The sequence below is a fragment of the Anopheles coluzzii genome, chromosome 2 (assembly GCF_943734685.1).
Source record: "Anopheles coluzzii chromosome 2, AcolN3, whole genome shotgun sequence".
Taxonomy (NCBI): Eukaryota; Metazoa; Arthropoda; class Insecta; order Diptera; family Culicidae; genus Anopheles; species Anopheles coluzzii.
The window spans coordinates 71,471,968-71,599,435 of record NC_064670.1 but is presented as its reverse complement, the minus strand read 5'-3'; the positions used below and the strand labels follow the sequence as shown (position 1 = coordinate 71,599,435).

General features: G+C 42.0%; 16 protein-coding genes and 1 long non-coding RNA gene across 30 annotated transcripts; 9 read left to right on the top strand and 8 right to left on the bottom strand.

Moving 5' to 3' along the window:
- Nucleotides 1-20,168: 20,168 nt before the first annotated feature.
- On the bottom strand, nucleotides 20,169-20,881 carry LOC120949828 (uncharacterized). The gene is made up of 2 exons (XM_040367362.2): nucleotides 20,728-20,881; nucleotides 20,169-20,658 (listed from the first exon to the last, which is right to left on the bottom strand). Exons 1-2 carry the CDS (start codon nucleotides 20,743-20,745, stop codon nucleotides 20,485-20,487), a joined length of 192 nt encoding a protein of 63 aa, XP_040223296.2. The 5' UTR covers nucleotides 20,746-20,881; the 3' UTR covers nucleotides 20,169-20,484.
- Nucleotides 20,882-30,077: 9,196 nt separating this feature from the next.
- Nucleotides 30,078-37,316, top strand: LOC120948318 (85/88 kDa calcium-independent phospholipase A2). Of its 7 annotated transcripts, none has more exons than XM_049607953.1 (12): nucleotides 30,078-30,385; nucleotides 30,967-31,011; nucleotides 31,950-32,151; nucleotides 32,223-32,313; nucleotides 32,384-32,554; nucleotides 32,643-32,777; nucleotides 32,844-33,024; nucleotides 33,374-33,564; nucleotides 33,709-35,133; nucleotides 35,220-35,343; nucleotides 35,441-35,705; nucleotides 35,906-37,316. In XM_049607953.1, the coding sequence occupies exons 1-11, from the start codon at nucleotides 30,376-30,378 to the stop codon at nucleotides 35,671-35,673; spliced, it is 2,808 nt and encodes a 935-aa protein (XP_049463910.1). In that variant the 5' UTR covers nucleotides 30,078-30,375; the 3' UTR covers nucleotides 35,674-35,705; nucleotides 35,906-37,316. The 7 variants fall into 7 exon arrangements, with proteins under 7 accessions (XP_049463910.1, XP_040220458.2, XP_040220457.2 ...); XM_040364524.2 differs by adding an exon at nucleotides 33,133-33,144 and having other exon boundaries at nucleotides 33,389-33,564; nucleotides 35,441-37,316; XM_040364523.2 differs by having other exon boundaries at nucleotides 35,441-37,316.
- On the bottom strand, nucleotides 35,964-39,507 carry LOC120948320 (protein A16-like). Its single transcript, XM_040364527.2, has 3 exons — nucleotides 38,438-39,507; nucleotides 38,188-38,364; nucleotides 35,964-38,098 (listed from the first exon to the last, which is right to left on the bottom strand). The coding sequence occupies exons 1-3, from the start codon at nucleotides 38,577-38,579 to the stop codon at nucleotides 37,836-37,838; spliced, it is 582 nt and encodes a 193-aa protein (XP_040220461.1). The 5' UTR covers nucleotides 38,580-39,507; the 3' UTR covers nucleotides 35,964-37,835.
- Nucleotides 39,508-39,603: 96 nt separating this feature from the next.
- On the top strand, nucleotides 39,604-40,510 carry LOC120948321 (protein A16). Its single transcript, XM_040364528.2, has 3 exons — nucleotides 39,604-39,816; nucleotides 39,900-40,097; nucleotides 40,208-40,510. Exons 1-3 carry the CDS (start codon nucleotides 39,669-39,671, stop codon nucleotides 40,438-40,440), a joined length of 579 nt encoding a protein of 192 aa, XP_040220462.2. The 5' UTR covers nucleotides 39,604-39,668; the 3' UTR covers nucleotides 40,441-40,510.
- Nucleotides 40,511-41,708: 1,198 nt separating this feature from the next.
- On the top strand, nucleotides 41,709-45,520 carry LOC120948698 (aminopeptidase N-like). Its single transcript, XM_040365323.2, has 5 exons — nucleotides 41,709-42,343; nucleotides 42,452-42,901; nucleotides 43,172-43,512; nucleotides 43,595-44,922; nucleotides 44,986-45,520. The coding sequence occupies exons 1-5, from the start codon at nucleotides 41,772-41,774 to the stop codon at nucleotides 45,355-45,357; spliced, it is 3,063 nt and encodes a 1,020-aa protein (XP_040221257.2). The 5' UTR covers nucleotides 41,709-41,771; the 3' UTR covers nucleotides 45,358-45,520.
- LOC120948700 (uncharacterized) lies at nucleotides 45,367-45,898 on the bottom strand. Its single transcript, XR_005750969.2, has 2 exons — nucleotides 45,817-45,898; nucleotides 45,367-45,737 (listed from the first exon to the last, which is right to left on the bottom strand). It is a non-coding gene; the product is annotated as an uncharacterized LOC120948700 (long non-coding RNA).
- On the top strand, nucleotides 45,744-49,795 carry LOC120948699 (thyrotropin-releasing hormone-degrading ectoenzyme-like). Its single transcript, XM_040365324.2, has 7 exons — nucleotides 45,744-46,609; nucleotides 46,719-47,220; nucleotides 47,284-47,522; nucleotides 47,599-48,253; nucleotides 48,326-48,816; nucleotides 48,894-48,972; nucleotides 49,094-49,795. Exons 1-7 carry the CDS (start codon nucleotides 45,897-45,899, stop codon nucleotides 49,133-49,135), a joined length of 2,721 nt encoding a protein of 906 aa, XP_040221258.2. The 5' UTR covers nucleotides 45,744-45,896; the 3' UTR covers nucleotides 49,136-49,795.
- Nucleotides 49,796-53,710: 3,915 nt separating this feature from the next.
- On the top strand, nucleotides 53,711-54,447 carry LOC120951163 (galectin-7-like). Its single transcript, XM_040369711.2, has 3 exons — nucleotides 53,711-53,830; nucleotides 53,903-53,985; nucleotides 54,056-54,447. The coding sequence occupies exons 1-3, from the start codon at nucleotides 53,804-53,806 to the stop codon at nucleotides 54,375-54,377; spliced, it is 432 nt and encodes a 143-aa protein (XP_040225645.1). The 5' UTR covers nucleotides 53,711-53,803; the 3' UTR covers nucleotides 54,378-54,447.
- Nucleotides 54,448-54,925: 478 nt separating this feature from the next.
- On the bottom strand, nucleotides 54,926-55,739 carry LOC120951164 (galectin-4-like). Its single transcript, XM_040369712.2, has 3 exons — nucleotides 55,609-55,739; nucleotides 55,443-55,525; nucleotides 54,926-55,342 (listed from the first exon to the last, which is right to left on the bottom strand). Exons 1-3 carry the CDS (start codon nucleotides 55,633-55,635, stop codon nucleotides 55,021-55,023), a joined length of 432 nt encoding a protein of 143 aa, XP_040225646.1. The 5' UTR covers nucleotides 55,636-55,739; the 3' UTR covers nucleotides 54,926-55,020.
- Nucleotides 55,740-55,895: 156 nt separating this feature from the next.
- On the top strand, nucleotides 55,896-56,912 carry LOC120951162 (32 kDa beta-galactoside-binding lectin lec-3-like). The gene is made up of 3 exons (XM_040369710.2): nucleotides 55,896-56,179; nucleotides 56,251-56,333; nucleotides 56,407-56,912. The coding sequence occupies exons 1-3, from the start codon at nucleotides 56,150-56,152 to the stop codon at nucleotides 56,729-56,731; spliced, it is 438 nt and encodes a 145-aa protein (XP_040225644.1). The 5' UTR covers nucleotides 55,896-56,149; the 3' UTR covers nucleotides 56,732-56,912.
- A 712-nt stretch (nucleotides 56,913-57,624) lies between these two features.
- Nucleotides 57,625-85,804, bottom strand: LOC120948498 (formin-like protein). 3 transcript variants are annotated; one of them, XM_040364892.2, is made up of 10 exons: nucleotides 85,653-85,804; nucleotides 78,748-79,644; nucleotides 69,288-69,371; nucleotides 64,733-64,819; nucleotides 62,078-63,875; nucleotides 61,694-61,986; nucleotides 61,155-61,607; nucleotides 60,972-61,073; nucleotides 60,715-60,843; nucleotides 57,625-58,880 (listed from the first exon to the last, which is right to left on the bottom strand). In XM_040364892.2, exons 2-10 carry the CDS (start codon nucleotides 79,048-79,050, stop codon nucleotides 58,668-58,670), a joined length of 3,462 nt encoding a protein of 1,153 aa, XP_040220826.2. In that variant the 5' UTR covers nucleotides 79,051-79,644; nucleotides 85,653-85,804; the 3' UTR covers nucleotides 57,625-58,667. The 3 variants fall into 3 exon arrangements, with proteins under 3 accessions (XP_040220826.2, XP_040220827.2, XP_040220824.2); XM_040364893.2 differs by having other exon boundaries at nucleotides 62,078-63,857; nucleotides 85,653-85,803; XM_040364890.2 differs by lacking the exon at nucleotides 85,653-85,804 and adding an exon at nucleotides 80,199-80,479.
- A 379-nt stretch (nucleotides 85,805-86,183) lies between these two features.
- On the bottom strand, nucleotides 86,184-87,236 carry LOC120952547 (uncharacterized). The gene is made up of 2 exons (XM_040371937.2): nucleotides 86,709-87,236; nucleotides 86,184-86,640 (listed from the first exon to the last, which is right to left on the bottom strand). The coding sequence occupies exons 1-2, from the start codon at nucleotides 87,120-87,122 to the stop codon at nucleotides 86,464-86,466; spliced, it is 591 nt and encodes a 196-aa protein (XP_040227871.2). The 5' UTR covers nucleotides 87,123-87,236; the 3' UTR covers nucleotides 86,184-86,463.
- A 212-nt stretch (nucleotides 87,237-87,448) lies between these two features.
- LOC120947350 (uncharacterized) lies at nucleotides 87,449-89,468 on the top strand. The gene is made up of 3 exons (XM_040362596.2): nucleotides 87,449-87,717; nucleotides 87,798-89,073; nucleotides 89,147-89,468. Exons 1-3 carry the CDS (start codon nucleotides 87,618-87,620, stop codon nucleotides 89,391-89,393), a joined length of 1,623 nt encoding a protein of 540 aa, XP_040218530.2. The 5' UTR covers nucleotides 87,449-87,617; the 3' UTR covers nucleotides 89,394-89,468.
- A 100-nt stretch (nucleotides 89,469-89,568) lies between these two features.
- Nucleotides 89,569-91,228, bottom strand: LOC120947351 (4-hydroxyphenylpyruvate dioxygenase). The gene is made up of 3 exons (XM_040362597.2): nucleotides 91,006-91,228; nucleotides 89,841-90,908; nucleotides 89,569-89,772 (listed from the first exon to the last, which is right to left on the bottom strand). Exons 1-3 carry the CDS (start codon nucleotides 91,006-91,008, stop codon nucleotides 89,698-89,700), a joined length of 1,146 nt encoding a protein of 381 aa, XP_040218531.2. The 5' UTR covers nucleotides 91,009-91,228; the 3' UTR covers nucleotides 89,569-89,697.
- Nucleotides 91,229-92,428: 1,200 nt separating this feature from the next.
- LOC120947349 (huntingtin-interacting protein 1) lies at nucleotides 92,429-103,250 on the bottom strand. 6 transcript variants are annotated; one of them, XM_049607951.1, is made up of 13 exons: nucleotides 100,672-102,039; nucleotides 100,004-100,568; nucleotides 98,847-98,945; nucleotides 98,284-98,705; nucleotides 98,138-98,199; nucleotides 97,327-98,064; nucleotides 97,150-97,259; nucleotides 96,186-96,699; nucleotides 95,515-95,885; nucleotides 94,548-95,019; nucleotides 93,850-94,097; nucleotides 93,504-93,757; nucleotides 92,429-93,426 (listed from the first exon to the last, which is right to left on the bottom strand). In XM_049607951.1, the coding sequence occupies exons 3-13, from the start codon at nucleotides 98,877-98,879 to the stop codon at nucleotides 93,036-93,038; spliced, it is 3,615 nt and encodes a 1,204-aa protein (XP_049463908.1). In that variant the 5' UTR covers nucleotides 98,880-98,945; nucleotides 100,004-100,568; nucleotides 100,672-102,039; the 3' UTR covers nucleotides 92,429-93,035. The 6 variants fall into 6 exon arrangements, with proteins under 6 accessions (XP_049463908.1, XP_040218525.2, XP_040218528.2 ...); XM_040362591.2 differs by lacking the exons at nucleotides 100,004-100,568; nucleotides 100,672-102,039 and adding an exon at nucleotides 103,067-103,250; XM_040362594.2 differs by lacking the exons at nucleotides 100,004-100,568; nucleotides 100,672-102,039 and adding an exon at nucleotides 103,092-103,250.
- A 304-nt stretch (nucleotides 103,251-103,554) lies between these two features.
- LOC120950089 (hyaluronan mediated motility receptor-like) lies at nucleotides 103,555-108,445 on the top strand. The gene is made up of 2 exons (XM_040367842.2): nucleotides 103,555-106,495; nucleotides 106,794-108,445. The coding sequence occupies exons 1-2, from the start codon at nucleotides 103,784-103,786 to the stop codon at nucleotides 107,142-107,144; spliced, it is 3,063 nt and encodes a 1,020-aa protein (XP_040223776.2). The 5' UTR covers nucleotides 103,555-103,783; the 3' UTR covers nucleotides 107,145-108,445.
- A 6,780-nt stretch (nucleotides 108,446-115,225) lies between these two features.
- On the top strand, nucleotides 115,226-116,627 carry LOC120952069 (uncharacterized). The gene is made up of 2 exons (XM_040371183.2): nucleotides 115,226-116,044; nucleotides 116,158-116,627. Exons 1-2 carry the CDS (start codon nucleotides 115,888-115,890, stop codon nucleotides 116,514-116,516), a joined length of 516 nt encoding a protein of 171 aa, XP_040227117.2. The 5' UTR covers nucleotides 115,226-115,887; the 3' UTR covers nucleotides 116,517-116,627.
- Nucleotides 116,628-127,468: the final 10,841 nt, after the last annotated feature.

Here is a 127,468-nt window from a genome sequence, read left to right as displayed (position 1 = left end):
GCTCTTACAGTTCGTCGTTGTATCTACTCCTTCAGTATCCTTCCACACACATGAGGTCTAAGATGCTTCTGAGCATCTTCCTCTCAATCGCGGCTAGGAAGATTTCACCAGATATGGACAGACTCATCTCTCAGAAGCGTAAGTGGTACTATAAAGTTGCAGTTTAGTCCCAGCTTCGCCTCGGTTCTTTGAGGTGAATATAAAATATCCTTCCGAGCCACTTAGCAGCTGTTGTCGGTCCTGACCTTTGACTTGAAATAGGATGAAATCGTGTACGGGTAGATGAACACACTTTTGAAGTTGTCCATCACTCGGCCAAGTCATTCAGGATTTGTTAGTAGGGTCACTGTTTGTGCCCCCATCAGTTTGGACTTTCCCTCCTTTATCTGCAATCCGAGGTGCTCTGCCACCTGTTCTATCCTGTGGTAGGCTTTAGCTACATAGGAGAGCCACAGAAGACAGACAAGCCCAACCAACACACTGCCGCAGATCCTCGGTGGTAGCAAAAGGCCCTGAGAGTTTTCCATCCAGCTTCCCCTGGCAAGTGAAGTTGGTCATAGTTATTCTAACGCTCCTCCTTCAAAAACATTGCCTTTTCCAAGGTGAAAACGAAGTAATGCAAAATTAAAAGAAAAAATATAAAAAATAACTAATAAAGATAGGTTTTGTTGGAAAAATGATGTTTGATCGATGCTGGACGTTGGGAGCAATTCGTTAGATGATTCACAAAGTTTTTTATGTAATCGATCGAATGATTTGAATTTCGAGATTAAACACTAATGTGCAACCATGAAGAAGAAGAAACAGAGAATGAATAAGAGAAAGACTGAGAAGAGGAATACAAAGTAAAAGAAAAGTAAGAAAAAACTGCACAAAAGTAGAACGAATTTTTGGAGCAGAAATATTAAGTATAATCAGAAGAAGGGAGTACAACAAGCAAACAAATTGATAGACATTGATGGATCAACGATCGAGCATATCAATCCTATAACAAATTTTCCAAAAAGATTCTCATTTTCAATCTCTCACTATAGAGCGTTACTTTTTCACTCTATAGTGAGACGTTGTTGGTTAGTGAGTTGATGTTAGGTGCGGATAACTTGGATGGTTTTTGTACCGTGTTGGTTTTCTTGCACACTTTGCACCGACATAGCGATTCATCGATGTAGGCGTTGGACGAAAGACGACAAGGATGTTTTCGTCAAACGAACAGACAGAATATCGCCCTCACGTATGTGAAATTGTGTAATATTTATGAAGTGATCTAAACAGCATAAAGATTCAAAAAGTACAGTTAAGCTTAAAATTAATTGCAGCAGCTTCCGTGGTATGTTGGTACGGATAACCAGTGGATCGCGGGCCACCGCCAGACTGATTGGCTGATCGTTATTGGCCGCATAGTGAGCTGTTGATGTCTGGATTGCTGCAGGACGACACCAAAATATCCAGGACTCTACAGGCAGCAATCTCATTTCAAATGTTCAATCATCTGCGTCACCTGTTTGCCCTCATATTGGTGATGAAAATGTCGCATTATCCTCTCTTATTGTGATCGTGAAACGTGAACCACTTTTGTGAAGATTAACACTCGCAAAATCAAGATCAGTACACCGTCGAAGACTCCGAACAGAATCAGATACTGCGAGCTTTCGAGAACCTCAAAGCGCTGGGAATCATTGATTAGTATCTGTGAGAAATGACGCCGCGGAAGGCGCTAACGATATTTCCGACCAAGCTGCATTTAGACGACTTTGTGCGGATACTGCCAGACTTTCTACAATGCGCCTTATCCGCAGCCGAAATATTTTCCCTGGTGGATGCGGAATACTCTTATGCTATCGATGAGTTGTACAACATATTAGTAAACGTGAACCAATTAAACAACGAACAATGAACGGGGTGCGATGAAATTACCGCAGCAGTGGACAGCTACGATTTGACAGTACAATCCAGAGGAGACACACAATGGACAGGTTTTTTCCTTGATTGACCTGGTGGCATCGGAAATCCGTTTATGCTCGAAACTATTCTTGCATTTAATCGAAAATTACAATCGCAGTGGCTTCGAGTGGAATTGCTACTCTGCTGCTGACCATGGAAAGCACGCTACACTCTACATTCAAGCTATCGCTCATCCGGGACACTCACAGTTCCTATAATATCCGTGTACAGTAAAGGTCTGCAGCAGTGTATTCGGCGGAGCATGATTTGGGGCAAATTTAAGGTATTGCATTTGCGGGAAAACATGCGTGTGCAGACAGCCCAGGCCTTGGTGAAGAACGGAAAGAGTTCGTAGAATTTCTGCTCTGCATCGGCGAGAGTCATACGACATACGGCATGAGACATTCCCGGGGTTCGGTAAGGCATATGCCAAGATACCACGGGACTTTATATTACCTGGAACATCTGATCCGAAAGGTTACGTAAATTCATCGCAAACAATGTGAATTTTGATACATAAATTATGTATTTCAAGGGGTACACGATCTACAATTTAGTTGATAAAATATTAAGTAAAAGAAAATTAAGAAATCATAAATCAATATACTACAATATATGTTATAAATAATATCTTCTTCTTCTTCTTTGGCTCAACAACCGATGTCGGTCAAGGCCTGCCTGTACCCACTCGCGGGCTTTGGCTTTAAGTGAGTAATTGATTCCCCCCCATAGCAGGATAGTCAGTCCTACGTATGGCGGCGCGGTCTATTTGGGGATTGAACCCATGACGGGCATGTTGTTAAGTCGTACGAGTGGACGACTGTACTACGAGACCGGCTATATAAATAATATAAGCACACAGAAAAAAATCTTTCACAAAGGATCCAAAAACAAAATGGTTAATTGAAGTGTAATTCTTATATGCCCTCCGATGAACGTTGCGTAGCCCTGTAACCGGGCCATTTTAACTAGTCCTATAACAAATTTTACAAAAAGGTTCTCATTTTCAATCTCTCACTATAGAGCGTTACTTTTTCACTCTATAGTGAGACGTTGTTGGTTAGTGAGTTGATGTTAGGTGCAGATAGCTTGGATGATTTTTATACCGTATTGGTTTTATTGCACACTTTGCACCAACATAGCGATTCATCGATGTAGGCGTTGGACGAAAGACGACAAGGATGTTTTCGTCAAACGAACAGACAGAATATCGCCCTCACGTATGTGAAATTGTGTAATATTTATGAAGTGATCTAAACAGCATAAAGATTCAAAAAGTACAGTTAAGCTTAAAATTAATTGCAGCAGCTTCCGTGGTATGTTGGTACGGATAACCAGTGGATCGCGGGCCACCGCCAGACTGATTGGCTGATCGTTATTGGCCGCATGGTGTACTGTTGATGTCTGGATTGCTGCAGGACGACACCAAAATATCCAAGACTCTACAGGCAGCAATCTCATTTCAAATGTTCAATCATCTGCGTCACCTATTTGCCCTTATATTGGTGGAGGAAATGTCGCATTATCCTCTCTTATTGTAGAACGCAAACGTGAACCACTTTTGTGAAGATTTACGCTCGCAAAATCAAGATCAGTACACCATCGAAGACTCCGAACAGAATCAGATACTGCGTGCTTTCGAGAACCTCAAAGCGCTGCGAATCATTGATTAGTATCTGTGCGAAATCACGCCGCGGAAGGCGCTAACGATATTTCCGACCATGCTGCATTTAGACGACTTTGTGCAGATACTGCCAGACTTTCTACAATGCGTCTTATCCGCAGCCGAAATATTTTAATTTAGGGTATTGCAAATTTAGGGTATTGCATTTGCGGGAAAACATGCGTGTGCAGACAGCCCAGGCCTTGGTGAAGAACGGAAAGAGTTCGTAGAATTTCTGCTCTGCATCGGCGAGAGTCATACGACATACGGCATGAGACATTCCCGGGGTTCGGTAAGGCATATGCCAAGATACCACGGGACTTTATATTACCTGGAACATCTGATCCGAAAGGTTACGTAAATTTATCGCAAACATTGTGAATTTTGATACATAAATTATCTATTTCAAGGGGTACAAGATCCACAATTTATTAGTTAATAAAATATTAAGTAAAAGAAAATTAAGAAATCATAAATCAATATACTGCAATAAATGTTATAAATAATATCTTCTTCTTCTTCTTTGGCTCAACAACCGATAGCAGGATAGTCAGTCCTACGTATGGCGGCGCGGTCTATTTGGCGATTGAACCCATGACGGGCATGTTGTTAAGTCGTACGAGTTGACGACTGTACTACGAGACCGGCTATATAAATAATATAAGCACACAGAAAAAAATCTTGCACAAAGGATCCAAAAACAAAATGGGTAATTGAAGTGTAATTCTTATATGCCCTCCGATGAACGTTGTGTAGCCCTGTAACCGGGCCATTTTAACTAGTTGTATTCAAAATTTCATCTTTTTTTGTCTGCCCTTAGCAGCAGGCCATGGAGAACACTGTACAGCAAATTGGCAAACCCAGTACGAGGCTTTGGGTACGCATATAATCCATACTACGGGGTGTCACCCCGCCTGTAATAACACCGCGAAATGACAGTTTAAGATTACGGTTAAAACACTCCTCCGAGGGTTGAAAATGGTCTTAAAACATACTGTTTGCATTAAGTAACACTTACGCGTGCTTGCCTGTGTGTGTGTGTGTGTTGCTCATCTCTTTCAGTTACACTCCCAAGTGCATTGTGTTTTCTTTTGCCCGAGGTCAGGTCTCCTCCACCCCGGGTCGGTTTCATTCATCGCCGGATGAACTTTCGGACGGTGCTGTTTATTGATTTTTGTGACGATGAGTCGCGGTATTGGAATTTCCTGACCGGCCTGTGCTGGGAACAGGTACAGCGCACGTTGCTGACCATGAACAGGCCGGCCTGCCCTTTGTTTGCCGGCGATGCAGAGATGCAAAGATTGCACGAAGCACGGGCGGGGCCGGTTTTTTGTCTTTTTCATAAATCGACATTTGCACGCATGCTATGATCGCCTTCCCCCAAAACCATCCCACGCCATCTTGCGCGGTTTGCTACGACGAGTCCAAGCGTCCAGCCCAAGTGTCCAACACAAATGGTATGAACTCATTCATGATCGGTGTGACACTTACATTCCCCTCCCACTGGACTCCCACTGTCTTCCCTAGCACCTCTCGCCCGCAGGCTTTCTCTCCCCCGAGCGCGCTTGTCGCGTAAATCTTTATCTTTATTTTCCTTTTCTGTCGCGGGTCAGGTGCTTACATAAGTGCATCTCCCCCTGGGTTTTGCCCGACCCACTGTTGGGCTGCCCGCCCGGTGGTACTGGTGGCTACTTTTCGTCTGCCGCCGCAGATTGTCTTCGCCAGTACGATCGCACTCGAAGGGCCCCAAAGGCGCGGGCCTGTGTGTGAGGTCGAAACGTTGCTAATCAACATTGTTCGCACAAACGGTAACACGCTGGATCGGCACATCGGTCTGGCCCGTGCCCGTGCTCGTGATTGTGCCGCGACCACACGCTGCATCAGATAAGGGTCAATTCTTTCTTCGATGCGATTGCGTTACGGTTACCTCATCGGCGAAGGAAAATGCGTGCCCTGGTGCAATTATGTTATGTCCACACGGTGCACGGGCAACTGCAGGGGTGTAAAAGCATCCTCATCCCAATGCATACGAAAGTGTGTAATGGGAACAACACGTTTGCAGGATGCACGTTTCCCTCCGCGTGGATACGAGTTGAATGGGCGGGGGGAGGAGAGGGGGGGGGGGCATTGTATCCTCCACGACTAAACGGATGCGGCGCACAGCATTTCTCCAGAGCGAGGCAGGGGAGAGCAGAGAGGTAGTCGATCGTACAGCCGAAATGGGTTTGTCATGCGAAGTATGTATGATAGTGTCACAAAGTTGCGCACGCCATGTGAGAAATGTCAGGACGGAACGTGCTGATCCCATCGAATTCATTGGGATGTCGACGGAATACCACGCGTAAATAACCCCTGACGTTGCAGAGATTAATTGGATAAGTAGGTGATGCAAATAAGATCGTGAAGCAGCAGCAATTTCGCTGAAAATCGCTGAATAAATGGCTTAAATTTAGGTCTTAAAAGGGACCAATAAACATTGCTGGAGAAGCTATGAAGCATTGAAATGGAGAAGCTAATGAAGCTAATAGACTGAAAGTTTCAATAAGCAATAATTCAATAGTAATAACAACTGTAATATTTCCCCGCCAGTATACCTGAACCCAAACAGGGAAACGGACTGAAGCCTGCACAAAACGCGCCCTTTCCTTCGATCGTATGACCCAAGGGTTGGAACGTAACGACGTCGCTCAACCGGCAAGCGCAAACGGGTGATTGGCCTGTGCGTTGCGGATGAAATTTCTAGCATCTCCCATTACGGGATCGATGCCTACTGGGGTATGTACCCCCGATCGCCCAGGTGCTAACCATATCGAGATGTAGGGCATCAGCCTACCCATTAGACGATCCTGGTCGATCACCGACGGTGACAATTTGTTGTTGTTGTTGGTTTTCTATGGTGACCGGTTTGCGGTAGACCGATTACGTGCCATCATCAATTCCACTTTCGTTCTCGATCGACGACAATCTTTTGGGATGTCTGGGGGGAGTGTGCATCTGATTCACACGATGTTGTGTGTTTTATGGGGGTGATGCGATAATTTCCACCTATAATGCAATTCATATCACGCGTGGCGTATGTGGTGGGCCTCTTATTAGGGTGATTGTAGAATCCAACATAGTGTACGTTGTCTTGAAGTGAATGGTAATATAATGATATTGTAATTGTAATTCAAACTGCCTGCATTTCAAAAACTAAGCAAAAAATAAGTATGCGCCTTAAAAACACGAAAATGTACGAATAATTAACTGTAAAATAGTATTTTGTATGGAAGGAAAATAGGGATTTAAAGAAAAATCACATAAAAATGCAATATGCAATCTATGGAAGGAAAATAGCGTTTTTTAAAAAATGCACATAAAAATGCAAATATGCATCGTATGTAAATAATTTTAAATTAAGATGTTTTATATATTTTATATTTTTATATTAAAACAAAAACAATTGATCGTATTGTCCATCCAAACATCCAAATTTCAAGATTGTTCTAGAAGATCTTTGAATCACAATACCCTAACAATTCAGTGCAAATGTTCGAATTCAACATTGGAGTGACTCTAACATCTCACCGCAATCGAAATCGAAACAGCTCCCATACGTTCGATCACATGTAAAATTCTATCGTCCATCACAGCACCATCCATCAGCGGATCCCTTCTCCTGACCCGGGGGTTTCCTTTAATACGCTGACAAGTACGTACATGCTAAGTAGCTGTTTTATCCCTTCTACAAATGCTTTCTTTTTACGACTCGCCGTGGGGGTTCACGGTTGCGTTGGTTGCGTAGCCGATGCCGATTACGTTGCCGTCTTTTCTTCTTGCCTGCCCTCTTTGCCTCGGCATGTGGCTTCTCCGACCCAGGTTGTATAAAAAGTGTCAGGACTCGTACGGAGGGAATCAGTTGAGCACCAGCAAAGTCAGCTGCCAGTAACCACTGCACTGCACCCAAACACCGTGCGCCACGATCACGATCAACAGATCAATTCAAACAACAACAGTCTAACTGCCTTATCACGATGAACGCTCGCTTTACGGTAGGTGTTAAATAAGGGGGAGAGGATGGGCTTGATCATTTTCACCCTTTGTAATGTGTGATCTTCCTTCTACAGATGATTGTGTTGGCCGTTTTGCTGTGCGTGGCCACCGTGCTAAGCTTACCGGCGTCACAGAATGAAGCTTTGGTTGGACCAGCGCTAGAGGTACAAGAGGTGGACGCATTTAACCCGCAGGACCCGCAAGCATTCCTCAAATGGCGACAAATCAAGAAGCTGCTTTTCCTGGGATGAACAGATGTCGGCGAGAGGCTTTTAAGAAGGCGTAAAGCGAAAATAACGTTTCAAAACAAACAAAAACACTGAGCCAAATCTATGAATGATAAGACACGTTTTTTAGACAAAGCCCCGGCAGTGTGTCAACGTTTTGTGAACGATTTTAAAATATTTTTTTACTGACACAATAACAAATAAATGTAATCCTATAGAGTTATCTTTTCTATACATTATGTAGTGTGTTTTTTTGTCAAGGCTTTGGACCTTATGCCTGTCACATTCCACTTTGCGTTTTAATCTAACAGGGTTTTCCGATTGAATTTCTAACGTTTGCCATTGATCTCAACATCTTTGATTACGATGCCAATCTTTGCTACGGCTTACTACATACTTTCCATACTTTCCATACTTTCCATACACTTTTCATTGGATGTCAATATTGGCTGCTTCGATGTGATACAAGTTACATGTAGATTGCTTTGCAATGGCCTACAAGCAGTGAGTGTCGTGTCGCAAATACAGTCTGAACTCACTGGTTGAACTTCGATTCCCTGCCAACTATTATATATATATGCTTTTTAGTGGGCACGTTTTTCCATACATAAAAACTGCAATTTTTCTCAACAGGCCATGAGATTTTTTTCGGTCAACAACAATTCTCCAGGATGCTCGGTCCCTGGCTGCAGCCTCCCATCCATGTAGAGACCCTATCTCCGACAGGTCTCGCTTCACCTGATCCAGCCATCGAGCTTGCTGTACTCCCTTGCGCTTAGTGCCAAACTAGGGGTCACTGTCGAATTCTTAGGGGGGGCTTGAGTCTGGCATCCTCATACCCTAGCCATCTGATCCTGCCAGCATTCGCCACCGTCAGGATGCTCAGTTCACCGTACAGCTCAGCAAACTCGTGGTTAATCCTTCTCCTCTAAACTTCATTCTTGAACACACTGCCCAAGACAGTCAGGAGGATGCCTCTCTGACCCCATCTTGAAATAAGGATAAAAATGTGGAAATTAATAATAATTTTCTCCTTCTTCTTCTTCGTCTTCTTCTTAACATAAAAATGAACGGCTTTTTTGTATCGTATTTGTTTGTATGTACAGTTTTGCATCATCAATTTACAATAATTGTCGTTGATTTAAGCCAAATTTGCCACAAAGGCAGTTTATAGCTCAGGGTATGATTTTTTGTACTCCTTTTACCCCATACACCCTCTTCTTCTTCTTTAATTTTCCTCTTCTTGACGGTTTCATCAAGATAAAATGATGTTAATATTTTGTTAAAAATGAATCACTCTACCGATTTTGCTCAAATTTGGAGAAAAGTTGCCTTATGGTGCTACAGTACTAGTGATGGGCGTTTCGGAGCGCACCAACGGCTCCGGAGCCTCCAGACTAATGGCTCCGGAGTCGGCTCCGACTTTTTCTCGGATCTGACTCCGCTCCGACGACTCCGGAGCTGGCTCCGCTCCGACGGCTCCGGAGCCGGCTCCGCTCCGACGGCTCCGGAGCCGCCTCCGCACCAACAGCTCCGTAGCCGGCCGAAATTGCCGTTTTGCCCATCACTATACAGTACACTGTGAAAAATTTAATCCCTCCAAAATAAGGGGAAGTGAAAATATTGTAGGAACATTTGGTACCATGTACCTGCCAAATTAAAGGTACTGTCGTACTGCCAATGTTTGTACACCAGGAATTGCGTGGGAATCGCGAGGAATGACCTGTTCCGTGGTAATGTCGACAACACGCAAGACATAACTAACATACATGCCCGACCTGGGTTTAAGCCCGATATGGACCGAGCCCTCAATACGTTGCAATGAATATCTTGCTATGAGTGTTCAATAAGTCACTGATGGCTCAGTACCGGCTGATGTGCCAAAGCAGAAGAAGAAAAATAAGGAATCATTTACTATAAAATTTGTTATAAACAATAACTTCAGTGCGTTTACTGTCACTTGAACAAAACAAGACGAAACTCAAAAAAATGATTAAGTAAAATAATCATAATTCATTTTGCCTTAGGCTTTCATTATTCAACAAAACATTGTTGAATTTAATGTATTGCATAATTTCTTGAATTATTTTATCAAAAGAATGCCTGTCATGTGCTCAACTCTTGCATGCATAGAGTTCCTGATACTCAAGACAGTTGATCCTGGTTTAACTCATATGTTAATCAATCAACTCACTGGTATCCAAACGAATGATTGCAATGGCAGATCTTAACCTCCTACATTCATTATGCCAGATAAGAAGAATCAGAGCTTTGGTATAAGCTCATTGGAATAGTTTTTGTACTCCTCGGATTGCATATTCTTATATTTTCTGATTAAAACGAGACATTAATGTGAGAAACCAGGTAAATCAGCTATTAAATAACAAACATTAATCATTTAAAAGTAAGATTTGTTGAAAACGAAACATTTCAAGGATCTGGTTGGTCTGGTGCATTTTTAGAATATTCTCGATCTAGCACTGTCAAGATAGTACTTTTTTTGCTGCTATATATACGCTTCTTCTGAAAAGCTGCTGGTGTTAACCGTGAATTTTCCTTCATAGATATGGTCCTGTACGATTCTCTGCGAGAGCTACTTCACTCGTGATGTATTAATTCTCCATTGATTTAAATCAGACAGTTGCTGAATTTATACACAAATGAACTAAAAAATCTGATCGCATATGATGATTTACTCACTTATTCTGGCTGAAAATATACATCACTAATTCAGTGGTTGGCAAACTTGCTTGGAAAAGGGACCAAAATTATTTGTGTGTTAGATTCATTCAAAAAATTCAACACACAATAACTGAAAATTGATCGGGTACTTAAAAACAAATATAATTATTAGTTGTAGTGGTTAATTTTTCGGCGTTTGTGTTATTTTATCTGCGTACAGTGTTCATTATTGCTGAGTGTACTGCATGGAACAAACTGTAATGTAATTGCACAAACCAGCGATCGGCAAAGCGCGGCTCGCGGAGCCGCATGCGGCTCTTTGATATCGAGATGACGGCTCTTAACAGTTCATATATTTCAGAGAAATTTCACACATTTTTGCTCTTGCTTTAACAATTTGGCTCTTCACGTGAAACTCTACGAACATTATTGTAGAATTTGGCTCTTAAAGGGTCGTAAAGTTTGCGGACCGCTGGCATAAAGCAACACAACATGTATGTTAGCTAAGCGCCTGATTGTATGCAATACTTATTTGTTGATACTACGCTCATACTACGCTGATTTAATAGCTCATAGTTTCTTTCGTCAAGCGTACATAACAAAAAATGCAGAAAGGATCGCTTTTGCTGTACTGCCGGAGTGCCAAATATATATTTTTAAATAATTTTTAGCTCCTAGTCTACTTGTCACAGTGGAGTTTGAAATATTTCTTTCTTATCTTTCTTATCTTTTATGTAACACTCTTCTCATTGTCACAAATAACCGAAGTAAAAAGAAGCTAGGGTAGGATTAGACCGACTATGGACTACGGCAAAAGACCAAACACTCTCATAAAATCGGACATTATATGACATTGTATGCCTAAGTATTGGAGAAATACTGTTCCATGCAGTACACTCAGCAATAATGAACACTGTACGCAGATAAAATAACAAATGATGTGAAATGTGATGTGGGTGAAGCAAATTTCATGAGCGAAGAATTATTTTAACTTAACGTGTTTCGAACTCCTATACACCGGTATCTATACAGCAGTAGCGTAAAACCACTCTCAGACAAGCGCAATTGCAGTTAAATTGCATTAGAAGAGCCGGTGGTGTTGCTTTTGTATCACTTTGTCCGATCATTGCCTTCTATTGCCACGGCTGAAAGTAGATCATCATGGCTACTTTGATGAATAACAAACACCGCGGCCCAATTAACTACAAACGGTTGCTGATGTAATGGTGTGGGCGGTGATTATACAATTTGATAATGTACTCATTTTGATGTTTGCGTTGATGAGGGACTTTAAAGTAACACAATTTTCGACAAAAAAAAAGTTAGTGTGACTTCTTTTCTCCATCCATTGTTATCATAATCAATTTGATGTGAGTTTCTCAAGCTTGTGGAGATAAAAGAGGAACATGAAAATTATAAAAGAGGTTATTATGTTGGTGAACTGGTAGAGCAAGGTGGCAAGCGAAGAATAAGTTTACAATAATTGCATTTGATCTAATTTTGACTTGATCAAGATGCTTTAGTTGCTCAGCAACAGAATCATCGTCGATTTACTTCAGCAATGCCTCTTTCTAAATACTCTCCACCTCTCTCCTGGGTTACTAAAGCATCGTTTGCATAGCAACAAAAATCGTGATCGATAAATTACCGATCGCATCAAAGTTTGCGTCAAAGAGTTTCGCGAAGTATTTCGGATGTTTGTAATATTTATTTCGCAGGGTGTGTTGCTTGTATGTTGTTTTTTTATTTGGAGTAGATTTTCAGAACTTTTGTACATCTTTCTTATGTCTTTTGAGCAAGTGACGAAGCGGGGCAAGAGTACGTGTTTGCCACTTTTGGAATCACTGTCTAGTAAAAAAAAGCTATCATTTATGTATAAAAATATCTCTCTCGCGAATACTCATAGTAGCGTAGATTGTACTACGTATTGCACCTTAAAAATAGAAGCTCTCTCCTTCTCGCTGCCTATGTTCCTTTCTCTTCCGAGCCGTGGCATCTAGCGTGACCGATTTGGCAAGTGCTAAACAAGACTAGCAGCAAAACTAAGCAAATAAGCTTCCGTTACCGTAATTCCGATACGCACTGTGCCAGTGATCGTGATCGTCCTTGTGCACACGCTTTCATCAGTCGAGTGTTGCATCCGACCGTGAAATTAGACCGAGCCATAGTCGGCGGGATGAGCGAAGGGTGGGTATTGGATTGTTTTTTGGATAAGGAGGGGGAATAGCCATGGAGTGGGCATTGTGAATTAGGAGCATTGTAGTTCAGATTGCTTATTATTAGGGAGTAAGGGTGTGGTTGTTTCATTGGGTGTTCTTAACCGAGCAGCAGCAATTTCTTCTTGAGCAGTAGTTTCTTCAGCAGGAAGGCCTGCGGATCCTGAACGTTGAGGGTTTCATCCGCAGCTCCGTCAGCGCCGAAGATGCCTTCGTCGTGCACCGCAGGGATAGCCGACACCAGGGCGAAGGCCAGCACGAACAGGCAGATGGTCTGTGGGGTACATTAGAACAACAGGAAATGCAAATGTTAGATTATACTTATTGAAATCTTTTTTGTGATGAATTTTTATAATATTGCAATTGCTCATTTATTGCATCTTTTCGCAAATTGTATACTTAAGCCGTTTCTTAAATGAGCTACAAGCGTGGAGATTACGGAGATTATTATGGATATTAATACAAAATTATTCTCAAAGGTTTTTGATATCTCATGATCAACTAGGAGAATTTTCAATTATTGTCTGCCGCAGACATCCAACAATATTACTCTATTTGACACTGTATACGGTCACACCACCATCTATTGGCAATTTCCACAAATTCCTTTGCAAGACCGTTAAACCACAAAAGATCAGTATTAGAGGTCACGATCACAAACGCACGCTTGCTACGGACAGAAAAGTAACCAAAGAATGACATTCACGGCACATTCACTAAAAGGTTCGATATTCTAAGCAAGCTAACACCTTTCCACGTAAAACAATAATCACAACTTAAACTATATCACACACTGTATAGCAAACGTACCATGATCAAGAATTTCATTTTGAAGTTTGGTTTGTTGGTTGGTTGGACACTTTCAAAAAGGGACGAATCCGCGTCAAAAGAACTGTCTACTGTTCGGTGAGCTGAACACAACTTGATGCTGTCCGTCCGTCTGCCGGCCACTTTTATATGATTCCCAAACCTGCGAAGCCGTCGTACGATCGTGGTGAATCTTTCTGTTTGCTTTTGTTGTGCTACGCGATCGTCACCCTCCTCCCTCCCTCCCTCCCCCACCGCCAAAACCTGTCAACAGAGGGACGAATCATTCGCGCCGTACCGGCAAGATATCGCATCGTCCATAGTAGCGGGGCATAGTACCGTGGTTCCGCGTACGGAAACGATCGTCCTCTCACTTGCTCGCCCTGCCTCTGCTGTGTATGTGAGGCTCCCTTTTTGTTACACGCACACTATTGTTGCTATGCTTAACCCATCTAGTGGCTCCAGAGCCTACGCGGACTGATACGGTACCACCATCGTAGTTGGCGGGGGTTGTACGACGGCTGCCACGGCTACTATCTGCTACGCATTCGAAGAGGGAGGGAGGAATGCTTGCTTCGGGTGTGGTGTACCATGTTGATGCTGCAATACTGGGTGGCAAACCCAATGCCAAGGGTTTCTCCGTATCCGTTCACTGATAAGCTGGATGTCGTTGTCTTCTTCTAGCTGTAAGGAACCATAGAAAGAGAGAGTAAAGAAATTCTCTTTCTTTCGCCTCTTGTTACGCATCATTTGTTGCGTTCAGGTCGTTCTCCGTTCAGGATATGGTTATACTCCTGCAGACATACCATCCCAGCTTCGTCGTCGATTCGAGATGTTGAAATGTGACCATCCGCAATGACCTTACCCTACCAGTGGGGGAGTGTGGGGGGGGGGGGGGGGGAGCTGCTATGAAGGGCCTTCAACAGCAAGCAGCCAGTGTGACCCGTGACGCGAACGCAAAACAGGTGCGCGGGACGTCAAAGATGCTCTCATCTGAGAGCCATCATCATCAGCTAGCAGCACGATCGTACAACAGCACAAAAGTGCCACATTTATCATTCTTGTACGTTTTCAGCTGATCGATGATATTGGGCTAGCTGGGTTGCGCCACTATTTTATGCAAAAGTCGTCAGTGGCTTGACACAAGCCTGTAATTTTATGTCACCTGTTGCCTGTTGCTATCGCCCAACTGTCTGACGGCAGTATAAAGAAGAGTCCTTTTTGCATACTAAAACGTTGTTTGTCAAGCTCCTGATTCCGTGGTTGGGTTTTTATTGCAGCATGATTCTAGACTTTCAAACCCAGGAAGATGTGTCTTTCACAAGCAAAACAATCCGACCTCAGCACACACACGCACATCACGAAGCTTGTTCGTGCAAAATGTGCTGCTGAAAACCTTCCGGGATGGGATCGGGATTTTTAAAACTCATTTGAATGTGAGTAGACGCCGCGTGTGAATGATGAGTCTGCGTCGCGTAAACAACTCGGTAAAATGCAAATCCCCTTTTGCCTGTGACGTCGGCTTCCAGTCGGCTGTCTTGGGGGGGATTTATGTTATCCCATTTTTAGTACCGCACCCCGCTGGCAGACGTTTTTGGCCAGTTTTAGTTCAACAGCAAACGAGATTCTCTTGCTAATATTTGTTAACAAACATTAGTAATGGAAAAGAATATAGAGAAAGAGAGACAAAAATAAACTGCGAGATCGATTCGATATCGAAGAAAATCGGCACGAGCTTCGTGTAAATAATGCCACCTCTTAAAAGATTTTATTCTAAGGCCGAGGCCAGCTTGAACGTCTATGGAATTTCACAATTCACTCTCTGTTTGTATTTACTTCGCGAAAACAATTTACAAACGGTATTTAATCGCGTATTTTTTCCTCCTTTTTATTTATTTTTTTACTGCAATAAAACGATAAAATCACGATAAATTGTGAGTTTGAGCTTGTAAAAATGAAAAGTATATAAATATAACATAAAATTTGAATCAATTCTCCCCAACCTACCGACCAAAGATGTATGAAAAAGTAGTCAAATCTAAATATTTTGAAGTCATTTATTGTGCTTATTGATATCTTTTATTTCCAAAATGTATTTTCCCGTCAACTCGTATCGAAACAATCGATCTGATAATTGAATTTTTATATATTTGTTCGGCAAGGTTTTTTTTTATTGCTTGACATATGAATAAGTTCGTTTCGTCGCTAGCATTTCCCGTTTGTTGGTACCGCGTCAGTAAACAAACGACTTCAATGCCGGAAAGAAGCAACGAACCTCGACTCGGAAGTAAACGGTGGTACTTTGCCACTTTTGAGAGATACGAGGGTACCTGATCAGCGTGTTGAGGGTCATTAGAAAAACTTACCTCAGAAGTGTGAACAAAACTTGTGCGAGAGGGAAGGGATGGGCAAAAAAAAAGAACGAAAAAAACTTCCGTCAAAAGTAATTCACATGTTCACTAAAAGATTCAACCGCTGTGTGCGCTTGGTTGGTATGGTTGGTTTTCGGGTTTGGTCACGTCTCGGTACCATCTTCGAACAACGAACATCTCCCCATTGCTATTGATGTTTGAATGATCAATGACTAAATGAGCAGAGCTTTTTCAGACATGTTCAACGCAGGGGGTGTTGTTGCTGCATCACGCGGGGCAAGGCACTGGGCAGCTTCTTAGAATTAGCCCGTCATCGATCTGTAATTGTTTCATCCAGGGTGACCGGAAGGGCAGACACGTTTGTCTTTAATGTTTGCGTTATTACTCTTGCGATGCTGCTTAGCTATTGGACCGGTAGAAAAGCAAAGGCTTCCGACGTCACCTTTGAACTGGTCCATCTCTTATTTAAGCTGCACAGCGCGGCAGATTCGTCTGTGCCACTAACGACGCCTCATCCTCGACGGAACAGTAAAAGGATTGGAATGGATGATAAGTTTGCTAATTTTTAACCCATGCCCAAGGTTACGCGTGTGATGGTGACACAATGAAGAAGGTGGACCAGGTGGACACATTATTTCAAGCGTCTTTACAGAAAGACATCCTGATACCTTCACAGCAGGTGTTGGTTAGTATGAAATCAGCGACATTCGGGCAAAACAAACACTTTCGATTGTTAGCCTGTTGACACAGCATGGTTGCTGTAAAGAAATTCAACATAGATTAGTATCGCCAGTGGTGTTTTGATTGATTATGCGGATTGTGCTTAGATGTGCGTGTGACAGGTTTATGTACGTGCGCACACGCGTAAACGTAACAGCAATAAAATGAAACGGTTTTAACTGTTTGACACATCGTCCGTGACTGCATTGCTGACATAGATTATAAACGATCACTGGTTTTTATTACAACCGATGGACAGTGTGAGATATCGATGTGGTACAGCTTTAATGAGCCTTTTTGACAGCTTTTTTTACTTTACTTAATTCATTTTAAACCCAATCCAAAGAAAGATATATTTTTATTCAGGATGGACGGTCCAAAAAGGCCGTATTTCTAAAGAAAGTTTTACAAAAACCAATGAAATATCATATAAAGTTTAGCATCGTGTGTTCAACCGAATCGGACAGGAACCATTTAAATGTAAAAAAACTGGGCTTGTATATTTGAACGTTGAGCAATTTCATATACACTGATGTAGCCCTAAAATGATTAGCATATATTCAAACATCACCTTCGGCCGTTTTTCTTGACCAACACCGACAACAGGCCACCGTACGGTTTCGAGGGCATCCCATTGCGACATCGGTGACAATGACCTTCGTCAAACAGCCAAAGCTGCGCCAAACGCATTTCGGCTTCCCATTTTGAGGGGGGCCGGGGAGTGGTCCACAGCAAGCCTCAACACTAACCGGTCACTTTGTAAATTTACACGCGACTATGAAGTATGCAAATTTCCTATGTAAATGAAATCGAAAGTGCAGCTTTATAGATGATCATCTTTTTTGGCTGACCGCGTCATCGCGTTAAACTAGCGTTATCAACCTACGCCTGTCACAGGGCGGAGGCTGCGAAAGGGTCGCACATGGGAATTTGGCATTGACCACGATGAATGGAAAGTGGACCAGAGTAGATAGTGGTTTAGATAGAGCAACTGGTAAGCGGAATGGTAAAATATGTGATCGTGTGCATCGTGACGGTACTGCAGCTGACTGCGGTGGGAAGAAGAAGCTGAATAGATAGGCTCATCCATTTTACATGAGTTACATCAAGAAGGTTTGGTGGCATAAAATGAAGGTAAAACATACTTACCGTTACTCGTTAGTCAGCTGGGTGATTCTATGAAAACACAGATGATTGAACAATACGAGCACTACTTAAAGAATAGTTTTGTCTGTCTCATTTTACTAATTTATTGAAGTGATTTATGGAGATTGATACATACATCGATTGTAATATTTGGAAGTAGGACTAGGAAATAATTTTAATTGTTGTACAGGTATTCCCCGATATACGCCAAACAAAATATACGCGATATAGCTATACGCGATTTTGTAAATTTGACAAATCTTCGAGCAAATTTTACTTATTTGACGCACAAAATGTCAAATGCAAAATAAGTTCCCTTTTTTCCAATTTTAAAAACCCTTTTTATTTCTTTTTAAATAATAAAAAATATTAAACAGTTAGTTGACATCGGCTCAAATGACTATTTTAGTGGCTAAACCACCCATTGTGAGCAAAATTGTACGATAATTTGACTGGAAACCTCTATATTTGATTTACGCTAATATTAGAGATACGCTATTACAACCGGTTCGCATTAATAGCATATATCGGGGAATACCTGTTCACAGTTCATTGTCTGATCCTGAAAGATCACTGTTGCCAGCGAGGCTATCCGTATGTGACGTCATCAGTGAGGATTGCAGCACTAAGGCAACTCGGACAGTAATCTTATAATCAAATATTAAAGCGTAAAATACCCATTCTAATAAAAGTCGACTCCGGACTTTTATCTACTTTAACCATCATTATTATCTTGTGCTCAATGATTAGTGGATCAGTCTAGTCCGCGTTGCTCGGGGTGCTGACTATGTTCTCAAAATTTCTTCTTCTTCTTGTTTGGCACACAACCGTTGCCGATAAAGACTTGCCTGTACCACTATTGGATTTGGCTTTCAGTGACTTATTGATTTACCCATAGCAGGATAGTCAGTCCTACGTATGGGGATATGGTCCATTTGGGACTTGAACCTTTCACGGGCATACTGTTAAGTCGTACTCAAAATTTGCATTGCAGTATTTATATCTCGCTGTACAGAATCATGAATTCATGAATAGGAAATGAAGCAAAAAATTTAATCTTGTTTTTCAATTGAATTAACCAACATTTACCAACCCCAAAAACTGTGAAACAAAGAGAGTTTTTCAAACATATGTTATACGCTTAAACCGCGTTACAGCGAATTTATGGTTGATTGAATCCGCCCAAGCTAATGTCTGAAGAAAGTGAGGATGGATGTGTGTGACCTGGTATATGGACAAACATCGAGGAAGTTGTCAGCTCGTCAACGATAAAGCAGTTGAGGTTGGACTTCTTCTTCTTCTTCTTTGGCACAACAACCTCTGTCGGTCAAGGCCTGCTTGTACTCACTAGTGAAGTGAGCTTGGCTTTCAGTGACTTATTGTTACCATAGCAGGATAGTCAGTCCTACGTATGGGGACACGGTCTATTCGGGATTTGAACCCATGACGGGCATGTCGTTAAGTCGTACGAGTTGACGACTGTACCACCAGACCGGCCCAACTACAGACCAGGAGATTGGACTACAGACAGAAATAGTCTCACAGTTAAATCAGTGGTTTTAGACATCGATCTGAGCTAGTGATGTGCGTTCTGGAACGAACCTAGCAGGTGGTTTCATGCTTTTCTTCATGTAGGATGGTTTCCTAATGCCGGTTCCCATATAACTAATTTTCTAATCCTAACTTGGGGCGGTCGCGTGGTACAGTCGTCAACTCGAACGACTCAATATCATGCCCGTCATGGGTTCAAGCCTAGAATGGACCGTCCCCCCGTAGCAAGGATTGACTATCCGGCTGTGTGGTAATGAATAAAGTCTCGAAAGCCTGTACAAGCCGGCATGTCCGCGTAGGACGTTACGCCAAATAGAAGAAGAAGCGCTCGCATGTACGCTCTGACTAAACATTTTATGTGGGCTACGGAAGCCAGATGCAATTATTGAAGTAAATTAATGAGTTAACCTTAAATGTTTCGAATCAGATCCTCTCCTTTGTTTTGACTGAACGCAAAACCAACAAGGATCAAGTCGTGTACAAGTTACAGGGTAATGCTCGCGCAGCTGAAGTTCAATTTTTTTGCCGCTCAGCTTGGTAATTTGATGACATTTGTTGATCAAGAGGCAAAATCAAAATTGATAACTAACCATAGCTATATACTGTAACATGTGGTTTGTTGCATTACCCACCAGAAGACATTAAATTTTCTCTACCAGTCATTTCATTAGCGGTGTGCACTAGTTATGAGCAATGGGGCATCATCTTCTCCAAAGCGGTTGTCTTTATGTACTTTCCCCTACAATCTTCATTACAAAATCGAGTAAATAAAATTATAACCCAGAGGGCAAAGAAGAAGAATACGAAGCAGTCGCTATCAACAAAAAAGTACAATTATATTTAAAAAATAATTCGTTTCTCGTACAGGTGGGTGCAATTGTATACAAAATAGTAAAACTGACTCTAGATCTGACCCTTCATGATGATCTTGCAATGAAATGGATAGTATGCCACAATGCATGCACACCAGCATACAAGCGTAGAATGGACGTAGAATGGAATGTTTTGCGGTGCAATTCTGCTGGCGGGATTTGAATGTATGGCTTTGTGAAGAAGGCACTGGCGATAGACCGATCTTTCCATCTCCAGCTCATTCCGCGCACAACGGCGGTGCCGCGGTACGTGATCTAACCCAGGAAGAGCAGTTTCTTCAACTTCTTCAGCTTCAGGAAGGCTTGTGGGTCTTGTGGGTTGAAGCTGTCTACTTCCGCCTCGTACACGTCGCCACCGAGAATTGACTCATCGTTGACGGCGGGCAGAGCGGACACGAGTGCTACAGCCAAAACGAACAGGGTAAAAGACTGCAACGAGAGGCAAAAGTGAAAATATAGCGCTTGGGGATCACTAAAGCACCTTCTCTACAAGCTTACCACAATTAGGAGCTTCATCTTTGAGGATGTTGAATTTCCGAATTTTATAATTTTGTTTTGGCCGTCGGCAGTACCGGGTTGGGCTCTGTCCTGAGCTGCTGCGCAGATGATCGCACGTTGCACTAAGTACTGTGAATGATGCAGTACGGTCAATTGTCGCCGGCTTTATATACACCATACAGTGAAATTGTTTGATCACAGCTTTGTCACGGTGTGTCGTTTGCACGCAGCCGTTATGCTGTAAACGTAAACAAAGCTTACGAAAATTGTGGTCTCTGCCCCGGTCACCTAAGGCAGACCTAGGGAAGCACTTGAGGGAGGAATCTATCTATCGCTTAGCCGGCCGGTTTTGGTTTTGGGTGGCACCTTACCGGCATCCCCATAGTGCACGGAAAAGGAAGCGCAAAGTACAGTCCGTCTCCATTTTCAGCTACAGTAACGTGCCACGAGGCATGATGATTAAGAGCGGATTAAGGTTTTTTGTAATTGATGCCAGGGAAAAAATGTTTAGTTTTATGTTAGCTTTGTATAGTCAAGCTATGTACGTAAATAGAAAAGTTTTTTTCACTCAAATGAGTACAAACTACCTGTACTGTACGATCGTTTAAGGCAGAAGCCATACTACACATTCTACAACTCACTTCAAACGCATCGTGTGAAACGATCGATCATGCATCGCACATATACATATCTGCGTTTGCAAAGCTACCGTATTTTCTCTTTCAATAGTGTTTTTAGCAATTCCTACCTACCTCACCACGGTGATAATTTCTCAAACGAATCCTCCAGTCGCGATCATGCTCATAACTGTACGGTTTTTCCCCCCTGTGATGTTTGATCACCAACCATTGCAGCCAGTTTTCGTCAATTGTGATGATGATTGCGTTATGGTAGACCAACATAACCATTTGTAATAAATATAGCCGCCGATCCTCCCAAAACCTCCTACCCTCTTGCGTACGTGCGTATCAGGTTGCAATGGTTGCGAGCTGGCGTGCTGGCGTGCTGGCGTGCTGGCGGACACGGAGAAAGATGGGTGGCTGCACAAGCTGCAGTGAATGAATGGGTGGCGATGTTTGCCTTTAGCATTTACGTTTACAAACATGTATCGTGCACGAGCTCGTTGACGATCCTTTGCTGCAAAAGTGGCAAAAGTGTCACCGAACGTGATGCATGATCACATCGCATCGATCGTTGATCTTTGGATACCAATGGCCACAACACAACGAAGAGCAATAAGAAAGAAAAAAATACTTAAAAAGAAGAACAATATCCATCGCAAAGGGGTTGCGGTTTGAAAATGGTTTTAATTATTGCAACCGTAGCCGCTCACTCCATTGCCCGTACAGTTTAACCTCAACTAATAGAGCAGTCAATGTGCAAGGTCTCTTGGTAAAATAAAGGCAAGCAATAAAGGCACGCAGCAGTGTCGCGCGTGTTTGATAGGCTGATTTTATTAGCACACCCGCAGGTGCAATTAAATGTGCCGAAAATTGATTTTGTTTACGTTTCCACTACATTAACAGCACTACCTGTTGTGTCGAACTCATTATAATATTTTAATTTAATGGTACGAGTCATTCGGGCTAATCCATTCCGTTGGGCAATCTCGAACTTGGAGGCTTCCTGTTATGACGGTATCAACATTGTGCCGACAACCTTCACAAGTCGCAAAATTGTTGTTTTAACAATGGCTCGCAGCTAGGGGGGAAAGAAAGAAATAAAACAAAAAAAAAATGAAATTCTGCTACGATTGATTGATTGATGGATCTGCATTGGCCAAGGTAGTTTTGGGTTTATTTTGCGTATTAAGTGTGTGATGTGATAAATGTCAAAACTCCTAGCTGCCTGGAGTTCTCATGATCAAGAAAAGCTTGAGTTTGTGCCACATGAGCGAAATGTAAATTACCAAAATAATATTAAAAATATTTAAAACCTGTTTAAGAACAACAAATGTAAAAGTATTTTTCAAGGTTTAACATGTGAATGGCACTTCAAATTGGATTTTCTCTCCAAATTTCGTAAAAAAAGCTCAAGGATAATGTGTTGTGTATTAAATGCTTATTAATCATATTTATTCTGCTGATGCGGCCAACCAGGCCGTCCTTAAGAGAAAAAAAATATTCTGCTAGGGTGAATGTACCAATAGTGGTGCAATTTGATGTGGTACAGATTTCTGAATATTTTAACACTATCATGAAACACATCAAATTTACGAAAAAACATATTTTTGTGACTGCTCCGTTGTACCCATAATAGTGGTATGGTTCCTATAGTCGTCGTATTGTGTTCCTATAGTGGTGGTTAACAAAGATGCATCAAAAACAGTGTATAATGTCAATAGAACTTAGTTTTGAAGCTGTTTTCATATGAATATCAAGGACTGCTGCCATGATTTTGATTTTTTACATAATTTGATCGTAAAAAATGTATGAATTAGGTTGATGAACATGTTGCCTAAAGTACAGCATCACACCTAGTCGTCAACCCACACCCGGAAGAGTGTGCTTGATTTGAAGTCAATTTTTCACTCAGCCAGATAAGCAAATTTTGGCCTTTTTTTGGTAAATTACCTACAGAAAACTTATTTCTTTTGCTTATTTTAGTGAAAACAATACGAGAAAATATCATCAAACAAATCTAAAATGACCTGTTTTTATTGATTTTATAACTACAACCACAATAGGAACATGCCTGTTTTGTGTACCTATAATGGCACTATGGTAAAAAAACACTTAAAAATGCTTAAATATGGTCAAAAGGCAAATAATGTTAGTAAAACAATAACATGTCATAACAGTTATGTTGAAAAACTAGTAATTGCATGGTTATGTGGTCATTTAGAACGTTAACAGAAATATGAGTTTCGTCATGAAATCCTAAGGATTCTGGAAAAATGTTGACACAATTCACAAAATAATGGATTTTTCGGTCATTAAGTAACGGAATGTAGTGGGCCGGTCTGGTGGTACAGTCGTCAACTCGTACGACTTATCAACATTCCCGTCATGGGTTCAAGTCCCGAATAGACCGAGCCTCCATACGTAGGACTGACTATCCTGCTATGGTAACAATAAGTCTGTCACACTGGAAGGTAACCTCCGAGTGACTGTTGTGATCGAAAGGGTGTAGGGTTAACACTGACTCTTTATTACCATAAAATTTACCTATTTATACCTAAGTGGTTACATGCTAATTGTTCTTACTTGCTAAAATGCTGCTACTTGCTAAAGCTCGACCTCGTGCGCGTGCTCGCAGCATTGTCTATTATTATTTTATTTATTTTATTTCGAGCTAGCATAGCCAAACCGTCTTCGATCATTTGATCGAGCGGATGGCTGTCGCGACCTAATAAGCTAATTATTTTAACCGCCAGCGACAAAGTCAATGTAAGCCAAGCTCATTTCACTAAGTGGGTAAAGGCAGGCCTTGACCAACAGCGGTTGTTGAGCCAAAGAAGAAGAAGAAGAAGAAGAAGTAACGGAATGGACCCATTTATCATTTAAACCCTTTTGTAAAAGGGTAAAGAACATTTCACACTAACATAAATAACTTAATTACTCTTAATTTGACGTATGGACCGCATTTTAGTGCAATACCACCACTATTGGTACTACCACCACTATAGGTACGTTTACCCTATACGGAGAGCAAATTACTTCAGACTTGTGAGTACAGGTAAAACGTTATTGTGCCGAACAAGAGGAAACGAATTTGCTATTAAATTTCTAAAATAATAAATCCATAATTGTTGGTTATTAAACGTTGAATTCAAATCAAATTATATGAAATTATATTAAATTAAATATTAAATATCAATTCGTCTAAGCTCAAGTTCACTTCATACTTAAAACTTCTGAAGCGTGAAACACACTTCAATATCATGTCATGTAAATAAAGACTTTTTTAAATTATAATTCTATTATTTTTTTCAATGGTAATGTTTTATTCATTATCTCACGAAAGTATGTTCATGAAAGTTCATAAAAGTTACTCCACACAATCGAGAATTTCACTGACTTCATTACAGTTGCTGAGGCTGATTATTTCGTAATTATGTTTCCAATCATTATGATATTGATGAGCCACTTGGCATTGTGGTGTCAATTGCTGTAAAACGTGTAGAGTCTGCAAAAAAGGCCACGCCTTGAAGGTAACCTGGTAACCGGCCACATCCGCCATGGTGTCCTCAGCAAAACAAGTTTTTCGATTATGTTTCTCTCATCTTTCACCTTTGACGGTTGAATTTCGTTCTAGCCGCATCGATAAAGCTTTCCATTGCCTAGAAAACCCTTCCTTCAGGTGTTAGCTTCCGGGATCAACGACTTCTCAGCCGCGTTTCTCGAATGGGTAAGTTTCTTTAAACTTTACCACCGCCCCTAGTATTGTGGTCATTTGTACTGTAGCGCTTTTTACTAGATGCATCGTACACGACCTATGCACGGAGTGTGTTATTATCCTCATCTTACACTCTAAACGATGCCGGTGCAGGTTCACATCCTTTAGCTAGTCCGCTGAGCTGGACTGGTTTCGAGTAGCTGCTGTAGCGGGTTGGGTTTGACCGGCACCGATCGGTCAGAAGGTGCAACAGTTCAAGGTTTTGAAATTTCTCCTTCCAGTGCAATTAAACAATAGTTCGCCTTAAAAAGCTGTGTTTCTTGCGCTGCTTTGCTTCTCAGGGTAGTTGAGCGATCATGCACACGTTTTAAGGATATGCATAGTAAGTGCATACTTCTAGGCGTCTAGGCAATGGTTCGATTATTGTCTTGAAAAGCTGTTGCTGTTGTAGAGGAAGCCAGAAAGCCGCCCGTGCAGATAAAAATGTAACAAATATTAACAATTTATCAAATACATTCTTCATTAGCGACAAAAAACTTTGTGCGTACAAATGGAGTAAAAAAATTTACAGGTGGCATCATCTGGAGCGCGTCTTACATATCAATGAGATACACTACTGTTAACCCTTACCCCAACATGACCTACATCGGCCGCCCAGTGACGATCGTGGTCGGCAGTGTGATCGTAGCCCGGATCGTGCAGCCAAAATTGAGAACGAACGAACAAAGCAAAATGACCACCACATGCAGGATAATTGTCGGATATATATATTTCGGTTTTCTCCATCCCGTACACCACAAAACTGGTCAGTGGCGGTCAGTCGACCTTGCGGCGGATAGCCGGATAGGTTGACGATATCGAAGCACTTGTGGGTATTTTTTCTTTTATGTTTTCGGACAACCGGATAACCTCTTATGCAACTGCACTTTTATAGGGCTGATTCATTGTTAAATAATATCAACGCCAGCCAACGCCAACGAAAATGCGAAACGGCCATACCGAAATTTGGGCCACTGTACTATTTCATCTCAGGTGAATCCCTGGTAAAAATGCCAATGATGCAGCAATTAATTAGTGATTTAAATTTACATATGTGCTGGCAGATTGAAAGAACAGTTGGAATTATAATCGTGGATAGAGCTTGCTATAAGGTCATAAGGTAATGTAAACTGGACGATAGATTCCAAACAGTCACACTTTCGAAGCACACAGCTATAGTTAAGTTTACTGCACAGCTATGCTATAACTGTTCACTGTCTGTGGTCCGCTAAATGAGTGGGAAGAACAATGTGCCAGAAATTTTACCACATAATCCAACAACAATGAGCAGCGTAAGTTCGTGTTCCACAACTTGAATAAAGTATGACTAAACGCGTAGCATAAAACATGTTTTTTCCACAAATGGCTTTCAACCTTCATGATGCAACAATGTTGTTCAAAGCGTTGCAACTGTTTCCCACCATAATTAGAAATTTTGGTGCCTAATCAAATGTGTGATGACATTGGGTCACCAAATCCGGGAACATCACAACACTCCTGAAGAGGAGATGCATTCCACATTTGAGACGAACAGATGATGGCAAAACATCAGCACCTGTTCAAGGTTACAGTGAGGTTGTCTATACTGTGAGAGTTATGCTTATTTAACATAAAACGTAGAAAATTCCCTACCATTGCATTAGTGTTTATAAATATTTTAAACGTTAAGTAAATTACCGTTAAGCAATACGTTGTGGAATAGTATTTTTGAAACCATGGAGCCACACCGCTTGCTTGATTAATCATTTAAACTGAGCTCTTGATGTTCCTCGAAATCGATATCACACACAGCAAGCTATGCCAAGCATTCCTGTCCAGCGTGTACCAGCCCTAAACCTTACAGCCGCGATCGTCACAACATCCCTTTGTGAATCTTCCACCTGCATGACGAAATCGTTCGCTAACATACACTCTCATATTCCAGCATCCCACATCCCATCCTCTCACGTCCGTCGTGGCAATCTTCGTTCAACAGATCGTTACGCTCTCTCTCTCTCTATCTTTCTGGGTGAACGGGCGATAGACGAACCGCACCAAAATCGCGCATCATTCTCAAATATTGACTTTTCACCAAATTCATTGAAGCCCGCCCGCGTTTGTCAAATAATGATTTATTACACAAAAGCTTATTAGTATGCGCCATCGTCCCGATCGTGAACAGACACACCCGGACGACGCATACTACTTCCTTATCGACAACCGTCCGGTGCGGTTACCTCCTCGCAATAGTGTTGTCGTAGTGTGAGGCACTGCGATGGGCAGTGCCTCCCTTCGATCGCCCTGTGCTATATGGGAACGGCTTTCTAAGTGCTTGGGAGAAAATAGCGTCGAGCGAATGTACAGGAAAGAGAAGAAAAACCGGCGGATCGTTTGATATTTATTTTAGCTATTATATGCGATTATCTAACCGGTTCGGCAAGTTGGCCGGTCGGCTTGGTCAAGTGTGCGTATTCATCTGAGCATAGCGACATTCAATGAAGATCATCATTGAATGGTGAGCTAAAATACGAAAATCATAATGCTTTATTTCAATTTGCGTTGATGCGTTAACCAATGCATTTATTCGCATTCATTGCATTGAGCTGTTATACATCTTTGTTCGCAATAGAGGAAAAATTTGCGATAAGAATTTTCAATCTCCTATCACAGAGTGTGCGTCTTTCCCAATTTGGCGTCAGTATGCTAAAACCACCAGAAACTGACGAACTTTTATTGCTTTTATTGCCAATCTTTTTCCAGTTTTTTGATTTGCTTAAAAATCACGACATCTCATTTCTGTTAGAAAGACTACCAAAAATATAAACAATGCAATTTGTAAAGCTTATGATCCGTACTAGTCAAATAAGATCCACAAGAGTGCGCACGATTAAAAATTTGTTTTGTTCATGAATTTTACCAATTTTTCCAGATATCATAGCAAAATATATCATGTTTTCACATGTGTTGTCAAACCTTCTTTTTGGATGATCCATTGTTAAGCTATTCAATAATCACTTTTATTGTATATTTATGAGAAAGTGTTCGTTTGTTTCCGCAGTGTCCATCTTTACCTACTTTTCCCTATATCAAACCAAATGAACATTGCCTAAAAAGGGTCTCGCCTCGGTAAGAAAAGACACAGCGTAAGATTCCTGTTGGATGAGCAGTTGTGTGAATTAGTGATGTGCTCTCTGGAGCGTACCCACGACTCCGATCCGACTCCAACTATTGGTAGTCCGATTCCGACTCCGGCAAAATGGAACCACTAGATCCGCCCGGAGTCGGAGTCGCCCGGAGTCGTCCGGAGCCTTCCAGAATCGTTCGGAGTCGTTCGGAGTCGTTCAGAGTTGTCCGGAGTCGTTCGGAGTCGTCTGGAGTCGATCGGAGTCATTCGGAGTCGTCCAGAGTCATTCGGAGTCGTTCGGAGTCGTTCGGAGTCGTCTGGAGTCGTTTGGAGTCGTCTGGAGTCGTTCGCACTCGTTCGAAGTCGTTTGGAGTCGGAATCGTCCGGAGTCGTCTGGAGTCGTTCGGAGTCGACCGGAATCGGAGTTGGTTGGAGTCAACAGGAGCCTTTGTGCTTGTGATCAGACATTTCCTTTCGTTGTGTTTTTGTCTTTCACTTTGCGCGTGCGACTCCAGACGACTCCAACTCCGAACGACTCCGAACGACTCCGATTCCAAACGACTCCGAATGACTATGGAACGACTCCGAACGACTCCGAATGACTCCGGACGGCTCCGGACGATTCCGGGCGATTCTGAGCGATTCCGAACGACTCCAGATGATGCAGGGCGGACCTACCTTCCGGAGTCGATTCCGAATTTATGCCAACTTTACCCATCACTAGTGCGAATACCTTGAATACTTTTTCTCACAGAAATTGTTCTTTTCCAATATGCTCAATGATGACCTCTGAATGATTATGAATGATTTAGCTCAAAGGGAACCGTGGCGAACCGAACGACCTCAAGGGACGCATCGCTGGCTGTAAGTTTGACATCTCTGGTTTAGATCGTTCCGACTGTTTCAAGCGAGCCTAGTTCCGACCGAACCTACTAGGTTTAAAATTTTGAACCTAGTTCTGGTAGTTGGAGGATTGAAGGAACGGATGAGGAGAGGATTGAACTAGATACATTCCGGAGCACGCTCTTGAAGGAAACCACAAGGCCTTCTAAAAGGATGTGTATTCAGCCCTTTCATTACAATATACATTATTGGTTACAAATATACAAATTTGTTTTATAGAAGCTTTGTACCTTCTGGCTGACATTCGCCTTTTAAATGCTATAAATAATGCTATGGCCATTTGAAAGGGAAACACAATTTTGTTTGTTGTTGTTACATACAAATATTAAAGGATGGGGGTAGGTGAAGAAATTCTAATGGATTGAAGTTTTCATTCATTTTACTTAGTCAGGTGCACTGCTGGCAGATCAAGTGCAGCTACCATCACAAATAGATAACGATAAAATTACAAAAAAAGTAATAAGGAAATTTCCATTGGTTAGTAATGTTTAACTCACACCATTGCAATTGTATTATATAAAACAGTGCCTTTCGTATTAAAAATGATTAATGATGTTATCATAAGTGCGCTAACTGGACATAAAAGAAAACACCAGCATAGAGCATAATTGCGCGAAAAGCATATTTAATGTGTCATTTCAAAATGTAAACAAATCAGCAGTACAAGTTCCTGCCAAATGCTTCGTGCGTCGCCATATTGATTTATACGTTTGACGTTTGTTCGCCTTTCCTTCTCGAATGTGATCTAAATTCGTTTTACGGAAAATTATAATCAATTTTTATAGATAAATTGGTTGAATAGAATTGATCAAAACATAACATCAAACATGTAACAGTAATGATTCAAAGTGAATGTTAACGATGTTCAAACCAAAGGCAAGTTTTAGATCATTTTCCCTTTCATCACCACGGCTCGTATGATGGAAGTACCCGGTTTGTTGTTTATATTTTTTCTAACGTCGTAGCTGTCAAACGACGACAAAACGCAAACGTACGTGAAAATTCTAATCTATTAGTCATAGCGGGCACGATCAGAAAGAAAAACATCTGTAGAACGGATGATACAGTTCCGAAGGTCAACCTTTTTTTGATTCCCGGTAGTTTGCTGCAAACCAAACCAGCGCTACGTAATCGAAGCAACAGCGTCGCAGTATTATCATTTTGTGAAAACGGGAAAGTTGATGCAATCTAGAGTGGCGTGTTTGCTCCACAGAACGACATCGTAAACCGCTATCGCATCCGAACGATATCTGTGTGCAGAAGATATGCTGAATGGTGAGTGGTGTAGTGACAAACGTTTTAAATCCTTTTAGTTCGAATGCCTGCGATAAACACACCGAATATGCATGAATGCCGGAATACCAACGCTATACGCTTAGCAACAACCAGATCCGGTGCATGCCGCACCTGCAGTAGCTTTTTCGGCTATCTAAAAATTCGCAATGATACTATTAAGGAGGTGGTGAGAACGTGACAGAATTGTTTAATCGTCTGTAAGCGTAACTAACTCGAGTCGTTTCGGCACATTTGCTGTAAGTGCAGTAAGTGAAATAGATTCGGGTAAAAACAAAGCGGAAACTCTCGAGAATCACGCTGGAACAGGACAAAGAAAGCATATTGGGTACGAAGAGCACCCAAAAGGTCAACAACACCAGAAAGCGCTTTCGCACACGTTCACACACAATGGTGGTCCCTTCTTTACTTTGCCGTATATCGATTGGTGGACAGTAGTTGGTTTGCTTATTAGAAAAAGAGCGTCTTTTCGCTGACGGGTGCAAGTGTACTTTGGCTACTACAACTTGAGAATTCGTAAAAATATGCATTTTAATGAAGTTACACACTCCTTGGTTCTTTAGGGCTGTGGAAAAATCCGCCAATTGTGGAAAGGGATTTCATTCAAGGTATTTGTTTGATTTTCTACCAGGAATAATAGAACTATACGCTAATAGTCCCCCACGCTCCATCAGACAGTTCTGTTCATTAGGCTGTAACGAATCAACCGATTCATATGCTATGTACAATCATTAATTCTTTGTAATCGACACTTTCATATTTTCCGTGGCACGTAAATTGTATTACTCATCCCTGACTGCTGGTGCTACAGTTTACAGCTACGGCTATGTTTTTGTGTTTATTTTGCTCGAGCGTTCTGCCCCAACGCGCGTCATTGCTTCACGGTTGACATCGTGCATATGGTTGGAAGATACGAGAGGTTTCATCTACGAATCGCAGTTGGCATTTCGCTTACGGTTGCTTGGTGAAATAATTTCTAGCACTGGCTGGTTTGGTTGGTTATGAATGTGTATAGCAGTTTGAGCAATTGTTGTAGTCGCTGTCCTGCATAAACAGAGTACTGTCATATTTTCATCATCATCGTTTGTATTCGTTTCAGTTCCTACAAGAGCTCTACGTTCAGTTTGATTAATCCTTTCACTTCCACTTGTTTCCACAATTCCCACGAACCAATCTTCCATTCGGTTTAGTTGTATACCCACCCAGCTACCTCAAAATGTCCCGTACCAAAGTGTCTTCCTAATCCTTGTACATACGTTCAGTATTAAACTATTGCTGCAACTCGTTGGAACAAACAACCACCAAACCGAAGTAGTGAAAACTGCTCTGTGTTCTAATGCAAATGGCTTGGCTCGGGATCGGTGCATTGGCATCCGGTTTAGGTACAGAAGCTGTAGACGAACTGGCCAGGAAGTGTTGCTGTAGTAGCCCGACAAAGATTTGGTTTTTAAATATTACTCCTTTCTTTCCATATTGCATATCCTTCATTGTGAACGACTGGACGTGTTAATTTTCATCTGACCGGCGTATTCTGTTGAATGAACAGCAATCCAGCGATTGTTAGGCGGGGACGTTCCTCCTAACAAGGTACAGGAAGTGAAAAATGAGTCCTACATCAACCTGCCAGTACTTCAGCGGAATGAATCGATGCGACTGTTTGCTCCGAATCCCAACTCCCCGGACAAAAAGCTGGTGTACGAAATCATACTGGAAAGGCCCCATTCGGAAACGATCAACACGTCCTACAGGTAGCGTTAATCTAGGGATGAAATTTCTTTCGTAACAGTATGGTGTAATTTGTTGTCGTTTTGTTTTACAGCTTGTATCGAGCAACAACACAATCGGCAGCCGAGGAAAAATTTGAGGCCTTCCATCAACGTTTGCCAGAATTGGTAAAAATCGTTCGCGAGGTAATATACAATGTGTGACGTGTTGTTTTACACAAATTACCTAACCTCTAATGCGATATCTTGATTGCAGATGTACAATATCAATGGTTTGCAAAAGCTTTGCGACGTACTGATTGATAACCCTTCCTGGTCCTTGGCACACGTTGTTGCTTTTTATAATCTTACTGATTATATTTCGAATCCTAGTATTATTGATTTTCTCGACTATGCTGAATATTCTGAGATGATGACTCCATTGCAGGTAAATTTGATTACAATAGTACTGCAACACTCATCAGTCATGAAATAGTACCCTAATCTGTTATATGTCCTCCTCTCCTGTCCAAAAGGTTGCTGTTAAGGCGAACAACATTGAGTTTGTGAAAGCCTTGATACAGTCTAATCAATGCAACTTGGAGCATCTGGATAAGAACAGCAATTCGGTGTTTCACTACGCGGCTAGCACGACAAAGGAAATGATAAATGTATGATAAGTAAAAGTCCGGATACTTTAGAAGCACGATGTAAAACCATGTCCCATATATTTGCAGATGTTAACAGCAAAAAGTACCTCCAACCTTAATCATTGCAACACCGACGGCTATACGCCGCTTCATTTGGCGTGTTTGGCAGACAAACCGGACTGCGTGAAGGCACTGCTGCTTGCCGGAGCCGATACGAATAAGATGGCCCGAGGAGCTGGAACCTCTTATAGCAAATCCATTCCATCGAGTAAGTTTGGACCGCCAACCCGGGGGTTAGATTGTACGCGACTAACAATAATTTATTTTACCAATGATTTTTGTTTCGATCTATGTTTCTATTTCTTTTTTACAAAAGCCTGCACTGATGGCAAGTGGCTGTTTAATAACTTTTCCATTTTCTGTCCATGATGCAGAGCAGCATTCTTGATTTAGTATTGTTTATATATATATATATGATTTCTTTCCTTTCCTTTATTTCATCGCCCTTTTATACACCTGCTTATGAATTACGCTTCAAACGTATCCCGCTTCAACGTTTACCGCACATTTTGAACAATTCCTGCACACATGCTCCCCAATTGGTATAATCGACGTAGAACCTTCTTCTACAGGTAATGTAGCCGATTTTCTTGTCAGCAATCCAAACAAACTGTTCACACAAGACATGAAACACGGCGGCACCCCGCTGCACTGGAGCTCCAGCCGTGAGGTATTGAACTCTTTAATAGAGCGTGGTTGCGATGTAAATTTAGTAAATTTCAACGGCCAAACTCCATTGCATGTGATGGTAAGTCTTGAAAACACCAGCATCTCCCTGTGCTAGTTTTTTTTGTTTTGTTTGCAAAAAAAAAACGACCGGTCGTATCGGTGTGCATTAAGAATGTATTAGAGAGTGTTAATGATTGTACGTTCTATTTTTGCTTTCTTTCAGGTGGCACGCGACCGGTTGGAATGTGTCGTTGCGTTGTTGGCTCACGATGCTGAGATTGATGTGGTTGATAACTCTGGCAACACTCCACTGCATATTGCGGTAGAAAAGAAGCTTATTCCGATCGTGCAGTGTTTGGTAGTGTTCGGTGCAGACTTTAACAAACCGAACAAGGATGGTAAAACGCCCCGTCACTTGGTCGGAAAGGATGACAGTGGCTCAAAGGATTCGATGATTCTGTACATTTTGCACTCGGTGGGTGCAAAACGGTGCCCCGAAAAGGGTTGTAAATGTCCTCCAGGGTGTGCTGCGGGCGGTACCTATAATGGCATCCCACCGGCCCAACCGGAAACGACGGAGCAGCGTGAACACATCCAGCAGGTGCTGGCCCGAACAACTACCAAGTCACATCGCAACAGTGTGCCAAGTCTGATATCGAACACGATTCGTGCGACCATCCCCGAGGAGCGCGAACGGCCGGAAGTGAAAACAGTCGACGTCAGTCAAGAGCGTAAAGGCGCGAGCATGATGGATGCGTTGCTTTCGATGTTTATGAGCAAGGTAGAGGCTGCCTCTAAACCCACTTCCCCTACGTCCACGTCTTCTTCGCTGAAGGGTGGAGTGAACCTGCTGGGCGATTTCGATGTCGGCGACGAACCGATGCTAACAGATGAACCGGCCGGTCCGGAGTCTCCCAAGACACCGACGGCAGAATGTGCTGGTGGCAGTGGTCAGCGAACGGATTCGCGGCCCCGTTCGTCCTGTGAAGCGGGAGCTAGTGGCGAATCGTACAATGGGCGCGGCCGACTGCTCTGTCTGGATGGTGGTGGTATCAGGGGACTTGTTTTGGCACAAATGCTTTTGGAAATAGAAAATCTCGCCCAAACACCCATCGTGCATCTGTTCGACTGGATCGCCGGTACCAGTACGGGGGGAATTTTGGCGCTTGCATTAGGATGCGGTAAAACCATGAAACAATGCATGTGTCTGTATCTGCGTATGAAGGACCAAGCGTTCGTCGGATCCCGGCCCTACCCAAGTGATCAGCTGGAAACGGTGTTGAAAGAGCAGCTGGGAGAGTTTACCGTCATGTCGGATATCAAACATCCTCGATTGATGGTAACGGGAGTGATGGCTGATAGGAAGCCGGTAAATTTGCATCTATTCCGCAACTACGAGGCCGCCAGCGATATTTTAAGCATCGTGACGCCATCAAATAATCGTGGACAGCCGCCACCGCCGCCTAGCGAACAGCTGGTGTGGCGTGCAGCCCGAGCCACCGGGGCCGCACCGTCGTACTTTCGTGCGTTCGGCCGTTTTCTCGATGGTGGATTGATTGCGAATAATCCGACGCTGGACGCCATGACCGAAATTCACGAACTGAATGCCGCACTGCATTACATTGGTCGGGCATCCGAGGCAGTACCGGTAAGTAGTACTAGTATTGATATAGCAAAAAAGGCAAGTCACAAAGCAAATGTTCATGTCTATTGTTTTGTCTCCACTCTATACAGGTGTCGGTGGTAGTGTCCCTGGGCACAGGATTAACACCGGTAGTGGATTTGAAAGAAATCGATGTGTTTCGTCCGGATAGCATATGGGCTACGGCCAAAGTGGCCTACGGTATATCTACCATCAGTAAGTTTCTTCTATTACTTTCGCTTTGTACGGCGAAACCCCTATTTTTCGGTATTGATTAATGAGTGTTTTTTTCTGTTGCTTCTTTTCTCATCAGGCACACTGCTGGTAGATCAGGCTACAGCATCCGATGGACGGGTAGTAGATCGTGCCAGAGCGTGGTGTAGTATGATAGGAGTACCGTACTTCCGGTTCAATCCGCAGATGTCTGTTGACATTGGAATGGACGAAAAGATGGACGAACCACTAATCAATATGCTGTGGGAGGCAAAGGCATACATGCACAGCAACCGAAAGCAGGTCATCGAGCTGATCAATCTGCTCAAATAGCAGTAAGCTTCAAGCGCAGGTTGTCAAAGAAAGTAAACAAATGTTATATCTATTTACCGTAATTCCCACACCACCTTTCACCACCATTCAAATGGTTGCCCACCAGTAAGAACAAAATAGTATAAATGACAACACAACACAACAGGATATTTTTGTTTATGTTTTATTATACTGACTCTTTCTCTCGCTCTCTCTCTCTCTCTCTCTCTCTCTCTTGCTCTCTCTGTGGAAGAGCACGAACATTCCTAAAAGTGACTTTGTTGCCGGATGAATTTGCTTTTTTTGAAGAGGATAACTTACCGAAAGTAGCAGCTAGCAGAACGTTCGTTCGATCGATCGGGCTGAATATATTGAATGGCGCCATTGCTTTTGATTGTTCCAAAAATCGTACTGAATTGTTGACAATATCTTTAGAAAAACGAACACTGTGTGCTAACTAATAATCAGCGATCAGGGAAAGCTCCTTCAGTAGCACCGAAACGCATCGAATAGAACACTAAAGTACGGGAAAATTGGAGACATTATTTGGAAGATGTTTGCAGTCGACGAAGATGTTGTCGTACGGGCGAAGTTAAAATAACAATAAGCTAAACCATAAATACCTTTCACACTGGCACACAAGTGTAGTGGAATACAAATTGTCCTTAATTGTTAATATCGCGCTTGACACGTTGCCAGATGTACGCAAATATGTTTAACTTTATATGATCATGCTTGAGACAACAGCCGAGTTGAACGTCCTGGGGGAAAGAAATCGTTTTCATTGTGATGTCGTGTAATTATATGTGTAATTTTTTACGGAGCAAAATACGATACAAAAGATAAAAGATGTTCTCTAGATGTGGTGTGGTGTGCAGAGTAGAGGCAAATTACCTGTTTTGTGCATGCAACACTTTGCTTTCCTTTATTATGCGCTGCTATGGGTATTCCTGATGGCAATCTACTTATTGTTTAGAAAACTTACATACACACACATGCATACATACACAAACATCTCCCTATATAAACAAAAACACACACACACACAAATACGCAAACAATGTTATGTTGTACTGAAATGCAAGATACAATAACGTTTATATCATAAAAAAAACCCACCAAACATGCGTCTGTGCTGTAAAGGCGAACAGTGAACAGGGATTGGGAGTTAGTTTGACCGATTTTATTAAACAAAAGAAGAGAAAAGAAAAAACGGAAGTAAAACTTCGCTCACCATGCGCACCAAATAATATAGTGTTACTATTTATTTTGTTTATTGTTTATTTGTGGTCCAAGTGGTCCAATACCTGCAACAATGGTTAAATATGTTTCTTCCAATAAATCTTTCCAACGATGATACTACCCGCAAAGTGCGTACTGAACTGATCGAGCGATCGTTATCGTATTTCTTTCCTTTTTCGCTCTGCAAGTGCTCGGAAGATTGTGTTGTAACGTAAAAACAAGAGATATTCTCATGTCATTTAAATCGTAATGAAAAGCTGCATAATTGGATTAGTAATCAAAACCCCAACAAGAGAAGAAAAAGACGAATTGGCTGTCACAAAATTGTACTACCATTTTGATGTTAACACAATTGTAAGCAAAGAGAAAACGAAAGGGCAAAAACATCATGACTAAATTGGCGCTTCGTTCACGAAACACTAAACACTATAGAACCAAAAAAAGCATGAAACACATTGTTCTGTGTGTATGAACTGTCGAGGGATTGATTTTTGTGCTGTGCTGAATGAGGCAACATTCTCAAAAAGACCAATCCCAAGCGCATTTTATAATAAACTTTTCAATTAGTGGCGATCTGTGTCCGTTTTAAAATGAAAATTGGAAATTGCAGTAAAAAGTGTCAATATATTGGTCATGCTATATTATAACATCAAATTGCATATTTTATTATTAAAAATTGTTGAACAACACGAAATATCAAATAAAGATCGTAAAAGCGAATGTTTTGTTTTTATTCGAGTGTCTGTAAGTAAGGCAACACTTCCCAAGTCAGTCAAGTTTGCGAGATACATACGGGCTGCTTGCATAGGGATTTTAACAGTTTTATTGAGCTCAAACTTCTTATATTAAATGTTCGTCTTCCCACTTAAGATAAGACTGTTCCATTGTGCCGTGAGCAGCAGTTGCATCAGCGGTTCATTTTCTGCCAGAAGCTCGTATGATCAGACATCCTGTGGTTCCTCGCATGCGTAGGATGACAGGGTGGTAAAGCAGGGCACAGTGAACCAAAGCGTACTACTCTGATAAGTTAGCATACATGCGTTGGCATCGTTTGGTGGGGAACCTAGGAACCAATTTTGGAAACCGCTCACATAGCTGACCGGTCGATCGTTTGTAATCCAGTAGAATTTGCGGTGATCGTTCGACCTGGCACCAACGTTAGTTCCCGCTAACCAGAAGGTATAGTTGACGTTGGCATACGGTTCTGGTATGAAATAGATTGTTTGACAATGCGCGTTATCGTGCGTATGTGTGTATTCCAGTTGGTTGCAAAGAAAAGGTACGAATACTTACGGACAGCATCTCGGTATGCTGCAAAGTCCTGAGAGTTTTCAATAGAAGCAAATTGTTTGCCCATATCCCGGCAGCGATTCCAAGCCTCGAAGAAGTTCACAACCTCGGTGTGCAAGGTGTATTTCTTCGAGCTGTACGTTAATGGCGGCAGCCCATTAACCGGAAAGTTGTTCACGTCTGGCAAAAGATGGTCAATGTATAGAACAGAGCCTTGTGTGTGCTTTTTGTGAACTTCTAGAGAAGCCCTTACCCTTGACGTCTTCCGGTGAATAGCTCTTCACTTCGGTCTTTGTTCCGGCGGGTTCAGGATTCGTAGTAGCTGCTACAATGGATAGCACTAAAACCACCGCCACCACGAACGACAAGAGAGTATTCTTGTACAGCACCTCCATCCTGCCACTACTAGGGGGCAAATCGATCACAATCCGAGCACTTCGGCAAATCACAATACGTGATCTCCTGTTCTACGCAACTGACGTGACGATCGCTCGCTCCAACGGACGGAGCAGAAATGAAAGCATTACTTTCTTGGGCACATTTTTTTATAGTGTCCTTTCCGGCTTCCACCACGGTTCTTGCGCCTCCACCATCATTCACCCGATCCGTGCTCGGTACATTGACCTCCTTCTTGTACAGGCTGCAGGAGAGCTCGTTTCGGAGAGCTAATGCTCGTTTCATTTGTTTTGTTTTTTGTTTTTTTTTTGGAAAAGAACAGTTATTTACACCCAAAATCATGGCACCACGAGAAACGAGTTTCCGTTTTGATGCACCGTTTGCGGAAATGCAGTACAAGATTCGATACTCTGGACACGAAAGGAGCGAGACAAACGTACATAAATCGCGAGATCGCGAGATGTAACAGGAAGGAAAAGGAGAGTATGCATCTTCCAGAACTGCATCAGATTTGCATCACAGGACCGTTGACCTCATCAGGATGAGTTTTGGAGCACGGATTTTTCGGGTTTGCCGAACCAATAAAGCAAAAATACCGTATAACGAAATGTATATATGGTGGATAGATTTATGTATCTCATGAACTTCCAGTTTGTTTGCTTTGCCATGTTATGTTATTTACAATTGTTTTCTGAAAAAAATTGAAAATAATGAAAAAAAGTTAATAAAACATCCGTTTCATCAAAAAACACGCAACTAAAGCATTGCATTGATTTCAGTATACAAAGCTCTAAACAGTTCACAGTTCCTCAATCCAGTATGAATGTTTCTTTTTATGTTTAAAAAAACTTTCTCGCTTAACGTTTTTTCTCGTTTTGTTTTGTTTATTCTGTTCTTCTGTATCTGTTCCGTTCAAACCGATTGACCGAATTCAAGAACCACGAAAAGAAGGAACCAGTTCTGGCTTTCTTTGAAACCATCTTTCTACTGTTATTATTTTCTGCCACTTATATAAGAAGGTGGCTCGCAGCGAAGGGTTTTCAGTGCCAACGTGATAGCGTACTGGGACATTCAGCAAGAGTTTCAAGATGCTCCTTGCAAACACTGCCGCGGCTGTGCTGCTGTTGATTGTTTGCATTGGCGCCTCAGTAGGCTTACCGACGGTCGATGAGGAAAACGTGGTACAAGCGGAGCAACTCCCCATCCTACCCACGGCGGACAGCAGCAAACCAACAGGTAGGTAAATAACCCGCACACGGGGACACAGTCAACTAGGGGACCATACTACCATGGGTTAACTATAATCTGCCCATCCGCAGATGATACAGTGAAAGCAATTGCACCACAGCCGCGCTACTTGCTGCCGGCGGACTTTGCCGTGAAGAACAAAAAGTTTACCATCGGCACACTAGGCGTAGGATCGTTCTTCCGCGCGTGGCGTAACTGCATCGACGAGGGTAAAGGGTTGGCCACCATCGAGAGCGAAAAGGAGCAAAAGTATTTGGAATCATTGTTGAGTAAGTAGACGTAACGTGTTGTGGGAAGCATGCCGTATACTAACTTTGGAAAATATGTTTGTTTTTTTTTTTTTTTTTCTCTCTCTCCTATTTCTATCCCAAACCGGTAGAAGCCTCATCGACTGGTTCAAACTACTGGATTGGAGCTACCAATATCGGTGCTTCGAACACGAATAAACTAACGTGGATAACGACGGATTTGCCGGTACAAACGAAACCGCCCTTCCTCAATGTGGTTGCCAAATCCACCTGCATCGCGCTGACTCCTACTGGTAGTTGGACACTAAGAAATTGCTTAAATCCGTTAAATATTTTCCCATACATTTGTGAAGAATATTTTTGAGATGCCTCTGATTGCGGAACACGACCCATATACTCAAGCAAATAAGCGCAATAAAACGTTATAAACAGTAGTTGGTTCCAGGACCAGTGGCGGATGTTAAGTGTCGGGGCGTCATCATAGGTGGTAAGAAGGTATTTACCCGGTCATTCCCGGTACTGCATGGTTCTAGGGTTCGTAATGACGTTCAATTAACGATGACATGGAGCCTTTTCAGTGTGGTCAGATGGTGACATTTTTCTGCAATGCAAACCCGCACATATCCGGCACGCTTAAACTGTATTGTTTGATCCTCCTTATCCACCACGCCAGCAGTATTGAGCTAAATAGTCGATTAGCAGTCGCAGAAGTCATTCAATTCCTATCACCTTGTTGTATACAACTGATAAGATTACCAATCTAATCTAATCCATTGTATGTGTATGCCACTGTTCAGGTAGGGAATGATTTGTGAACTTGTTGATGTAACGCAATCCCTTTCTTTACAATGGGATAATGAACTGGGACAGCAAAACTGTGGGACATGGATGGTTTGAGGGTCTTTTTTTCCTGCGAATTTATGCGCAGTAAAAAAAGGGACCGGTTGCAGAAAAATAAAGCCTGGGTGGGTGGTGTTTCTTACAACACTAATGAGTGACGATCACTAAGTAAGTTCAACAATGCTAGATCCAATATGTTCCTCATTATGGCAGTCCCGTGGTATAGTCGTCAACTCGCACGACCTAATAACAATGCCCGTCGTGAGTTCAAGCCTCATATGGACAGCCCCCCCAGCAGCAAGAAGGACTGACTGTATCCGGCTGCATGATGATACTCAATAAGTCTGGAAAGCATAATGCATAGCGGCATGATCGCGCGTTGATGATCGTTATGCTAACAAGAAGAAGAAGAAGAAGATGTATCTCTTGTGATGTTCACTTGTGGTAAGAGTGTATATTGGCCAAATATTATACACAGGTTTATGGAAACTGCAGGTTATGTGGGGTATATCAACATGGACATCTTTTATATGCTGAGAAACAGATAAAATACATTGATTGGGCTGTAGCAATGTACCAATAAAGTATTACGACCGCAAGCGATTATCTTATCGTTAGTCGCTGATATACACTACACCTGCACCGGCCCGTTGCGTTGTCAATGGATGTAGCCAGCAATTGCCCGGGAAAGCGGTAAGCCGTAGAGCAAGATATGGAGATATGGTGTGAGAGCGATTGAGATCGTCGTAGATCGCTCGTAGAACGGGAGGTATTAAAGCATTTGGCTTGGAGTATTGGCTGATTAGTGCACCGCTAAGCCTGCCGGTCGATAGGTAGAGTGGTACCCCCGCAATAATGGTGCGTTCGTTGTTACTAGTTTCGTTAGGTCTGTGCTGCCTGTTGGCATCGGCCGACCGACCGCCGTACAAGAGTAGTGGAATTTATGAGGAAGAACCACAGCTCCCTGGTGCCAGTGATCTCAGTGGTGGTGTTGCGAGTGATGAGATCGGCGTAGCTCCGGCGCAGGCCGTTGATGAACGCTACCGTCTGCCAACAACGTCCATCCCGATTCACTACGATCTCCATCTGCGTACCGAAATCCATCGCAATGAGCGTACGTTCACTGGTACCGTCGGCATTCAGCTGCAGGTAGTGCAGGCGACGGATAAGCTAGTGATGCATAACCGCGGTTTAGTGATGTCGTCGGCCAAGGTGTCCTCCCTGCCGAATGGTGTGACCGGTGCACCGACACTGATCGGCGATGTACAGTACAGCACGGATACGACCTTCGAGCATATCACGTTCACGAGCCCAACGATCCTGCAGCCTGGCACTTACCTGCTGGAGGTTGCGTTCCAGGGTCGACTTGCTACCAACGATGACGGTTTCTATGTCTCCTCCTACGTGGCAGACAATGGCGAGCGAAGGTTAGTACAGCGGCTCTGGTTTTTTGCTGTAACGAGATGCGTCGTTGTGGAGTAGTTACACCGGGAATAGTGTAATGTAACCATTCGTCTCGTCTTCATCATCAACAGATATCTGGCAACGACACAGTTCGAATCAACCAGCGCCCGCATGGCATTCCCCTGTTACGACGAACCGGGTCTGAAGGCAACGTTCACCGTTTCCATCACGCATAGCCGCAGCTACAAGGCCATCTCGAACATGCCTCAAAAGACTTTTACGGACATTGAGACCGATATGCGCACCACATTCTTCGAAAAGACCCCAGCCATGTCTACCTATCTGCTGGCATTTGTGGTTTCCGACTTCCTGTTTCGCGTATCGGGCACGCAGCGTGTGTACGTTCGCCCGAATGCGTTCAATGAGGCGACCTTTGCTCTGGAGGCTGGAGTGAAGATTCTGAAGGTGCTGGACGACCATCTTGGCATCCCGTACGATACGTACATGCCGAAGCTGGATCAAATTGCTATCCCTGACTTTGCTGCGGGTGCAATGGAAAACTGGGGCCTGGTGACATACAGGTAAGTCGCGATAAAGTCACGCAAGTCACCTTTGCGATTGTTATTTGCGCTTTCGCATTGCCGTCCTTCAATTGATCCTACCGCATCAATGTGATACACCGCTGACGCAACGCTAAACCGCGTCCATAAACCGTTTGATGCAATCTTCGATAGCGCGATTAGGAGCGGTAGGGGTGGCCCCAAGCAAGACCATATATTATGGCTGCGCACACACAGTGCCATTTATCCTTCGATCGGTTATCATTCGAATTGGTTTTCGATTTATTGCAGGGAGCAAGCGCTATTGTTTAACCCGGCAGTGAGTACTTATCGCGGGAAGACGAATGTCGCGACCACGATTGCGCATGAGTACGCTCATCAGTGGTTCGGTAATCTGGTGTCGCCCGAATGGTGGGAATACATCTGGCTGAACGAGGGTTTCGCGACGCTCTACGAGTTCTACGCCCTCGATATGGCCTACCCGGGTCAAGAGTACTGGGAGCTGTTCAACCAGCAGGTCATCCAGTACGCGATGGGCCAGGACGGGCAGGCTTCCACCCGGCCGATGAACTGGAATGCAGCTACACCGGGGGAAATATCGGCTCTGTTCGATCGTGTCGCGTATGACAAATGTAAGCATATCGATCTCTCCTGTCCCATTCTCAAGAAAAATGCTCAAAAAGAGGGTTTTTGTTGTCATTTTCGACGCAATAGCTGGCAGTGTGTTGAACATGATGCGACACGTGCTTGGAGATGATAACTGGAAGGCCGGCTTGAAGGCGTATCTTACCGATCGTGCCCTGCAGGGTGCGGTGGACGAGCAGCTGTACGCAGGGCTGCAGAGCGCCATCGAGGGCAAAGGAGTGCTGCCGAATGGAGTGACCGTCGCCCAGATCATGCGCACCTGGACCAACGAGGCAGGCTACCCCGTGCTGAATGTACGCCGCTCGTACGACACCGGAGATGTGATTATCTCGCAGGAGCGATTCTACAACGATCGCAAAGTGCCAAACACCAACATCTGGATGATCCCATACAACTACGTCCACCAGGCGAAGGCCGATTTCAACGAGTTCGATGACTTCCAGTGGCTCGCTACCAAGGCGGCCCGCATCGAGACGACCGTGCCCGCAAATGAGTGGATCGTGTTCAACAAGCAGCAGGTCGGATACTATCGCGTCAACTACGACGAACGCAACTGGGAGCTCATTACCAACGCGCTACACGAGAACTGGGCCAGCATACATCGGCTTAACCGTGCGCAGCTCATCGATGACGCCTACTGGTTGGCTCGATCCGGCCGGCTCGATCTGCGCGTAGCCCTGCGTTTCATGACGTACCTGCGCAACGAGCGGGAGTACGCACCGTGGACGGCGGCAAACGTTGCCCTAACTTACTTCAACAACCGTCTCCGCGGAACGGCCGAGTACCACAACTTTTTGATATTCGTGGATGCGCTGATCGAAGACATCTACAGTTTGCTAACGATCGACGCAGTTTCGCCCGACGACACGCTGTTGCACAAGTATCTCGTGCAGACTATTTCCACCTGGGCTTGCTCGATGGGTTACACTGACTGTCTGATGAAGACGGCCGCTCTGCTGAAGGCTGAAGCTAGTGGGACGGGTCCAGCCGTCCATCCGGACATTGCCAGCGTGACGTACTGTTACGGTATGCGCTCAGCCTTAGAGTCTGAATTCCAGTATCTGTACCGGAAGATGATGAACTCGAAAAATCTCGCCGAACGAACGATGCTGATCGATTCGCTTGGCTGCTCGAACAATAAGGAGTTCCTGAAGGCATTCCTGACGACCGCCCTGGGCAGTGGTACGGGCGTGGAGATCAACTACCGTGCGGACGAACGGCGCCGTGTCGTGCAGGCGATCTATTCTGGCGGCCGTACCGGTGTGGACGCGCTGATCGAGTTCCTGATGGATCCCGCGCTGGTGAATGAGTTTGTCAGCACGCTTTCCACGTCCACGCTCAATTCGGCACTGTCGGCTATTGCCTCGCGTACCAACAACGTGGAGGAAATGAATAAGGTAAGGTAACAATTCGTTTCGTTAATGGCAAGTGCTTCATGAACGCTTTCATTCACCACACAGCTCAACGCTCTGATCACTGCACTGGGCAGCAGGGTCAACAGTCAGACGGCGGCCAACCTACGCACCACGGCTCAAGCCAATCTGGACTGGGTGGATGGATTCGAGGGCTTGATGCTGTCCAACTTCCTGGCCGAGTTTGTGGCAGAGACCCTATCGACGACCACAGCAGCGCCGGGAACGACTACGGTGACTGCAGGACCAACCACCACTACCACCACCCCATCGTCCGCCGTAACTACGACCACTAGACCCACCTCCGTAACGACTACAGTGGTGCAAACGACGACGGAAGAGGACGATGGAGCGGCAACGATTGGCCTCTCGATAGCGGCACTGTTGGTCTCGATCACGGTTCACCTGCTCATGGGATAATCATTCCGATGATTCATCGTGTTTGCGATATCACGCGGGGTTATTGTTTTCCCGTATCCTGGATTCCGTAGCCCCATTGCGCAAGTACCCGGGATCAAGATCATTAGAGTACGATTATTGATACTATATCAGGAGTAGAATAAACACAAAACCCCTACATCAATCGATTGCGTTTGTTTTTTGGCGGTCAAAGATTGCGTTGCTACGTTTGTTTGACGGTCGTAATCAACACGGACAGATTGGTGGTATAGTATCGATTGAATCAAACCTTAATCGGTTTGCATTGTTTTCTGCGGTGCGTACTGATAAAAGGTTACGATTTTGCTACCCGTCACTCGTGCGAATGTTGCGTCTCATTGCACTCATTGCGTGATTAGATCCTGGAAGAAGAAGGTTCGATAGAATTAGTTTTAGTCATAGTCTCCCACATAAAACACCGGTGCATTGCTGGTCACTTACTCAGTGTACGCGGATTACCGCAGTTGTAACACGTGCCGCTTAGTTCAGTGAGTACGTACGCCAACGGCCAGAGGGAAAATATGGCGTTCATCAGGATTGGATTATCCGTGCTGTTGATGTGTGCTCTTGCTCCCGGTGCTTTACGGGCACAACAACCCACCGTAACGGTATCGGTTGAACGTCACCAGCAGCCGGGACACTTGGATCGTAGCAAGCTACACTTGCTCAAGCACCAAAAGTTTAGTGAGCGAAGTTCGAGAGTAGCGACGCAATACCGACTGCCGAACGATACTATCCCGGAAAGTTACGTGCTCGAGCTTAGCTCAAACGTTCACGCGGAGGACTTTAGCTACGATGGTTCCGTTGCCATACGAGTTCGGGTGCTGCAGACTACTAGATCGATTGTGCTTCACTCGTTGTACAGTAAACTGGTGAAGGTGGAGGTTCGTAATGCCAACCAACTGAATATACCTATCAGTACCGTTGAGGAGGACCCAGCACTTGAAACACTTACCATTAGGACGGACCATGAGCTGCAGCGCGGAATCTATCAATTGACGATACTGTTTGAAAACACGCTTCGAGATGATTTCGGTGGTTTTTACCGGACATCGTACAACAGTGGAAATGAGGTTCGCTACAGTGCCGTCACGCAGTTTCAGCCGGTGGATGCCCGTACGGCATTTCCGTGCTACGATGAACCTGGTATAAGGGCTACCTTTACCATTAGCATCACAAGTGGTGTTGGCACGAAGGTTTACTCAAACATGCCGATCAAATCGACCACTATTACGTGAGTATGCGAACTATGAATGACTCATAATCTCAATTGAAATGTATTTTGCATTACCAAAATGAACCCATGTTTGTGACTTATCTTAACCGGGGTATCCTTTTTCTAGCGGTAATGGACTGAAACAAACGCGCTTCCATACGACTCCGAGCATGCCAACCTACCTGGTGGCGTTTGCCATTACGAACAACTTTGCCAGTACACGTTTGTCTTTGCGCGGACCACCATCGAGCATCAACATGGAACTGATTGCTCCGCCGACTGTTACCGATACTGCCCAAACGTACGGTCTTGATCTGGGCGGCCAAATCATCCGTACCGTGGAGCAGTACTTTAATCAATCGTACGATCTGCCCAAGCTCGATCAGTTGGCAGTACCGGACTTTTACTTTGCCGCGATGGAAAACTGGGGATTAGTCATCTACGAGGAGCGATATCTGCTGTACGATGAATTGACAAGCACGAACCGTGATAAGGAAAACGTCATCGCTACCGTCGTGCATGAGTTTGTGCATCAGTTCCTGGGCAATCTGTTAACTCCCCACTGGTGGTCGGATTTGTCACTCAGCGAAGGGTTCGCTACCTTCTACGAGTACTATCTTAGCAGCATGGTAATGTATATCCCATTCATTGATGCATACGATTGTGGATTATATGGAATTTCGTTCTCGTAGGTGGAACCAAGCATTCGATTCAAGGAGAAATTTACCGTCGAAGCACTGCAACCTGCGCTGCTGTTCGACTGTGATATCAACGTACGCCCCATTTCGTACAATGTAGAAACACGGACCGATATAGAGCGCATGTTTGATATCATTTCCTACCAGAAAGGTGGTAGCATTTTCCGCATGTTCCACTATGCGCTCGGTGAGCTGACGTTTGTGAAAGGAATTCGGCGATACATTAGTGTTAAGTATGTTTGTGTTGAGTCAATGATAGGGCGTGATCATTTCCATCACCTTCATTAACGAAAACGATTCATTTTATAGCAAAGGTCGTTCGGTCACACCGGATATTCTATTCGAGAGTCTTCAGGTAGCGGCTAGCGAAGATGCTGTGCTTCCACTTAGTCTCGATGTCGGTACAATCATGAGACCTTGGATCTTCCAATCAGGTTATCCCGTAGTTACGGTAACACTGAGCAACGGTGAACTGACGTTCATGCAAGAACATTTCCTGTATCGTGGATCGGTGGTCACGAGCGATCGAACATGGTGGATCCCGATCACATACCACGTCCACCAATCCTTTGGGACAGTACAATCGCAACAGTTCTGGATGCCACAGGGTACCTCGCAGGTGTCTTTGGAACAAGGCGATTTATTGGATGGTTTTATTCTAGTGAACCCACAGCAAACTGGCTATTATCGTGTTAACTATGACGAGAATCTTTGGATCCGTTTAATTACTAAGCTGAGCAGTGATCCATCGATCATTTCTCCGATTTCACGAGGACAATTGCTAGATGACTGTTTCAAACTGTACTACAGTGGACGGGTAGGAGCGAACATTATTTACAACCTGCTAACGTATGCCGAGAACGAGATTGATGCCATACCATGGAGTGTTGCCTTTGCCAACGATAATTTAGGAGTGCTGCAAGGCGCATTAGTGGTAGAACGCATGGCATTTGAGGCGTTTTCTGTAAGTATAAGTTCTGTAAGCATATTGCTTACAGATGATGTTTTATGAATGTCCTTGCTTCTTTTCATGCAGCGTTTTGTTACCGGACTGACAGCGAACGTGTTCAATGCCGTAGGCTTTGATGCATTGCCTTCTGATGAGCATGAAACACAGCAGCTACGCAGTGCCGTTATAGAATGGAGTTGCCGGTCGGGATCGAGCGAATGTCGCACCGAGGCGTTGGCGCGGATGCTGAACGATTTGAACGGATTAGCACCACTGCCCATGTACTTAAAATACAGTGTTTACTGTGGAGGTGCAACCATAGCCTCGCCAGATGTACTAGAGACACTGTGGGCCAGTTTGCAATCAGTGAACGATTACGGCCAACGGCTTAATGTCATAGAAGCATTGGCTTGCTCGGAGAGTGAACAATTTCTGGACGATTTCCTAGATTCAGTCTTTACCAATCCGATTGCTGGCGAATGGGCAAACATACTCAGGGCTGTTTATCAGAAATCAGCCGCTGGATACGAAGCCTACAATCGATGGATAGCTCGCAATGCTTTACAAATTGTGCAAAGGTAAAGAAAGAAAGCTGTGGGGTGATTATTGGTCAACATTCAACACTGATTTTAATATTTTTTTTAACATTTTTTAGCATCGGTCTGGACCCCGCATTCACTCAAATTGTGAATGATGTAAATCAACGACAGTCTGATATTCGGAAATATGACGAGGTTAGTATAACAGACTACTTGGCATTTTGTTTAGGTCTATCAAATATTAACAACTACAAACAAATGTTTACAAAACTACATTGTTGGCTGGTTATATTGTTTGTTTTTTTTTCTATTCTAGTTGGTGGAACTCTTCAAGAACTCATCACCCGGCCAAAGATAATAAAAACTAAAATAAAATATTTACATAAATTTATAAAAAATCAAACTAAAAATAATTATTATTTTATTATTAATTTTAAAATTTTCTATTGCATTTAAGAAAGTAAATACGATAGAAAATGTATATTTCATTTTGATCATGTTTTATCTGTTGTATGTATACTACTTAGCGGCGGATCTAACGGCAGGCGGTAGCATGGGGTTCCGCCGATTTGGGACCCCGTAGATCGCTACTCTGTAGTATGCAGTACGTATAAAAATGGGCAGAGTACTAGCTATCGAACTAGCGTCCACCGTTTGTTCTAATAATCCCTCCACTTTTCCATTTCCCTAATCAACATAAATTCGTAGTAATAGATACAGGAGCACTACGAGTATCAGTAATTACAAAAGTCTCTATAAAAAAAAGATGTAACCAGCGCAGTTTGTATTAGAATACTCCAAGGTTGTAAACAGGCTTGAAGAAGAAATATACCAGTATGCTCAAAGTCCTTATAAAAAAAGAAGATTTAAACAGTCGTTACACGAGATTTTGCTGCTGCATCTTAGTAGACTGTTTTCGCTATAGCAGACGGCGGCCGTATGACCTTCACGAGTTATACTTGATTTAATATGTTAGTACAGCCTAATTTGAAATAAATTTTTGAATTATTTGATGCTCCGTACCAGTTTTGGCCACTTTCTGCGTGTGGCATTATTCAAACAAAACATGTGTGTAACAACTCACCCATTTAAACCATAACATGACCAGCTGCAATGAAACGCAGTATGACCCATCAACCAAATGTGACCCATATCAGGCCATCATAAAATGCACTGATTTGTCACACAATTAGTGTCAGAAAAATGGCCAAACTCTGATCAAATGAAGGAACGAGGCCTCCCACACATTTTGTAACCTTCAAAAATGGGTAGGATAGTTTATGCATAGGATTAAGATTCGATTTTCGTTATCATGCTCCATTCATGTAACTTTAGTGCTTCTCTGACCGCTTGAAATGCAATTGAAACAACAGAAATGCATTAGTTTAGATAGAAGTAACTAGCTGTATGAGAATAATAAATTTAGTCACGTCTAACATAGTGCTTGGCCAATGTAAATGATTAAAAAGTCTGATAGACGAATACTTTTTGCGCGCCAATCAAAGGACTTTTTTAGTTTTTTAAATAATTTAGTTGTTATTGCACTATTTTAATGCTTATTTTTTAGCAGTGCGTGTGTATTGATAGTCCCTTTATCAAACCCCATGATTAATTTTACCGCCCCATGCCTATTGTGGCCATAATTCACCTTTTTCTGTAAAATATTCAGCTAGATGAATACTTTTTGGACTGACTGTACCTCTTTTCCAATGTAAATTGGGAAGTCTATGCCGTGGTAGCGCCGCTACTGATTTTGAATGATGTCGTAGAGAAGGCAATCGCATTCGCCATCACCCGGGTAATCTTAGCACCAAAAAAAGAAACTCACTGCTCATTTATTACAACAATTCTCTTCCTTCCTCCCCTTTTTATAATTTATACCCTATCCTAGCCAACCAAGAGCCGGATGTCTTTACAGAAAGGTGACAGAGCGCGGCCTTAGTTGTATTTAAGTTAGGTCGTAGCGCCATCTGTTGGCTGGTACTAGTACTGTTTTACACATTGGGTTACGTTTATATGATACATTGGACATTTTATACATGATGAGGACTATATTGTTTAGTGGAGATTTGTTTACTAGTCACTTCTTCTTCTTCTTCTTCTTTGGCTCAACAACCGTTGTCGGTCAAGGCCTGCCTTTACCTCTTGTGGGTTTGGCTTTCAGTGACTAATTGATTTCCCCCCATAGCAGGATAGTCAATCCTACGTATGGCGGCACGGTCTATTTGGGGCTTGAACCCATGACGGGCATGTTGTTAAGTCGTACGAGTTGACGACTGTACTACGAGACCGGCCTAATCTAGTCACTAGATTATTTTTTCAAGCAAATTGGTTCATTATTATCCTCAAAATTAATTATACATTATAATAACAAATTACAATAATAAATGTAGACACAAAACTAAACGTGTAACGCAAGTTACATTTGCGAGTCATCACCGTCATAGAGTGAACTTTTATGAACAATAATCTTCAAGGACATTTTTCGATGTTTTATCTCCAAACAAATTGAGTTAACTTCCAAAGTTAATTCCAACGCTCAATTTGTAAGCTTAACATTTAGGTTAATTCCTACACACCACACATACACTGTCGGGAATGATTACATCCGGCCTGCGGAATTAGTTACTTCATCAGAAGAGGCACTGTTAGGGGTAAAGGAACTGAACAGGCTTACAATTCGTTGCGGAAATGGAAAAGATTCGGTAAAAGTATCGTTTAAGCTTGGATCTAGTATCACTTTCAGAACCAATACGGCTGCATGAGCGGTTACAGAACAGGTTAATTTTAAATTACTTTTAAATTATTCTTTTAAAGACAAAAAGCAAACTTCAATCGGTATGTGTCTTTTTTTATGGTATTTTTTATTTCATGGTAGCTCAAAAGCGACGAAAGATTTGGCAGAGACATTTTTTTCATTCTTATCTTTTTTTACACCACATCATAATCAGTCTTGACTCGTTAAAGCTTAGCTTAACAGGTTAAGCAATCAGTTATATGATCGGTTGACTATCATAGCGTCGACAGTCCGCAATGAGCTGTTTCAGAAAAATGTCGGGATGATTTTTTCAGAAATTATTTGTTTTTCGTAATTTGTAGTGAAGTAGGATCATAGAACAACCCATTTTATATGTTCTTCGCAACCATATAACCACGTTGCGCTACATAAAATAAACGTTTTACCGTATCCATTATTCGATTTTTGAATGTTATATGTTTTGATTAAACAGCAGAGAATTACGCATTTTCTTAGGCATTGATATATCACATGAACTACAGCCTAAACTTCTTCAAGTCCTTGAGGATTTTGGATCGATCTCGTGGTACAGTCGTCAACTCGTACGACTTAATAACATTCGCGTCATGGGTTCAAACCCCGAATAGACCGTACTCCCCATACGTAGGACCGACTATCCTGCTATGATAATCAATAAGTAACTGAAAGCCAAGCTCACTTCACTATTGGGTACAGGCAGGCCTGTATCAAAAACGATTGTTGGGCCCCAAGAAGAAAAGAAAATTGATGAATTGATGAAAAGAATTTTGGTTTGGCAACTGTCCGAGCAAATAAGAACTAACAGCACTTGTTTTCTTGTTTTCTACAAACAATGTTTTTACATGATTTGTAATAACTCTTTCTTAGTTTATTACCTTTGGTCACTGATATTGAACTTAAGATAAAGCAGAGTAATTTACAAAATGTTTTTCAGCTTAAAAGGTCTTGAACGATTTCTAGGATGCTCCCGTTCGTTCCTTCTGTAAAATTTTGTGCTAGCTTTTGGCAGCTTCTTTTCCCAAGACACAAATGGATGTTGGTACATTCATAATGATTACCTGTTATAGTAGTACCTGCCTAAAAAAGTCTATAAAACTACCTTTTATGTGACAAAAGGGTACAAATTTGTACTAAAAATTATTAGAATTAAACAACTACCTTTTTGCACCTATCACGAGGCTGGCGATCAAATAATTTTGTAGCCATATTAGAAATCACATGCAATTGGGAACACAAATCAGTGGTAATAAACAGTAAATTAAAAGCAACACATCCTTCAGAAGGGAAATTAAATTAATGTTATATAAAGCACGTACAACATAGATTTTTGTAGGAAAGATGAAATCCGCTACACCATTCAAAATAACCTATGAAGTCGCCTAGTACGACGTATTAGAGTTGAGCTTCATGAACCAGAATTATACGATTCATTCGATTCATCCTAAAGAACGAACGACCTACGTTGATCTTTTTGTTTGTTTGTTTTTTTTTATGTTCATCCCACCACATGCCCATAGTGCAGTAAAGTCAGTTCTGCTGTACGGAGGTGTCGGTCCATTCGAGGTTTGAATCCACGACGGGCATGTTGTTAAGTCGTATATTTTGGCGATTGTACCTCGATTGTACGATTGATGAAAAATAGATAAGATTCGTTAAGGTGAGTATCGAATTGTCATGTATAGTCATTTACAAAACTATGTAAAGCTGTTCTGTGTTAAACTTCTTCTTCTTTTGACTCAACAACCGTTGCCGGTCAAGGCCTGCCTGTACACACTAGTGAAGTGAGCTTGGCTTTCAGTGACTTAATAGATTCCCTCATAGCAGGATAGTCAGTCCTACGTATAGCGGCACGGTCCATTCGGGGCTTGAACCCATGACGGGTATGTTGTTAAGAGTTAAACTAGCAACAAGTATAAAATCACATACTAGCAACAAATGAATGTTACATTTTTTTAATCTTTGTGCCAAATAACCCCAAACCGTTTCGCAAGGTCAGCGTCGTTGAGTGTGTGTGTGTGTGAGAGAGAGAGGTTGCCGATCAAACAACCGACGCGCTGATTCACGCAAAAGGGTCCGATAAAACAATCTTATCATGAACCATTTTTTCTTCTTCTTCTTATCAACATTACTTTTTTCCTATACTATCATTCATCGATGCATCGGAAGAGTTGTACCAGTTTCCTCGAAACTACGCCCTGGTGCACAAGTGGATAGCTCAGTAAACGTTACAGTCCAGTGTTTTCTATCAATATGTCGGCCCTTCCTGCATACAGTCCGGTTAGTAGACTTTGTACCTGTAGAATTAACCTGCTGTAATAACGTAATCATACTTCCGGTTATACACTTTAGCCAACTCCCTTCCTGGCGCATATGCCAGCCGGTCTAGGCATTTACCGCAAGATTACGATTCGCGGACGGATGACTCATGACCAGTAAGTAACAGTGGTAGTGCAGCACGGCGTTCCATTCCATTTGCCCATGGTCCAATGTAAATGATTTTAGGTTCAACATAAATCTGCAGACCGGACCAAACACTAACCCACGCGATGATACGGCGCTGCATATAAGCATTCGACCCCGGGACGGTGTCATCATTCGTAACTCCATCCAGTTCCGTAACTGGGGGATCGAGGAACGGTTTGGCGGTTGTCCTGTCCAGAAGAAGTCCTACTTCGATGTGACCATCACGGTGAAACCGGATAGCTACGGCATTGCAGTGAACGGTGCACACTACTGTGACTTTAACCATCGTATGCCGTACGCATCGGTGCGCTTCGTTCACATCGGCGAGGGGGCCAATGTTGATGCCATCACCACAGAATAAGGACGGCTCCCCTGCAAACATATGTAGCGTTTAAGGTCGTTCAGCGAATAAACCATGTCATTCACATCTACTGCTAGCTTTGCAATTATTTTTACAGTTTAATACCAACTTTTACCAAACCTTAGCCGTTGAACTTGCACTGTTAAGCCTTGTCTTATCGATACCGGATGACTTTTATTTTCTTGGGCGTGAACGTTCATACGATACCTTGTTGTGATAAGAGGTTTAATACGGGTAGGCTCGAACCTCCGGAAGGGATTTTTTTTTTCGATTCAACTTCAGTTTGATAATAAATGATTTTATTTCATACAACAGCACGGTAAGTTTGCACTCGATAGTTGGGTTGTTTGACGGACGATGGATATAATAATAATTAAACAATTAAAATGAAAAGGTGTATGCAGAAAACTTTATGATCCAAGCTGAACTACATCACCAGAGCTGTGATTTAAAGCTCCATAGCAACCATCCCAAAATAGCATAAATAGTATTTCTTTCTGTCAAAACTAGCTCGTTAATTCCAGCTAGACAGTATTAATCACTTGTCCTTATAATAAACATACGCAAATCGTTGTTTGGCAATATGGCTTTAACAGTGTAAATTATTTGCCGGACTTAAAGTAGAAATACACCAATGTCCTTCCTATTCCGTTATAATAGCATCTATCTGTGCGCCTGGACCGGTATGTATGAACCGTACCGACGCATACGGCATCCTATGATTAAAGTCACAGAAATGGCATCCATTCACCGCAATACCGTAGCTGTCCGGTTTCACCGTAATGCTAACATCGAAGTACGACCGTTTCTGTACCGGACATCCACCAAAGCGCTCCTCAACGCCCCAGCTTTGAAACTGGTACGTGTTCCGCACGATCAGTCCTTCCCGTGGCCGAATGCTAATGTGTAGCGCTGAATTATCCCTCGGGTCTACGTTGGGTCCAACCTGGAGGTTTATGTTGAACCTGCAAGGTAAGTGTCGTAAGGACATACACGGCGTTTGGGTTAGTGTGCGTTGTTGTTTTTTCGATTCGGTTCGTTCATCCTCGTTCATTCGTGCCATACATATCGTGAGTCATTCGTCCACGGATCGTGATCTTTCTATACAGCCCCAATCCAGAGGGAAGTTGACCAAGGAATGGGGAAGGCTAAAAACAAATTAAACCGTTTGCATATAAACTCTTCTGGCTAAAAGATGGGCGTTATTCCAATCACATTACAAAAAGCTTACCGGGTTGTAAACGGGTAGCTGGGCCATGGTTGCAATGTGTACTTTGTTTGTGAACGTCCGAATATGCACCACGCAATGTACACAGCCTGACAGTACTCCTAGCGATAGATAACTCACAACAGGTTTAGTGCACTGCGACAACACAACTCGGTTCGGGCTTGGGTTCGACCTTATCGTACTGTGCTCATTGATTCGTACCTGATTACCCTAAAGATAGTGGCCGATTGATAACGGACGCCAAATGTGGGTGACTCAAAATGGTCGTTGGTGTTGTGTGAGTGTGGTTTTGTATTTCTTCCGGCTTTATGCAGATGCCACATCTACAAATGTCTATTAAATTTACGAAAGTCTTCCAAACTTTTGGTACAACAATAAAAAGATCAAATGAAAAACGTTTGCGAAACCAGCTTAGATAATGGAAATCCTTATGGAAAAGATATCGATTAGATAAGCTCGTCCGAGCGACTAACATTTTTGGCACCGTCGTATGACCGTTGGTCAGCAGCTCATTTGTATTGTGGTGTAACGGAAAGGCGAAATTATGGCGCTAATGCTTCCGATATTCAATCCGGTATGTACATCATCAACCTTTGTTATTTAAAGTAGATTCTCAAATAAAACGAAATTAACCTTGCATTGCAGGAGATGCCATGCCTTGGGGCCATCCTTGGTGGATTGCAGCCGGGAAAGAAAATCATAGTCCAAGGAACACTCACAGCTGACAGGTGATAACAATAAGTTGCTAATAACGAAAGGCGATCGAGAGGATCATATTGGTGCTTCTTTGTTTTGACACAGATTTAACATTAATCTGCAATACGGCCCCGAGGTAGATCCGCGAGATGACACCGCGCTGCATCTGAGCATTCGGCCGGGCGATAGGAGAATCGTCCGAAACACATACGTCGATCAGTGCTGGCAGGATGAGGAACGGTCCGGAGGATGCCCGATCAGCACGGGGGAACCATTTACGCTGGAAATCAGAGTGAAGGATACGCACTACTCCATTCGTTTCAATGATGAGAAGTATTGCACCTTCTCACATCGCATGCCGTTCGAAATGGTTAACTTTATACATCTTGGAGCTGGTGCTAGTATTGATTCGGTGCTGGAAACGTTTTAACGTCAATCGTTTTGCAGTGGTAGAACACTGATATCAATCGGTAACAAAAACCGACGAAGCGAGTTAACTTGCTTATCATACTGAGAGATTATCACAGTTATCGACTTCAAGGATTATCTATTTTTGTAATCAAATTTAGTTGACTGAGTCACAACGGTCTAATAAATTACACTGGAATTTACACAGTCCGCGTTGTACTTTTATTTAAATACCTTACTGCTCAATGCTACGCGATAAAGATTTTTCAATATTTTTGTACGAACTGCATTTAAGTTATTTACAGGGGTTTTTCAGGGGTTCTCATAATTTTGGGACACTTTCTTAACTTTTTCTTAACTTTATGTGTCGCTAATTGGACTCTACGGCACTCTTTTCAGTCAGACTTATTAGGAATCGAATTGGAATGGAGTGAGAGAGTACAGTCTAATTCCCATCACTTGACGCTCACTTCCAGGAAGAAACAATCAAGAAAGTGTTTAAACATTTGACATTAAATTTTTTAACAAGAATCCCCGAAATAGCCATTAAGTAATTTGAACTTAAATGCAGTGCGTACAAAAATAATTAAAAAAAAATGTCATCGTGTGGAGCAAAAGCAGTACAACACAGACTGTATAAAAGCGGATGTCCAACAAATACTAGAGAATAAATATCTGCTTAGTTAAACTTTTTAAAAAACATATGCAATTAGTCATTTAATTTATTTGATATACGTATGCTTTTAAATATTATGATTTATAAATCATAGATTACCCGTGCAAACATTGTGAACATATACAAAATATCCGATGATTTCAAGCATCCGCTGTAATTTTAATATATAGATTATCACAACGGTTTAGAAAGGCACACACTCTAAAACAACTATTAAAAGACAACAGGAACAAACATCGTTACTTAATGTATGCATGTATATTTATGCAAAAGCTAGAAATGTGATACATATCTTGCACAAGAATATTTTGACAAACCTTAAGATTTGTTTTTATGCCATAATTATGGTGGATAGAATCATGTTGTTATTTGTGGCGTGTAGTTGATATTTTAAAAAATCTTTTACCGTCATTGTTTTGTTTCGTTCAATTTAGTAAGCACCAACAGTGATTGTTTCACTTATTTTGCCTAGTGTATAGACCTACAATGCCTTTGTGCTGTCATGTATTGGGACGCAAACAGTTATTGGTGATTGGCATTTCTACTACCTGGTTGCGCCGGATAAGTGAGTAAGCTTGTAAAAATGTCCAAAAAGTTCCCTTTTTTTTTCAATCAGTCCTCAGTCACAGTGTTCAGGCATGTTGTTGTGCAGTTTCAAGGCATTTCCCAACTTCACCGAACCAATAAAGTCCTACGCGCGACGTGATTTCGCGCGCGTTAGTGTAATTGCGTAAGCTATGCGAACGAAGTGTTTAAAACTAATTAGGAAACCCCTTTTATTATAAATTGGTTTTGTAAAAGACAGACTTTTGTGCCGTGTTTGTAATCTACTGTATATTAAATGCAACGTGCTTTTTGGTGCAATATAAAATCGCACGTGTATGGAATGTGTATAGATATACGCATATTGTCATTCGTTCGGGGGTTTCTTGCGCAAAACTGTGTCAACATATTGGCAATGGTACGTTCGTTACAAATGATATGGATGTCTTACAGGCAAAAATTATAGGAACAAACCAATAAAACCAATTCTCTTCCAAGCTTTTGAACAAATGTTTTAAAATCATTTATATATATACACCCTGCTAAACAGATATATGATACATTACGGGACATCACTAACAATTGCTTCAAATAATATACAAAATGTTCTGCAAGAAAAACTTATAATCACTATGGAGCCTACGACACACGCACAAAAAAAAACAACTTATTTTTATAAATTATACAACTTTTACACTGTTCAAGCGCATCGGATTGGAATAGTTTGCACCGATCGATCCTATACCTCCACTTCCTCCATCGTTCGCGAGAGCCTATTGCTATCGATCCTTCTGCGTTGACTTCTCCGTACCGCATCCGCGCGCCGATAGGGTTCGTTTTTCAGTCCCAGCAGTATGTCTTCCAGCGCTCCGTTGTAAACCTCGTCCTGCTGCAGCAGTTTCTTTTCGCGCACGGCATGCGCTTTCAGCTTAAGCTCGTTGATGACAGCTTCCTGCAAATCAAAAGTACGAGAGTAGCAGTAGCATTGCGTTCAGTTCGTGACGAAGACTGTGACGATACCATGAAGGTGCGCATTATGCTTCATAGTGTTATCTTGCACCGTTTGTGTTTTATTGTGATTGAAAAGGTGTTTATTTTTAGTACATGTATACAATGTAAGTAAAATTTTGGGTGTAATAGATGTTTGTTTTAGTAGTATGTAGTACAGTGCCAAATGCTGAGTAACAAGCAACGCAAAAATAACCGTGCGATAAAAAAATTATTTATTTATAAATTTTAATGCATTAGCACACAATTAAATCACTGTCTAAAAATAGTCTTGGTGCAGGATTAACTTATTGTACAAACATAAGGGTAGAAGAAATAATACTTTAGTGCACACAATTAGCCAAAGCGTGAATTAAAACAATATAAAAACAGAAGAGAAAATCTTACCAACCACAACCATTCATTAAAGACAAAAATAAAAAATAAAATAAAACACAGTAAAAACTCAATTCAAACCCTCCCCCTGCTTCACCAAACGGCATCTAAACGATGGAGTGCGGCTTTCTACTCGTTTGATCGCTGTTAATTTATTAATTATATAGTAGGAAAAACTTATATCTAGTAATGTATACACACACCGAATATGAATTGTAAAGTTATGCAAAAACTTATAGATAGATCAAAAATAGATAAACAGTATAAAAAATTAAGGCAAAAGTTTTCACACGCTAATTAGCAGCATCGAAGTTAGGCATCAGATGCACACACGTAATGTTACAAAAATATGGCACGCAATGAAACAATGAACGTACAAATATTTTACAGTATTCCAGACCGTTTTGCAGGAAAATTGAAAGCAATCGTTACCGGTGGTTAGTTTAATATTAATGAAAAACGTAATGCTTCGTTTGTAACTAAAAATGCAATTCAATGTTACTAGCTACAATACAATTGCTTGAAATGCATTCTCGTTTTGTTTTATGTTTGAAATGCGTTATCCATTTCTGCCGTGGATACTTTGGTACCACTACGCCTTTGTATAATCGCAATGTTGCGTCTGAATTGGTTTATTCCTTTCACACCAGTGAAGTAGACCCAGTGCATAGTTTCACGCAAAGCTTTTCAAGATCGCCAAAGTTATCAAACGCAACTTTTGCTTCATTGTTTTACATTTTCGTCGTGCTGATCGTTTAGCTTACTCTACATTCTTAAGAATTATAGTTAAATGTACTCTATTATATAGCCACCAACCCATACAAATGCAAATGCGATACTTAAATAATTAATGGTTCGCATCAATCGACATTCTGTGTGTGTGTTTTTTTAATGCACGTTTTTGTATGGATTGAACCGCGAAACAAATTGAACCCAAGTTTCGCGCTATATAAGGCACTTATCAATATACACAACCAAAGACCAAAAGATAGTAATGAATAAGAAACATTATGAAGTTTGAGTCAAAAAATGGATCCCGTTGTCATAAAGTAAACACAACATAACCATTTGAAGCGAGGAAATATTATTATACACACGAATTATACTAAATTATTAGTGCACACACTAATTACTTAACCAAGCACACACTTCGCGACATTAACCAAGCAATGAAATCCTCCTCAAAGAACAACAGTAACAACAAACCACTAACACACTCATTGGAGCAAAACTTGGTAAACTCTATGCATATGTTTTGAACCGGATATGAAAACGTTCTAGAATCAGCTAACATAAGAGCTACCAGAGCCAAACACGTGTTGCAGTTCCCGATTCATTTGGGTTAGATTTTGCAGAAAGGCAGTCGATAGTCGGAGAGGGTTACCATCGGCCAAGGGGCGTACCTGTTGCTTCTTTTGATTATTGATTTTATTATTCCGTAGCACCACCTGCTCTTCTTCGTCCTTCTTGGTGGACGCTTGTAGGGCAGCCGCCTCTAACCGTCGTCGTTGTTCGTTTTCCTGATCACAGATCTGCAAGTAAGATGATAGATTGCGTTAAATATTTCTAGAGTTATTGCCACCTTCATCCTATATTAATTTCGTTTGCGATATTATGCTTAGCTATGTTTGACCATTTGCCATTGTGCCCATACCCATACCTTAAATGCTCGTACGAATCGGACTAGCAATGAAAAGAATGCATTTGCATCTGCATTTCGTGATGATTCGCCAAAGTATTCAATGCACTCTTTGAAGGATTCCTGTCACACCCAAAGAAGAAGAAAAAGACAGAAGTATTAGTCATTATTCACTTACATTTCAGCCCATGTTGTGTGCCATACCTGTGCCGTTTTACAATCAGAGCGGATTTTTTTCAACTTTTCTTCCGAGTTCGCCAGGAAATCTCGCAACACATGGCTCTGCGTGCCTTTGCCACGTAGATCCGCTTCCTTGCGTACCGTTTCCATGCCCTTCTCGAGCTCGTTCACATCGGAAATGAGCATCTCGAGCGATACCTGCGCTGCCTTGTCGATGCAGAACAGCTCCGTATCGAAGTTCATCAGCTCGGGAAACTTCTGTCGAATGGTGGCCACAATGTAGTGCATCAGGCTCATGCGCTTGTCGTTCGACTTGGTGTCGAGCAGCGTGTCGAGCGATTGCAGCTTGAAGCCGTAGGCAGGACCGCGCTTGCTGCTGTTCAGATAATTGCCAAATGCCAAAATCACTTCCAGCACTGCGCGGAACTTTTTCGACGACTTGATTGAGGAGGATGCGGAAATGATGGAGTACACTTGCTGGAAAATATTTAAATCCCGAACCCACGTTAGTGAATGTGAATAAGGGAAGGAAATAAGGAGTAGAGCACCCGACGACAGCTTACCGGACTAATGAGATGCCAGCTTTCGAAAAAGTTCCCAATGTAGTTCATTATCGATAGTTTCGATGAGATTCGTTCGACTTTCGTCAGTTGCAGCATAAACTTGTCCTCCTCCGTCAGCTGGTTCAGATCTTTCTTCTCTATCACATACTCTTTGTAGAGCTTCTGTTCCTGGTCGGTCGGTGTCATCTTTTGCAGCAGTTCCACATTTTCCAGCGACAGGAGCTTGAGATCGAGATTGTTGATCGCTTTGATAACGGTTTCCGCGGGCATTTCTAGCTTTCTTCGAGATATTGCTGTAAAGAGAAGAATCAATTGAAGGATACAATTTAGTGAATGGGTGCGTGTATGTATGGAGCTTAAGTCGTTCGCGGCAGCCAGTCTTACCAATGTTTCTTAATCTCGTGTGTTCGAGCAGGGAAATGTGCTCGGGTTTCTTGAACCGTTTGCTGGGGAACGCCGTCAACCCGTCCATATCACAGTTGCCGTTGGTTACCGGCCCGCCCATACCGATCTTGAACCGCTCCTCGAAATCGACAAAGTCTATCTGCCGGTGCAGTTTCTCGTCATCCAACTCATTAAAGATCGTGCCACGAACCTGGTTCGGTTTCAGCGCTACCCAGTTGAGCGTGGGTAGCTTGTATTTTGGCTGCACCTTGCGCTTTATCGTCATTGCACCGTCCGTGCAGTGCAGTGCGTTGTTGCCACCATATGGTCCACCCATCGGCGGTGGTACTGGAATGAATGACGGCGGTTTGGGGGGAGCTTTCGGTGGTTCACCACCGTTCGACAGTCCGCTGGGCGGTGCAGGCGGACAGGGTGGTGGAGGAGGCATGGGAGCATTTGCGGCCGAGGGTGGTATTGGCGGGGCCGGTGGGGGCGGTATCGGTGGTGCTTGCTGCTGACCACCTGCACCAGTGCCAGCTGCACCCGTAGGACTAAGCTCGGACAAGCCTCCCTTCGCCAGGAGGTTCGATACGTCTGCAATTGACGTACCTTTGGGAAGCGTTTTGGTAAGATTCTCCAGCTCGAGGAGCATTGACTGTCGGCTTTGGGATTCTTGCTCGTGTTGTTTCAGAGCGCGCTTTAGCTTTACGATTTCGTCTTCCACCACCAGCTGCTTGTTGTACAAATCGTCCCGTTCGTTGCGCGTTCGGCTCAGCTCCGCCTCCAGCTCCCCGATCTTGAACAGTGCTTCCCGCTCTATTTCGCTGGCCTGATCCAGCGCTCGGCCAAGCTCGTCTTCCAGCTCGTTGACACGTTCGAGCGCGGCCGTTTTCGTTTCGCTGTCCTCCATCAGGGCAGCCACATCGAACACGTTGTCCAAGTAGGCTGAAATTTGAACGTGCAGCTCCTCCGATTCCGTCAGCCGGAGCTTCTCCAGATACTCGTCTAGCCCGAGCGCTGTGAACTCGTACTGCAGGTGTACCCGGTAGTTCATATCTTCCACCGAGTGGACGACAATGTTAACGAATTGCATACACGCCACCATAAAGTCGATGTTAAACAGCTCGTAGTTCATAAAATATTCCATCAGCGTCTGGAAGCGGCGCTGCTCGGAGCACACTTTCTTAAAGTTGTCAAACGCGCACAGGATGATTTCATGTCCACCCTTCACTAAGCAAATGGCCGCCAGCAGCTCCAGCACCAGCGCCTTGGTGCGCAGCGATTTGTGGATCAAGCTGAGTGCGATGCAGTTGATCGCTTCCCGGTGCTGGATGACCATGTTGAATCCGTACTTGTTGTTCATGATGGCCCGCATGCACATAATGCACACGTGAATGTCATCCGTCGTCAGGCCCATGTTGAGTTTTGCGATGTGGCGGGAACGGCGCTTTATGCTGGGGCTGTCCAGCATGTCACCCAGACCGGGACGCATGAACCCGTTTGGTGCAATCTTGTGATTAGTTTCGTTGCTCCCGTACGAACTGTTGGCCGCTGTCTCTTTCGTCGTTAGGCCTTCGTCCGATTCTGACTTTGCTTCCAGGATACGCTGTTCGTGCCGCATCATGGTCAACCGAAAGCTGAGATAATCTATCAATGCGTCGAGACCCTGGTTTTCTTCGTCCAGAAACTCCTTCACCCACTCGATATGGTTAGTTCGAAGGGAAATTTCCAGATCGCGCAAAACCTGTGTCGATGTTGATTCGCCAACCATCTTCCGCTTCTGTGGGAAAGGGCGAAACTACCATTACATTGCTGGTCGTATCATGCGAGGACATTAAAACTGGTGCAATAAAGTCTTTTCTGCAAAGCTGTCTCGTTACTTTTATAAGGATCTTACATCATTTACCTATAAACAATACTAGCTTATAACACTTCTAGAACACCCGTTTTACTGTTTGTACATATACAATAAAATGCACTAGCCTAGTATGCAGTACGTCCCGCTGGAAAATACTTTTGCTAAGTAAGCAATAACACAAAAAAAAAACAATGCACTCCTTCATTACCATGAAGCCGTAAAATATTGCATGCCTTTGGACACGAACTTGCGTCGCAAGACTTCTCTCAAGCTGATCGAAATCGATCGCGTAACGTGACAGCGATACGGCGATCGCCAATGGTCGTTCAGCATGGTTGATTTCCCTTTTAGGTGAGAAACGTAAATGGCATTAGTTTTGCGGGTAAATTGATCGCCTCTTTCCTCCCTCCTCCCACCATTCGCTCCCATCTTAAAGCTGGGAGCGAATCCGCTCCCAGGCCCAATGAGGCACAACGTTTGAGGGCGGGTGGTGCGAAAGTCGATATCAAGCCGTAAATCAACTTCTACTGCAGTTACTTTAAAGCATTGGTCACATTACTACTCTCGCGTCCAGGAAACGGTTTCAGGGCCATTTCAAACCCATCCAACCAACCAACCAACCTATGCATCGGCAGCCAACAGGAACATAGAACTTCCGATGTCGGGAGATTCGAGTTGAAAAGGCTCAAATAACACCGCGCAGAAGAAAAATGTGGAATCTGTGTTGTAATGCAATCCTACCATCGATGTTCTCTGTTGCATCCGCCTTGATGCGATACGTCGTCCGTTTTACTTACCCTGTGACTTCGGGACGCCTTGGGATCGAGATAGGTGCGGAGCTTGGTGAGATAGTGTGCCGGAGGATCTTTTGCGTGCACCATTTCCTTTGGGGGAGGGAAGAAAAAAAGAGTATAAAATAAGCACAAGGAATGAATCATGTTGTTTACGCCTCCTGCCAGGAAACGCCTCCCAGCTTAAGTGTTATCGTTATCAATTCTGCGAATTGAGGGCAATTTATTTATACCAGTTATTTTTAAAACTATTTTCTCCCGGAATGATATAATCATGCTGTGAGTGCAGACTACTCGGCATTCGTTCCGCAAGCAACCACGCTCTGTTCAACTTGTAGAGCAATACCACTCGATGGAAAGGTTGCATATTTAGGTTTCTTCGGGTGTGATCGATCTGCTATGCATTAGGCATGAGATGATCAAATACCTACAGCGTGGCCTTACATCACCAGTACCTTTGGACACTTATCGCAAAATGATCTCTTATTTTAACAGCTCACAGCGCCACGCCATGTGTGGCCTCCTCTCTACTGGCGGCGACGTCTGAGCATCATGGCGTTAACGACTAGCAAGAGAGGGAGAGAGGGAGGTCAGTCGGTCAAAATGCATCAGCTAGCAAACGCAAATACGAAGCGACCGACAAAGTAAACACGAAATGTAGTGCATATTGAATCGCGTTGCACAACAGTCCTTGTTATTATTAACTTCACAGTTTCATTATCTTAGCCGACCGAGAGAGAGACTCTAGCTCGTAACAAACGTAGTGAAAGTGATAGGCTGTGTCGGCTTATCAAACCACACCACAAACATAAATAAACCAAATGTACTGGGGGCTGTTGTATGTTCATTTTTAAAAAAAAATGCTGCGTATCCTTCTGACATGATTTGCAGCTGCATTGGACAACGCAGTGAAGCTAGCCCTAACTAAACACTAGCCCAATTGCATGGAAATGTCATCCATATGCCATTCAAATTGCAAAATTGACGAATATTACACATTTTTAAAGCAAGAAATGATGTCTTCTATTGTACTGTTGTATCAGCGTTACTTGATATTGCACAAACGTGCACATAAACGGGGGGTTGTGCCCTAGGTCTAAACAAATTGCATATAAACGACAACTTCCGACAACAATAATACAACGAACACGACGAACAGTGCTCGACCAATCATCATTCGCGAACAAATGGAATGGACAAACAATTGTGTACAATATAATATCGTTACACTGCACTTTGCCAGGAATGTAGTTGTTTGTCCTTTTGTTTTCATTTTTTCTCTCGATAGTATAAATATTTACACAAACGTAGCTTTGCATTAAAAGGTCGCTATAAATAAGTTATTGTCTCTGAGTATATACCCCAGTAGAGTAGTGCGTGTTATTTTGAACCCGCTTTGAAATCCTTTTTATTGTTTCACTTAAGCTTTTGTCCGTCTGAGAAGTAAATAAGTCGTCATAATTACGATACATTTCCATTAAAACAGTATTTTAATGCATACCGCTCAACAACATACACGCATAATCGCGAGTGTTCATAACGTAATTCATTCAGCAGTAGTAGCAATGGTAGTAATAGTAGTATTTGTTTCAGTAGTAGTAGTAGTAGTTTCAGTGTTTGCATGCTTACTGTTCACTAATATCAAAAAGATTAATGACATAATCCTCCAGGCAAAAGTGGCCTAACGATCCATTACTAACCAAACGAGTTTGCTTTTGTAAACTACCTTCCAAGACGACGTATGACCTTCTAAAGTTCATACTGTTTACGAGACGTCAATGGAGTGCGGGATAGAGCTCCCTAGACCGTTCATAGGCGATTACATCAACCACATGGAATAGCGTTGAAAAACTGCTTTGCTGTTAAATATTTTTGTTTACTGTACTGAAAATTATAGGGTAAACGTACCTATAGTGGTGCTAGTACCAATAGTGGTGGTATTGCACTAAAATGCGTCTAATACGATAAATTAACAGGAGTTAAGTTATTTATGATAGTGTGAAATGTTCTCTAGCCTTTTACAAAGGATTTAAAAATTAAATGGGGCCATTCCGTTTCTTAGTGACCGAAAAATCCATTATTTTGAGAAAGGTATTAAATTTTTTCCAAATTCCTTAGGATTTCATAACGATACTCATATTTTAGTTAACGTTCTAAATGACCACATAACAACGCAATTATTAGTTTTTAACATAATTGTTATCAAATTATATTGTTTTATTCAAATTCATTGACTTGTGACCATATTTACGTATTTTTAAGTGTTTTTTACGATAGTGCCATTATAGGTACACCAAACAGGCATGTTCCTATAGTGGTCCTAGTTGTAAAATCAATAAAAACAGTTAATTTTAGATTTTTTTTCGACGACATTTTTGACATGTCGTACTGTTTTCATTAAAATAAGCAACAGAAATGAGTTTTCTGTAAGTAATTTACCAAACAAAGGCCAGAATTTGCTTATCTGGCAAAGTTAAAAATCGACTTCAAATCAAGCAAACTCTTCTGGGTATGGGTTGACGACAGGTGTTATTCAGTATTTCAGTCAATATTTTCATCAACCAAATTCATACATTTTTTACGATCAAATTACGAAATATATCATTATTATGGCAGTAATCCATGCTATTCATACGAAAACAGCTTCAAAACTAAGTTATATTGATATTATACACTGTTTTGAGGCATCTTTGTTTACCACCACTATAGGAACACAATACGACGACTATAGGAACCATACCACCATTATAGGTACAACGAAGCAATCACAAAAATATGTATTTTTTCGTAATTTTGATGTGTTTCATGGTAAAAATGGTTGTGATTGCGAAGATTAAACACATTCCAAATGTTATGTGTTGAAATATTCAGAAATTGTCGTTCCTGACACTTTAAATCCATTAAAATACATCTGTATCACCACAAAATGCACCACTATTGGTACATTTACCCTACTTCTTTTTCTTGTGATTGAAAAATTTATTTCAAATCGGAACCATTTTGCTGCAAACAAATATCACGAATCGTCACCGCTTCACACCTTGTCCGACTTGAAATTTCCAAATAATCATTAACGGTGAAGGTATTGTCTTATGCAATCGTAAAGGTAGATTTGTTTTTGAGTTCGCAAATCAATTTGCAGCCAAAAGTACGGCGACTTAACGCTGATGCACTGCGATCTGGTTCTTAATAGGTGAATCAATCGCTCGGGAGTTGTGTAAAGCGAACACAGCTAGCTAAACCATGCCCTGTGCAAGTGATGATGCATTTACTGTTGTGGCACGAATTGCGAATGAATGAACAGTGTGTAGGACACGGTACAGACGGCCCATTCGAGTGAGCCTTTAAACGCATTACTTATACCAATTGCACCATGGATTGCGATGGATAATATTGACCAATACAAAACGTTGAGACATTTGGTAAAGTGATCTTACCAATTGACCGCAATTTATTGTTTCGCTGCACGAAGGTGCATGATTATTATTCAAGGGTGCGCACAAACGGTATTTAAATTACAAAAAGCCAACTAATTTGAAAGCAAAAAACAAAATAAAATTAATATGCTGGAGAATGGTTTCGCTAAAACACATTATTAAATAAAACAAAATTAACAATAGCCTGTAATATTCCACATGATAACGGTGTTGATGCTAACAAATGATCGTTTAACACCTCATGCGACATGTGGCTAACTATCAAAACCTGTTATAAAGAATATGTAAAGATGATGTGTTTAGCACAACGATCATTTTACAGCTCAGAGCCATTCAATAGCAGAAGCTTTAATAATCTAGAAATAGTTCAATAACGATAAAATTTTATATTTGTAAACCAACTGTTGGCCTGCAATTATCATTGCCTAGGGAGTGGTGTTTGAGTAGCGCAATTTACTTCGCCCTTTTTACCTGAACTTTTCCTATTCTCTAGAACATTGCTTCTACAGCACAAACAACAACGTGCATACGCATGTATGAAAAAGAAAAGAAAAAACCTTTAAAGAAAGCATTCCAAACGATGATGTCATAGGCAACCTACAAGCCACACAAGTAATATGGCATGCGGAATACAATGCTGAGAATTCAAAGCTTTTTGCGATAATCTATTCGGGAACCTTCATCTCCCTCTTCGCAGTTCGATACTCACACACCACGGTTACCACCATCACTGGACGGTGCATGCTTTTGTCCGGTGGTTAAACGGAACTGGTGGTGGTGTAATTGAACAATAAATCTTCGCATGACATACACGCCATGCTAGCATTTATCCGAGCTTGATTAAATGAAAGGTTTGGCATGATCAGTTGAAGGCAATAACAATCGATCGCATTGCTGCTGCAGTAGTGTGGGCTATGAGGACGCAGTATGTGCATAAGCCACATAATCATGCAATCAACATACTTTCCCATGTTCACATCGGCTATCTCACAGTGTGAAATTCAACAGTTTTGCATGCCAAAGAACATACTGCACATATACAATAGCAAGCACATGAATCAATGCTTTGCTATGCTAATAGACGCATCATTGTTAAATTCCCTTTCTATCGTTGGCGAACTTACCTGATCACATATGATGTCCCATTTTTTCTCGTTATCATAGTTCTTCAGCAACTTTGCTTTATCCGGTGGAAGGTCCATCGATGCCTGTAATTATAAAACAAAGTGAGTGTAAGCTTATTAGAACAAACAAATAATCGAATAATATATTCCGCATTCAGTATTCCTTTTTAATTAAACAGATTTTCGTTTCTCTCTATTATTTGCATTAACATTAACAAGAACATTAACCATCCCGGCCACTACACTGGAGTACATAACGTAAGTACATAAAGGTTAATGAGCGTAAAGTGTATGGAGTGGGCATAAATCTGACGGAATGCACTACAAATTGTTTTTACTTTCGTTCAGTTGACTGGGCGTACAATGAAAGATCTTCAAACATAACCGCCACACCGGGTCGGAAAATTAGGTCGCAAAACTGTGCAAGGTTTGTTATTCTCGTGCGCAAAGGCATAATAAAAAAGCATCATCAACAGAAGCGGCGCAGTACGAATGTATAATAAAACTCCTTACATAGTTTAAGTCGGCGTTCGATTCGTCTCATATGGGCAATAGATGGGACTGAAGAGCCGTCCGCAGACGCCGCGTTTGTTCGTTGCTATGGAAAGAAGCACCGTAATGATCTGTGGGTTGTGTAAAGGCCCCTTGGAATGGGTTGATTAATGGCGACACATGCCTCGTCCAACTATGAACCGTACGTTTACAACGTAAGGGAAAGTGGGGCAAATTGGGCACTCTCGATTTAAGCATTATTTCACTACAAATATACTTTCCAATGCTCAAAATGTATTCATTAGAGTGTTCTATGAACCACGTAAGTTTCATTACCCTTACATAACAAATAAAACAGAAAAATGCAAAATAAGGCTTAGTAGCATATTGATTTAATTTTTGCCACTTCGAAAATAAGCTTAAACCAGTGTCACAGGGATGATTTGAAATTTTACATGATATAATTTTGAAGATAAGATATTTCTATACAATTTTTCTGAAGAAAGCAAGGCGATTGAATGCGTATTTTTACTAATATAACAAAAAATACAAAAATGCTTCACGTGGGGCAAAATGGGCAGATGCTTTTGACATACGGCGCTTGGTGAGGCTATGGTGTTGTATTTGTCGCCTCAATAATGATGACAGGCACAGCTTCAAAAGATTCGATTTCGTAGATTACAACGTGTAAAAACTGTTTTAATTTTGATAACATATTTTTGGAAGAATTATAAGGGCTTCCCTGGCTGGCAAAACAAAAGATAGAACGAAAATACATTTCACGAAACGTGCGCAAAAGCATAGACCATTACCCAAGCGCAGTTGTTGTGGCCCATATTGCCCCAGTGTTTTGACGTTTCACAGTTTGTTTATATGTGCCCATTTTGCCCTAGGGCTATGCCCATTTTACCCCGCGTGTCAAAATAGCTTCTCGTAAAACATCAACTTTTATTTCATGTTTTTAAGTTGTTTTCATTCTATGTGGCAATTTTAATCCATAGATAAATGGTGGAGGCATACAATAATGAAGGCAAAATTGTGTTTTGTGGCATATTCAAAGGAATATTCAGTAAACTGCTTAACATGCCCATTTTGCCCCGCTTTCCCCTATACCCACCGTGGTACAATGCAGGAAAGTTGTCTATGAGCGTAAAATTTGCAATTTTTCGGAGTTGCGGGCGGATGGTGACGTTTACGATCAGTCCTCGGGTTTGGTTGCATAAGGCATAAAGCGATTCATAGAAGGAAAGCTCGCATTGGATTTCACTTACTGTTTTGATCTTCAGATTTTAGGTTGAAAAAAAAATGTGTACTTTTAAATATGCAATAGAAACCCGGTTCGGAGTAAAGCATTTGCTTGTGCGAAACACAGATTTGTTTTGGCAGCTGTTCATGTAAAATTAGTTGATTAGTTGTCGTACAGAACAATAAACTTATTTTGCTCATTTATTGATTGTTTCTCCCCTTCAACATTATTTTTTTTTTTAACACAAACATTTAACAACCAACGCTCTGCTTTCAAAGGGCTGAAAGCTGGAGCTGGATTACGAGATCTCGGTTTCTTGTTTCAACAGTGTGTTTACGGTTAGCTTTATGCCAGTATACATACATTTGTTATACTGAAAAATGTACTTCCAGTGTGTTAACAACCAATAGACAAATTTCTGGTATGAATTTATTCACAACCATTTGTTGCTGTTTACGAATGATTAATTTGTATGGACGATGTATAATAAAGATGACCGTTTTGTACAATTACACATACAATTTAAACACTTTTAAGAAGTAGAAAAAATAAACAACTAAAACTAAACTCGCGTGCTTGAACTGTTGTAAAAAGGCTGTACCGTGAAACTGTATGCGCTTCGGCGACAGCAGTCCCCTGACTACCTACCTAACCTATCGTTCCTGGTTCGCTCAAACCGGTATTCAAATAAACTATTTCGTAATTAACTCAGTTCTACAGTTACACATCAAAACACCCACTTGAGGACAAGGTTCGTGGGCTTCAAAAGCCAACGAAGAAAGTTGATTCCGTGAGCAATTTCATGTAGGAGGTGCACAACAGCAGATCACAGCCAAACAAATATGCACGGTAAGCTGTGAAGCCATTTCGTACGTCACGACCGATCAAATGCTGGGAGGGATAAAGTGTTAGACCCGTTTGAAGGTATTTCAACACATTTGAACACAATAACAACAGTATCTTACAAGTGTTAACAGTTTTTTTTCTGAGAAATTTAAAATGTTTTTTAAATTTTAAATCATATTATTTCAACATTGAATAAATGTTGAATGTACCAAAGCCACTTATATTATAAACACATGTTGGGTATGCCGTAAATTTGGCTACATTTTATGACACTGATAACCAAACCCGGGTCCGGGTTGAATTTCAACACACGCAAGGAAAAAAACAGAATTAGAACTGTTCCAATGCCTTTATCATGAAAAGTGTTTTACTTGATTCAAGCACACTCTTAAAATAATATTTTATTGCATCGCATCTCAACGTACATGTTTCGTCTAGCGGTGTCACTCACTGGCGCTGTGGCACCTATTAGTTTTGATAGGCAATAACTTTGGAGCGATCGAGATTCATACACATTGCCCATTAAAGCCCTCCCTCTATCAGTTGGGTGTGCAACGGAAAGCTTCATTCTGGTTTAATTATCCAGCAGAGAGAGAGAGAGAGAGAGAGAGAGAGGGAGGGAGGGAGGGAGAGAGAGAGAAATAAACAGACAAAAAGTATACATTTTACCAATGCTTCACATTGGAAAGCAAGCCCCAATTTATGGACCTTCCGAGGGAGAGAAAATTCCGGAATAAAACATTTAGGGTGTTGTGGTTATTTCTGGAACGATGCTTCTTCTTTCAACCGATTCCACTAGATGCAATCAGTCCCAGCAACCTCCCATTCCCCCCCCCCCCCTCCCCACCCTGCTTCACCCAACCACAATTCATTCCACAGTCACTTGTGGTAAGCAAACAGAGAGTGATTAATTGTACGCTATGCGCATTTGGGCGCCCTGGTAATGTTGTGCCCCGTCTGGTTCTCGTACGATTTTAGACGAAAATCAGAAACACCGCCATCTATTCGAATGGCCCAAAAGAGTGCGGCAGACAGGCTCTAAACATCTCAAGCCCTTTCGCGCGTGTACGGCTTTAAACGATCGTCGTTCGCTCGTTCGTTCGTTCGTACGATCGTCGAGCGGTCCTCCCCCGGCAAGCACTTAAACGTTCCGGTTCACGATGAATAACAGTGTACCGCCGCAAAAAAACAGCCAGCTGTGCATTAACATTTTACTGATAATCTTTGACATTACGGAACTTTACGCCGACCGCGGTCTGCGCGGTGGTGAAGCGCGCTCAGGAAGCATTCGTTGTTGACAAAGCAAAGACTCTCAGCTGCGATGGCAGGAGATGTTCTTGCTTATTTCCGCCATGTCTTGATAGACCGCAAATATGGTTACACAAGATAAGCATCGGATCAGTGGTGTAGCCCATTTCTGATTGTATCAGCCAACCAAATAGGCAGCAGCAGGCAGACTGACGAGGCTTCCAGCCATTGCTTTTATTGTGTATGGTAGCACCCAATACTGCATCCACCACTGCCAAACATGAGGGAAAGTGTCGCTGTCAATGTCGTCTCTTCGTATGTCGATGTATTGCCCTTTCAAATTTAAACTCATCCCAACACATCTCGCCTGTCATGCGGGTGCGTATCTGCGTACTGGTACGCTTTGAAACAGATGAAAGGGACGGTTTCTTCGTGCTGGAATAACGACCACCACAACAAGCGTTTGTGTTTGTGTAAACAATATTCGGAAAGCACATGAAGCTATGCTCGTGTATGTGCCAGCACAAATCGTGAAAGCATTCCCATTGACCTTACACACGCTGGTTTCCAGCGTTCGACAAACGCATAAACCCACCTACCTTAAAACGATCATGTGCTAGATTCATTCCCAAAAAGAAACAGAGATTTAGCTCGTTGAATTCTTGGCAATGGAAAGAAAAAACCTCTCCACAGAAGCTGCACAGCTTACAAACAACGCATGCAAGCTACTGTGGCGTTTATATTCGACTGCAAAAACTGAAAACCACCACAACATTGGCATGCATGTTCAACCCATTTTACAATATGTATCACGCAACAAAAATAACAACAACAGTTCAGGGTCTCGTAAATTTGATTGCCCTCTTAGTGTCGGTCATTTTCATTAAACCACATCAAGCCGCACCCCACTAAAGAGACCATGGCAATAGCGTTACCTACTACCTACTACCTTCCTATCCCATCAGTGGACATTTGAAGGTAATAGCTATCGCTCTTCATCAACGTCATACAGTGCTATACGGCATGAAGGATCCACTTATTTGCATCTATTTAGCCTCAAACTACAAATGGTATGCAACAATAAGCGTTGTAGCCATACAACCGCAAGCGTGTGATGATTAACACATATTAGTAATCGATAAAGCAATATAAAAACTGTTAAACTCAACGAGAAAAAAATTATTTAAAAAAAAATTATTAAAAAGCGAAACTCAATACCCAATTTGCTCATTCCAAAAAACACATATATTTACTCTAAATTAAACCAAAAAACTGTAATGAGCAACATTTGAAGTAACTAAATGCTCTAAATTTAAAATTGGGCCAGTTTCGTGGCACAGTTGTGAACTCTAACGATTTAATAACATCTTATTTTACGTCTTCTATTTCGCGTAATGTCCTACGCGGACATGCCGGCCTATACAGGCTTTCGAGACTTAATTCAATAACCACGTAGCCGGATATCAATCCTTTCTATGGGGGGATGGTCCATTCGAGGCTTGAACCCATGACGCATGGGCATGTTATTGAGTCGTTCGAGTTGACGACTGTACCACAGGACCTCCCCCCCCCCCTACGCAACTTAACACATACCCACTCATCATTCGTTCAATTACCGCAGCCACCCATACGCTGGACTGAATATGACTATGATGCTATGACTACACCAAATGAGTCACAGATAGGTAGCCAAGCTTATTCATTAGTGGCTTTGGTAGGCCTCTAAACTGACTAACATTGTTGTGTCAAGTAAGAAGAAAAAGACTAATAATCAAAATCAATGTCAAATTGGCTTTCAAGCATGAACATTTGGTCTGTGCAGAAAGAAATCCACTTATTCATCCTTGACCCTTTTTAAATTCGTCACGATCAATGGGCAATGAAATCGTCATCTTTTTAACAAACTTTTAAGCACATTCTAGATTGCACAGTTTTAACGAATTTGCCCTCATCGACCTTATAATAGAATCATTATTTAACCATAAATGTATGCGTTGGTTCCTCGTTTGTTTGTAACAAATGCTGTTTTCCATCCCCTAACAGTGAAATGAATGAACACGTCTTCTATTTAAACAGCACACGTATTCAAAACTCAACAATGTGATCGCATAATAGCACGATATGAGTGTGGTATTAGTACAAGCGACTAATCGCGAAACCCGATCTCGCTCTCCAGCAGCTCGTGTGGCGGCCGCACCTATACCAATAGTGTGTCAAGCGTCCTGTACGTGTACTAAACATTGGCTAAATCAGCGGAACAAATGACTGGAATTATTATGGTGCACGTCATGCCTGCGCAATACTTCTTGACCCACACTTTCCGCGGTGATGATGATGATGATGATGGCAGCAGTTTTGGACGGAAAGTGGTTGAGGGTAGAGAGGAAAAAAAAAAGTCCCAACTTCGTATATGCAGTTTGTGCAAAAATGAATCGATGTGTTGCAAGCAAACGTATCGAAAGAGGTACACAACGCAACTGCTTTGCTATGCTTTTCAATGCAAAAAAAAGAACTCTAAAGTTTTCCATACAAAACTAACTATTAGAATGACTTTACAATATAACGATGCTAATAGGTGTAATTCATTTAGCAGATAAATGATTTTAAAATTAATGAAACGCTGTTTCACTCACATGGACTTAGAAATGGAACATCAAATTGCAAAAGCGAAACGTCCATTGTCTTCGTCTTTGTCATCGAAAGCGTAATTCGAAGTTGGCTGTTTCCTACGAACGCAAATCGGTCTTGGAATGAAATGGAACCACTGTTCAAGTTACAGCAAACATACGTGCTTCATACTCCGGGGCACAGCCACCAGCGCGCCTAGCTGTGGGAACGGGCATGGGGACAAACACTGCAGCACATGCAGGGTTCCGGAAGCATGAAATAAAAAAGCGATGCGCTTCCAAGATGCATCTTTCGCCGGAAATAATGTTTCTTCTTCTGTGTGCACACCATCCGCCACAAGCTGGCTGGCAACATCTGAGAATTTTAGCTGCAGAGTCACACACGCACAAAAAAACCCCGCTCCAGCACAGCACCCGACTGAGAGATCGACCTAACAGGCGAACGGCGGATGATGATGAGTCAATATTTATGCACATCTCATCTTCCGTGACACCATCCGCATCCCACCATCCGCCTTGCCAACCTTCCCTCCCCATGGCACCAACACGGATGACATCGTTCCCCTCAGACGCCGTTGACATCCTCCCTACAAATTTGAGACACAACAAAAGCGCGCTTAACTTCTCAAGGCGAACTGCAACGCGAACAAAGTTTCGCTCAGTCATATGCTCCCTACATCCGCCCTCGTAGCTTCTGGACAAACGAGAGCATGTATTGGTGGTGCGCAGGCTGGAACGGCACACAACAACACAACAACAAAAAACGCCACACATACACTCATCTTGGGGAGGGTAGTGGGGGGAGAGGTGGTCTGGAACGACTCAAGTGATTCTAGAGACGTCGTGCCTTGTCTTGATGTTTTGAAGCAAAACGGCGTTCCCTTGTAGAAGCGTACCGGCGTTTTATCGTTCCATAACCTATACGATTGATGAAGTCATTTCTTAATCGAGTACAGCGAGGAATCCTATGAGTCAAGCGCTGCTGAGCGATTGATGCGTTTTGCTTCTTCTTTTTATTTGCCCCATAAAAGTTCGGTGTCGTACTCGGTTCGCGGTCCGCGATCCAGACCCGTGGGGTGTGACAGAATGAGTTCATCAGTGGGTCATGGATAATGGTCCAAATCAGACCAATCATTGTGATAAAACCAATTGAAGACATTCATGACTCATGGTGGTTTCCATGCTTTACAGTGCTAGCTAACTTATGGTGCTTTGTATGATTTTAACCATATGGCGAGCTTGCACGTGGAACAACACATTAAAAATACGTTTTCTGTGCAATAAACCTCAAAGGAGTTTACCAGTTGCCCGACTTGTGAACTTGAATGTTCTTGCAATTTTATGAACAGGTACAAGCAAACAAAATGCTACTACACCTATCCCACCACTCCCGTGGCACGTCCTGGGTATTTCCCATCGTTGCGCTGCCGCACCTTCAGAACACCTTTTCCAATTCCCAACGTGCGTGTGAAATTGCACGCTTCGGGGCTTGTTGGTTCACACACATACACAGCCAGCATATGAGTTTGTTGTGGGGGTTTTCTTTTTTTGCAAAAACACAGAATGTGGGTGTAGAATGGGAAATACAGATAATTGCCCATTGACCAATATTTTATCGTTACTTTATTTCCATTTTTTATGACATTAACGAACACACCAAAGAGCCATCGTTTTCACATGGTAGCGAATGATACAAAACATGAAAGGTTCAAACCATGCGATATGTAAGAACGATCCTTTAAAGATATTTACATTGTGGAGTTCTTTACTTCGTGGAACTCCAAACAGCGGCTCGCGATGACTTTTCCAAGGTTAAAATGTAAAAAAGGTATAAATTTCAAAATTCTAATTTCTACGTTATCTTGACATTACCCGTAACAATTCTCAAACACAATAAGCCTTGTGCATCGTTTTGTCAAATGGAAAGGGGGGCTCTAATCTTAGGTGATCAACGGTTTGCTGTAAGCTTGTTGTACCATATTTTCCATTCAATAGATAGTTTCATTTTATAGGTGTTGCGTTCTGGAACATGGTTTGTTGGTTCCTTTCCCCCTTGACGCCTCTACGCCCTACGTTGTGTTTTGTTGTGTCGTCTTCGATCGCCAAAGGAGACAAAGTAAAGAACACGTCCGGCTCGTATCGAGTTTCATGCGCTAGTGCCGCTTTATTCGCACACATACTTAATCACAAATTGTCGATCGGCAGTGCTGCCAGAAAATACATTTAACTTTTAATTCCCAACTGACAAAACAACCGCAAACAATTCAAAATGACCGTTTCATAACCCTTACATTCCAACAATAGGTATTGTTCGATAATAAGACAATGAACTATATGATATTATAAATGAACAAACTTCTTATCTATGTACAATGTATCCATGTCACGTACTACAAGAAAGTATAATCTTGAAAGAAACGTCAAAATAACATCTTCTAAATGTAAAAACATACACTACGACGGCCTTTGGTCACCTTAGCCACGGTTCCCCTGTTCAGGCGAACTCCAAGTATTAAGCTAAATACCACAAGTCCATTTAATTTCCAATTGTTTGATCTTCGGACAGATTGTTTAACCTTCATAGTCAAAACGTAATGCGTTATTTCAATTTGACATGTAACGCTTCCCGAATGTAACGTAGACGTCTGATCTTCAGGGTTAATCTTTTGCTTAAAAAGTAGAAATCCTTTTGACTTAAAGCAAGAATGTTATGTTGTCGCTGTTTTTGAAGCTACTATCCATTTCTTCCTTCTTATTCTTCTTTGGCCGTTCTCGGTCAACGCCAGTCTGTACCACTCATGGATTTGGCTAGTGATCAGCTACTTATTGATTTACCCATAGCAGGATATTTAGCCCTACACAACGAGCATGTTACTAGGCACAATTTATTTCCATTTCAGCATTAAAATAATATTCGTTTTAAAACTTCAAGATGGAAGTAAAATATCTACGATAAACTCCATTTACATAAATCAGTCCCGACAGCGCCATATCTACTTACCAGGACTTTCGCAAATCGTCGATCAAGTTCGCCCGCATCCGGCATGGGCTGCAGGTTCCGGGACCGTATGCTAGCTTGGCGGACGTGACAGCTAGACGTTTTCCAGGTGTCAATACCACTGCTACCAGACGGGGACGGAAGTATTGAGCAAGGCTGCTGAATGTCTGTTGACATCGAAGCGTAGTTCGTTTCGACGATCACACTATCCTTGCTCAACCGACCATTGCCCTTATCGGTGCTCCCAGCAGCATGCGACGAAGACACGGCAATGCTGCTGACGGCCTTTGATGATGCTAAACCCATCTTGCTGAGGCGGTGTATGATTGCGTATGATTTCACAATTCTTACTATTCGCTAAGCTAAGCGAACGAAAATGGCAGTGGACTACGCTATTCACAAATCTTTATTTTTTACAACTGGTTTGTATACATTATGGGATATATGCCGCAGGCATTAGCGAACCGACTATTTGCTTGTCGTTCACCATTTGAGCGATAGCACAGACGCAAACACATCAGACACACACGCACACAAACACAAACAGTGCAGCACAGATTTAAATCACATCTTTCTCTGCATGCAAAACATGATCGAAACTATAAAAATGATTTTATTTTACGAATTTTCTTGCTCGGCATGATTGCTTCGCTTCTTCTATAATTCATTTAATGCACATCCGTTTGTCACAAGACACACATCTACACACACTTCCTGCCCGATTTCAATGACGTTTCACATAACGTACGGATTGCGCTGTACATTTATGGCTCATAATTTTTACCACTGCTAGTTACATTATCAACACATTCACCGTCACATTCATTACACTGTACACTGTAGCAGCTTCACACAGGTACACACTTTCACGGCACATTTATGTTGAACTAAAGCTATGCTCTAAATAAATAAACGATGAATTTATAATTTAGTGTAACGTAATAACTAAACGATCTCTATGTTTGCATATGCTCATTTAGCAGCGCCATGACGATCACGCTCCTTCTTCAAAAAACGCACACACTGACCACTTGCAAGAACTCGACGTCCCCGTACCCTGCGTAAACCGTACGCCCTCTACGCGATCGTTATTGCGCGAATCACGTCTACCGGAAGTTGTTGCCATATGCGGGATGAATACCGTACCATACACCATCATCACCACCGCACCACACACACACACACACACATCATCATGCTCCGGAAACGGGGGAAGTTTTGTTAGCATCTCTTCAGGCCCCCCTCCCTCAGCCAATAACAATATTGTGAGATTGAGGAAGTTTATAGGCTGGTGCGGGTCCGGACGAGAAAAGGAAGCTTATGCTTGAGCATAAGAAAACACTCGAAAGCAAAGCGAAAACCTGGAGAGAAAAGTTCAACTTCCGGACAAGGGCAAACCTTCAAAACAGCCAGCCCACCAATACTTTTTTGTTTCACTTGGAAATCATGCGTACCTCACACACGCAGCACGACGATCGTCGAATGGCTGTGTATGGTTCTGCGCCTTAAAATCCATGGCACGGGTAACTCGTGCTAATGAACCCGTGCCCGTCCGCTTGTCCGCATCTTCCGGTCGTTTGCAGCGTTGTTTTGTTACTGATGGTGCGGAGATTCCCGCCAGTCGCGATAGGTGTTAACTTACGCATGTACGCTTGATTTGGATGTCTGCTCGTTATGTTACGATCGACGTACGATCGATCTATTGTGTTGATTTGAATGTGTTTTCGGAACAGATTGTCACCATTTACATCTTGTTGCGTTTGATAATTTTGAATTCATTCTTATTGTTTGCTCAAAGTGTAAGGCAGCGTAAGAAATATATTAACACGTTTGCGCTACAAGTGTGTTGCTGTTCGGTAGTTGCAAACTAACTGTTCCCATAACATTAGCCACTGCTGCAACGGTAAAGCACGTTCTAGAGCAAGCAGTTTAAAAATAAATCAATCTATCTTATCCTTTTGCTTCACAAACTGGGAGCAAAAACCCATCCAAAGCCGCACACGTTCTGCCTATGAAACGTGTTAAATGTACATATTTCAAGACGAACACGGGCGTACTAGAACATTCCACTATTTGTTCTATTTTATACAATTTAACCTAGACCGAGAAGTTTTTGTGAGTATATGCATAAAGCAAATAACAGAACTTTAATTGTTTGTATGTGAACTTTCATTAAAAAAACTCACTTATTATTTAGCACAGTAAAACATAATTTAACTATCTATGCATACAACCACACGTCTAAAACATTCATACAACAAATTGAGAGCATTTTTTTTTAATGTTGCTTGTACACCCCTTGTACATGCAAACATAATATGAGTTAATTTCGAACCATGCAAACGATTTGTTAGCAAACAAACTGTACCATTTTTTGTGATATGGTTGGTTGGATGCACCCCATGGTAGGGGGGGGTTGAACAATAAATACTGGTCAAGCGTACCGAAACGTCCCGCAATGCATGTTTTGAATTCCAGCCCCTTTAATCTTATTTAACGTATTATTAATAGAACACTGCATAATATTTGTAATTAAACAATTTTGTTCAATTATTGATGTCGATATGAATCTTTGTCGACGAAATCATTCAAAATTCCAACAAATTCAATAGCAGTTTTACAAATCTATTCTACCAAGGCCAGTTTACCAAAATCAACGACCGTTTCCCAACGTGCGTGATTGAGTTTTTTTTTTTTTAATTTATCTTTTCAACATTGCCCAATGGGCCACCGATGGTGCGTCATTGTGTGCAACCGCACACAGTTCTACCCAAATACGGCTGAGATCGAGGTAGATTTGGCAAGGAAAAGAAACTCTTGCGGTCACAACACACCAACAACAACAACAACAACAACAACAGAAACGAGTTATGCTCGCGTGACCCGTGCACTGTAACAGCGAGGTTTGGAAATTGAAGTTTCATGTCTAACATCGTTTATGATGAGGCACACCATCGCACCACGCAGCCAGTCAATCGATATACCGCTGTGCATTAGCATATATGCCCAAGACACTACACGAACAGCCGAATTTTTCGGGGCATTTCGACGGAACCATGTTCGCTCCCTTTCAATTGGATCAGTCTACCGTGTGCTTCAATTTCCATCAGCCTTCCCTTTAGCCAGAGTTCCCGGGCAGTCGTCGTTCGGGTGGTTCCCACCACGGAAACACACCTTTCCGGCGGATCCATGGCTGTATATCGTTTTTTTTTTCTCTCTCCCTATTCTTCCTTCCTGCAAAACATTCAGCTCGTTTTTCTGCTCGATGGCGATGGCGCGAGATACCGATACAGTTTACCCTTCGGCATTTCCATCACGATGATCGACTGCCAATTGATCGAGCATGAAAAAGTGAGGCAAAAAAAGTACTACACATAGCGTTTAATAACCCGGAGGGGTGATTATTGTTCGATTTTCTCACTCACTTCGGCTAAATTCACGATCGCTAAAAACGGCGGTTGTTGTATAATTAGAGGAAAAGTGCTGATGGATCGTTCGGAACGTCGACGAAAAAAAGAAGCGCAGAAACAAGTTATTCATAAAACCGAAAGGTTCATTATATCAAATTTTCCAACCACACCCGCGATCTTCAGTCGGAAAATGGAAACATAAAATTAAAATCATCGTAATCGCTATCTCTTGCAGTTTTCATTTCAACAGTTTTACATCGCAGATGAGCCTCTAATGTGGCCATTACCTGCTTGGGCCAATGCAATATGCAGCACATTACATTAAAGCGTTACGAAATGCGGGCGTTTACTCGCGGATTAGCACATACGATATGTTGAGTAAGAACAATAATTAAAATGTTCAAACTCAATAGGTTTATTTTTGCCTAATATTTGCTGCAAACCTACAAGCTACAGCCTATCCTGAATGGAAATGAAGTTGCCGTTTCAAAATTCAACCCATATGGTTCTGAGCATCGGCAAAACAAATATCCAGCCGAGGGAATGGGGCACTGAAAATATCAGTTCATCCAACGGGCAATCGACCCCACCACGACGCAAACGCAGATGATGCACCAACAGCACACATCGCTCACCGACGGCCAGAACAGAGACGCACACAAAAGCGTGGCAGTTTATGTACAAATCGTTGAACTTTGCTTGTGATGCCCCACCTCGGTGTGGCAGTATACTCTGGCTTTATTTTGATGCACTCTATATTTTCCAACGCAGCGTGTTGAATCAAACAAAAATGGAAGCAGAACGGAGCAGGGCGCGCGATGCAAATGGTAAACCCATACTGGGCATGATAGGGCCAGAGAAAGCAGTGCATCCCATCCGATTCCACCCACACAGGCGCGCATTTTCATCTCCACTATTGTGCATCATCTTACTCTGGCGTGTGCCATCCTATCGGCAGTTCGTGTCTGAGATCACAACACACCCATAAGGCACCGTCGTGTAGAACCGGATTCGATGTATTCACAGCACAACAAAATGCGGTTGCAGCAATGTGCAGCCTAAACGAGCATAGGAAACGGGTGGAACCCAGGAGGTTTTTCCGCTATTTTCAAACATTCGATTCAGCTGCATCTGTTTGATTTGATGCTGTGTACATGGGAGGACGGGTAAGGACAGGCCCGAGGAGTGTACACCAGGCAATAGACACCAGAAAGCACCGCTATGATGATAAACAAATGAGCTTATAGATTCAGTTGAACTCTATCCCGACAGACCGTTAGAAGCACTGATTTGTGTGCACAGAATGAGCCTAAAAGGGCAATATGAAAAACTATGAAATATGAAAAGCATGACTTTGAGAGCCAAGACTGCATTGAGACTCTTGGAGTACAAGAAAAGGTACGATTTTAACTTTTCATGAACAATTTAGCGTATTTCATTACAATTTGTATTACTGAAACTACTAACTTCAACGCAACATGAATGAAACCACATTGTTTTTCGCCAATCATTAAATAAGAAAACGCCATCATTCACCCTTGCCTCCCTTGCTACCCAAAATGGCCCTACCATTATTGCTCGACAGTGTGTTTAGAAACGTTGCCATTGTATCGCATGTTTTTGTTCCCCAACATTCGGTCCCTCTTTTCCGAAAACCCCAAAAACATAACGCAGACTCTTTGCATTTAAGAGGAGCACGCACTCAACATACTGCCACCGCGGTCCATTGGAATGTGACGTACCACAGGGGTTTGTTACCGGCAAACCGGCTTTTTTCTCGCTTTCCCTTTGATCCTTGCTTTCGTGGGGGTTCTCCTTCTTCATGGATCCTCTCCTGATCTTTGGCGAGAATGCTACTTCGGGGGTTGTGTGTGTGTTTCTGAGTATTAACCTTCGGCGAACCAGGAACGATACACGCGGGGCATGAGGAGAGCCATCGGGGTCCCAGATTCGTCGATGGTTTCAGTAGATTAATTTCATTCATGCGTCCGTGTGCAAAGGCATGCATCTGTATGCACAATTCTACCCTGATTTAGTGGGGGATTCTATGCTTGGTTAAACTTCAAATCGGATTGTTGAATTGAAGCATAATGGGAAACATGTTTCTAAAATATATAATAAAATTATTGATAATCCAAGACTTATAAACACTATTGCACGAATGCTTTTTTATGCCGAATGCTTGGAAAATATTCTAAAGCATGGGTATATGAAGGTAAATAATATTTGAAAGATACAACTTGTAAACTTTTTAAACCGCTGCGTACGTTCGTTGCTGATGAAACTTCGGTAAATAAAGCGGATCAGTTGGAATGCGATTAGTTGAAAGCAATTTAACTATCACGCCCTGCATTGGTGCATAACGAGCAGCAAAAATAGTCACCACAGGCTATGCATAATGCATCAGAATGCATATTTCTGCATTCCACGCACACTACTCCACAAACTGGCTAGGCTATGGCACCACCGTGTGCCATACAGTGTGCTCACATCGTATCGCATCAACATCTGTGCATGAGCGTAATGTTGTTGTTATCCTTTGCCCACCCTTTTCAGTCTTTCCGAACAGATTGCATTCTTCTTTGCTCGTTTGCTATCCCTTCTGGAGTCGCGCACCGTACACACATACACAATCATTTAACGCACACACACACACATACACACACAGCAGCTTCATCATACATCTCTATTCAGATTTCACTAATACACGCACAGCAAACAAAACACTAGCAACTGCATTGGCAAGGGATAAAAAACACCGGTTCCTTTGTTATGCAGCAGTCGATTCTCAAGCGGTAGGGCTATGACTAAGCTCTGATCCCTGGGCAAGGAAAACGCATACCAACTAGCGAAACATTTTCATAAATGTACTACGCGGAAGCTACATATAATTGCACAGTACAAATTTGTCTAACAGCTTACGCACCGAGCCACACGCAATGAATGACCTCCACGACAGATTCAAACGATCGTCTCTTTTGCTCTGGTCCTTTCAATTCCTACACGAATGAGAGGGGAGAAAAGCGACACAAGCTGCACTGGCACACATAAAGCGACACCAAGCAACGTCCATGGGCGATACATGGAAACACAATCAACAGCAGCATAAGACCAGCATAATCCCACAGCGTGTAGCGTTGTTACGATTCTGTAGATCGAACATTCGATAAGGTATAGGAATTTGTCCAGAATTCCACAACCGATGACCTCGCCCTACCGAGGACCAGCCGACCAGAACACACACACACTCCCAGTGGCTGTTTGATTAAACTCGAGTTGCACAATCTAGAATAATGATGATATTGTGGAGTGATGATAAATGTATAGGAAATCCCTAAACTGGTTTACGTCTATCGCCATCTGTACACATTTCTTCACCATACACCACATTCCAGCGTGCTCTTGTGCAGATGCACGCATCCAAAAGTAATGCACTTTACAAACAGAAATATAACAAAATGCACATAACACATTGAACAAGTGTATTGTTTCACTCACTTATTGGGTTCTTAATTGATTTGAACGCAACACAACGAACGATCTCATGCACATTATCACGCACGACGAACCGCACGCCACCATGGCTCGGAAAAAATAGCGCCTCTGTGTTGACAGTTGCTATTTGACAACCCAAACCATCTTCCAAAGCGGCCTCGCTCCTTCTTCAGTCTGTACAACACGCGATTACGCCGACTAGCTAAAAAGAGATGCATACAACTCGACAATATAGCGTTCTCTGTTATGACCCCGCTTCTTGACCAGACAGGCAAACAATTTTTGGTTGATAGAAAGAGACACCTAGTAATACGAATATACTGTTGTTTCTGTTACCCTACGTAAAACTAATTCCCAATTAACATTTCCGGTGTGCACAGTAGGTGGTAGAAGCGATTAAGAATTATGTACACATTTGTATGTTTTTATTATTTTTACAAAATTTACAACACAAGTTCTGTACACGATCCGTAATTAAATGAATGCCACGAATGTCTATACTTTGTTCCTAATAACCTACTTACACCCAAAAGATGTCTTTTTATATTAAAAGGTTTATTCTTTGCTTGGTCATTTGAACAAAATGATATTTGTTCCATTGTTTATTGAACATACACAAACCAGACCGAAGGTTAATGGCTACACAGACTGACTTTTTCATTTGCAGCTCAACGTGGGTTATTTACCATCTCGATCGATCTGATGTCCCATTTATATGCTTGATTTTCTCCCATATTGTATGATTTTGTGATTCGTATTTTTAAATTACGAATAAAAAAACTTTATGTTATTCTTCTAGCTACATGGTAGCAGATCAATTCCCCCCGTTACTATTACTCGATCTGTCCTCGTTATCGTCGTCCCTGTCTGATTGATCGTTCTTCAAGGTAGAATCTGAACTTGCAGTGCTTTTCCGTAGCAAAAACTCCCAAGGGTCCTCCAGCATAGAAGGGTGATAGTATTCCCGAATGCTGTATGATTCTGATTTAGCCTATGAAAGTAGAAAATGCTGATTAATCCAAAACTGTCCATAAATCGAGAGGTTTCCTATTCACATACATGGTGGTTTTGCCGATAGTTGTGCTGAGATCGATTTCCTCCATACCGTTGATTTCTGTTGTTGTGTCCTCTCCAATTGTGACCAAAGCCCAGGCGCTTCCCGGAACCAAAGTTTGTGTCTCTTTGCTCGGCGTTATCGCAACGATCTGGGCCCGAATATCTCGATCGGTCCTGATTTTGCACATTATCTTGTCCGTGCCGATATCGGCCGTCGGATCCTTTCGTCCGTGGAAGCATGTGCTTGGGCTGGGCGGAATAATAATTCCTGGCGTGAGCAGAAGAGTTTCTACCTCGCTGCTGGGGTGTGCTGTATCCTAGAGGATGGAACCGATCTGTGCTGGGATAGAGGGGCGGGCTTTTATCATCGTAGAACGTTTTGTGTGACGCTATTTTGTCCTCCGATGGTGAAGACATGATGACTTTTATCTAACTAGGAGGAGCTTCTGAGCAGCAAGTACAAAAAGTAATTAAAATTGAACTAAACCACACAGCCGTGTTTTCGTTATTATTGTTTACACGGTGTGAGTTTCTTCTTATTTTTGCTGGTTTTGAAACGTCACTCGAAATGACAAACGAGGGGTAGAGCAGTCGGAACATTTTTTATATTGTCATAAAAAATGTTTAAAAATCATCAAATATTGTCTGAAAATATGCATCTTTTTATTTAATTTGAGTGAAAAAGATTGTCTGTATTAAAAAAAGTGTAGAGTTTTCAATCGTTCAATATTGCCAACCACATAAAGTTACATTGTAAGTGTCCTACCCCCTGCTAAACAACGCAAAAAGTGCGGGCTTCTGGTTGTTTTGATTTATTGGCTCATCAGAGTAGGCCGGTTGCGCATGTTTTTTTTTTTACTTTGCCAGAACGGTGTAGTAATTGTAGTTATGATTAAATAGAAGCTCGAAAGCATGGTTAATTTGTGCAATTTGTTGCTAAAGTACAACCACTTTAGCAAAGTGGAAGATGATATTTTCATCTACATCGATAGAGTGTTGGAAAATGCGTCAGGTACGTAAGCATAGCGCCGATGTGAAACATTGCTGGATCCGGGAAACAGATCGCAATAAACTATGTTTATTTTTTTTTAGAAATATATGTGAGACAACAAAAAGCAAAACGCGAGTTAGAGTGCTTAGAACATCAGCTAGCAGAGAAACAAAAGCAATCCAACCGTTGCGTGTTACCTGTTCCGCGATCGCCGGCCAAGAGACGTAAAGTTCAATCCTTGGATTCACCACTTTCTGCACAAAAGGAAAATGTATCAATCTTGGAAGACTCGACCATCTTTCCTAACAAATCCGACTCGGACGTATCGGCGAAACTCGAGCTAAACATTTTAGATTCCGAGGAACCGTTCTTTGCACTTACCCAAAGCCCTCCTCCCGCGGCTGCTCCTCAGTCGCCATCGCCAAGAGCGATACTTTCTCCTAGAAATGTATCGAAAACTTCACCTCTACGACCGATGCAACTATTATTTCCCGAAGAAAACAAATCCGAGAAGAAGCCTCTCCTGCGGGAGAGCCGTTTCGGGAAAAGTGTAAAGCTAATGGAATCTTCTTCGGTGGTTGCGGAGAAATCCAACACGCCTACTACTCCCAAGACGACTCCAAATGGAAAATGGACGGGCAAAAATGCCAATGCAACCATAGAAACCTCCAACACAGATCACACTCCGCCGAGTGGGCTTAAGCGATTCCTTTCCCTAGCCGACAACAACCAACGCTTTCGGCAAGTGAAGCTAAACTTTCCTCGCCAAACCAAACAATCGCCGATGAACGAGCCTGAGCATAATAGTGTAAATGATACGCTGTTTAGTGACTTTGTTGTACCAACACCTCCGTCAGTGGCCAACAAGTCAAAGTTTTTAAAAAGTTTACGAATGAAAAAGCAATCTACACTGATTTCAAGGGCACAAGACGATAAACCGGGTACTAAAGATGGCTCCGATGAAACATCATCTTCAACAGCAGCTAGCAATGAGCGTCAGCCAATGTTCCCTAACGATAACGATGACGATGACATAGATCAAACGTACTGTCCCGGGGTAGAATCTACCAGCAAACTGTCAAGGCAAGGTTTATCATTCAAAATAAAGCAAGAACCCGATTCGCAACAAAAGGAACGCAACCCATTAAATGTCCCATCTAATAAAAAGTTGGAATGTCTTTCGGACCACATACTAGGAGTAGGTGAAGATACGGAACCGAATGAAATAATCGTTTTGCCAGCACCAAGCCAGCAATCAGTAATAAGCGTCGCCGAATCTCAAAATGCTACGGAAATATTTATCAGCGAGTTAAACGGCGAACATGCCAAGCGAATGGACGCAGTCACCATAGAAACCAATCCCAGTAATGTGCCAAGGTAAGATTTCCAAACAAGGAATATTTCTCCGGTGTTGTAGTGGAATATCTTCGTTTGTTTCTTTTTTTTGCAGAGTTAATCGCGAGCTAGGAGAACTATCAGGATCGGTCAAACCATACACGCGTGGCTATGAACAACCGTCCCCACAAGGTTTGTGCATCGATTGCACGATGCTTTACCAATACCATACAACACGTGGTGTATCGAACGACACGGCACGTTCGAAATTGCCACGCAATTGTCGCAACTGTCGAGTGGCTCAACTGCATAGTACTCCTCCCGGGTTTTGGGATCCCGATTTTCTTCCCACGCCCGAGTAGCTCAGTTCGATCATGATCGTAAAGTGGTGCCATCAGGATGCCATAATGTGGGTGTGTGTGGATGCCAACGAGGTAAGAGGCGAAAGGAATATCTATTGATAGATTATACTTCACCAGCAATTGTATAAAATGAGGATACCGCTCCACCGTGCATGCAATGTTCGTATTAAAAACATAGGGTTTGAAATCCAAAATCAAATGGATTATTTTTATTAATGCATTGTTTGTATCATGTCTGAATCGATGCTATTTGTAAAAAAAAAACAATCGTTAAAGTACGTTATTATGGTTGCGTCCATGCCGTTTACAGGTTTCCTCGCTTTTCTTGTTCCGCCTCGATAGCTTCGAATAACGCCTTAAAATTGCCAGCACCAAACCCCTGTTGGAGTAGAAATAGTAAGTTAAACTGTTGACGGATTCCGCGAATCGTTTGAGCGAATTACTTACATTGTGGTTGTGGCGCTGAATCACCTCGATGAATAGCGTAGGCCGATCTTGCATGTTTTTGGAGAAGATCTGCAGCAGATAACCGTTTTCATCGTAATCGATCAGAATCTTGAGCTCTTGCAGTACGGCAAGATCCTCCTTAATCTTCACGCTGCTTGACTTCAGACGCTGACGCAGCTGATCGTAATACGTATCCGGGATGGAAAGAAACTGCTGACCACGGGCACGTAAATTACGAATAGCGCCAATGATGTCGCTGGTGTTGAGTGCAATATGCTGCACACCGGCACCACCATAGTACTCGACGTACTCCGCGATTTGGGATTTCTTCTTTCCCTTGGCTGGTTCGTTGATTGGCATTTTGATCGTTTCCTCGTAGTTGGTCATAACGATCGAACGGAGAGCGGAATACTCCGTATGGATTTGGCTATCGTCCACCGACCAGAAACGGTGGAACATCAGCATCTTCTCGTACCAGGCGGCCACCGATTCCATCTGCAAATCGGGCTGATTTCCTACCACGTGGTCGATAAAGTTCAAACCGACCGTTGGAAGCATGCGCAGCAAAACATCCTTGTGTAGTGGCGGCTTGAACCCTGGCAAGAATAGGCCACGGTAGCGATGGCGCTCCACGAACGTGTGCAGCGTATCGCCGTACGTTTGCACCGTCGCGAACCGAACCGTGCCATGTTCGTCCGACTCTTCCCACACATCGCGCACCACCTTTGCTCCGCGCTCCTTAGCACGGCGCACGATCACGTCCAGGTCCTCTACCTCGAAAGCAACATCCTTAACTCCGTCTCCGTGTCGTACCAGGTGATCTCCGAGTTCACGATGGCCCGGCTCGTAGGCCGACACAAATACGAACACGATCCGATCCTGGCGGACGGCATGCTTCACGAGCTGTCTGCTGCCCGTTTCCAAACCCTGATACGCGTAGTCCTCAAACCCGAAACGTGTCGTGTAGAAGCTGGCCGCCTGTTTCGCGTTACCGACGTAGAATGTGATGTGATCGAACGAAAGAAACTTTCCACCATCCGGTTTCGGCCCTTTATCGGTGTATGTGGTCTAAAACGGGACGGCAGATATAGGAAAGTATAGCACATCAGCCCTAAATCGAATTGTAGGTACACCACACTCTTCACTGCATGAATATATCACTCACCATAGTATGGTATAAAAGTTCTCAAAAACTACACTTAGATGATAGAAGTCTATTTTGTTGTGCAAGCACACAACACACTGGTCACTTTCGATGAGTTTGAAGTGCACTTATTAAGCTATTCCGCTGCAAACAAATGAACCGAAGCACGGAATGCGGATTGTGGTAGAAGCTATGCAAAGCTCTGTTAAAGAAAAACTGACTCCAATCCACCCACCGTGTGATTCTTTTATAGCTTCAGTCGATCCGTCCGTTTGAGTCGTCCGTTGTTGGGACGCAAAACAGGTCGCCTGTTAGAAGCATTAGTTTTATTTTCAACTCTCATTCCGCTATCGATCTTCGGTGTCTGTGTCTCCATCGTGCATTGGGACGAGTTTCAAGATCCTGTTTTTCAAAAGAACGGCGACTGTTTGCTGTTCCTAACGTCCACCCCAATGTTGCTGGCGCTTTGGACGACACTGTTGATAGGGACAGTGGAATGAATTAAAACACAACAACAACAAAAACAACGACACTCACGCCGTGACGTCGCGGTGATAATATTCCGATAAACCGGTCTCCGATGGGGTACGCCGGTAACACACGCTCACAAAACTTTGCCTAGAAGAGTAGAACTTTCTCGTTTCGCTAGCTTCCCTCTTATACTTTCCCTGGATACATTCATAGCTCGTTGTCAAGGAAGATCGCTCTGCGCATGGCTAGAAACAGCGATCATGCATGGAGGAGTTGCATTGTTTTTACCCGGCGACTGAAAATGATCCTGTCATGATTCAGTATTTTGAATATTTAATGCGTGGTGGCAATGAAATGCCATTCGAATGGTTTGTGCGAAGTTGTTAGCGAGGCGCTTTGGCAGCACGGGTGGGTCCGCTCGGTCCCCATGCCGATCAACGTAGCGATCGGTGGGGACGAGCCCCCAGAACATGTTTCTATACATCGAACCAGCAGTACTTGCGATGCTGACGTCGTTCCTTTAGACAGGCGCAAGCAGTAATTTTAATTTGTTGACGGTTGAACATGTTGTTGTTGTTTACTATTGTGGAGCAAAGATCGTTTATCACGAATCCACTGGGTGTGATGTTTGTTTTGTATGGATATCTTTTAAACGAATGACTACATTTTACATTTTATTAGATTTTTTTCCGATATGTCCAATAACTAAAAGCAAATAGCTAATAGTTTAGTTTTCCTATGGTGAAATATAAGTTTTTTTAAACAAATTTATTTATACTGCTATCGGATGGTCTCAAACGATTAGTAATGCAGTTGCTTTCTGTAGCGTGCCCAAAAACATCACCATCATCCACGAAACCGGCTCGCTATGGACCGGTTTTGGTAAAATATTTATGTCTTAGATATCGGCTTTACTGTTCGGAAAGCTGTTAAGAATGTACGCACACACATGCGAACGGAAACCAGACGGTGGTACGATTTTATTTGATCCATGTTTATTTGTTTGCATCAATTTCGTTGTAAGTAGAAATACAAGATACAGTATAACAGAGCTTCTTATCATTCGTTACTGGATGCATCTTACGCTTTTGGGGGTATCTAACAAAGTTAAATATGCTATACTAATATATTCACTATCCTATTAATAACGGTTAATGAAGCGACGAAACACTCTTAACATAATGTCGATGTTGCATGATGATGCCTCCCTCTCATTGGCTAACGTGTGATATGCGTGGCTGATAACGTGGGATGATAAGTGTAACATTGTTCAACATAAACAGTTTTCATCTCCATTTTGTTGCATATTACAGTCTGCAGTGATTTGAAATGATTGCCAAAATAAGACACAATCGGTAGAAATGCATCTCCATCTAGAGAGCAAATTAAATCCAAGCATTTTGTTTGATTTTTTGGGATTGGATTGAAACATAGCTACAGTCGTCTACAGATTGGTCATTTTAAACCTCTGTGTATGTGTTTGGTGAATTTCGAAAAAGTGATCGCTGACACCCGTACTACCTTCTTAAAAAAAGCGTGGAGCGTACCCAACATGGGAGTGGCGCCAAGTGCTAGGTTTACTACTCTTCCACGGGTTGTTGGTAGTTCTTCTTGCGGAATGAGGCCAGGCGCATTCGCTCCATTTGCAGTGCCTGCTCTAGCTCAAGCACCTTTACCTGAATTTCCATCTCTTTCGTTTTGGCTTGATGTACCGTCAGCGTGCCAAGATCCAGATCCTGGGAATCTTCCAACCGCTGGCTGCAATCCTTCGCCGTGGCAACAACAATCCCGGTCGCTTGCGTGACGTTCTTGGAGGCGGTGCCCAGCGCTGTAAGGTTGGTGCTGGATCGTGGAGCTTTCACGCGGCTGGCCACTACGAGCTGTGCCGTGCAGGCCGCAATCTCCTGGGCGGCTACCACCAAATCTAGCTGATGTTTTGCCCCACCGACCACCGTTTTATTTGCCGCCGTGCTGTAATAACAGAAGGGGTTTGGTAAGAGATTTATTAAAGCCATCGCTAAGCTAAGACGTTGGTACGCTATACTTACACCAGAAAGTTGGCTCCTTGGGCTACACTCTTGGCTGCCGAAATTAGTCCCTCCGTCCATTGGTGGTTTCGTTTGTAGAATTCCTTTGCCGAAGCGGTTCCTTTGCCGAGGGCAACAATTTCCGATTGCAGCAAACGAGATTTCTGCACTAGCACTCTGATCGCTTGCATGAGACTCGTGCAGGCATCAAGAATCTTCTCGTTCACCTCTAGCTTTATGCCCGAATCGGAAGCGCGGGATTTTGACAGCATTTCCTGCGAATGATTTTGAGTAGGTAGTTGTAGAGTTTTGAACGCTGGAGCCTTAGTACGATTATCTTCCCACCATGCAAAGAGGTATAACGAACCTGTATGCGTGATGCAGCTTCTTCGATCGCTTTGTCCATGGTGGTCAGCTCGGACTCCACCATGTCGCCCAGATTTTCGGTACCATCGGTTTGCTTGCCCAGGTCGACGATCATGGTAGTTACCTCTTCCAGTTTTGTCTTCAGGTCAGTTATACGATCACTTACCGTACCTGATTCGCTTGTTTTCTGCAGTGAGTGGAAAAGGGTCGTGATCGATTGACCCAGTTTCTTCAACTCTTCTGCGATACCTGCGGGAATGAAACAAAAAACTCTATAAAATGTGGTTCTAGCATTGGGAATGATTGTGTTTCGTTTAATCGAACAAATAAATACTCACGAAGAAAGAAATAAAACGAAAGTGAAGAATTGACATAAAATGTATGCAGCAAAAAAAAGTATTGTTCAAGAAGTTTATAAGAATTGTAATTTTTTAGAGAATTTCTATCACTTTTTTACATAACTAGCTCGAACTCTGGCTACAATGCACGCATCTAAATGCATAGTTTACGAAATACTGAACCGGTATCGGAGACATTGCTCAACAGTTGCAAGCATAAAGCAAGCTTAACTAATTTGAGCTAGCTGCTATCAGTTGGATTGACCATTCAATCTATTGCATTCCGATATTAGAACACAACACCAAGTACGCGAGCTTAAAAAAGTTTACACAATTGCCTAACGCTAACGCGAATACTTACGTTCACCGCTTTCAATGTTTGCCGAGCGATTGCATACAGTCATGCCCTGCACGTGAGCAGAAGCGAGCAGATGCGCCCCGATAATGACTTTCCGTGCCAGCGATTCTACGTTCGTCGAATTGTCCTTCAGATAGTTCTCATGGACCATCTTCAGCTTGGTCAGCACTTCCTGCAGCTCTTCCGCTATCATCAAAAAGTAGGTGGGTGTTCCGCCAGCTCCGGGCATTTCGTTTTCACCGATGGCGCGCAGTGTCAGCTTTTCCGACGACTTAATGCACGCCTCCAGCAGGGTGCGCAGTGCCGTCTCTCCACTAATTTTGCTGTCAATGAGCGCCGTTTCTAGCGCTTCCACCTTCAACAGCGCAGCCTGCAGTTTGTGTTCCGTTTGCTCCTGTTGATGAAGTAAATCTTGCAGATCAGATTCAATTGTTTCCTTTTCGGAAAGTAACCGTTCCATATTTGCATCTAGACTCTAGGGAGAGTAGAACCAAATTTACATTATCCGGCGGGGCGGGCCGACACAGCCATAATGTGCAGAAGGCGTAAGAAACAGAAAAGAAAAATCATTAATTCTTTGTGTTGTGCTTCATTACTTACACAACAACAGAAAAAACACAGAGACAAAATGTTAACACGTATAGCGTATGTGATGATTTAGTTTGTATGCTTACTCATGTGCGTACAAGCGACGAACGAACAACCAACCAACCAACGTTACGTTCAAGCAGATCTGCTTTAGTGTGGCACAAAATCGTACCAACAATGAAGATGCAAACATAGCAAAATGGTTATCAATGGAAATAATAATAATATTAATAGCAACAACCACTAACACCAGACGACCGCCGGTTATAGCAATGAGACAAAGTCCCGCTATCCTCTGTTTGGTGCGGCATGTGTGTTGTGTGATGGTGATGAGTAGCAGCAAGCAAATGATTGTTTTTACAACTAGCCACAATAGTAGTACCTGATATTTTTCCTCCAGCTCCCGATACTTTGCATTAAGTTCTTCCAATTCGTGATCCTTTTGCTCGAGAACTGATTTCAAATCCTTTTCCAGCGATTCAAAATCAGCCTGCTTTTGGGTGGATTCCGTTTGAAGCATTAGCAGCTGCTCCCAGGTTTGCTCCTTTTCGCCCGCTATGGTATCCTTTTCCGAGGCGATAGTGGCCAGCTTATCGTTCATTTCCGTCTGCAGTGAATCGAACCGAAGCAGTTCCTCCTGGTGTGTTCGCTGGAACTCTTCCGCTTGCAACGCTTTGGCTGCTTCCAGTTCGTTGTATTGTTGTTTGAGTGTATCATTTTCCGTCCGCAATTGTTCAATTTGATCGGATAGTTCTGAAGGAAGAGAAATAATAAAAAAAAATGTAAAAAAAACATTGCAGCAGATTGGATAATATATAGTAAAAAGAAAGAAAAACACTGAAAAACAGAAACCAATTTGCCGTCGAACAGAAACACTTACACGATCACACAACAGACAAAGTGTAAGCAATTTCGATTAAAAAAGGAAGAAATGATTCAAAAACAAATAATTAAAAAGAGAAATAAGAATTGTCCCACAAGTGCGGCTCGAAACAAAATCAGGATTGATTAGACGTTGTACTTTTACGAAGGGAAAATGAATACTACACTTACCCTGCGCTTTAAGTGAATTTTCGTTTACGCTCTGCTGCAAAGACATTTCTTCCTTTGCGTAATGATCAGTCTTTAGCTCAAGTTCGTGCATCTTTGCCATGCATTCCTGGTACTTCAAATCAAGCTCCTGCTTTTCGCTCTGTATTTCGGCCAACCGTTCCTCTAGCGTTCCCTTTTCGTTCGAGAGAGCTTCGCGCTCTTGCTGGAACGTGTGCAGTTCGCCCTCTAGCCGCTCGAGGTTGATGCGAAGCTCGGCAATTTCGGCCTGCCGCGACGCTTCCATCTCATCATAGCGGCTCTGCAGCGATTCACACTTTTGCGTCATGATTTGAAGCTGTTCGCCAATGGCTTCCTGCTCCTGTCGTGCGTCGTTCGAACTTTGCTGCAGTGCATTCTGTACCAGGGCTTGCTTTTGCTCGAGCTCTTCCAGCTGGCATTGGAGTTCTTCCTTGGCTTTGCTCGCTTCCGCTGCAATTTTCGTGGACGAGGCTAGTTGCTTGCTAATTTCGCCATGCTATGAAGTGGAATCAAAGAAAATGGGTATCATGAATGCACAGCATCTCCGATGTTTATATAAGTTAGGTAAGGAAACTAGAAGTTAAAGTACATTTTCTACAACACAACGTAACGAAACCTACGAAAAGGGATAAGGAACGAGCGACTGAGATAATTTGGAATGATTGTGAAGGATCTCTATCGACACAGTCACCTATCACCGTTTCAAAGCTATAGCATTGCTCACTCGAACTAACCTTTTTATAGCATGCTAATTTGTATTGATCGATTTTCATCTTTAAAAATAATAAAATCGGTTTTCATCCCCAACAAAGCAAAAACGAAAGTAGGAAAAGTAGTCAGTAGTAGAAGAAAAAGATGCTTATATTAAAATGTTATATCCGTTAATAAGATTGTAATATTGTTGTTAAATTAGTATTAAATCATTAGGCAAGAATCTGTTCCGTACCTGACGCAGTAGGTTCACGTGCTCATCGCGTATCTGCGTGTACATGGTTTTTAGTTTTTGGAACTTTTCCTCACTGGCTTTTGCACGTTCCTCTTCCGCTTGCGCTCGCTCTGCAATGTATCAACAATCGATCAGCATTAGATATTGAAACTCCCTTTCGGGGCGCGTATTACTTACGCTCTAGCGTTGGTGCCGTTTGGGCTCGCAGTTCCAGCTCTTCCTTCTGAAACCGTAGATTGGTAAGTTCGCCTTGGCTATGCGTAAGCTGTGCATTGAGTGTCGCTATTTGGTCCTCGAGTCGACGCTGCACGTCCCGCTGCTCGCTGGTAGCCGCTTTCAGCTGGTTGGACAATCCTTGCGTTTCCATCTGCAGGTGGCGAATGATATTGTCCCGCTCCTGAATCAGCCGTTCCAGTTCCATTACTTGTGCCACCGGTACGACCGGCGCCGGAGCGGCCACCTGATGGTGGTTGTTCGCATGCGGAAGCTCCGGTATCGGTGGGGTCGCCTCGGCCGTATCGATCAGATTGTCGATCGCTGGCGGTTCCGGCTCATTGTCCAGAGGTTCACTGTCGGGCATCACCACTACCGGTGTTTGGTAGTTGCCCAGATCGCTTTGCTGCTGGAAGTTGGGCGGCGCCTCCGGGAGCTTCGGTACGGTGATCAGGTTAACAAAATACTGCAGATTGCGCGACTGTCCGTAGAACGATTTCAGCTGATGGAACAGTGTGTTGAAGCGCTGGCGATGCCCAGTCAGCAGATCTGAGGGTAAGTTGGCGTGCAGTTTAAACATCACGCGCACTAGCATATCGTACAGTGGGTTCGAGTCTTGAATGCAAGGAATCAACGGTGCCAAACGACACTGTCCCGCCGAAGTCATCGAACTGACGCAGAACGTTGTGATGGAATTGAATACTGGAAAAGCGTATAAGATAAGAGGGTCGTTACACACAACAAAAACAATAGTTCAGACGTGATCGTGTCTTACTTGTGCCTTGCAGCGCAATGATATCATCCAGATAGTCGAATATCTCAACTGCGAGCTGGAAACTAGACGAAAAGCATGATTACTTGGTATATAACAAAATCACCAGTTTCAATCAAATTCCATCTTGCGAAATGCCTGATACCTACTAAATGTTAATGTCTCCCTCGCCAATCTTTTCCAGATCGCCCTGGCGCAACGATAAGCTGCCCGGTACGCGGGGGTTGCGATCGTGAAACTCGAGCTTCGTCACGAGCAGCTTGGTGTAGTGCTTGATGCAAATACCATACCCATCGTTCAGATGGCCCCACAGCTTTCCGGCCTCCAGCAGCATGGCCCGGTGCCGCATGGAATGCTGACAGCATAGCGGGTGGCCCTCGCGCAGTATCTTGTGCAGCAGATGGCAGAACTTCCACGCCACTATTCGATTGTCCTGTATCGGTTGCCGGATGGCAATGGCCCAAAATGCATGCGCACCATTGCTGTGGAATGTACCAATGATAGCCGCACGGACGTGCTTCACCTTGATGGGCATTTCCACATTGCTGAGCGCTTTGGAAATACTGATAGTCTGTGGACAACAAGAAACAAGAACATGAGAAGCGAATGAGAAACGTAGTGGACAGCTTTCCACTGCTACCAAGGGCCAAATCATGCCTTCAATAAGAAAAAAAGAGGGTATTCGGGGGATTGGTTAAGTGATCTTACTTACCAGATTATAGTATTCCTTATCCGTTAGCGACATGTTTTACAGTCAAAAATGCTTTGCTTTACAAATGGTTCCGTGCAGTAATATTCACTATAGTAGGTACTGGGAAGGAATAAAACGTGTATGTATGTACATTTAATGCTAAATCCATGCTACAATCGTCAATGGTGAACGAAAGTGTATGTGTGTTAATAGTGTTATAATGCAACAACACACTGTTGGCCGCTGCCGCATTGTGCACACCGAACACGGCAGCTTGCGTTATTGTTGGTACAATGTCTTGGATAGTAAACAATAATAATTTGCCCTTAAATAGCATAGCAAACGTGCCTGGGACACTTTTTGTTTGTGTAGAACATGTGTGCAAGTATCAAAACAACATTAAAATTGCATGTATTCACGTTTGACATATGCAACAGTCTGCATACTCTAGTGACAATGAGATTTAATGCATTATTAGGTCAAACAATATGAATTACAATGAAATCTTTGAAACGTCCCTTATAGTTAGCAAAGGATTAGTGATTCAAATTTTTAACACAAAAATCCTTCTTTTGAACTAAACGGAATTTAGTGTTTCCTCTTACACTAACACTGAGCAAATGATTCAAGCATTCGACATTTTCGTACACCACGGATCCGCAAATGGCTGATAAAACGATAAACGAATTCCCTTTATCTCTTTTGCTTTGCTTCACTACCGCACCACACTCTGATTTGTCGTGGTCGTTTGGTCAAGTGTTTGCGTTCGATGATTCACACGCACTCTCGCTAGCAGTAGAGACTTACAAAAAGGCTTTACTACAAACTTTAACTACTTTGTTAATCAAAGTGGTGTTTGTGGTGTGAGGTTCACCACATCGACACAACTGCTGCTCGCGACTGAGAAAACACACTGCTTCATCGCAACCGAATGCAAATTGCCACCCAATGGAGCATTACACAAGTGTCCCCACAGTCAGAAGAAGGGAATTTCCATGACAAACCCTGTGAGGTGCACAAATTAAATTAAGCATTACAATCACACCAATAGTGCGACTGTCGATCGATATTGAAGCGTGAATGTCAAAAGGCCGCCAATAGTAGAATGGTGGATTTCGGGGGGTTTTCGGCTTCCAGGAACTAAGACCCACGAGCAAAAACAGGAAGAAAGATCCTACCTTTCGGATCCCACCTTCGATGATCCTCACTGTTTCACTTTCACAGAATCAATACTGAGCTTGGTCAGGGCGTACTGCCAATTGAAGCCCGAACGCCCGTAACGCACGGCCTTTCGTACTATCGCTTGCCAGGTTCAGAGATAAATGGCATATCTAATCAGTTCAGCAGCAGTTTCGATAGATAGAGGTAGGTGGGCGACAAAAAATGAATACAACATTTTGCCCGGACTTTGCTGTGTTTACAAAGATATTCTGCTCGGCACACTCACGCACAAGCGCCTGTTTTAGGTACAGGTGTTCTATGTGGTAGTGGTTTTTCTTAGACGCCCTTTTTTAATATTTTGTTCGATACAGCACTCTTACCAATAATCCGGCCGATTACAACCATACCGGAAGTAGACAAAGCTATGCGTCATGCTTTAAACTGTTTATTTTTATTTATTTTTTCATCATTACTCACACGAAACCTTGCCCACATAGGCACCTCGACATAACAGGTGTAACCATTTGTTGGTGAGTTTCGATATCTGCTCTGCTGCTTCAAATAACCATGCCGTTCGGACGCCTTCGAGGGGAAAAAAGTGAGAAAAGATAAATTGCATTTGATTGCGATTGCTGCAACATGTGCATATAAATAAATATATTCTAACAAATGCACTCAAATTAACCTTTTATCGACAACATCTCCACCAGCAACGCGGGCAGCTATTGAAAATTCAACAAAATCGCTTCAAAAGTCGTCGGGAATTCGCTGAGAAAAATGTTAGGTTTGCCCTTTCGACTGATGGTATGCAGTATTAGTGTCTCAATGCACTTTCGAATTGTTTCGAGCCACACCATCTCTAACGAATGCATTTTTCGTCCGAAAAACCTTAAAAGAAAACGCCGTAGGAAATGGGATCCACTTTTCCCGGCACCGCCAATCTTCGGTGTTGTGGAAGAAACCTTCGTGGAAGGCGCGGTGGGTTTCCTCTACACGGCAGTTACACTCGCACTCACTGGAGCGTGCAGTGAATGAAACCAAAGCAGGAGAGATTCGATCCGATTCACTTTCTTTACGATCTTTACCGCTATCTAGCTGGCGTTTCGAATAAATGAAGCGATATTTACAACCACCGCGCACACTTTGATCGATGGATATTTCAATGTTCCCATTCTTTCCCATCGTTTAGTTCAGGGCTGCAAATCTGGCCTGCCACGACCGAAAAGAGCAAACGTTTGTATATTATTAACGTGTACAGTAACGAAGAACATACGTTATGCACTGTGAGGCCCTCCATCAGAACGGTGCCTGTTTCATTGAATTTCATTGAACGACTTCATTTACTTGTGGCATTGAATTTCTACTGTAACGGAACATCCTATTACACCTTTTTGAATTTCATTAAATTCCACCAATTAATACCGGACCGGACGACGCTAACCAGTCTCGTGAAGCGGCAGAACAGCTTCCGGTAAGCCTTTTCTAGCTGGCGATCACCGCAAACCTGAAATAGCAAGCATTCCGGTAGTGACGATGATGCCACTCCTATGATGATGGCGATGATGGCGATGATGATGATGACTAAACGGCGGTGGCGACGTTCCGCAGCCGGACGGAAGTGCCCCTCTCTTTCTCTACTGGGCCTATTTGTATGCGTGTGTGTAGATGTTAATTTTGTTTTGGTTCAAATGATATCAACAATAAGAACCATATCCCCGCTGACACTGAATTGTGTGGTAGGAGTCGGTGCGTGGTGTTAGTGTACTCTGCTGCAGGCGACAAACTATTATTATTATTATTTTTACATAATGCATGTATCCATGAATGAGAGTGACTCATAAGGGGCAGGTGTTACCCACATGGTTCATTATTGTTGTGGTTGGTGCTTTATGGCTTTACAGTAAAGATGTGCAAGCGATGCAGCGAGCAGGAAGAAATGAAAGCATCATAAATCCAGGGGAATTGCAATTGTAATAATATATATGAAGATATCACTCCCAACGACGATCTTTCACATCACGCAGATTCATTCATACATACATATATACATACATACATACATACAGCACATTCAGAGAGACAGAGACATGCAGCAGAACGGAATCGTACCAAATTTTTAACGAGATTTTCACGCTCGATCTCAACGGGAGACTTCCGGTGCTGCAGTACACGCGGCAATGATAGTGAGGCCATGCTCGCCAGCTCTACACACTCTAGCAACACCGCACTAACTGGCCGAATGGCTGTTACAACTACCGAAGAACGGACAACTGAAATGTTCGTCTACACTCGCGATCCAGTTGCCGAGCTTTCCCACCCAATTGGTTTCCAACGAGATCAAGCCAGATGGATAAGAGAGCAGCAGGCGGTGGCACTGTGACACTAATGGTAATGAGCACAATGCACTAGAAACTTCCACTATCCGTCCCTCGCCACAACCGTGGTTAAGCGTAGGTCGACCGGATTTGGAGAATACGCGGTGATCACTACCTGATCTGTTCGAAGTGAAATAATTCGCGAACGCGTCACGTCGCGCACTGCAGTTTCTTTTTTGGCTTGCGAAAAAGTGCAGTACACCAACGTGAAGCACAGAATCACGAGAAGGCAAATTCAAGCCACACATCTACACTGATACCTCATAGCCTCATATCTGCTGCAACACTACTTTTCAAGCACATTTTCCATTGCGAAAAACAGCAACAACAATGATGCACGCACGCACGCACACGACTCAACTGACGAGAGTACGAGAGCCGAATGGAGAGTGAACGAGGGCGTATGGTCGTATGAAAGCTGAGACGATCGTTGGTGCGTCGTTAAATAAGCTGCATCAGCTGCACGCACGAGGAACGGGGAATGGGAGTGAATATGTCAGCAAACAATAGGGAAGCAAACGATGATAGCTTTGTAATTGTTGCGAGACATTCCATGCTACTTGTTATTTACGCCCGAAAGGAACGTTTCGTTTCCTTCGGCTACCGTACCACCAACCAACCATCACCACCACCTTATCCCATATCATGTATGAAGCTTTCGATCATAGGATCAATGTTTTGTAAACAAACAGCAGTTTTATTCACCGTCATGTGTGGTAATTTCACGCACGCTGGTACACTTTTGCAATTTTTAGAACCAGATTTCACCACTGGAATGTTATTAGCTTGCGAGCGAACGACTCATCATCACACTTGTTGTTAGTAGAACATTTTTACGCACAAAATGTGTACTGTGACGATATCCAACTGAAAAAGATGCACCGCCTCACTGTGTGATCGCTTTCGGACCTCGTGGTTGATGTGCTGTTCAGGAATAACAAACCACAATGGCGTGCGCGTGGACATTTGACTGCAATGTAATTAAAACGAAATGTACGTTTCTCCCAGACAATTATGTTTTATTGCTTAAAAGGCTACAAAACAAAATTGGTTCATTTAATCATTAATTGAAATTGAAAGTTAAGCATACAGGCAATTTGTTTTAAGTACGCCGAACCAATGCCTAAAATTTTGTTTTTGGACAGTGTTGTCCTGGGCGTTACTGTAGTCATTTCCCACTGTGCAATCTTTCAGTTTTCTCTTGGCTTGTCAGCTGCGCAGTGTTTACATTGAGCATTTGCTTGCAACGTCATTTTTTCATCCTTTACTTTTTACCAAATAAAAGCGTATTCCAGTGGCCAAATACAGTGTAAAGCTAGAAAAAAACAATGAAATTGTAATCAATTTAATGTTGGATTCGCTCCCCCCGCTGTCCGTGTTGTGTGAGTGTTGTTTGCTCTCATTTTAGCAGCGCTGGTTAGCATGACCACTCCACCAGCTAGCAATGAAAGCGATATCAAAAAACGGATGCTGCCAGACTGCGAAATGGGTGACCCAAACGAAACCCGATCCGGTCAAACGTGGCACCAACTGCTGCTGTATCCATCGCCGTCCTCCTCCCAGCTTTCTTACAACTCCGAACTGCAAACGGACGCTGGCAGTCAACCGTCAACGCCACTGCAACAACCGACGCGCGTCAGCGGATTGTTCGGCGAGATGGACGAAAGTGCAACCAACTATGATTCGGGCAACTTTTCACTGTCCGAATCGGGCTGCAAGGAGAAGGTCCCGTTCGCTACGGTGGGCACGGGCGCCGAAATGCATCATCGCTTCGTGCAGCTGAACACCGAGCTGTACCAGACGAAAACGGAACTGCTCACGTACAAGTACAAGTGGAACGAAATACGCAATGAAATCGAACTGGGGTTGAGTAAGAAAATTGACAAATTGTTGGATGAAAAAAATGAGCTCGAACAGGAGCTGGAAGATGTGCGGAAGGAGCTGGCTCGGTTAAAGGCACAACCGTTGGATCAGCATGGGCGTGATCTGTTGCGTATCCGTTCCGAGCTGGATGGCTTACGATTGGATTTGAGCTGCAAAGAAAAGGCCAATGAATGTTTGAAGCAAAAGATCGTAGAACAACATGTGGAGAAGGAGAATTTGGCTATAAAACTAAAATCCCTGGAGCATCAGCTATTGGAGGGTAAAAATGAGATCTGTGGCGTGAAAGCGACGGAACAATGGTATAGAGATGAGCTGCACCGGTGCCAAAATGAAAATGCCAAATTAAAGGAATCATACTCGTGCTTAGAAGCACTACTGTACAAAGAGCGCGAAGAAAAGACAGCACTTATTGAAGAAACACAGAAGGAAGAATTGCGATTGAATGAAGAGAATTGTGCGCTGCATCGTAGTCTAGCCAGTGCCTATGTTGATCGTGCCAAAGAAGCGGTAGAGAACGTAACAAAACAACACACAGAAGAGCTGGCCAAAGAGCAGAAAGCTTCAGCAAATCGCGTAGCAGATTTGATGGAACAGAATGAGCTGCTTAACAAACAAAACTCCGAACTGCTTGCCGTGCTTAGTCAACTCCAAGATTCGCTGCAGCAACACAAGCTACAGCTCAATGTAATGGCCAAAAACGAAAAGGAAGTGGAAAGATACATGACGCACCTGCGGCAGCAACGAGAATCCGACAAATCGCAAATCGAAACGCTTACTGCGCAACTGGCGCGCGAAAGCTTCACCAAACGACAGATAGATGTCAGTGTGGAAAAACTGAAAGCGCAGGTGAAAGTTTTGTCGATAAACTTCTCCTCCACCGATTGGCAACGGTCGGGTGCGAAGGAATGTGAGTCAATTCAGCAGCACAATCGGAATTTGCAGGATCAGTGTAATCGGTTGATTATCGCACAGCAGCAGCAGCAGCAGCAGCAGCAGTTAAAAGGTGAATTGGCCATGTGCACGGAAAAAGCGAACCCAAGACGTGATGAAATGCAATTGCTGGAAAACTTCCGAAGCATACAGTCGAAGAATTTAGATCTGGAGCTAAAATTAGGTCAGTGTGCTAGCATTGGCAAGGACATCGAAGCAACGCCTTCCTATAACATCGTCAAACGAAGTGAAGAGACCATAAGATCGCTAAAGCAAGATGTCGAAGAACTGGAGCAGAAGCTTTTCAGGCAACCCACAGGAAAGGGTAAGGCAACAAATGAAAAAGGACACCAATCGTTATGCTCACGCCATGGCTCAAGATGCTGGGAAAGCGTAGCCGACGCTGGACTAACAAACGAGGAAGAAGATGTTGAAATCCGTAACTTACGCATCATGCTGAAAGCGATTGAGAATGAAAATCGTCGTCGTCTGAAGCGTTACGAGCTAAACAACAGGACACTGTTGAAAAAGTCAAAGGAACATGCTCGAGAGCGAAAACAGGCCGAGCAGCGTGTGGAGGAGCTGCTAAGGGAACACGAAAAGTGTGCCACGCTTCGTTGCGAGATGTCATCGGCACGGGAACGTTGCCTACTGATGGAAGCGGATTTAGAAACATTCAAGCAGGAAGCAGCCACATTACGATCGGAAAAGGATCGATTGATCAATCTGCTGGAGAACAACTGTCTGCTGACAACGGACCGCGACGTTTGGGGCTCATTGAAACGAGCGTTCAAGGAGCTTCACGAATTGAAAAAAGTGCGCAAAGAGAATGATCGTTTGCACGATCAGCTCGAGCGAGAGGCGGAAAAGGTGAAGCAACTGGAAAGCTCGATCGGCGACTGGAAGCGGGCGACAGAAATGCAAACGGCCGAGACGGAAGATGTACGCGACGAATTGGCTGAAAAAGTACGGCAATTAGAAGAATCGCAACACACGCTGGTTCGAATAACGCAGGAGAACAGTTCACTGGAACAGAATGCGTCGGTGGCTGGATTGCAGGAAAAGAATCTCACTGAAAAACTGCACGACTTGGAACGATTGGTTCGGGTGCAAGAAATTCGTCTTGAAACAGCACACGAACGGTTGAAGCTATACGAACAATCCGACGCTTTGATTGCAGCAGCAAAAGAAACGTTCTTTAGCGATCTGCAATCGCTACAAGATGCAATTCTGTTGGAAAAGCAGGAGAAATACGAACTAGAGGAAGAAGTACGCGAATTGCGGCAGAATATGGTAAACGCGGTTGGGAACAGTTTACAGGTGAGTTGAGGGTTCTTTCTATTATTTATTACATTTGCTTTAAACGATTTCGTAAGATTCATTACACGATTTAAACATATGTTTTTTTTTTTTTAAATCTTAAACGTTGTGTGCATTAAGTAAGTTTCAATTTGCATAATCGAATTTGATCATCAAAAAATTAAGAAAATACAAAAAAAAAATCCGACATATTTATAGACCATACATTTAATCATATGTCACATATGTTCCACTTCACATACATTATGACACTTTTTGAAAATAGTGTTCTCTCTACTCAACCCTATATGGCCTACAGAACTTCCAACCTCGAGATAGCTCTGCTGAAGGAAGCGGACATCTTTCAGCGACCGTACTGAGCCCAGAAATGCAGTCTCTATCATTGTCCGTCACTAGCTTGGACATCGATCAGCTTCGTGCACTCGTGGAGGAAAGCTCTCGGACAAGATATTCACTTCAGCCGCTCCACGAATGCGTTTCATCGCTGAAGCTGGAAATGGACAATCTCAATTCCGTTTTACAAATCGCTAATTATCCTCAACCACAGCAGCAACCACTACACCATCAACAGCAACATCCACAGCGATTTCCGCTGTCTCTGATGGACGAACTGAAGGATGCCACGAACGGTCGTTATGGGAGTAGATGAGTATAGGTGTACTGGGGGTCGTGTAACCATAATCTGTTACACTTAGGTAGACGAGTTGGGTGGAAAAAAGATAACACAAACACAAAATAATGACACCACCAATCACACCAGACATTAAAATACTTCTGTGTAAAATGAATTGAAAGAGCAAATTTGTAATTCGGCAGTTCTTTTACACTCTTTTTCTAGTCTTGTAAAATGAAATGTACTTAGATTTCGTAATTCAATCGATAACTAATGTTTAGAGATGCTCAACAAAAGTATTACCTCCATCCTCTTGAGCTTGTTTTTCGTGATAGTTTCGTCTGGTTGCACATTTGCTCGCGTTAAACAATTGCTAGCACTGTTTACACTGAAGATCGTTGACGTGATCGATCGATATAATTGGATGTAAACTAATTACGTTAAAATGTATATTCGTAACATTCCTTCACACATAGATGATGAATCTATTTCACGATTTCGTTCATAATTAGCTTTACCGCTGCCGGTATCGAACATACCATTAAGACCGTTTGAGTAGTAGAAGGGCTATTTTTCTACCTTTCAACCGAATTGAAAGATAGATTAAGTAGTAGCAGTGTAGTAATGCCAAGTACGCATCGTATCAAAAAGCACCGTACGCATAAAGTGATAGTGGAAAACTCGAAACATAAAATAACAAACAGAGAAAAATACAAACAAGTTATGGATAATCATTATAAATTTGGAAAACACATCAAAGTGGTGTGTTAAATTTATGTGGATTTGTAAAAAATTTATACCACTTTTGCAGCACCTATTATTTGTGTGATCCTACAATACTAGAAAAACGCACCTTAAATTACTTTTTTTAAACTAAAAAAAATCAAACATACCTACACTTAACTACAGCAAAACGGGTTGCGAATCAGTTTTAGCCAACTACCAGTGATAATTTAATGATTAATTTACTTCAATTTTCCAATTATTTGCTTTATGTTCCTTGTACGTTCACTGTGTTAAAGTGTTGACTAATTTATTTGTCCTAAGAAATATTGTTATCCATGAAATGAAAGGAGCTGTGATGGCAAAGAAAACGAATGGTATGGTTTTGTTAAATTTATTTATTTGCTTTTTTGTTAATTACCCAAACATCGTATCCGCAGTAAAAAATGGATGATAAATTTAATTAAACAAATAAGCTAGACAAAGAAATAGATCGTTTATTGAATGCACATAAATTGAAGTGAATTGTACATAGGAGTGCATGCAAAATGGTGTAAAATTGCTCAACGAAACGCATGATGGCATAGTAATAAACTGAAAGCACTAAAATTGTACCTACGATTTGATTGATTTGACTAGGAACTAAAAAAAACCCATATTTGCGATCGGCTGATCGCAACCTCCGCAGGTGACAGCGACCGGCGATGACGGCGGATTGGTGGAAGCGATATCAAATATCCTACGTTGGTGGCGTAAAGCGCTGGCTCGACGTTCAATCGAACGGAGTGAGTGAATTGCAGCAAAAGAAATATGACAGCATAACTAACGATGGGAGACTGTTGTCTTGTTCTTTGCTCCATCGACAGTGGAGGCTAGCACTCACATACGAGCGCCTTCATAAGACCTGCCGAACGTGTGTACGCACAGCCTGCTTCATCGCAGCGCTCGAACAAGGACCGTTTATCGTTCCAGTTTTGCCTCATTTCTGTTGCGCCGTTTGTCGCTCAGCTGACAGATGATTGAACGATGAAAGAGACGGTGCCGCCGCTGCTGGCTGTGGCGAGAGTCAGTTCGTAGTTGCTGGACAGTCATCATCGCCGTCGCAACCCGCCGTGAAATGTGATCCATCCAGCGCCGTTGGGTGAGGATCACGCGTACGGTCGCAGGATAAGGACACTATTGCGGGAGACCATTGCCATGCCAACATTGAAACTAACAGCGATCGCAGCATTCCAACTTACTAATTAACCAGTCTCTTGCAATGAATTTATCACAAAATGACAGATTGCAACGGTACGCAGAAACCCATGGAAAAATCCCGGAGATGGTGGATTTTTTTTTGTTTAGCAATTTGATGGAAATTTAACATTTTTTGTTTATTTATTTATTTATTTATTTTTCTTTATAATGAACGCATACTACTACGTTGTCCGCCTCTTGTTATTCATACTCAATGTAATTAATTGACACACATTAACTTGGGCTATAGTGCGTCTCAGTTAAATTCTGACCTGATCTACCTTCACTTTAGGATTTTTAGGTTTAGCAATCATTAAAACCATTTACGACATTAATGAAGGTTCATTATTGATCTGTTTAAATTTGCAGTCCATGTGCAGTTACACACTTTTGTAAATATTGAACACATTCCGAAAGAATCCAAGGTCGTACCCTTAGAAGACACTCTTCCGCAGCGCATTGTGTGTACTCCCTTTTGGCTTGTTTGTTTATTTTTTATTCATTCATTGTTTTCTGCACGGCACGCTTCATCCCTTTTTTTCACATACAGCATACCCGCCTGAAGCAAATTTGCGAACATCTTACGGCTATAAAAATCAGTGCTTTTCTTCTTCTGTCCGCCACCACTACTGCCACAGTCCGTATAATCCGGTTGCTTATTTATGAGTCACAAAGTAGTTCGCTCATGAATGCAAACGAGAGTGAAGTCGAAAAACGGGGGACATTTTTTTTTAAAGTGTAATGCTTTTACCATTTTTTTTTACACAGTCTTCATGTGAAGAAGCAGCAGGAATAAAGAAAGCAGACTGCCAGACGATGCGCTCCGTGCAACGGCCATTAGGAAGTGCTTCTGCAATTGAGTGTTACTCCCCGGGGATCAGTTTCACTGTCCAGCGAGTGGGCCGATCATGCGAGGGCCTTGAAATCGATGGAAAAACAATACCGATACCAAACACGGTTGCTGTTTGTACTTTTCTTTGATCCTAAAATTCAATTTCACCAGATTCGGGCCACGAGCTACCAGCGAACCATTATCTTCACTCTCACTGGTCGCTACGCGGGACGTCGCCAGTACTACCACCCTTGCTTGCGCAATGCTTGAGTGTAAAGGAACGATGTTTAAAAAGGAAAAAGAAACAAGAAAATACCCTTCCAACAGCAAATCTTGTGAAGAAAGTGTGACTTAACGAAACGAAACTGTCCTCCAAAGGATCGAGATTCATAACGTCTTTGCCCATGCAGGCACCGTATTGTACTGTACTGTAGTCCCGCGCAGACGGTCTTGTTGGTGGTATTATTATTGTCGCTTGATAATTGAACCTTACCGGAAACAGGTTATCCTTTTATTGCTTTTAGAATGCCAAAATTTCTCTCTAGGGAGAAACACTCCCCGCGTGCGGACAAATTCGCGCTTCACATTCTTGCCACTACCTCTGGTTCTGTAGTGCTCAGCATCAGACCGGGATATGGCGCATGGGGACAATCGTTTCACAGTCGTTATGCTCTATTTTGTTGTCTGATGCTATCCCACAGAAAAGTGAACAAACAATGAGAATGAAACGTCTTGCTGGGAAATATCTTCACGCAAGCTGTATGCAAGTCAGTCGCCTGTTGTTGCTCTAAGGCCATCCACTGTATGGCGGGTAGTGGCTTTCTTTCTGGGGCTGACTCACCTTCACTTACAGTTTACGGTAAACGCTGATAGTCGCAGTCGAGGTCGTGGCGTTACAGACAATTTGTTCAGCTAACATTTCCGGTGCAGCATCGTCCACAGGGAAGCTGTGTTTTTAAAGAGCGGTTTAAAATGCTATGAAATGTAAAGTGCAAAGTAAGTACAATACTCCCTGAGTATTTCAAGCTGTAGTTGGGCACCAAAAAAACCTCATAATTGCTACTGTTCTTCAAATTCAATAATAACTAAAAGAATTTATAATAATAAAAAGGTGGGATACTATGTTTACAACACTTAGCAGGCTTCAATATTAAGCTGTTAAACTGAAGGAATCTTAACTTTGCAGTAGAATGCGAAAAATATCTTTGATGATATCTAGCTTTTTAAATATTGCAAAGCAATGTGAGTTTCTAGCATAATTCTTATTTTATTAAGTTTCATAAATTTGGAAATATACATGTCATATACCTTTCTCTACGCAATCCGCCAAATTGACGGTAGTTAGTAGGGGCACCTGGGGCAAAATGGTCAACTGCATTATTGACAAATTAACACGTTTATAATGACTTCTAATAATTGAAAAACATGAAATACAATGTATAAAGCCCACCATGAACGTTTCATATCCTAATATTTCAAAATATTTAATAAATTCACAAATAAATTGTTTCCTAAAAACGATGTAATTTTTGACGTCTTGAAAATAAGCTTTCGTAAGATTTTAACTTTGAATTAGAGGAAAAAAATATTGTGTATCCAGGCACATGATATTTATTTATGATTTACGTGAAAAACGTAACCATTTTAATCTAATTTAAAGTTGTTAATGTTAAAGTTTGTAAAATGTTTCACTTGGGGCAAAATGATCGTTCCAGCTTGGGGCAAAATGGTTGGTATGTTTTGACACGAGCAACATGATAAGGCTGTGGTATAAGCTAAGGTCGCTACAATATGCTACCTTAATATAAATAAAACTGTGCTGTATGTATACTATATCAACCAGAAAAATTACTGACAACACGTGAGTTATTGAAGTATTCCAGCATTTGACTAAATTATTCAACAAAACACTTTAATACTAAACTTAAATTTCTACTCTCACAATTCTACCGCGATGCAAGAGCTTAAACCAAAGCCTTAAATCCAATGTTTTGTTACATTTTGCCCTTTTGTTTTGATGTGTTTTGACATTTTGTGTAAGACTATTTTACCCTATAGCAAGACCATTTTACCCCGCAAAATACATTTTTATGACTTTTGACGTTGATTTTTAAAATTCATTTTAAACATATATATTTGTTATTAATGCGTAAACTTCTGATTGTTTTTTATGAATAAGACGTTGAAGTATCCATTGCCGTCAAAATAACAGTGTAAAGTCATTTAGCGAATAAGATACAGACCATAATCCTTAACAGGTCCATTTTGTCCCGCTTTCCCCTATATTAAGTTTAGTTGTAAACCTTTTTCTACAAAAGTAAATATAGGAGTGAAAGAGAACTCTAAACCAACGACTATCGTATCATCGTCGAATCATCGACTATCACAATAAATTGGTAATGTGCAGACAATTTTCCATGGAAACCAGAACTTGTGAAACAATACATACCTAATTGTGTTAAATTGTTCTTTTCATGATTTTTACTTATCTAAATACGTATTCTTTTCTATCAGTCAATTTGAAGGATGCTCGTAGGGATAGCTATTTGAGAGACGCCTAGTAAACCTAGTGTTAACGACATAAAACAGTATCTTGTGTGGAATTTTTTTCAAACATAAGCTTCCATTATTCCCATTAAAAAAATAATAATATTTTGACACAAACATCATCGAAATAGGTTTTCCTTATGTTTTAAGTATTGTTCCAATATCCATGTAAACAATTATACTAAAGAAACATTGAAGTTAGTGTGCTTTAAAAAGATAACTTAGTTTCAAGCTTGTGCTCCATTTGTTGTCAATATTTAATTTATGTGATTCAACAGAATCCATTACTCCCTAAGACTTTTGCAATGTGTCCCTTAAAGATCGATGTTTGTCAGAGGATGTGGCTCGATACATACTTCTGACATTACCAAAACTCTGCCCAATTGCTACATTCCTGACCTTGAAAGAAACGATTCAAGGCCCGAGCCAAAAGAATTCATACATCTCTTCTTAGCTCTCCCCAACGAGGGTACGCAAACACCGGAACGTATTACGATAATTGCTGAACGGGATTACACCGATGGTCCAAAACGGGGGCCGACCAACATCGCTTCGAAGGGAGCTCGCAGCACTTGGTTTCCGACCGGATGTCAAATTACCTCAACTACTATTACCGTACTCTACTCGCCCTCGGCTGTACCATTCCACTTTACTAGCCCGGATCATATTTCCCTGCGAGCGAGAGCATAGTGCATTCCTGAGGTTGGGTATCAAGCAGGTTCCCCGTATGTGTATGGATAGATGCATGGATTGCACCCATTTTCTCCTTCTGGGTGGGTTGGTGTGGAATGTAGATTTTGATTTCAACATTTCGCACCAACTATGAAATCCTTCTAAGCCACAGACACGCCGCCACTGTACGTCATTTCACTGCCAAATGTTGATCGGTGAGTTATAGAGGGGTACCAATGCATAGGCTTACCATCGGGATTATGGATTCCCGGGGTGAGTTGGGGTGAGATCGAATCGAGAAGTTGTATATTTTTGTGGGTTTGAAAATGAAAATGATGATGGTGCTCCATTAGCGGTATTGGCGGATAACAAAAGCTATCACAATAATAATTCCCTAAGCAATCGTTCTATTCGTTAGTCAAAATGCAGTGGTACTGTTATAATTGATTTATTTAAATACATCATGAAATGTTTAAGGTTTATTAAAACACAAAATCAACCAACCTGTTTCCGGTAGCGCTGTTACTCTAATCCGGGTTCGATTTCGATCTTGAATAATGAACCGGTATCATGACGAGTACACACGTTCAATATTGATGCATGGGAAAATATGTCAGCATTAATGTAACAAGTTTTTTGTTGTTGCTACTGCTTTTGCCTGCATGTTAATGGAAAAGCGTATTGTTTAGTGAATTCATTTGACTCATAAATTAACGCATGGTTTGTGTGCTATCAGATCGAATTCACAGCTAAGTGGAAGTACACACTTTTGTTCTTCCACACAAGGTGTGTGTATTATTGTAGGCATATTAGCTTAAATTGACTAATTTTAAACAAACAATTAATGCTGTTTGCTTAATGCTTTTAAAACCATCGTAAGTTTCCTAATTCCAATCCAATTGATCGCTAAAGTTGAAATACAAATACTATAAATTTACATCAATATCTGCAAACAGGAGCTTGGCAAACACCTTAAAGTCAATGTAAACAGTACTGATCCACCCGTTTTTTATTGAATACAATTAAGAAATAATACATATTTGGAGAAGATACAGGAGTCAATAATCGGTAAGACCGCATAGTAGTGATGAGAAAAATGAGGTTTTTGTCGGAAGCGATTCCGGCTAGATCCGCAGTTTTCTGGAATCGATTCCAGATAGTAGGCCCGGAATCAGTTTTCAAAATCGATTCCGGAATCGGCTCCAGAATTGGAATCGGCTCCAAAATTGACTTCGGAATCGACTCCGGAATCGACTCCGAAATCGGAATCGGTTCCGGTATCGTAATCGGCTCTCGAATCGGAATTGGCCTATATCAGCATCGACTTCCAAACGGAGTCAGTTTCGGTATTGCCACTGGTCCGACGTTTGGGTCCAATCATACTACGTAACCGCAAAACATCAAAAGTTACTTGTAAAAGATCCATTCTCATGGAGATTCCCGGACTGATTTCGCTTCTAAAACTTCTTTTCTCAATTCAAGAACTAATTCACACTCCGGAGCTAATTCTAATTCTTTAGACAATTATGATTCCGTTATCGGGGCAAATAGCGATTCCCAGGTCAATTCCGATACTGAGTTCCGAGGTCAACTCCAGAATCGGCTCCGAATTCATCTGCGGAATCGGCTCCGGAGTCAACTCTGGAATCGGCCCCAGGGTCCACTCCGGAATCGGCTCCGGAATCGCCTCCGGAATCGGCTCCGCAATCGACTCCGGAATCGCCTCCGGTATCGATTCCAGTATCGGAATCGGCTCAAGTCTAAGTCTAAATATCAAAAAGGAATCTGAAACTGTGTACAAAAACAACAGTACAAACTCACGAAGATTTAAAGCTATTAACCTTAAAACAAAAAAACTTGTGTCGCTGCAAACAGCTTTAGTTGTTTACTAGGTGAAACCTTTGTACCTAATGGAACGTATGCTTTTTACTAACTACAATGATTTAATGCTACGGGCATTGCTGCGGTGTATAACCGCTTGAAACCATTCATCTATCCATCACATTTCTTCCGCGAAGCAACTAACGCTTATCAACCAAGCGGTACGTTATCTGAAACCAGGACCAATGCTACGCTGAGAATTGGTACGCGCGTTTGTAGTACACTCGTACCCTAGCATCGCGATCGTGCAGTGTAGTGATCGCGATGTAGAACAGTTCTGTTCCGCACTTCAGTTGTCCTATTCGGGCTTATTCCGGGCTTGCCATCGGTGATTGATCTGCAAACTTGCGGTCATTTGTTCAGTACATTGCGCTCTGGCATCGCGTGTGTTCGTGCGTAATGTGCTGATGCACCATACCACGTGAGCGATCAACAGACAGACGTGCGTTATTCGGAAGCTCGCTTAAACGGATCCAATTAGATCGTGCAGCGTGGTTACGGCCAGGTCGCTCAAGCTCAGCCTCCGAGAAGTTCCGTGATGATTAATAGCGAAACAATAATTGTGTTAAAGTTAAACAGCGATGCACTAATCGCACGTCACAGCAGTGTAACCCCGGCCGTGTAATCGTGAGTGTTTCATAGTTGTTCGCCAAAATAACTGCCAGTATCAGCAGCCGAACAACAATCGATGCATTTGTTCTCGTTCCCACGAATGTAGCGTCTGCTGGAGCGTATTTAAAACATACGCCTGTGATCATTTTCCGACTCAGTCCGTCAGGTTCAGGTGTTGTTGATAGCTGCTACATCGGGTCGTGCTGAACGTTTGCGCCAGTGTCCGTTTGTGTTACCGTAGTGTTGCATTTAGAAGCAAGTGTAAACCATAAAATGTTGTCAAAAGGGCATGTTATGATGGTGGCACTGTGTGCTGTTTGTGCCATCTTCGGCACAACAACTGTGGAAGGGGCTGCGCTTAACCGATCGCCCCGTCAGCTAAGCAGCTTACTAACACTAAGCGGTGAATCAAACGCACGAATTGAAAATGGTAAGTGCTGTGAAAATGTCCTCTAATAGAACAAAAAGTGTGTGTGTGTGTGTGTAATTGTGTAAATGAACGATGCTTTGTAATGATTTCCATTTCTTCGCTTATTACAAAAGGTACCATTATTTGTGACACGCTCAAGTGCCCGGCCGAATCGTTCAAGTGCGTAATTGTCAAAAACTCCACCAAGGACGACGTAAACAAGGTACAGGTCACGCGCGAGTGCCTTGATCCAGCGGGCAAGGCGACGGCCAAGACGGTCACCACCGAGGCGTCGAACTTCCCGGGCCAGCAGTTTGAGAGCTATGCCGAAATCGATAAGAATGGCAACATTGCATCGTTCGACAATCGCGGCAATACGTACAATCATTCGGGAACCGGTGACATTCATTCCTATCTCTACGAGCAGATAGAGGACCTACACAAGGCGATACTCGATCAGCTGTCTAATGCTGGCAATCCGTTCGGGGCGTAGTGAGCTACAGTCAAACAGACACACACAAACTCGCACACGTCCAAACTGGTACCGTATAGATTAGTCCGAAATAAAAAAATACAAATAAAGTTGATCTTTTGCTCAGCTCAACCCAACGGGTTTGTTTCGTTTGGGCTTAAGGCAGTGCCGTAAAGTCTACACACCATTTGGCGAAAGAACCATCCGAGCGAGAATTGATCTCCGATTATGCTTCAGCATTCATTCCTGGATGCGGTCGGCGATTCCGTCTCGACGATTTCAGGGCTTTTTACCATCTGCTCGGGAGCTAATTGGAAGCATACAGCCCCACAAGTGGTGAATGTAAAATTCGCAACAGGCAAAACCACACTCGGCGTTAGTTTGACGAGAGTCAAGGTTCCATTTTCCGTTGTTGTTTGGCGCCCGATGAATAACACTGTTCCGGGGAACACGATTGCTAGGGGTTTGGTTAGCAATAGTGAAGTAAGAAAAGTGTGTGGGAAAACTCATACCGAGCAGAGCAGAGCGATGGTTTGTTTGTTGCTTATCAAGAGTCGTTATCGATGTATTCTAATTAGTGGCGAACAATCGTTGCATTCAACAGCGATAGGATAGTTTCCTCGTTAGCGATAGGATAGTACTACTTGGTAACAATTGTAGTTGAGCTGTTCAAGTTAGCCAATCTCAGTAGAGAGAATGAGAGTAAGGGGATTACATAAAGACAGAAAGAGAAGAGAATTAGAATAGCAGGAGTAGCATAACGAAGTGCCCGAGTTTATATGATAGAGGCATTTATTCTAAAGAAAAAAACGGATTGTCCGTTTTAATTGCAAAATCACAAAACTAGCAAAAAGAGGTCGGAAAAAGATGAAATTTTACATTCTAATATTTTACTTGTATTCCAATATTACGATTGAATTGCGTGTCTCTTAGAATGTTGGACATTTTTCGCGACCTTCTCTCTGCGAATTTTCGCTAATGTAGCTCATTTTTCCAAACGGTTATATTTGTCTCACGCAAAATGTATGCTTTTTTCATATTTAATTACGTCATCTCGCCTAGATTGGCCTACATAACTATTCTCGATTTTTCAATACACTGGCTAATAATGGACCTAACTGAAATTAACATCATACAAAACATGGAGATAACGAATTACAAACAAGTAGCTACGACGAAAGTGAAAACGGTAAATAAATATATAAATAACTAACTCAATGCTTCTGATCGTCAATATGTGCCTCGAAGAATAATTTTAAGATTATTTACACTAACGTTAAGATCGACAGAGAGCTATAAGCATTAACCATTAGAAGTAAAGGGTCTTTTTAGCCAAATTCCGCCATACTGAAGTCCGTGCTAAATAGAGCTCGTGGCCTTAAACTCCTGCTAGGGGCCTTGAAAAGGAATTTTTATCTTTATCCGGAACAGTTCAATCAACTAGTTTGTCTTCTTCTTCTATTTGGCGTAACATCCTACGCGGACACGCCGGCCTATACAGGCTTTCGAGACTTAATTCATTACCACGTAGCTGGATAGTCAATCCTTGCTACGGTGGAGACGGTCCATTATAGGCTTGAACCCATGCTTGAACCCATGATGGGCATGTTTTTGAGTCGTTTGAGTTGACGCCTGTACCACGGGACCGCCCCAGCCCTAGTTTGTTTACAGGCCAAATTGTCCTGTGTATAGATTTTTTTAATACGAAACTAACGAAAAAGAAACTTATACTGAGATTTAACTTATTTTTCATAACAAAAAAGAGGCAGAATCAACCAAAATTGGTGAAATTTATCATCGTAATTCTTCGAAAACTCATCATATTTCATCGACACCCAGCGAGAAGTTTCGCAAGGAGAAATTTCGTTATTTCAACGGTTAGTAAAAATGTCATTCTCCTAGTTGGAACGGCCACGCTAACTCGACACCGTATTACTACTTTATTTGTAAAACACATATTTAATATATCACACAATGCTGTATTGTATCCTTCATGTTGCCATTAACTGTAATTAATTAACTGGCCCTGGTTACAATTCATATTAATTCAGCAGAATGAGAAACATTTCCTCACGCCGTTTTGTAAATCAATAATGTAAACTTTTAATAGAACAAATCACTAGGCCATAAAATAAGATTGGCATCTGCTGTTACAATGACATCCGCACTCTGTAGTCCGGCCGCTTCCATGCATTGAGAAACTGAACATTTTAATTGCCCGATATCATTTCCAACACCTATACAACAGCAAATTAGACCCTACGATCAGCTTATGGTGGGAACTTCTTCATTGTTACTGAATTATACTGACAATCGAGCTATTTCCGTTGCCCTTATCTTACGCATTAGCCACGGCTTGGTATTTAGTGTGATTGGGGAGCATTTACATTTTTCACACGTGCTTCTGACACAGTGAAATTACAGGTATTGGAAAATTGGGGTTTTTCAAAGATAGCGAAAGGAAGGCAGTAGATTAAGAACTGAATTTTAATTGTAAATAATAAGTTTTTTAGACAATTGGTAACATACTGACAGGGTGTTTTAGTACAGGGTATTGCAAAACGGCATAAGGCTTATTAAAAAGTAGATAATTGAAATTTATCTAGAACGATTCACTGCAAAATCATGATTTGTTTATCTAAGCGATCTTCAATCCGTATTGATCAAATATGTGTTTAGTTCGGTCATGTTGATCCTTGTCGACCGCAGAATGCAAAGAATAAAAATAAATGTACAGTCTTTCCCCGAGTTACACGACACTCGAGTTACACGAATTTTTATTTTTGACAGTTCAGATGTCAAATCAGTACAATTTTCTAAATCATTTGTGAAATGAAAAATAATTTGCAAATTTTAAAAAAGTTAAAAATCACTAAAAAGACAGAAATAACTGAATTTTCTTGATAAATAGATAATTCTAGACAAATAAGTAATAAATTACATCAATGAACTAAATTCAATCAAAAATAATGGTCAATCAAGTATATTTCGGCAGTAAAACTTTCGCGAAAATCCGAGTTACACTAATGTCTCCGGAACGCATTATTCGCGCAACTCGGGGAAAGACTGTATGTAATTTATTTTTTCTTTGTTTTCCCTTTTAAATAACTAAAAACTTAGCTTTTGCTCTGCCTAGGTCCCTTGTAACTGATCTACTTAAAAAAAAAGATTTTTTAGACTAAATGATGTTTAACAAAAAAATAGAGTAAAGCATTGCAATTACACAGAGCAGGATTATTTTTCGGTTGTTTCTAACCGAAATTTCTATAATCCCAGGCGATCGAAAACTATCGCTCATTGGATGGCTTTTGTTATTTCGGATTTCATCGTAAAATTACAAAGGGTGAACATTTTAACGGGATTTGAACACTTTTATTTGAAGAATCAACAACAAGATTTACTGACAACTTTATATTTTTGACATTTTTTTTTACATTATACGTTATTGCATTCTTTGGCTGATTTAGACCGCTTGTATTAATCTTTTGTTCATGATCATTTTTAGAATAGTAATATGGCAATTGTATGACCATTGTTGTGTTGATTCATTATTTTTGTACAAGTATACATATAATATATATACTAAAATATTTCATTCTTCTTCTTCTTCTTCTTCTTTGGCTCAACAACCGATGTCGGTCAAGGCCTGCCTCTACCCACTTGTGGGCTTGGCTTTCAGTGACTAATTGATTCCCCCCATAGCAGGATAGTCAGTCCTACGTATGGCGGCACGGTCTATTTGGGGATTGAACCCATGACGGGAATGTTGTTAAGTCGTACAAGTTGACGAATGTACTAAGAAACCGGCAAAAAAAATATTTCATAACAATGCTAAAAAAAGGATCAATTATAACCATGCACCATGTTTACAGAAAGTCTCTTAAACCTCTCTCGAGGTTCTTTTCTAGAGTTCTGATTTCATATCCAAGATTGGCCGTTATTAATAGCAATAAGAAACAGTGAAATTTAACTCATTTAAAGAGTCTTTTACTTTTTTTTATTTCAATAAACTTAAAATTTCTCAGTTTTAGACCTCAACAAAGAAATAGCTATAACAGATACCGATTGGGCACATTGGAGTATGGTTATTTCGATTAATTACACAACCTATAATATTAACAAGGCCTTTCTCGTTGTACAGTCGTCAACTGGCACAACTTAACAACACGCCCGTCATGAGTTCAAGCCTCGAAAGGACCATACGTAGGACTGACACTCCTGCTATGGGTAATCAATAAGTCACTGAAAGCCAAGCCCGGCTAGTGGTATAGGCAAGCTTTGTTCATTTGATATTGTATAGTATACCGGCAATCCTGATCTTAAACGTAAAGACGGCTCTTCGCGCGGGTAGATTGGATCATTTGGATTTTATGATGGATTTGTCTCATTTAATAAAAAAATGGATATGAGTTGTATAATTAGTCATTTTTTGTCAAAATTGTTTGTTTTTTTAAAATATGCCAGAGAAAATAGTAGTAGCCGTAGCCTAGTTTTTACATGATATCATAGGATAAAATCAGATCGGAAAAATCAGAAAATCAGACCGTTAGCAGCTCTTATCATTTCATTTTGGGACGATAGATACGTTACAAAAGTTAAATCTTTGATGGTAAATGGTAAAAAATAGCTGTAGCTAATTATGTTCACTTAATCATAGACCTCTGATTTATCCAACATACGCATAAATAATGTGCAAAAACTGGCCATGACTAACGCGTTAGTTCCAATACAGAGCAGTAAATTTTGTAAAGTAAAGTTGATATTGATCTTACTTAGATGATCAATATTGGTGAGCTGGAATTAAAGTAGCGAATTCTTACATTTGATGCTGTCCAGAGTCCATAAATTACAACAGGTTGTTCTGTCCAGTTCAGATCTTCATTTTACAGAGGAGAGTGCAAGGTGTCATACAAGTCCTTAGTACCCGTTATTCCCTTTCTGCCAATCTCCATAGACATCTTCATTCATTATGGCGATCATAATCCGAGTCAAAAGCCCACTTGTAGTTTATATAATCACATTGGTCTTGGTAGGATGCCTGACGGAAGCCTGATGGAGATCGTTTGTAACATTCTATCAAAAGTAACACGTGTATGTGCTGATGTACATCTGCTTTCTAAACGTTTTGCCAAAATATAATGTTCTATCTTTAGTATACCTTTAGAATAGTATAGTTATATCTTTAGTATCTTTAGTATATATAGTAAAGATGGGTTCATCCTTTTCCAAAATATTTTGCCAAAAATGTGTGAGAGCTTGCGTTTTTAATTCCTGTTGGCTGAGTGATTTTGTTACTTTATACAAGTCTTTTTCTTATAGAAATAGCTTAATAGGTCGCCAAGATTGATGGCTTAACAAAAAAGTAATGTTCCCAAACTACATACATATGAGTAAGATATTCACGATTTTGTATGAGGTTGAAACTAAATCATGAATTGTTTCTTTTAAGAATTGTTCATCAAATATTTGTTTTGCTAACAAATTTAACTATCGGAAAGAGTACAACATGATTTATATTGATTTTTAACCATTTCTCTTGAAAGGTCAGTTTCATCAAAATAACTATGTTTAATTTTCCATCTAGGACTACAACATTTTTGCAACTCTTATCTTTTTTATGCATACATGCATGGAGAGAAGGTAGAAAAAACAAAGGTTGTATGTCGATGCATGGTCTGAGAATTCAGATAGAATCCTGCGGAGTTGAAAATCTCTTCATATTTCAGGACTCCGGAAATGACTTACATATACTATAAAAGTAGAAATGTTTCTACAAATAAATTTAGGCTCCAGTGGTCACGGACCAAACCAAAAGACCTCGTGGGCCACGTTTCAGTTTGACATCATTGCCCTGTTTGAATATGATTTTTTTAAAGGTTTGGCGTGCAGATTCTGACGTAGGAAAACTTATATCGATTCCCATTTAAACCATCAGTTGTATTATTCTTATACGACTGTGATCAGAACAGTCAGGTCTCATTATTTATTTACGTCATATCTCATTATTTATTTACTTATTTATTTTATTTATTTATGTACATATAATTATTAGACTTTTTATTTACGAATAAATCTATAGATACATATTTTTTTCCAATTTTCAGAGTATTAAATTTTATTCTAAATTTTTATTTGAACTAGTTTTTTATTTAGTATTTTCATTTTGTTTTCTTGATACATTTGTTGTGTTATTATGTTTTTGTTTATGTTCGGAATGAATATGTGATAAGCAAACTTTAAAAAATGTAGTATTCATGTATTGAAATCCTCACTAGATGTTTTATTTTCGAAAATAAATGCACTGATCAAACAAATCAAGTATGCAGCTTAAGAGCTACAAAACAAAAAGATTTACAATAAACACTGTTTTGCTATTTCATAACTTTTCTTCCTATATTAGATTTCTTCTAAATGTTAATCTAATAGTTGGACGATTTAGATATTTATAGCAAATTGATGTATTCTTTTCATATTGAAAGAAAACAGTGCTATCATATGTTAACACCTTATTATATCACAATTATAATTACAGTGTTTGTGGTACGTAATTTAAACCAATAATGTTACACTCGTCACAGTTCGGTTGAAATATCATAATTCAATAGCAATTTTAAAACTTCACGTTTGGAAATATAAATCATTATGGAAAACGCCGCGATCCTTTGCTTGATCGATCACACTTTCAATTCACTTATGATTTGTGTTGATACGTTTAACCTGTTATCATTTATATTAAGGTAATATTACGTTTTTATTGACACTATTTATTGCTAGAATGTGGAATGCCTTCCGATTAATAATGTGAAGGAATTCTTCTGATGCAGTACAAACGTTTCTCCGGCGGTATGTCCGTCTCAAGCGTAATGCGTAAAGATTCACGACCAACAGTTTCCAAGCCCGAAACCGTCCCAGACCACCTAACGATAGGACCTGAATTTGCTGACTGGTTGCGGTAGAACCGAACAAGAGCTGCCGACTGCTGCGAGGCGGTCAGTTTCGAACAGATTCGAGCAGGCTTTTCCTCTCCTCCGTATCAACACCCTCTGTGAAGTTTGTTTCGTGCAGGAAGCTAAGGACGCCGCATCTACCCTCACCACTCGTACTTCTTGTGCGGAGGGATGGTTGGTTGAGGGTGGGTGAGCACCCCTCGTCGGATTCTGGTATTTTTCGGCTGTATGTGTGCGTGTTGCGGTGGAACTAGCTGTTTCGCTAGTGCCATTTCACTCGGCATAAATTGCACGCTCTGGTTGGTTCATCAGGGCTCCCAGGAAAGATAAAGTGCTGTTTCTTAGGTTCTCGGGATGGGCGGCTACGGTGGAAGCTGGGCAGACCGACAATGCCGGGGCAGGTGACATGGTAAATAGAGGATTCCAGCGCAAGCTTCCCCTGCTCGTTCAACCAACACAAGCGCGCACAGTAAGGCCATGGTGGGTTATCATCATCAGCCTGTCCGCTTATGATAATGTAAGGAGCGTTCTGGGGATGTAAGGAGGGAAGGAACCCCGGGAACGATGACGGCACAGTTACTGTGAACGATGATGGTTCCGATGATGGTGGTGAGCGTGTAAAAGCGAACGAGTAAAGCCGCCTGTACTCTGGTGTTTGTATTTCGTTTACATAGGATCTTCCCATCATCTTTCTGGTTTTTATGTGGCCAGCTCCATAATTCCTCCATCATTGCTCCCGGTGTGCCTCGCTGCTCCGGACCGCACAACACCGTTCCCCGCCGTCGTTCGTATCCTTGCCCTTTTCGCATGCATATACCATATTTTTCGATCATTTGCGCACACCACGCACCGTGTACACGATTTTCCGTCCTGCTACACAAACACGTGCGCACGATGTGAAGCAGCACATGCCCGACCGACCGCGGTCGTCCCATGCCGACGTCGAGCAGAGGTAGCCAAACGAATCAAGTCAAATCAAAACAAAAAGCACAGATGAATAGTTCCCTTTTCGACTGCGGATGAATGCACATCGCTACATGTGTTTTGCCGTACTTCATCGTCATCCATCGTCGTCGATGCCCGTCGAGCGCGGTCGCTGCTAAACGGAGTGTGAATCTCCACACCGAGCCGAACGTCAAACGTCAGGCCTGGATCGAAGGAGGTCTGATCGAAAGTAAACACGGAAACGGTAGAAAAACACACGGCATTAGAATATTCGGGGCTGGCAAAAATTAGCATTTGCATCGTTTTGCCGGTCACCGAGCGTCTTCGATTTTGAGTGAGTGTATCCGGTAAGCGAAAGCGAAGCGAAGAAAAAGCAGTGAGGGTGAAGAAAATCGGACCGAGTGGATCGAGTGATTGAGCCCGTTAACCCCCCCTTCCCTAAACCATTCACCGGCTGGCTGAGTGACTTACATTTGATAAATGTGGTTAATTCGTTTAAATTTCGCACCAATCGTTCCGCATGAGCGAAGCAGAAAGGCAAAGTAACGCTTGTAACGCAACATAACGTGAGTGCTAGTAGCAGTGACGCGTGCTTTCTGATTGATAAATTCTGTGGCGGATTAAGCAGTGTAAAAAGTGTAAAACATCTAAAGTATGAAAAAAGTGTAAACATTAACACAGTAAAGAGTGAAATTGAATCCAGTTTCTCGTTAATGTTACAAGCCCTTGTAATCCCTACTCTACCAATATTATAAGGAACATAAATCAGTGAACAATGTGAATGTGCATGTTGATAGAACTCTGCGAATGAAACAGATTAAGCACAGTTGTATATCACCATTTTCAAGTGAACCGTTACCGTTATGTGGCAGAAGTGTCCGCACCTCTCCCGTTCGTAGCTTAATCTGGCGAAAGCAACTGGTTGAAGGTTCTAGGTCATGTTGGTTAGCTAATTGGTACAATTAGCTCATATCATTGCAATGGATCCATTCTAAAAAATACTTTAACCCACTATAACAGATTTCAAAAGACATAATCGGCTGTTACTGTTATTACGCGAGATCAACAATTGGGCGACCGTCTCTACAATTTAAATCCAATTTTTAAGGACTCTATACGGTTTGTAATCGTGGCGTGTCGTGTGAAATCCTTGATCAGTTTTAATGAATAATTAAAAACAATTGGGACATATTTATTATAAAGTGATAGCAAAAAGAAGTGTGTGTGCTAAAGTGATGCAAATAGTAAATTATCCTTTATGGTAAGTAACATTAGTTCATACTATAATGTTGATTTTTTGGAGATGTCTAGTCTAAAGCAACAAAATCAACCTGCTTTCTTGTACTGTTTGTATGGTGGATGGTCTGTTGGATAGAGATCATGTTAATTTTGTTGCTTGAGATGGTACAGTCCTAAAGTGGGATGAACTAACCACATGGCGAACATAGGTTCAAGCCACGTATCCTAGTCTCATACACAACAATAAATTATGGGTTTTTTTATTTGTTTAGAAGTTTATTAATTTAGACAAATTTTGTGGTTCACTAGCATTGTTGAAACAAACAAAAAGCGATACGTTTAATTATGAATTTGGCTATATCCTTACTAAAATATCATTTTAAAATATCATCAAAGCAAGCAAAAGCTTATTTAGGCAATAACGCAGCTTTTTTTAGAATCGAGGAAGTTTTTATTTAAATTAAAGGATAAAAATAATTGTTGATGAAACATGCGCAAAAAATTGGATATTCTTTAAATATTCCTATTTATTGTATTATATATTCACTCTGTGCAGAATGCTGTTAATAATCTTTCACCATAACCGTTGAATTGTTTCGTTTCGATTTTTACGTTTTCTAGAAACAGTTATTTCAAACTCATTTTTTAATGTTTCAATGCAATTAATATTACAAGCACAGATATTGAATAGTGATACAAATATTTCTTATTTTTAGTAGCTTTGTCATATTCTGCTTTGTTCCATAAAATTTGATTAGCTAATGTTATTGTCCTACACAATTTGTCAGTTATTTTATAACTATTAGGACAAATAAAAAAAGCTGTAGGTACTGAAACCTTCCGAAACTATTTTTTTTGAAGTGGTGATATGATACAAGAAGACAAGTAGTTTAAATCTTGTTCTATTTGGCGTAACGACCTACGCGGTAATGCTGGTCTATACAGGCATTTGAGACTTGTCAGTACCATGCAGCCGAATAGTCAGTTCTCGCTACGGGGGAACGGTACATACGAGACCTCAAGCTATAACCGGTATGTTATAAAGTCTTACGAGTTGGCGATTGTATTTCGGAATCGTCTAAGTGGTTTTATCTAAGTGAGCTGCTTATCATTTTTGGATGACTTATCTATTGTTTCTAAGTTGGTCCTAAGTAATGTCTAAAGTTGGCAAAGTTGACCGTTTTCCCAACATGATGCAATGAATTGCTGATCGGATCACACATCCCTAAGCACAGTCTCTTTAAGCACTGGTTTTGCTTAAAATTATGTTGCAGCTTGATAAGCTTACTTTGGATTTAATAGGAAGTTATTGCACTTCAATTTTCAGTTCCAACACCCTTCTAAAATGTTCGCCTCCAGTTGATTATTGGATGAATAAGCGGTTTTCTAATCTATCTTTTTAATATCCCCTCCCTCGGCTCCAAAACCAACAATTTCTCCCAGGTTGAAAACCACTGGCTTAAGTAGTTAAAATCATATCTGTCAATTTTTTTGTTTATTTGTATTTTTATATACTTTTTACGACATCATACAACAGACTACATCATATATACATTAGTTGTTCTCAGCCCTCTAAAAGTTTTGAGATTGTTATATAAAAAATCACACACTTCCATAGAGCAGTAGGATTGTGAACGGAACAATATTTACAGTTTTATAGAGCAAAACATGAAATAACATTCCGAACAGCAGTATGTCCATCCTGCTGCGGGAAACAGTCGATCTTCCGCACATTACAAACATTGTCGATGCGTGTCTGATCGTAGGTCCATATGCCCGTGGACATAGGTGCAAACCACACACCGTGACAGCCAGTGCGGTGTCCAGTGTTCGCTAGTATTG

What these genes read in the sequence shown, in the direction of transcription:
- LOC120948698 (XM_040365323.2), top strand. Translation starts at nt 41,772, where the DNA reads ATGGTGCGTTCGTTGTTACTAGTTTCGTTAGGTCTGTGCTGCCTGTTG. An exon ending in GCAGACAATGGCGAGCGAAG is followed by an intron (nt 42,344 to 42,451) that starts GTTAGTACAGCG and finishes CATCATCAACAG; the next exon opens with ATATCTGGCAACGACACAGT. An exon ending in ACGTGGAGGAAATGAATAAG is followed by an intron (nt 44,923 to 44,985) that starts GTAAGGTAACAA and finishes TTCACCACACAG; the next exon opens with CTCAACGCTCTGATCACTGC.
- LOC120948498 (XM_040364892.2), bottom strand. Translation starts at nt 79,050, where the DNA reads ATGGGTTTAGCATCATCAAAGGCCGTCAGCAGCATTGCCGTGTCTTCG. An exon ending in GCTGGCATCTCATTAGTCCG is followed by an intron (nt 61,608 to 61,693) that starts GTAAGCTGTCGT and finishes AATATTTTCCAG; the next exon opens with CAAGTGTACTCCATCATTTC. An exon ending in CTGATTGTAAAACGGCACAG is followed by an intron (nt 61,074 to 61,154) that starts GTATGGCACACA and finishes TGGGTGTGACAG; the next exon opens with GAATCCTTCAAAGAGTGCAT.
- LOC120948321 (XM_040364528.2), top strand. Translation starts at nt 39,669, where the DNA reads ATGCTCCTTGCAAACACTGCCGCGGCTGTGCTGCTGTTGATTGTTTGC. An exon ending in GGACAGCAGCAAACCAACAG is followed by an intron (nt 39,817 to 39,899) that starts GTAGGTAAATAA and finishes GCCCATCCGCAG; the next exon opens with ATGATACAGTGAAAGCAATT. An exon ending in GTATTTGGAATCATTGTTGA is followed by an intron (nt 40,098 to 40,207) that starts GTAAGTAGACGT and finishes CCAAACCGGTAG; the next exon opens with AAGCCTCATCGACTGGTTCA.
- LOC120948699 (XM_040365324.2), top strand. Translation starts at nt 45,897, where the DNA reads ATGGCGTTCATCAGGATTGGATTATCCGTGCTGTTGATGTGTGCTCTT. An exon ending in ATCAAATCGACCACTATTAC is followed by an intron (nt 46,610 to 46,718) that starts GTGAGTATGCGA and finishes TCCTTTTTCTAG; the next exon opens with CGGTAATGGACTGAAACAAA. An exon ending in GCTTTACAAATTGTGCAAAG is followed by an intron (nt 48,817 to 48,893) that starts GTAAAGAAAGAA and finishes AACATTTTTTAG; the next exon opens with CATCGGTCTGGACCCCGCAT.
- LOC120948320 (XM_040364527.2), bottom strand. Translation starts at nt 38,579, where the DNA reads ATGGAGGTGCTGTACAAGAATACTCTCTTGTCGTTCGTGGTGGCGGTG. An exon ending in TTCACCGGAAGACGTCAAGG is followed by an intron (nt 38,365 to 38,437) that starts GTAAGGGCTTCT and finishes ATCTTTTGCCAG; the next exon opens with ACGTGAACAACTTTCCGGTT. An exon ending in AGCATACCGAGATGCTGTCC is followed by an intron (nt 38,099 to 38,187) that starts GTAAGTATTCGT and finishes ATTTCATACCAG; the next exon opens with AACCGTATGCCAACGTCAAC.
- LOC120951162 (XM_040369710.2), top strand. Translation starts at nt 56,150, where the DNA reads ATGGCGCTAATGCTTCCGATATTCAATCCG. An exon ending in TGCTTCCGATATTCAATCCG is followed by an intron (nt 56,180 to 56,250) that starts GTATGTACATCA and finishes CTTGCATTGCAG; the next exon opens with GAGATGCCATGCCTTGGGGC. An exon ending in GGAACACTCACAGCTGACAG is followed by an intron (nt 56,334 to 56,406) that starts GTGATAACAATA and finishes GTTTTGACACAG; the next exon opens with ATTTAACATTAATCTGCAAT.
- LOC120952069 (XM_040371183.2), top strand. Translation starts at nt 115,888, where the DNA reads ATGTTGTCAAAAGGGCATGTTATGATGGTGGCACTGTGTGCTGTTTGT. An exon ending in AAACGCACGAATTGAAAATG is followed by an intron (nt 116,045 to 116,157) that starts GTAAGTGCTGTG and finishes TTATTACAAAAG; the next exon opens with GTACCATTATTTGTGACACG.
- LOC120947350 (XM_040362596.2), top strand. Translation starts at nt 87,618, where the DNA reads ATGGTTAATTTGTGCAATTTGTTGCTAAAGTACAACCACTTTAGCAAA. An exon ending in AGTGTTGGAAAATGCGTCAG is followed by an intron (nt 87,718 to 87,797) that starts GTACGTAAGCAT and finishes ATTTTTTTTTAG; the next exon opens with AAATATATGTGAGACAACAA. An exon ending in AATCCCAGTAATGTGCCAAG is followed by an intron (nt 89,074 to 89,146) that starts GTAAGATTTCCA and finishes TTTTTTTTGCAG; the next exon opens with AGTTAATCGCGAGCTAGGAG.
- LOC120948318 (XM_049607953.1), top strand. An exon ending in TGGTAAAAATCGTTCGCGAG is followed by an intron (nt 32,314 to 32,383) that starts GTAATATACAAT and finishes TCTTGATTGCAG; the next exon opens with ATGTACAATATCAATGGTTT. An exon ending in TAGCAAATCCATTCCATCGA is followed by an intron (nt 33,025 to 33,373) that starts GTAAGTTTGGAC and finishes TAATCGACGTAG; the next exon opens with AACCTTCTTCTACAGGTAAT.
- LOC120950089 (XM_040367842.2), top strand. Translation starts at nt 103,784, where the DNA reads ATGACCACTCCACCAGCTAGCAATGAAAGCGATATCAAAAAACGGATG. An exon ending in CGGTTGGGAACAGTTTACAG is followed by an intron (nt 106,496 to 106,793) that starts GTGAGTTGAGGG and finishes TATGGCCTACAG; the next exon opens with AACTTCCAACCTCGAGATAG.
- LOC120947349 (XM_040362588.2), bottom strand. Translation starts at nt 102,179, where the DNA reads ATGGCCTCACTATCATTGCCGCGTGTACTGCAGCACCGGAAGTCTCCC. An exon ending in ACGTGAACCTACTGCGTCAG is followed by an intron (nt 96,700 to 97,149) that starts GTACGGAACAGA and finishes TCCACTTCATAG; the next exon opens with CATGGCGAAATTAGCAAGCA. An exon ending in CAAGGAGCCAACTTTCTGGT is followed by an intron (nt 93,427 to 93,503) that starts GTAAGTATAGCG and finishes CTGTTATTACAG; the next exon opens with CACGGCGGCAAATAAAACGG.
- LOC120947351 (XM_040362597.2), bottom strand. An exon ending in TTCAGCGCCACAACCACAAT is followed by an intron (nt 89,773 to 89,840) that starts GTAAGTAATTCG and finishes CTACTCCAACAG; the next exon opens with GGGTTTGGTGCTGGCAATTT.
- LOC120952547 (XM_040371937.2), bottom strand. Translation starts at nt 87,122, where the DNA reads ATGTCTTCACCATCGGAGGACAAAATAGCGTCACACAAAACGTTCTAC. An exon ending in ACTATCGGCAAAACCACCAT is followed by an intron (nt 86,641 to 86,708) that starts GTATGTGAATAG and finishes CTACTTTCATAG; the next exon opens with GCTAAATCAGAATCATACAG.
- LOC120951163 (XM_040369711.2), top strand. Translation starts at nt 53,804, where the DNA reads ATGTCGGCCCTTCCTGCATACAGTCCG. An exon ending in CCCTTCCTGCATACAGTCCG is followed by an intron (nt 53,831 to 53,902) that starts GTTAGTAGACTT and finishes TATACACTTTAG; the next exon opens with CCAACTCCCTTCCTGGCGCA. An exon ending in GGACGGATGACTCATGACCA is followed by an intron (nt 53,986 to 54,055) that starts GTAAGTAACAGT and finishes AAATGATTTTAG; the next exon opens with GTTCAACATAAATCTGCAGA.
- LOC120951164 (XM_040369712.2), bottom strand. Translation starts at nt 55,635, where the DNA reads ATGGCCCAGCTACCCGTTTACAACCCG. An exon ending in AGCTACCCGTTTACAACCCG is followed by an intron (nt 55,526 to 55,608) that starts GTAAGCTTTTTG and finishes ATTTGTTTTTAG; the next exon opens with CCTTCCCCATTCCTTGGTCA. An exon ending in GGACGAATGACTCACGATAT is followed by an intron (nt 55,343 to 55,442) that starts GTATGGCACGAA and finishes CTTACCTTGCAG; the next exon opens with GTTCAACATAAACCTCCAGG.